Source organism: Xenopus laevis, chromosome 5L, assembly GCF_017654675.1.
Source record: "Xenopus laevis strain J_2021 chromosome 5L, Xenopus_laevis_v10.1, whole genome shotgun sequence".
NCBI classification, from domain to species: Eukaryota; Metazoa; Chordata; class Amphibia; order Anura; family Pipidae; genus Xenopus; species Xenopus laevis.
Genome location: NC_054379.1, coordinates 41,045,904 through 41,165,320, shown reverse-complemented (window position 1 = coordinate 41,165,320; position 119,417 = coordinate 41,045,904). Strand labels below are relative to the sequence as shown.

Here is a 119,417-nt window from a genome sequence, read left to right as displayed (position 1 = left end):
CTAAGACTTGTAGCCCATCTGCTTTTCAGTGGGTGGTACATGGACTCTCTGGAAAGTAAAGGGACTTCAAGTCCCTGATTCCACCAATCACAATGGAACACAGTGGGAGGGAAGCATTACACTTTTAATACAACCCTGCAAACAGAGATATACCTTTCAATCTGTGCAGTCAGGTAAGTCTGTGTAAAATAAAATACATTTAGATTTATTAGTTCAGACAGTGTTTATGCATAAGTGCTACATTAGCCACCTGGAATCAGCTCATGCTAAAATGTGGATATATTTTCCTTTTACAGGCAATGTAAAAAAGTAGGGATGCACCGAATACATTCATTTGGATTCGGCCGAACCATCAAATCCTTTGCGAAAGATTTGGCCGAATACTGGACTGAACACTAATTTGCATATGCAAATTAGGGGTGGAAATGGGAAAACATTTTTACTTCTTATGACAAAAATCACGCGATTTCCCTCCCTGCCCTTAATTTGCATATGCAAATTAGGATTCAATTCAGCCGAATCCCGAACCGAATCCTGGATTCGGTGCATCCCTATAAAAGAGTGAACCATGAGTACATATAAACGCTTCGCAAGTAAAAGATAGACTGCTGTTAGCAAATAAACTGTGTATCAGCACTTAACCGAGCCACAAATAATGACCTCTTGCGTATGATTCAAATTAAAAAAAAAAAAGGTATACAAATGTAGATGCTCCACGTACATATGTAACCCCCTCGTATGATACCTGGGTAACTGTGGGATGGCCAGAGCTTTGATGGTGCTGGTAATCTCAGCAATGCCCAACAGCAATACAAATTTCAGCAGCACTCCGGTATTGATAAAGGGCTGGTTATGCCCGAAACGTTGCTTCACTTGCACAAATAAATAATTTTTCACTATACCGGAGTGCTGCTGAAATTTGTATTAGAATTGGAACTGGACCTAGGCAGACAGAGTCACAGCTGGCACCCGACGCTACAAAAAGCGGTGAGATTGATTGATTGTGTAGCACTACTCTCTATGTTAGCAATGCCCAACAGAGCACTGCCCAGAAAGTTCTTTTCTTCTGGCTCATCTGCAGAAACGAGATCAACGGCAGCATTTAGAACAGGCACAAACACTTGCTGTCTCTTGTGGTCAACACATTTGCAGAGACACTTCAAGCTGTACAGGGCAGTCTGTCTGTTAATTGCCTGCTCTTCCTCCTCTGCATTTGCTTTGCGATGTACAAATGAAAGCAGATCCGCAATGAGGCCCAACTCAATCTAAAAAGTAAGACCAATATAAATGATACATTTTAAACACACTGAGGCTGAAGTGTAAAACAGATAATATACTTTTTTAATGTATTTTATGCTAATGGATTTTTATATCAGGCAGCAGTGAGGACAATTTGAGGAAAAATCTTTTACTTCATGTAAAGTTGCCCTCGGCTTTTTTCCTTACAGATTTGTCTAATGAGGTATTGGTTTCCTCAAGCTTATGCAACAGCAGGCATGTCCAAAGTCCGGGCCGTGGGACAATTATGGCCCTTTTTCAAATTTACACCGGCCGACAGCCTGCGTCATGAAATTAATAATAATGCGGCCCACCAGCACAGTGCGATCAGGATCATTCACTCCCGGAGATGGAATTGCGTAACAATAGACATGTACTGACACGTAGTGACCTGCCGCTTACGTGTACGTCTTTAGTTTACAGTACTGGCACGTCAGTACGTCTGTTGACATCTTCAGCCCTAAAGAAGTATGAGAGTGGCGCGTCACTACGTGGCAGTAACACCTTCAGTGGTGCGTCACTACGTCCCAGTACGTGTCTATTGCTAGCACCTACAGCACACAGAAGCAGTATAGACCAAGTAAAATTACTGCTACAGTATGTGATTCCTTGTTTAAATGATAAACGGAGAATAAGTCCAAACAGACTCCACTAAACGCCGTGTACGCGTCCATCTCCAGGTGTGAATGATCCTGGAATGATCCTGATCGCAAGCTAGCTACCTCGGAAGGGATACCAAATCTGGACCTTGTTGCAAAAAGTTTGGACACCCCTGTGCAACAGCATCACTGTCTCAACTTTCAGATATAGCCTTGCCTAAGCAGCCATTGCCTCACTAGCTGGGATGCCACAACTTTTTTTTGTCAACTCTATTTCTATATGGGTAAAGACAGGTCTTTAAAATGAATGGCGCGGTGATCAGCCAAACACAAACACATCCGGGACCAACACTTACCCCTGCCCCTGGATATCATCCTCCAGCCCCCACATCACAGAACCCAACCTTGCCTGGTCTTTCTGGCTGCAGAAGGTAGCAACTCTAGTTTCTATTAGTTTCTCCAAATAGAATCCTAGTTTATCTGTTTAAATCTGGTTCCATGATCTTTGTCCCGGCAGCTGGAGTTGGAAACAGTAAAGGGGATGTAAATACAAAAACAAAATCCACTACAAATCTCTCACAGTCGCCGACTGCTATACAGTGAAACAAACAAAGCTGCTTGAGTTCTGCATGGCTGGGAAGTTAGGGACCGTCTGACAATTCCTATCCACAGCAGTAAATGAAGGGAGAATTTAACTGCATACAATCAAGTTTCTTATAAAAACCGTACACCTTTTTTTTAATTAAAGTATTTTGGATATAGGTTTCTTTTTCATTAAAGGAGAAGGAAAGGTTAAAACTAAGTAAGCCTTATCAGAAAGGTCCATCGAAATATACCAGTAAACCCCCAAAGTGGTGCTGCTCTGAGTCCCCTGTCAAAATAAATACAGCATTTCTTTCCTTCTATTGTGTACTCATGGGCTTCTGTATCAGACTTCCTGCCTTCAGCTTAAACCTCATTGCCCTGGGCAAGAGCATGCTCAGTTTGCTCCTCTTCCCCCTCCCCCTCCCTTCTCTACTGTAATCTGAGCCCAGAGCAGGGAGAGACTCAGGCAGGAAGTGATGTCACCCCACATTAATACTGCAGCTCCTATTCTAAACAAACAGAGAGTTCCTAGAGCTTTTTACTCAGGTATGGTAAAACATTCTACAGAATAAATATAGCATTCTAGCTTGCACTATTGCAGCTAATCTATTGGCAATAAAATGACTCCGCAGCTTTCCTTCTCCTTTAAAGAAAGTAAAAATGGGATTTTATTTTTTTGCCTTTACACGCCCTTTAAATGCACTGCTGCTAACAGCCAGTTTGTTAGAAAATATACCAGACCGTTGCACTGGTTAGAGGGCAGAAATTAAATGCATTTTTTTCAGGCCTACTCTTCAGTCATTGCTTAATAATGATAGATATTAAGGACAAATTATATTAAATTGATGATACAGTATTGTAAAAATGTACAGCACTTTGTATACCAGTCATCATCATCAAAGTGCAACAACTGTGGTTCTAACTTAGCTTATCCAGTAGTTTCCCACCTAAAGTCTTCCTGCAGGGCTACAGATCTCAATATACAAAAAGGGGGATTGTGGGAGCACTCAAAAGGCTAAGTTAAAATATACAGTACAATGGAAGTGCTACTGATTTTGCCAATTAATCAATGCACATACCCTGGTCCCCTGTCTCACAAGTAATTCAGTATATATGCAAGTGCATGTGTTCACAAAAACAGGGGTTTTTTTTTTAGTTACAAAGTTATGATCATAAAGTTGATAAGCCGCCATACCACGTCAAGGTAAACCCCATACGGTGGTCTCTAACTCCGGTCATAGTATAAAAAGGTTTGTACCTCTGCATAGTAGCATTACTTGTAATTGTCACGGTCGGCACCCAACACCAGAACAAATGCCAAGCACCCTGGTCTCGGCTCGTGCTTCACCTGTAGTGTGACCGCCGTTGGCCTCGGGAGAAGCCCTCAGCTACTTGGATGCCACCAGGACTTAAACGAGAGGTGCAAGGCTAGAGGTTCTGGATAAGCAGAGGGGCACGACTGTTAGCAAAGTCTTTGGGCAGAAGGTCGTGGTACAAGGTGTTAAATAGAATCGTAGTCGGAACTGGCCGGGTCAAGGCAGGCAGAAAGTGAGCAGGCAGCGTTCAAAGCGAGGTCAGGCAGGCAAGGGTCAAAACCGGGAGATCAATCAGAGGGATAAGGCAGAAGAGGTAGTCGAAATTCAGGCAATGGATCAGGATACAGAGGTCAGAATTGTCAGGAACAGGCAGGGGTCACAACAGGTAGTCAGAATCAAGCTCAGAATAGCAAAAAGCTAAAGGCACCAGGAACAAACCTATAACGGGCAATGAGAATCTGTATAATGGCCCTTTAAATTTTCAAATTTCTCCCCCGTGTGGTGTCCAAGAGCTTGGATAGAACCAACCGGGACAGCTCCACCTCTATTCTATATTTCCTTTTCCAATTATAAAATGACTTTTTAATGGTATTTAGATGGTTATATTCCTTGCATAATGAGTGGTTTTAAATTCTCTATAAAAATGCTCTGTAAGGCTGCAAATGTATTGTTATTGTTACTTTTTATTACTCATCATTCTATTCAAGCCCTCTCCAATTCATATTTCAGTCTCTTATTCAAATCAACACATGGTTGCTATGGTAATTAGGACCCTAGCATTCAGATTGCTGAAATTGCAAACTGGGGAGCTGTTACATAAAAAGCTAAATAACAAACAGTGATGCCATCAGATTTCATGTCGGCACATATTGTAGGTGCATAAGATTTATAGTAAATCTAAGTACACTGCACATCCGAAAGATAATATGTAGAGAGGAGACTGCCACCTTAGGATATCTGTATCAACTTGTATTTAATTATAGGTAACAGGTGGTGCCATCTAACTACTCTTTTTAACAGGAGCAGCCTTTGACAGCTTTGGGGCCCTGGACAAGTGTGTGGTCCTTACACACAGTATCTTTTTATTCTCTGGATATTACTCCAGTCCAAGGCATGGTCGCTTTGTGCTCTTACAGGAAATATATTTTCTTACCAAGAGTTAGGGAAGGTAAAAATAGTGGCCACAGTCCTCTGTGTACTGCCTTCTCCCTCGTGTGGTGTCCAAGAGCTTGGATAGAACCAACCGGGACAGCTCCACCTCTATTCTATATTTCCTTTTCCAATTATAAAATGACTTTTTAATGGTATTTAGATGGTTATATTCCTTGCATAATGAGTGGTTTTAAATTCTCTATAATTAATTATTGCTGTAATGATTCACTGGTTTTCTCATGAATTGATATACTGTAATTTGGTTGATTGAGTTTAATTTATTGGCACCGAGCACTTTAAGAGTTGGTCATTAACGGAACAGATTCAGGATGATTCAAGAAGCATTGGGTAATGGTCATCTGAATATTTAATGTAAAAGGTGCTTGCAGATTTATATGAATCTCACATAGACCGTTGTTAATGTATTGTGCTTTTACAAATCTCTTATTTTTTCTGTCAATATTATTGAAAAACAATAAATAAATAAATAAAAAAGTGGGTCATATTCAAATCAATTTGTGAACTCTCATATCAAGTTAAATTATTGGCACAGAGCACTTTGAGTGATTTGCACATAAAGTTAATCCCACAAATCATGATTTATTTAAGGGATTATCTAATATTTATTATTAATTGAGCCAACATGTGGTATTACATTTAATTTATTCGAACAATTATGTTTTTTTAAACTACGAAATTACCACTGAGGCAGTGAAGGGTTATTTTACTTCTATCTACTCATTTACAACTGATGGGACCCTCACAGCACTAAAGACATTTCACTTCAAGCCCGAAGTTGCCCTCAAACTTTCTCCCTCGAAGTTGCCCTCAAACTTTCTCCCTTTTTCCCTCTTTCTTCCCTGGTGGAGCAGAGACTCTAGCTGCAGCTAACGGTATATTACGTGGACCTTACAAAGAAAAACACCTCAAGTTGCAAGATTTCTAGAGTAAAGCGATAATCAGTAAAATGGCCGCTGAAGCCCTAGGGGTCCTTGTAAGCGAACGGCCGCAGCTTGCAGTATACGTCAGTCAGACCACCACAATATACTAACAGCTAATCTTTTTATCACAGGGACATTCCCATATTAGCCGCCATATGCCCCATATTCGCCACCCCATGCTTCGTTCCGCACTCCCCGCTCAAATGAAATGGCGTTATGCGCGCCCTCCATCGTCTTTATAGCCATGTAATGTGACGTCATAGTCCCGCGACGGGAGACTTGTGACGCGTCGCGTGGACTAGATGCCCTGCGCGCATCAAAAAGCTACAAGTTATTTGCGGGGAGGGGCTTTTAATCCAGGGTTTAGAGCAGTGATACGGAAATCAGGATGGTCCTGCGTGTATCAGGACTGTTGGGCGGTATGTTATTATATGTTTATATCATACCTTGCAACATGTTGGAAGTAAAAAGAGTGACAACTTTTTTTTTAGCACCTAAAACAGCGAAATATGTTGACCACGCCCTTTGTGTGGCCACACCCCTGATTACCATGTTCATTTTACAAAATTTGGCCGGTTAGGAAAGCCTGAAAATATTTCTCCTTATCTAAACAGTTTTTTTGTGTGTTTTTGTTACAAAGTATCTTATTTGCATCTGTTCTGTGCTCTCTGCTAAAAGCCAATTAAGTGAGAAATATGGGCGACATTCCCATATTCGCCGCCATATGCCCCATATTCGCTACCCCATATTCGCCACCCCATGCTTCGTTCCGCACTCCCCGCTCAAATGAAATGGCGTTATGCGCGCCCTCCATCGTTTTTATAGCCATGTAATGTGATGTCACAGTCCCGCGACGGGAGACTTGTGACGCGTCGCGTCGACTAGGTGCCCTTCGCGCATTAAAAAGCTACAAGTTATTTGCGGGGCGGGACTTTTAATCCAGGATTTAGAGCAGTGACAACTTTTTTTTTCGCACCTAAAACATCGAAATATGTTGACCATGCCCTTTGTGTGGCCACACCCCTGATTACCATGTTCATTTTACAAAATTTGGCCGGTTAGGAAAGCCTGAAAATATTTCTCCTTATCTAAATAGTTTTTTTCGTGTTTTTGTTACAAAGTATCTTATTTGCATCTGTTCTGTGCTCTCTGCTAAAAGCCAATTAAGTGAGTAACTCTTTTTCTGGCTGTTCAGTGCAGAGAAAATAGGGACTTTCCAGTACAAATGAGGGACTGTCCCTCTGAAAAAGGGACAGTTGGGAGGTATGTTATATTGAGTAGATAACGAGGGGCTGCACAGAATCTCGGCTTGTGTGAAGTCTGCACCACTGGTGCTAAACCAATGGTTCTTGTTGCTACTGGAGCAGGCTTCTAGGGGATGCTGGGAGTTGTAGAAAACTACATGGCTGTACCCTAAACTAGTTACATCCTCTGCTTTTTATTCTTGTTTTAAAGGAAACTGTTGTTCATTATATATTCCACCTTTTACTCAGGGGCAGTAATTGTGAGAAATTGTTGTTCTGATCATGTCAGATCATGTTTCAATTTGAATTGGCAAAAGTTGTCATAACTGGACAGAAATTATTTTCACAGTTGCTTGTACACAATTTTTTAAAACTGCAGGATGGCTTGAAGCTTCAGCTGAAGGGATTCCCCAGTTTGCCACTAAAGCTGGCCATTGATGTTAAGATTTATAAAAGATCCAATCGTTATCGTGAGACCACAATTATCTCGAAATGATCGTTTAAATGTACGATGTGTCCATCAACTAAAAAGACCATTTCAGGCGATATTGCCAGCAAAACTGAAGAGTAGCTCCCTGCTTGGCCCTGCAGATTGGTCGGACTGCACTGAAATTGGTCGTTCACCAAAGAAGAATCGTCACGTCTATGGGGACCTTTTAGAGCTGCTTAATAATGTGAGCTTTGGACAATTCCTGTTAAAGATTGTATGATCTCACTTGTAAAACCTTTTGAATGACAGCTTTAATGTTTGTTTCTGATGACAGTGTAAACAGTGTTTGTTTTCCATTTCCAGCCATAGAAGACCCGGCGCAACAGTTGAAACAGCTGGCACTGCCGCAGACTGACCCAAGTTTGTACAATCGGAAAGAGGCTACAAGGAACCCAAGGAAGCTACAGAAATTGACCAAGACCCATTCTTTGCTATTGGTGAGTGACTTTAATAAGAAGCACTACATCATTGCTTTGTTTCCAACTGAGCCGATTGGAATTGTCTGCCTAAGAAAAGCTAATCATTTAAAAGGTGGCTAAAGATTTAATATTCTGCCTCTTTTTGGCTTTCTTGCTCAGTTTTAAGTTGTTATTATTTCAATGTATTTTGTTGGTAGTAGTTACTGGTGACAGCATTGTTGTTTTTCGAGAGCACAAGACTGTTCAATGGGGAACCCCTTAAAGTTTAATTCCAGGTTCACCCAATAGCAGAAGGATTCAAGGCAATTTTGATATATTTTGCCATTTTTAGTTGTTTGTTCCCAGACTACTTTAGTCATTATTTAAAGCAATACCGATACATTCCTAGAAAAATCATAGGAATGTGTCAGTATCAAGTAGTTGCTGCACGCTGATACGTCCCTAGGATTGTTATAGGAGCGTCAGTATCGATTTAAGTTTTGAAATTAATATTTTCAAAATCATCATCTATTTTATTTTTAAATATCCCATATAGTTACAAGTTAGACACACAGGTTGAAAATGTAAGAGCTTTTTTGTTTAAGGGTCATCTTGCATGTGCCCAGTCCTGGCAATACTCAATACACACCTGTCATTTGACAGAATGGGAGTTTGTGGGAGATTCCAATTCATGTATAATAGCGGACAACTTTAAGTGTCCCCCCCATACCACAGTGCAACAAAATGCTTGAAAATGCACTGTCTGCTATTATCCTTGTAAGCTGCATGAAAAGGGACATCATGATATGGTTCACTTTTTATGTGTTATAGAATGGCCAATTCTAAGTGACTTTTCAATTGGCCTTCTTTAATTCATTTTATTAATTTTAATTATTTGCCTTTTTCTTCTATTTCAACAGTTTTCAAATGGGGATCTCTGACCCCATCTAAAAAAACAAATGCTCTGTTATTAATTTTAATTACTAATTTTTCTATTCAGGCCCTCGTTTATTTATATTACCAATTCCTGAAAAATGCATACTGGAGAGCTGCCTAATAAAAAGCTAAATAACCCAAAAACAAATAATAAAATATCAAGATGAATAGCAAATTGTTTGACTATTACTCTACATCATACTAAAAGTTAATTTAAAGGTGAACAACCCCTTTAAAGGAGAATTCAACCCCCCAACTAATAAAAACTCTTACCCCCCATAGTCCCCCCTCCCTGCTCCTATCATTACCCCTAGGGTGAGAAATTGAAAGAAAAAGTATAGTAAGTGGTAATGGCTTACCCAAATGATGGCAGCATAACAACAGTGGGTAATGGAATTATATTATGGATACCTTATTACTGGCAATTCTATTGCAAAATTAATTAAAATAAATAGTGAGCTAATCATTGTCACCAGTCATGCCCCTTTAGGGTATGATATGTACTGTTTTTTTTGTTGAGACAACACAATTCTGTTTGTTTGAGAGAAACATGTAATAACATGTTATAGCAATGAATAGGCAGGTAGCATACAGGCTTCAGATAGGTTGTTGTGGGTTAATAGACAAAATGTGTAAGTTATTATAATGGCTCGCTTCTTTTTATGTCAGCTGTTGGATGCTATAACATATGCACAGCACATATTACACTGTGTGTGTGTGTAAATATGTTGCTTATGTGTTGGCTCTTGTTTTGATTGGTTAATGCATGTTCTTGATACATACACTCAGCAAAGGAGTATTGCTCATTCTATTTGTATTGCTCTCCTTACCCATTGCCCTCTGTTGTATTTAGCACCCTTGTTTATGCCTTTGCAAATTAACTTACTGGTTTCAGGTACTTGATGTGTCCTGACTTCCTACACCTTGGGGCCGTACTTGTGTTTCTCCCTGGGTGAAGATAAGGAAGTTGGCTGTACCAGAACCCTGATGTTTAAAGTTAAAATATCAGCCTAGTCAATGCTTAAAGGGATAATGTCGTGGGGAATTTTTTTTTCCAAAATGAATCAGTTAATAGTGCTGCTCCAGCAGAATTCTGCACTGAAATCCATTTCTCAAAAGAGCAAACAGTTTTTTTTTATATTCAATTTTGAAATCTGACATGGGGCTAGACCAGTGATCCCCAACCAGTAGCTCGTGAGCAACATGTTGCTCTCCAACCCCTTGGATGTTGCTCTCAGGGTCCTCAAAGTACGTGATTATTTTTGAATTCCAAGCTTGAAAGCAAGTTTTAATTGCATAAAAACTAAGTATAGTGTCAAGTAGAGCTTCTTGTAGGCTGCCACTCCACATAGGGGCTACAAAATAGCCCATCACATCCATTATTTGGCACCCCAAGGGACTTTTTCATGCTTGTGTTGCTCCCCAACTCTTTTTATATTTGAATGTGGCTCACGGTTTAAAAAGGTTGGGGACCCCTGGGCTAGACATATTGTCAATTTCCCAGCTGCCCCAAGTCATGTGACTTGTGCTCTGATAAACTTCAATCACTCTTTACTGCTGTGCTGCAAGTTGGTAGATCTGAGAACAACACGCAATAGTAAAAACCCATGTCCTACTGAGACACATTCAGTTACATTGAGAAGGAAAAACAGCAGCCTGCCAGAAAGCATTTCTCTCCTAAAGTGCAGGCACAAGTCACATGACCAGGGCAGCTGGGAAATTGACAAAATGTCTAGCCCCATGTCAGATTTCAAAATTGAATATAAAAAAATCTGTTTGATCTTTTGAGAAATGGATTTCAGTGCAGAAGTCTGCTGGAGTAGCACTATTAACTGATATGTTTTCTGATGACAGGATCCCTTTAAGTACTCTCATAATAACCAGAACATGCTTTTATCACAAAATCTACCTGTTGTAAATATATTCTGCACTGAAATTTTTTATATTTAATTTTGAAATCTGACACGAGGCTAGACATATTGTTAGTTTCCTAGCTGCCCCCAGTCATGTGACTTGTGCTCTGATAAACTTCAGTCACTCTTTACTACTGTGAAAGTTGGAGTGATTTTGCCCTCCTCCTTTCCCCCCCCCCAGCAGCCTAACAACAGAATAATGGGAAGGTAACAGTAGCGTCACTAGGGGGGGCGGGCCCTTGTGCGTGACGCGCAGCCTGGCCCCGCCTCCCTCTGTACGGCCGCATTTGGCCGCATTTGTCAGTGGCACGCGGGCTGCCGGGGGGCCCTGAGGGAGTATATCACCCCCTGCTTCCCCGGTAGTTCCGCCACTAAAGCCAGGTCCCACTGCGACACATTCAGTTACATTGAGTAGGAGAAACAACGGCCTGCCAGAAAGCAGTTCCATCTTAAAGTGCTGGCTCTTTCTGAAAGCACATGACCAGGCAAAATGACCCAAAGATTACTGAAGCCCCGGAAGATGGCGTCTGTGAGCTCCACTGCACTGACTTTGCAACGAGGGGTAATTACTGGCTTAGGGACATTTACTTGTGTTAACACCTGTGGGGGGCAGCATGGAGGGAACACTATGGAGGTAGGGGTATGGGTTTTTATAAGCAAGAGGGTTTAGTTCTCCTTTAAAGGATAAAATATTACTACATTTGGCGTGAGCTCATTCCAGCTGGCTAATGTAGGACTTAAGCATAAACACAGTATGACCTGAGAAAAAAAAAATATATATATATATGCCTCTTATAACAGTTACTTATTCTCCTACATGTTACAGATTAATGCCAGCATAAGAAGGAATTGCTGGTTTTCCTGAAACCAATTATCCAGAAAGCTCAGAATTATGGAAAGGCCATCTCTAATTGACTCCATTTTATCTAAATGTTTTAAACATTATTTCCTTTTTCTCTGTAATAATAAAATGGTACATTGTACTTTATCCAAACTAAAATATAAATAATCCTTAACAGCCAAAATCCAAACCAGCCTGTTTATTTAATGTTTTCATGATTTTCTAGTATTTTTAAGGTACAAACATCCATTATCTGGAAAACCCCAGGTCCTGAGCATTCTGGAAAACAGGTCCCATACCTATAATTATCTGTTTTATTTAGTGACTTATACTGGCATGCCTTGGATTAATATGTTCATTATCCATTATATACAGTGATTATACAGGCATAACTGAAGTTAATATGCTTGTTATCTACTTTTTAGATAACTCTTCGCAATTTAAAACACCTGGAAAGACACTGGATATAATTTTTTTAGAGCCTTATGTCACTACTTTTTTTTACAGAGCTCATTTGCACTTGATCATTAGAGAGAAGTGTGTCTGTGCAGGTAGAATATGCATTAGAGTATATAGTAGTGATGGGCGGGTCAAGTTTTCCTCGACCTGCACCCTCCCAACCTGGCCCGGCCCGCCCTGTCTCCTCTATTTATAGACCTGCGCCTGCTCAGCAGTGATGTCATTGGGGGTGAGGCAATCGCAAGTCTATAAACTGACGGCCAGAGGTTGGCAATGTGAGGTCGTGAGCGGGGAGAGTGGAAGGGACTGCACGACCTGAAGATTATTTGCGGTAGCTAGCCCAAACCTGCCTGACCTACGAGTTTGAGGCGGCCCGCACGTCCCTAGTATGTAGTACTTACTACTGGATATCAATCATGTACTGTGCAATTTCATTACATCTTATGGAGCTTTTCACTATCCAGCACATTCATTGTAAAGGCCCAAGATTGCACTTAAAGTTTGTCCAACATTTCAGCTGTCTGCAAGAGTGACGGTATTAAAAAACCACATTAGCAACAAAACTGGCCACCAGGGTTCTCCTACCAGCCATCACTGAGGGGCAGATGCATCAAGGGTCGAATATCGAGGGTTAATTGACCGACTGGGGAATGAAAATCCTTCGACTTCGAATATCGAAGTCAAAGGATTTTGCACGATCGAAGGAATAATCGTTTGATCGAACGATTAAATCTTTCGACCAAAAAAAGTTAGGCAAGCCTATGAGGACCTTCCCCATAGGCTAACATTGGGTTCGGTAGCTTTTAGGTGGCGAACTAGGGGGTCGAAGTTTTTTCTTAAAGAGACAGTACTTCGACTATCGAATAGTCGAACGATTTTTAGTTCGAATCCTTCGATTCGAAGTCGTAGTCGCAGGTCGAAGTAGCCCATTCGATGGTCGAAGTAGCCAAAAAAGCACTTCGAAATTCGAAGTTTTTTTTCTTCTATTCCTTCACTCGAATTTAATGAATTGGCCCCTAAGTGTTATTCTCAAGTGGTGGAATCCCAGCTGTCGGGAGTTACAGATTTTTGTATGCCATAGTGAATTAGTGCTAAGGGGATCATTTGTTCCTGTTCTTAAAGGAATTGTTCAGTGTAAAAATAAAAACTGGGTAAATAGGCTGTGCAAAATAAAAAAAGTTTCTAATATAGTTAGTTAGGCACAAATGTAATGTATAAAGGCTGGAGTGATTTGATGTATAACAAGTCAGTCAGAGCACTACTTCCTGCTTTTCAGCTCTCTTGGTTTACACTGACTGGTTACCCTGGCTACCAGGCAGTAACCAATCAGAGACTTGAGGGGGGGGGCACATGGGTGATATCTGTTGCTTTTGAATCTGAGCTGAATACTGAGGATCAATTGCAAACTCACTGAACAGAAATGTACCATGTGCCCCCCCTTCAAGTCGCTGACTAACTCAGAGTTATAGAGCTGAAAAGCAGAAAGTTGGATTCTGGCTGTTTTATTAGACATCTGTTCACTCCAGCCTTTATATATTCCATTTTTGGCTAACTAACTATATTAGAAACATTTTTTATTTTGTACAGCCTATCCATTTACCCAGTTTTTATTTTCACACTGAACTATTCCTTTAAAGAGAGAACTTTCAAAGTTGTTTTCATTTATACTAAAAAGCTATGTATACAACAGCTTGTGTTTCAGTTTGACACAGGCTTTAAATGTGTAATAAAACAAACTGATTTTGCTTTTAACGTGTCATTTTCCGCAATGTTAAAAGCAAGGTAGCTTTAAACCGTTTATATATGAAACTCCTGGCTCCCAAGTGTTTCAGATAACAGGTCTAATCTAATACATGCTTATATGCAGTGTAAATGTACCCAGCCATTGGACAATGAAGTCTATTTATGTATGTTTATTTGAGGGTATCCAATTTTTCTGGCTGACCCACTTCGCTGAAAGTGAATCTGGAGCAAGTGGATACCAATGAGGGCCATATCATTAACTGTCTACTCATTATGGTGATGAAGCTTTCAGAGGTCACATTCAGACCGCTCTTCTTCAAGGTAAGGCAAAATCACTGCTTCACTAGATTCTGGCATATGCATCTTATTCATTGCAGCTTTTTGATTGGGCAAAAACCGATGATGCAGTCTGGCAGACTGTATCGCTGGTAATCTGAAAGGGCTCTTCACTCTGTTTGCTGGCCATTTAGTAAAGCCCTTCGCTGAAATCCTGATTCAAACAAATACCATAAAAACCGTTATGTTTTATTTCAAAAGTAATTTGAATGGTGGAATTGACGAATGTAGTGAAGGGAATAAATGCAAGATAAGAGCTGCACCCTTTTGTACCCTAACATGACTCCCCAAAGTATAATTTTCTTCAAATAACAGAAGATGGACTTTTCTTTTTTCAGCATAAGTCCACCCTGTATGTAAAAGTGACACAAATAACCTCCTAGCTTAGTTTTGAATTGTATTCTGAAAATGTCATTTTTGCTGATATCATAGTGTAAGAAACTGACTTTGAGGAACTTTATCCAATCTCCTAACTGTTTTCTCTCATCAGATAAACCATTTTTGACTCAAAAAACAACACTGAGAAGAGCTGCCCGTTACTGGACTCATCCTCTGTCTGCACAAAATCTTTCTGTATGATAACCAGCATTTACTGAGCAAGGAGAGAACAGAAGCATTAATGATGCCATTGGTAGATCAGGTAACTCTTGTTTAGTCTGTTTTATTATTGCAATTTGCTCATTGACCTTATCCGGAAATATAAATGAATTCAGGTATAATGTAGTGTAAAATGTGGAAAAAGCTTTTTAATCGGCACATTGCGCGAGTCCACTGTCCACTGGCAAACAGGCGGAAGATTTGTCACCCGCGATTATTTATACACGACTGTGAGCAACAAATCTCCCAAAACTGTGTCTCCATTGGAAACTTCGGGCAACTTTGCAATATGTTGGTTTTACCACCAGCAATTTCCGATATTTCCAATGGAGACGGGCTTTTGTGAGATTTGTCACCCGCAGTTGTGCATTTTTGTCGCAGGCGACAAAATCTCCCCATGGGCCACTGCCCTAAATAATTGCAGGCGAAATCTCAGTTGGCCACTGTCTTAAGTTAGATGCTTTTGGTTAAAGGTGAAGACACACAGAGATACTAGTAGCAGCTACTTGATGTGGCTACAAAATGCCTAAAAAATACCCTGCCATAGACCATACCAAAAAGTGTCTCTGCTAAAAATACACGTATCATAGCAAAGCCAATTATAACTATTGCCTATTTTGTAGCCGTGACAAGTAGCTGCAAATAGTAGCTCTGTGTGTCTCCACCTTTAAATCCATTCTCTTTTAATCCATTCCTGTTATTCAGCCAAAGATCTCCCTAATATAATCTTTACAATCAGCTAAATATGAAGAAAGACCGTGTGGAATTTATAAGGTTATTCTCTATTTACAATTTATGTTTGTTTTGTTGTTTTTTTTACCTTCCCATTAGCTTGAAAATTTACTTGGAAGAGATAAGAAATTTCATTCAAGAGTAAGCGAGAGCTTGATACCATGCATAGCCCAATTCTCAGTCGCGATGGCAGATGACTACCTGTGGAAGCCTCTCAACTCTCAGATACTCTTGAAAATGCGACATTCTTCTCCCAAGGTTAGAAAGGCCTACAAGATACTCTGGGCCAAAAAGTTTACCCTTGTGTAAAACTCAGATTTTTGTATTCCTTGTAACCTGCAATCAAAGAGTCTTTAAGAGAACTTTAATTTTTGAGGGTTTTAATAGCAGAAGATCCACTTAGCAAAAATATCTCATACTTGTAGTCTGAATTCTGTATGTTTTCATTTGCCTACAGTTTTGGTTCAGATTTGCATTTTTCTCGTTTTCTGTCCTATAGAAGCTGCAGTGATAAACCTACAATATTCCTTCCCCTGGTATCTTTCCACATTCTCACTTTCCAGTTTCCTTCATTTTATTTGCTCCTTAAACTGTTACCTAACTGTTGCCATTATTGCCAGCACAGTCTTAAACTTGTGTAATGCAATCGGGGTTTGTAAACTGTTAATCTTAATCATGACCCTTCAGCCTGTTAAAAAGAAAACCACCCTAGAGTTTTTTTTTCTTCCTTGAACAATTTCCCATTCTTTCTCTGTGGCAGGTTCGGTTTGCAGCATTGCTGGCTCTGATCGATTTAGTTTAAAAGCTCAAAGAGCTTACATGATACTGCTGCCTGAATCCAACCCTTTCCTTGCAGAACTCAAGGAAGGTAAACCTAGATATGCATATTCTCAGGGCCGGATTTACATAGCGGGCACCCCTAGGCCCGCTGACGTTCATCATCCCCTCCCTTTTATTCTGGAAAATGGGGATTGGCGCACTGGAAATTTAAAAATCTATGGTATCCCCTGCGCATCCCCAGTGTTTCTGAACCAATGTGAGTGTGGTCACACAGCATACAACCCCCTAAAATCCTGCCACCCTAGGCCTGGGTGGCCTTTCCACCAATCTGGGCCTGCATATTCTTCATCATGTTCTCTACCTGTAGTGCTGAAATTACATTTTGAACTGGTCAGGGATGGCTTCACTGTAATTTTGCTGTTGATACTCCAATGAATGGGGTAGTACTGTGTAGGAACAAACCTAAAACAAGGAATGTGGGCTTCATCCATCCCACTCTCCCTGTTACTTATAGTAATAGTAATAGCTAGAATTAAGTTTATCCCTCTCCAAAATCTAAATGATTCCCCTTTTTGCTTATTAGCGGATAGGAAATATCAGGAGATTCACACTTCCATTGCAATCAGGGTGACGTTTTCATCCTCACAGCCAAATAGTGCAGTTTGCGGTCATGACTTGTGGGATAAACAGTCAGATTTAAAATGGTATCAGCCCTTGTGCAACCAATTTAAGAAGAGTAATTGTGAATAAAAACATGTTCCCAAACCTTGGGATGAGATGTAATAATTATACAGTGTTGTGTATGTTGCATATTTCTTTAGCAGCCCTGGAAGACAAATTGTTAAATTATTTGACTTAGTAAATCCTCCTGCATTACTTACAAACCATACCATTTTGATAAGGAGCTGGTCTAGAGGGGATAAAATAACTTCCCTGGGTGTAACCCTTCCACGCATCAGAAACCCACCTCCACTTTAACTCTCAGAAAATTCATTACAATAAATAACTCAATTATAAATTCATTTTCTTTTTTTTCTTTTTTTGTAATTTAATGTTTTATTGACCTTCATTTCCAAAAAAAAAGATAACAGGTACAATAATGATGCAAGAAAGTATTCAAGTGACTGTATCAGATGTTACACAACAGAATATAACACTTCAATTAGCTTAGTCAACCCTTATGCACCACATCCTGAAAACGGATATCATAATAACGAAACAATGAATCCTCATGGAAATGAAAGAAGTTTTAGTAGAAATGTATATAAATTCATTTTCAATAATATCATTACAATAAATATGCCGGCAGTATTACTTTATATAACTGCCAATCCAGCTCCTGAAACAGCAAAACCTTCCACAGACAGACTATCTCGAGTTTAAAAAGCAATTAAAGTAGCACTGTTCCTTCAGTCCTTTTGGCACTAAAGTATCTAATCGTTTTATCCAATATGTCTCGCGTTGTAGCAACATTTGGGACCTATCCCCCCCTCTTCTGGGTTCAGGTACATGATTGATACCAGTGTATTTAAAAGTAGGTGATCTATGGCCCATTTCAAGATAGTGCTTCGCCACAGGCTTCCCATCCCTGAGTGCTGTGCTAATGGCAAATCTATGTCTATCCATGCAAATTCTTAGGGTTAAGTCCGTTTTGCCTCTATATGCTAAGCCACAAGGGCAGGTAACCATATATACAACATGTGTGGTGGTGAATACAATTAGGACATCTGAAACCCCCGGTTTACCAAACTTGAGCCAGGATGACTGTTGTCATTGGTAACATTTCACCGGGTCAGTGAAGATCAACAACTCACGTAAATGTTGTCCCCTTGTGTATGCTATCACCGGGGGATCCTTGTCAGCCCTGATGATGGGCCAATTGTCCCTTACCATGCAACTTACTCAGTCCAAGCCGTGTTGTACCTGATGACAAAAGTCATTCGACTGCTATTAAACTTCTCACGTGGGGTTCTTATCCTTTCACGGGCCGAATCTAAAGCTTTTTTAAATCTCTCTCACGTTTCACTGATCTGGGTTTCACACCATTCTTTGTTCGAGTTATATCGTAGGACCCGACAAAATTGTGTGACAGGAAGGGATTTTTTTAAGTGTAATAGGGTGACAACTAGATCTATGTAGCAGAGTATTCCTGTCTGTGCTCTTCCGGTACAGGGAATAGTGTAACCTATCCTTTTCACACTACACTTCCACATCCAAAAGCTGCACAGTATGTTCATCACGAGGAGCACTTTTATCCTTTATAATAACCTTTCCTTCAAAATTTACATGGTCCTACCAAACCCAGTTTTTTTTTCTATTGCCATATTAATAATGAAGCTTCACACAAGAGTAGTTTTATGGATTTTTATTGTATGACAAATTTACATGCACCTGCATATATTTTTATGTTGCTTATATTTATTGCTCTATAGCAGGGATCCCCAACCTTTTGAACCCGTGAGCAACATTCAGAAGTAAAAGGAGTTAGGGAGCAACATTAGCATGAAAAATGTTCTTGGGGTACCAAATAAGTGCTGTGATTGGCTATTTAGTAGCCCCTATGTGGATTGTCACCCTACATTGAGGTTCTGTTTGGCAGTACACCTGGTTTTTATACAACCAAAACTTGCCTCCAAGCTAGGAACTCAAAAATTAGTACCTGCTTTGAGGCCACTTGGAGCAACATCCAAGGGGCTGGAGAGCAACATGTTGCTCACGAGCTACTGGTTGGGGACCACTGCTCTATAGCTTGTGTGTTTCTAAATATGCCTTGGAAGATTTGTCTTGAAGATATCAGGCAGCTCCATTCCTTGAAATAACTCTCTCCTGATCTGTATTCTAGATTCACCGAAGTAGGACCAGTTGAACTTATGAAGTGCCTTGCTCCATTTGGCTTACTTTATCCTTTTCACTGTATCACAAAATTAGGAAAATAAAGTTACTTTTCTGGACAGAAGTTAACAATAAAAAGAAATGTATTGAAATAACACCTACGTTCTTCGGTGACAAGTTCTGTATACAGCAACACACACGAGAATTCCAACACAAATCAGGCTAAGTACGCAAATGATTGTTGTGATTATTTTTCTTAGTTTTTCCAGATTTTCAAATGCTTCTTTCAGCATATCTGTAAAAGATAATTATGTAATAAGCAGCTTGATCTACCAGTAGGAACGCTAATATATATGCTTTAATGGGTATATTTTCTGTCTATGGGGTCATATACATATAAATAGTTTTTCTATAATGAGACATACGATCATATCTTTGCCAGGAAAAAATAAAATATAAACACTTCTTGTAAAGTCATTATCCAGTAGCAGCTTAATGGTAAAATTATAGACTTTAGTTCGGTTTTGGACCAGGCATTAGTGAGGAGTTTTTAAAGTTCATCTTTAATAAACATAGTAAAGGGACATGATACAAAAACTTTCTTACCTTCTACTGGTTGGTCTGTATTCAGTTGAAAACTTCCTATAAAAACAAACAAATAATGGTTGTTAGGAGCTCATTTACTCAAAGAATGGTAAAGATTGGGCTTATTTGGTTTATGTTTTACTGAGACAGAATGAAATTGGAGCAGTTCAAGAATTCATATTTGACAAAAAAATGTGTAAAGAGCAGCATACTTTTAATTATAAAAATATTCTACAAATATGAAATGAACTGTATACACAGCAGAATATCCATATAGAATGATATACAATAATATAGAATATGCAGATTTAAATAGTTTATTAAATCTACTGAAGAATTTACCTTTCCTGTATTTCTCTTTCATGGCATCAAGCAACTCCTCCATCGTATCTTTTATTTCCTGGACCTTGGAATCTGTAATAAAATGGAACAAATATTACTGAGCGTAAAACTCAAGAGCCCAAATAACTGCAGCTACAGTAAAAGTAGTTCAGTGTTTTTAATATGTTTATTTGCATCAATAATGCAATTGTGTCACAAACATATTGGTGTTTACTAATAAAAAGTTAAAGCGTTTTACCCTTGCTGTTCTTGAGATCACTCAGAATATCTGTTAATTTCTTCTTTGCAGAATCTACAAAAGCAAACAGTAATGTAATTATTAATGCTGACTCTAAAAATATTGTAATTTAATATTCAATGTGGTTTTTGCTTATGAAATTAAACATTAATGATGGACCAAATCTGGAATTTTTGGGTTTGGCCGAATACAGAGTCATTTCCAAAAATGCATATATAGGGGCAGATCTATCAAGGGTCGAAGTGAATTTGAGGGAATTTTCGAAGTAAAAAAATTCGAAATTCAAAGTAATTTTTTGGATACTTCGACGATCGAATAGGATACTACGACATAGTTTGAATATTTGATAATTGAAGTACTGTCTCTTTAAAAAAACTTCGACTTCAATAGTTCGTCAAATTAAACCTGCCGAAGTGCTATGTTAGCCTATGGGGACCTTCTAGACCATTTTTACACATCAAAGTAAAATCGTTCGATCGAACGATTTTACTTAGATCATTCGATGGCCAAATTCGGTAAAAAAGTATTTTGATTCGAGGGTCGAATTCCGAAGTATTTATCACTTCGAAATTTGACCCTTGATAAATTTGCCCCTAAATGTGAGTAAAATAAAAATATTCCATTAATGTTGAAAAAAAACAAATTACACAGCGGTTCTCTAGAGTGTTATTCTACATAATTATAAGGAATCTGATTCAGTTAAGACAAATAAGAACCCTGCAAAAATGATTAGTCTATAAACAAATAATGACCCATATTTTAGAGAGTTTTACCTTTGGTGTTCTTGAGATCATCTATCATATCTGATACTTTCTTCTTCGCAGCATCTCCTAACAAAAGCACACAGTAATGTAATTATTAATGCTGAATCTAAAAGAGCCTTGGCAACAAATGTAATTAAATGATCTATCTACTGAATAACGTACTGGATCTGAACCCTTTGCATATTAAATTAAATAGTAAAATTCAATCAATATTGAACATAAAAAAATGTAACTTTGTGGTTGTCTAGAGCGTATCTTGGGCGATAAATTATCATATTTTGGATATGATCCTTAGGTGGAAGTGACATGATTTAATAAGTGACTGGATATGAGGAGTGAATGACAGGGTCTAGAGTTATTACTTTTATTTTTAACTAAAAATTCACAGGGCACTACTGTGTATAAGAATTTATTAAGATATTACCTTTCTCAGCAATTTGTCGCAAACGGTCTTTGCCCTCTAAAATAAAAATAAAATGTTATTAGTACTACTAAAAAAATTGACATCTATAAGAATTATATGCAAATGTTCATTTCTAAATATCTGCAACTTTTCTGTAGTCTGTGCACACCCATGATTTTATCTGACTAAACAGTTATAATACATCTTGAACATTTGCTGCAATCAACAAGTTCACCAATATCAGGGAGGTTATCCCTAGGCGCCCAATCAGCTTGACTACATACACCTTTGAAACACATTTAGGGGGTTATTTATCAAAGGTCGAGTTTGTGAGGTTTTTTCTACCTTGAAAAAACTCACAACCCAAATGTAAAAAATTTGATTAAAAGCAATCAGGTGAAAAAACACGACTATCTCAAATTATAGGCTGAAAAGCCTTGAATTTATTGAGTTTTCGAGCACAAACCACAGAAAAAAACCTGAAAATCATGATGGCAAAAAACATTTTCAAATGGTTAAATGGACCTCTGCCTTTGACTTCTACATAACCTCGACAGGTTTTAGCTGTAGTGTTTTCAGATTCAGAATATTAGCAACTTTATGGCATAATAAATCTTTTAAAATTTATAACGAAAAAAAGTTTTTTTAGTGATTACCATTGAAAAACTAGAATTTTTTGCGGAAAACACAACTCGACCTTTAATAAATACCCCCTTTAATGTGGGTTTCATATGAATAGGCATAATGTAAAGATGCATAGCTTTCAACACGCAGTACAAGCATTATACAATTTCATAAAGCAAATGTACTTACTTTGTAGTAATCCAGGTGACTCTGTTACAGGTGTAGCTGAGGCATCCCTGGTGTCCGGTACTGGTATTTCTATGGAAAGGAAGACAACACAATAGTAGAAATGTAACAAACATGTCATCGACAGGTAATGTTTAATAATAATATAACTCAGTATAGATTATTATGTACCAAAATATTCCATGTCAGCATATTCCCTTTATATTTATGGCTGGCAGTCGTTTACACTATAAAGCCACACATTATAGCTATTTAACATAGTCCGCATTTATTTTAGGCCATATAAGATACAATGCAAGCAAGGACTATGGATTTTAATTTAATGAGTGTGCCAGCTCTAATTATTTTTGCGTGTAGTAAACCACATTTTGAACATAATAAGCTGCCTGTGTATTAGGGTTTACAGTTAAAATTAAGAAACGTGAGAACTAAATCTTAGAGAATATGATGTAAATTAATTTTACTTTATTGAAACTAGGGATGCACCGAATTCAAGATTCAGTTCTGGATTTGGTCAGGATTCAGCGTTTTTCAGCAGGATTCGGCCGAATCCGAATTTCCATATGCAAATTAGAGGTAGGGAGGGAAATCAGGTAACTTTTTGTCACAAAACAAGGAAGTAAATAATTTTTCCCTTCCAATCCATAATTTGAATATGCAAATTAGGATTCGGTTCAGTATTCGGTCTAATCTTTCCCAAAGGATTCGGTGCATCCATAATTGTAACTGCTAAAGGATTTACCTTTCCTGTGTTTGCCCTTTACTGTATGAATCAGCTTTTTCATCTTTTCTTGTATTTCCTGGACCTTGGAAGCTGTAATAAAATGGAACAAATATTACAGAAGCTAAAGGACATACGAGAACAAATAGTTGCAAATATAGTAAAACACCCTCATTGAATATGGTTATTTGCATTATACTGTTACAGTGTTAACTCAACATGCTGTTTTAAATTTAACTGCATAAAGGGGTGTTGATTTAGTCAAAATCTGATCTGGCTATAAAGTATATTAGTGCTACTATTATCCACTATATTTAGGGGCATGAAAACAATATGATTCTATATAGGACATCAACCATGCCCTTAATAAAACCCTTAAATATTCTGTTTGTGTGCCTTTAGTTGCATAGTTTTTGAATAAATGGAGAATTCAATAATTAGCTGTTGATGTAGATGATTTCTGTGATTTACGGTTGATAATTAATGATGGGCGAATTTATTCGCCAGGCGCGAATTTGCGCGATTCGCCACCAGCGAATAAATTAGCGAAACGGGCGCGAAAATTCGCCGGCGTGAAAAAGATTTTTTCAGCGGCGTCGAAAAAAACGGACGCCGGCGTCAAAAACGGACGCTGGTGTCAAAAACGAGATGCGGAGATTTCGCTGGAAATAAGCCAATTTTACGGCGAAGCGAAACGACGCAAATTCGCCCATCACTATTGATAATATAAAGCAAATTTAAACGTGTTTCAATCACATTAGAATATTACGGAATGCGTGCAATTAACCAGTGTCGGACTGGGCCGGCGGGAAACCGGGAAAAAACCCGGTGGGCCCCGGCCTTCATGGGCCCCCGCCGGCCCAGCCCCCCTCCCCCAATGTTCTGGCCCCCCTCCGCCGATGTCTGGGCCCCCAAATAAAAATTAATCTGTTTGCCGGTATCGCATGCGCGTCGGTGTTTGCGCATGCGCACCGGCGTTTGCGCGCACACCAGCGTGCGCCGAGACATTCGCGCATGCGCGATGGCGAGCGGCCAGACGCTTGCGCATGCGCGCGGGGGGCCGGAGTATAGTTACCCGGTGGGCCCCCCCATGTCCAGTCCGACCCTGCAATTAACTACCGGTAAAGGATAATTGAGTAATATAAAATGTCACTGGGTCTCTTAACTAGAACATTTTATTCTGTGTTTACTTAGTTCTGGGCAAGCAAATACCTATGGCCTTATGATTTACAGTAGTACTATTAAAGGGTAAAAGATGAACCTATGTTATGTATCTTTTCTTAGAGCAGTATGGACAATGTTACAGGTTAGCTGATCAAAATAATAAATCTTACCTTTCTCTTGTGCTTCAGGGGGCAAATCATTTTCTTTACTTTTAAAATTTGTGGGTCTGCCATCTGTAAAAACCACAAAAACATCTCATTAGTTCTACTGAACTAAAAGGACAGACAAGCCTGCACCAAAAACACATAGGGGCAGATTTATCAAGGGTCGAATTGGAATACTTCGATTTTGAATATTGAAGTCATAGTTTTTTTACATAGTATCTGGCCATTTGCGGTCGAAGTAAAATCATTCGAACAAACGTTTCGAAGGATTTCATCCATCGATCAAACAATTTTTCTTCGACTTCAAAAAACTTAGAAAAATGCTCTAGAAGGTCCATATAGGCTAACATAGCACTTCGGCAGGTTTAATTTGGCGAGGTATTGAAATCAAAGTTTTTTTATAGAGACAGTACTTTGATTATCGAATATTCTAACTATTTTACTTCCAATCAAAGTCGAAGTCGTATCCTATTCGATGGTCAAAGTATCCAAAAATGACTTCGAATTTTTTTTACTTCGAAAATTCCCTCGAATTCACTTCGACCCTTGATAAATCTGACCCATAAAGTAAACATGTATATTTTGGCTTGGGAACCCTTAAGGTGGCCATACTCGTAACAATTACGATCAATTTCATTAAAAAAGTTAAGAGCTGAATCCTCAGATAAACAGGTAGAAACAATAGAATTCTACCTCTATCGGACAATTAAGCATTATCCCCTGCCCGATATTTGGGTGCCTTCAAAGGCGCGATATCCAAGTCTTGCAGATATCAGTTTGGCTTGTTTCCCACCATACATGCACCGAATATTGTAGAAAACGAAGTTTCTATCTGTGCATATATTGTCACCTTTGATACTGGTGTTTCCCCAAATATTTTTATTACAGTACTAAGAAAAGTTCACAAAATGTTTAATAAAATATTGTGTATCTTACTAAAGGTAAGTTTCAATTCCTCAATATTTTGACTTAGCAAATCCTTCTTCTGTTGTAATTCTTTCCGCTGTAGATCATTAGGTTCTGTAATAAAAAAAACATGATTTGTAAAATGTCTTTTATGAGAAAAATACATCGTCATACTAATATCCAGTGTTTGCCTAGTCTATGGACTTGTTACCAAAAATTATTCCTTTGACTTATATTTTTAATTAAAAAAAAATGGTTAAATGATGTGGGGTGCAGTGAAGGTAATAGCGTTAAATTCAATTATATAAGTTTTTATTTTATTTACAAATTTAAAGGAAAGGAGCAATCTTGTTAATAATTCCCTATTGTCAAATTCAATGTGAATGACCCGTAAGTAGGGATGGGCGAATTTGACCCGTTTTGTTCCGCCAAAAATTTGCCGCCATCGAAATGTCAAAAAAAAATTGTCGCGCGGCTAAATTGTTTTGGCGTGCGTCTTTTTTTAGGTTTTTTTTTTTACGCACAACGCCATACAAGTCTATGGGCGTCATTTTTGAGGCAAAACAAGTCGAAAAAATTCGCCCATCCCTACCCGTAAGTACAGCAGTCAAGATATCACCTTGAAAAACTTATCTTCTATTTATTATAGTAGCACAGAAATTTTGGCAATAGGTTCTATATTCTGTATTAATAAGTAAATATTAAATAAATACCTGTTGTTCCATTAATAGATGTTGTTAAAAATAAGATTGTAAGAAAAAAAAGACAGATCGAATTCATTCTCTCTGTCTCCGTTGAAAGTCAAGTGTAAAATGACTACAATATCCTGCTGAACCTTAAGCTTTACTGTGATCATTATGATGTCATAATGGTCAAAAGATCATTATGATGTCATAATGGTCAAAAGATCATTATGATGTCATTATGATGTCATAATGGTCAAAAAATCATAATGATGTCATAATGGTCAAAGGATCACTATGATGTCATAATGGTCAAAGAAATAAAGGCATGAACAGTTAATATTGATGAAAGTTTTTATCCATTAAATCATTGTTGATCAAACTCTGTAGTAATGAATGGGAAAGATGCCTAATTATAGCCCTCAAGATGCATCAAGACTTGTAATATATGTCCTACTGTAGTTGAAAAGTCTTGACAATCAGTTTTATTTCTACCAGTGTACAATAACATGCAGTTGTTACCTATTATTCCATATGTAGTTGTTGCTAAAATGGAAATTGTCGGCCAAACAAAAAAAAGATCTTTTTTGCTAACTTGCACAAGGGCCTTTGACAACATTCAGGGGCTTATTTACTAATATAGACTCTGATTTACACAAGTGCAGTTGGCATTAGATTTGATGAGGTCTATGTTTTAATTTTACAATTTACAATACACTGTTTAAATTTAATTGCTGATTGGTTGCTATTGGCAACTGCGCTTGTGAACCGCTTGAGTCCTGAGCTTTATTATCACCTTAAAAACTCTTGTCCTGTTGTAGCTGCAAGCACATTTCGACTTTTTCGTCCCTCCCCTCCCCTTTATTCGGGCAAATTTTGGTCATTGGGACCAAAGCAATGGGTATTGGCGCACGGGAAATTTAAAACTATCATATCTCCTGTGCATCTCCAGTGTTTCTGAAAAAATGTGGGTGTGGTTGAACATCATTCCGCCCCCCTAAAATCCTTGGTCCTGGCCTTGGTGGCCTTTGCACAAATCCGGGCCTGCAGATAATGTGATTATACCCTTATAGGAGAAGGAAACTTAAAAAAAACAACCTAGCTCTATCTTTTAGCCATTACATCCCCTCCTGAAACGCTGCATTGAAAAGTTCAATATTATTACCATCTACATGCACAAGTATTCTGAAATTTGGACATAGGTGAAACTTTGACGCCACCATTTTAAAATTGCAGTGTCACTTCCGCCCCAGGGTTCATCGCTAGTGTGTGAAAAAAATAAAATAAATCAATGTTATAGAATTGTGCTTTTAAAAAAATTAGTAATGTATTACTACAGACCTCAGTCAGACAGACCCGAACGCTGGTTATAATTGCTTGCCCTCTTGTTATCCGCTCCCTGTTAAGCTGTAAAAAAAAAAAACGAGCGCAGGAGCTTTGGGGGCAGAGAGGTCAGGGATGACGTACGGTTAGACCACGTGACCCGAACATTCTCTCTTTGCAGGGAAGCCAGAAGATCGTTGTGGGCTTGAGCAGGGCACTGCTCAGATTAATTGCACATGCGTGTGCCCTGAATAGAAGGATTTCTAGACTGCAGCAGGGATATCCTTTTCAGTGCAGCTTGCCACTTATTTTAAAAAGGATTAAAGCTCCAGAATTAATGAAAAACTGAATGTAGAAATGCCTGCTGTAAGAATATATACATTCAATGGGCAATGTATACAGCTTTGAGGATGATTCATAAGTGTTGCGAGCACTATTGCCCTCTCTAAATTAAAAAGCCAAAGAACTGGAGATTCATAAGTGAGGACTTTTTAACACCCCTGTCATATGAAATGCAGCTGGGACACTGTAGCATCTATTTGTAACTTGTTTTGGGTTAACAGAGGTTGCTGATTTTTTTTTTGCATGGGGGACTAGTGCACACTAGTTACTGTAGATCAGGGGTGTCCAAACTTTTTTACAACGAGGGCCAGATTTGGTGAAGTGAAAATGTGTGGGGGCCGACCATTCTAATTGTTCCATTATCTGGGAGCACAAAAGAAAGGGAGGCCCCAAAATGGACAGGGCAACTCTAATGTACAATAGTTTGTTTCAGCTTATACTTGAGGGGATAATAAATAATTATTTACCACACAAATCAGCCCTGACAAGCTTCCTGCATCTGCACCAGAACGATTACATAACACTGTGCCTAACCATAATGCTCATACAGGCCTGGACTGGCAATCTGTGTACAGGCTACTTGCCTGGGACTGGCAAACTTCCCCCCTTTCTCCTCCACCCCTCTGTAGCTCACTCTGACAGCCAGAGAGAGAAGTTGTGGAGGAGTGTGCTGTGTGAGTGCAGAAGAACAGAAGTCTCCTGCACAGACTGACTCTGACTGAGTTTTACCTCGTAGTCATGGTGAATGGCAGCACACTGCAGCAGGCAGCCTCTCTCAGTCTCCTGAGACGTCCACACGCTGTCTCCCCAGTCCCCACCCACTTTCCAGAGGGCAGGCTTACAGTCTGACTCCAGCCAGCCAGAGTGAAGCCGTGGGGAGGGGGGCGTGCCTGGGCAGCACAGCTCTAGTGACGTCCACACTCTCACACACCCAGTCTCCTCACAGGCCAGCCAGCGAAGTGGGGGGCGGGGCATGCCGGCACAGCAGCAGCAGCAGTCTCTCTCCTCTCCAGGGACTGTAATCAGAGGGAATGAGGTGCCTGCCGTGCTGGACGTGGTGACGTTTACAGCGCTGCGCCGCCTCCCAGTTAGTTAGTTGGTCTGCGGTCGCTGGGAGATTAGGTCTTGGCTTGCTCCCTGTATCTTTTAGGAATTTGATGCGGGCCAATTTAAAATGGATCGCGGGCCGCAGTTGGCCCGCGGGCCGTAGTTTGGACACCCCTGCTGTAGATATTGCAAACCCCAACCACACATGACTTTTCACTGTCTGTCTCCTGCTTCAGAGAAGCAAAACTCAAATATAAGATAAACGTGTGGAAGAGCTATTGAAAAAAGCTGCTGCACTTTTCCTCATTGAGGACAGATTTTATCAAGGGTCGAATTTCGAATTTGAAAAACTTCAAAAAGACCAACCAAAATTAAATCAAAGTTTTTTTTTTTGGTTGAATAGGTTTGTTTTCGAACGAATAGGTCCATTTTCGATCAAATTCGAATTATATAAATCGAAGTAATAACGTACAATTCAAAGTTTTTCCCCAAAAAACCGTAGATTTTTCAAAGTTCACCAATTGACGCCATATAGGTTCTAGGAGGTCCCCAATAGGCTAAAACTGCAAGGTTTTAGATAGCGAATGGGAGAAGTCGAATTTGACTATTCCCTAGTCGAAGTACACAAAAATTAGCTTGAAATTTGATTTTTTTTTAATTAGAGTTTTCACTTCGACCTTTTATAAATCTGCCCCTAAATGTACCAATTCTATAGCTAATGAATTAGTCTTCCAGGGTTTCACTATGGTTTGCTTCGCTGCAGAAAATATATAGGTAACTAGTCTCAAGTATTTTTTTGCCTCCCAACAAGCTTTTATTTAAAAGGGCTTCCACAGGGTTCTTCTGAAGAGAAAGCTCTGTAACATTTGTCTGGAGGAAATAGACCCGTACCCAGAACCATGCTAATAGGGGGCATTCCCACCAGACTCTTCTTGACCACATGCTCTGAAACATAAGGGGAACACTGAGGGGTACCAGTTAGTTTTTCAGGAACTGAATACCATTTATGAAATATCTTTTGAGAAGTTTCATGGATATGTTAATAGAACATTTTTAGAATATTTAAAATACCCTACTGTAATCATCAAAACACAGCCTTAGATCACTTTCCCAATATTTTACAAAATTTAAATCTGATGTCAAGTGGTCATATATTTTAGACAATGCTCCATTTTGAGAGAGAATTTAAAAACACAGCCCACAAAGCAGAGACAATATAGTGGCAAATTTACTAAAGGGCGAAGTGACTAACGCAGGTGTGACGTCATTTCGGAAATTCACAGATTTTTCGGTCTCTGGCGTAACTTCACTAGCGAAGGAGATAGACTCTAGCGGTACTTCGCTCCCTAATGCCTGGCGAATTTGCGCTATGGTGAATGGACGTAACTACGCAAATTCAAGATGCAGATTTTACTAAAGGTTACCTCTTGCGCCAGACTTGCCTGCGCCACCCCAGACCAGGCGAAGTGCAATAGAGTAGAAAATCGCTAGCATTTTTTCCTTTTTAAGGGTGATAGGCTGAAAAATAGCGTACATTTTTTTGTGGTAACCAGCTTCCCCCCTACATTTCCTAACATATGGCACATAAACTATACACTGGGATCATGTGTAGGACAATATAACAACTCTATTTTCTTTTATTAAGGTTTCCCGGGCTTGTGTAGTGTAATGTATTTGCTGCAACATATACGTCCATTCTACTTTAACTTCCCGCCGTATGCTAATTAGCCAACGCTACCGCAACTTCGATTCGCTTGGCGCAGTAACGCTAGTGCAACTTCGCTAGTGTTTGGCTCCCTGGTTGCTAAGGCATTTTAAACCCTAGCAACCACATAACTACTGAAATTCCAAACTAGAGAGTTGCTGAACAAAAAGTGAAGTGATTGCAAATTATCTTATAAAAATCACTCTTTGCATCATACTAAAAGTTAACTCAAAGGTGAACACCCGCTTTATTTCTACAGGTAACTTGACTGACCTCCAGATTGGGCTATGTCTAACCGCAGACATCTGTACTTTGACAAGGCTATGTTATGTAAAAAAAATGTATAACCCCATGCCCCCCATGGGGCTACGATATATAAAACTCCCATAATGGTAATATACTACACAGTTAGGTAGTGATAAATTGTATAGATTTAATTGGAGGGCTTGTTGGTCTGGGCTTTGATGTTAGAAGTGTTCCATGGCCTTCCTGTATTTATACCATGCAGTGTGTACATGGGACCCTCGGATACCAAAGCTGCCCCTGCACCCCTCGTAATATACCCTCCTGCTTCTGCATTTCCCTCAATTATTAAACAACACATTCCTTCTGCCTCCTCATTATTTTCAGTTTTTCTTCCCCAATTTTACTAAATAGTCCTACATCTAATTCATTAAATAATACTGTTCTTCCCCAATTTTACGAAATAGTTCTACATCTAATTCATTAAATAATACTGTTCTTCCCCAATTTTACTAAATAGTTCTATATCTAATTCATTAAATAATACTGTTAACCATAAGAGGGCAGTGTTGCCATGCAAAGTGGACATAACAGCATTTTATGAAAACTGTTAAAATAAAAGCAACTTTATAAGAAAGGCTTTCCTTCTTTTACTTGGGTTTTAGAACATGTTTTTTTTATTTAACTTAGGGAACATGCTACATGTAATTTAACATCAATTCTTCCATTACATAACAGTAACAGCTGAAACGCTTCACACTTTAGATCCCATCAACCCTAATTATCCTGCAAATTTTATTTGATCTTTCTAAACTGGTTCAGGTGCTCGTCAAGTCAGCGCTATCCCCACTTTAACCTCTGCAAAAACGAATCATAGTCCAAGTCCTTGAAATTTGGTTTTAGCTGATCAAAAGCTGTGCTGTGCCCTTAGAACTCATTCCCTTTTTTTTCTGCATAGGAATTTTGGCCTTGCATCATTGCTATACTAATGTCATGTTATTGCTATTTGCAAAGAAAAAATAAACACTTTCAGGAAATGATTTTGTAGAGGGAATAAAATGAAAATGGAAAATTTGAGGGAAAAAAAGGAAGAGCTCTGTTTAGTCTCTTACATGGTATTTGTTCCATGATAGATGAAGGAAGCGAGGGGACTAATGGCTGCATTATCCTAAATCCATTGGTTTAGCAAACATACATTCTCACTAAAGGTTAGGTAGCCCTTCTTTTTCTAAAGTGTTATTTTAGAAGATGGAAAGTGTTCATCAATATAGGCTGGGATATAGGATACACTTAGGGAATGGAGAGTAGGATGTTTACTTACTCCATGGGGGTAAAAGAGGAAGGAGTTAAAATACGAAGAAAAAAGTGGTGGAAAAATATACAGTATATGGGATTAGAGTTTAAAATCTATAACAGACTAAGCAAAGGCACTACTAGGACAGGAACTGAGGATCATATTGATATTATAAAGGGGTTTCTGTCTTGCTTATATTCCTCTCTCTATAGCATTCAGCAGAGCATTTTGCTAATCAGACTCTTATAAATCAACCCTGTGCAGACAGAGTTGCTACAGGGCATGTCCCTTATGTTTACTAAAATCATTTTTAGAGAGATATCAATTTTTCCTTGTTCTAAACAAAATTTAGAAGGAAAATCCCATATCCCACCCACCACTAAACTTGCCCATCTTGTGTGTAAGTTGGTGAGTATCAGGAGGTGCATGTTGCAGCAGAGTCCTAAACCATAGGTGTTAAATACATTGCTGCACCCTGCCCCGGAGTTTTAATCATGACTGAGGTGTAATTCCCTGGACACATACTGTATAAATAAGCACTGCCTCCAGAACATTGGTAAATTACCCCTTTGGCATATACTTTATTTGTTATTCATTACATGGAATTATCATTCTTTTCTTAATTGTCATTTATATGCTCATTACAATCTGTCACTTTATATAAGGTATTAGATACATGAACTGTGCATTGCATATTAAGAGCTGAGAACTGATTCATGGAGCACAGAGAACATGCAGAGTTGTCCCACAATGCCCTGGATATTTAATTAAGCAGAGTGCTTTTAACCTTCATTTGTTACCTTCATAATATTTCATCAGCAAATCAGATGCCACTCCTCATTCCTGGTCTTAACAAGGCAAATACATTGTCTGTCCTTTGGTATTACTTGCTTCATACGGTTTAAGAATAGATGTTGCATAGAAAATATGGATTATATCCTTAAAATGTTTAGACTTTTAGGGCTCTTACACACGGCCTTTTTTGCCTGCGCTCCCCTGCGTTGCTCTTTCTTCCGTTCAGCCACAGGGGAGCGCAGGAGTAGACACACTGAATTATTGTCAATGGGGCTGTACTCACAGACGCATGTAAACGGCAAATACAGGTGGGACGCAACCTGCGTTCGGCGCTTACATGCGTCTGTGTGAGTACAGCCCCCTTCACAATAATTGAGTGCATCTACTCCTGCGCTCCCCTGCGGCTGAACGGAAGAAAGAGCAACGCAGGGGAGCGCAGGTAATTCCGCCCGTGTGTAAGGGCCCTTACAAATTACACAAAATTCCCGGGGGTTGTTGATTGTGGGCAGATTGTAGCAAGTGCATCTGCACTAAAACAGATTAATAATTAGTGGCGAATTTTAAATACTGATTTTGGATTGCTGTGCTGTCAGCTATTTTATAATGCACTGAACAGTACTGAAACTGTGCCATAGTGCCATGTTAGTAACAAAAGGTTCCTGGCTTGCAGATGAAAGGGGTACTTCTATTAAGTCCATGGGCCTATTTACTGAAGAAATGCAAAGCACAAAACAATCAGCACTGCATGCCACCCTGCAAAATCTTTTCACAGAACTTCTGTATAATTTTGCCCACCACAACCAAGGGTAAGGATTTGCTTTGTGGCCCTTTTTCATTATTACCTTTAAAATGTTCTAGTTGAGCTCATCATACCCCCGTAACACCACCACCCACCAACTTTATCATGTATAATTAGGCCACCCAAAAAAGATTATTTTAAGGATAGATAAGTGCATCACCCCGCTCTTGCTATGTGTTTCACCTCTTAATTGGCTTTGCCAAAGGCAAATATCCAATATTTAAACAGGCTGTGTCCCTCCTATATCATGATGTTATTGTTGATGTTGATGTAAATCAAGTTGCTGCATCACCAACACCAACTCCCACCAATGCATTACCACTGGCTCCAATGCTGTCGCTTTTGCCCTTATCAAAAATGGAGCATGATCATATTCTCCAATCTGAAAAGTAGGCTCCAATTCTCTATGTTGCCTTAATTAGGAGAAGGAATAGATCATATTAATCAATTTCCCATGCTCATAGAAATTAGGCAATAAAAACCTGCAATGATGCAAACTCTCATTGAGACCTTGTTGTGTCCTGCCTTCTGTTGGTAACAGCTACACCCCACTGTTCTGTGTTCCAAGCAGACCATGGAGAAATTAGGGAATGAAGACCTGCAATGATAAACTCTCATTGAGACCATTTAGGTAAAATTATGCAGATTATAATATTCATTTATCTGCACCAGGAATATCATCAATCACCCCATTTTACCCTTTGTAACACTTTGGTACCCTTAGGATCACCACTGTGATATTTTAAATAGTGTTTACTAATAGGGGGTTAGCTTGCCCTCCTGATTTAATCTCCTCTTCATATGAGTTGTGATATTCCTGTTTCAGAGATGAGTGTCGTCAGACTTCTTTTGGTCTTACCCACATATCTTTGCTGGCATGGGCATACTATTAGATAGATGACCCCTGTTATGTTACCCTTCCAAATGATAACAGGGCAGGGGGCGGGTTATTGATTCTGGCAATTTTTTTTCTGCCGTGGAACCGAAAATTCCAGCATGAAAGGAGACTGATACATCTGAAAACTATTGTTACTGCATGGAACACATGACCAGTACAGGTATTGGACCCTACTATCCAGAATACTTGGAACCTGGGGTTTTCCATATAACTGATCTTTCCATAATTTGGATTTTCATACTTTAAGTCTACTAGGAAATCATGTGAACATTAAATAAACCCAATAGGCTGGTTTTGCTTCCAATAAGGATTAATTATATCAGTTGGGATCAAGTACACGGTACTGTTATTATTACAGAGAAAAAATAAATCATTTTTAAAAAAATGGATTATTTGGATAAAATGGCATCTATGGGAGACGGAGCTTTCTGGATAACATGTTTTCGGATAACGGATCCAATACCTGTACTTAGTAAATCAGACCCACCTGCAGTTAAACTTCTCTCTTTCAGTTCTTTTGTTTGGTTTTAGGGAAGATAATAAGACTTTCTTCTTTATGTTTTGCCTCCTATTTGGTGTGGTTCTCCTTTGTTCATTTTTGTCATCCCTTCTTCCTGTAGGAAAAAATAAAGCAATACAATTTCAGATTATAATTCAAATATTTTTTTCCAGGCAGCTATTATTTTACTGGATACATCTGTGCAATTTTAAACCATAATATTTTTTCATAAATCATCGCTCTTAATTTAGAAAGGAACGCCGCCATTTATGTGGATTCCTGTATCCGTTACAATAATAATATATTTCAACAAACTATATATATGTCAACTGAAATGTAGAGTCCGAACTTTTCTTTTAGATTTTGGTCCAAAAAACCAGTAGACTTTTATTTAAGTTTCATGCATTCTACATGACCTACTTGAACAATTCAAATGTTTTATAGTCTCTTAGAGATCACAGTATGCCAAATAAGAATGGAAAAATGGCATAATTCACTTCTACAATGCAATGCCAAGTTGGCTTCCGAATAAACCTGCATTAATCAAGTTTTCCCTAAAACTGGAAATGTTATTACATTTGACACATACTTCAGAGTGCTCTTGAGGTGCATTTTTTATATTACTTGGCCAGTTTTGGATTTTATAAAGTATAGTAACAAAACAGTTTAATATATCCCTGACCAACCAAGACTATCCAGTGTAACCACATATCTGACAAGCTATTTTAAAATTCATACTGGGGATTAGTGGTTGGCGAAATAGCAAGCTAATCCTATATTTTGTATGATTCTATGGGGAGAGTGTTAGCATTTTCCACATATATGTCATATATTATAATCTATTTTCTTTTTTAACTAGTGTTATAAAAATGTCTTTTCAAACATATTTTTCATTTGTCTACATATGAATAGTCTTGTGGAAGAGAATTAGAAACAGTAGGGTTTTTGGATGTTACTAATATGTTTGGGAATCAAAATTGCACAGGCCCAGATTTATTATGTGCTTGAATGTATAGTAAGGATTTTCACTTGGATTATTATCTGTTTAACAGAAAACATACTATACAGTGTGTGTATATATATATATATATATATATATATACACATATATACACACACATATATATATATATATATATACACACACACACACACACACATATATATATATATATATATATATACACACTAAACACTTTAAACCTGATATTTTAAAGTTGTATTAAAACACTTTGTTCTGTCCCAGAGGTTTCTGGGACATCTGGCTGTGTAGAATACCCAGTGAAAAATTTTGAATATCTAATTACAGAACAAATTATCTTCTGTGAGGCCTGGGGCACAGGGTAGTGCCTAAAAAAACTGCTTATGCGGCCCAGGAAATTCTAGATACTTTACTTCCATTTCAATGCAGGCATTTATATACTGTAGTTGTATAGTAGTGTAGTACAGGTAAGGGACCCTTATCCAGAAACCTGTTATCCAGAAGCCGTCTCCCGAAGACTCCATTTTATCCAAATAATCCACATTTTTAAAATGTATTTCCTTTTTCTCTGTAATAATAAAACAGTACCTTGTACTTGATCCCAACTAAGATATAAATAATCCTTATTGGAGGCAAAACCAGCCTATTGGGTTTATTTAATGTTTACATGATTTTCTAGTAGACCAAAGGTCTAAAGATCCATTTTGCGGAAAGCACTCCCGAGCATTCTGGAAAACAGTGCCATACCTGTAGTATGTAGTTTTCATGCAATTGCATATTTTACATTGTTTTATATTTTAAGTACTTTTATGTGCCCTTCTTCAAGAGAACACTTCTGTCTTGGGTTTGGCTGCACTCTTCACCTTGCATCCGCTCCGGGAAACTGCACTGCTAAATGTAGAGAGACCTGTGGCGCTTCTTCTTCCTGTAAAACACAATTTTGTATAATTTACATCTCATGGAAATGACTCTTTCACAATCTGTCTCTCTTATTGCAGGAATAGGAGTTAGATTGTAATGGGCGATGTGTAGTTATGGACAATAGTCTGCTGCTAAGTGCAGTACAGCTGACCATACCCTGAAAGATCTGTGCACTATTTGGTCACCCACATGCTGGGCAAAATCAGGTTGACCCAGTCACTGACCCATTGCTGTTGCAATCCTTGTTCTCTGGCAAATAAATCTTGTCTGATAGATATCGGCAGCTTTTATCAGCCGTGTTTAGCCACCTTAAAAGTTCATGCCACGTGGGACAGATCAAATGCTACACTCTCAATGAAACCCAGTATTCCTTTGTTAACTGCGGAGGATTGTTTAAATAGACCAGAAAATTCAACAAAGATAAACCTGTTTTCCATACTCTAAGGGGCAGATTCACTAAGGGTCGAATTTCGAAGTAAAAAATACTTCGAAATTCGACCCTCGAATTGAAATCGCTAAACGTTCGTTCGATCGATCGAAGGATTTTTCGTTCGATCGAAAAAAGTTTAGCAAGCCTATGGGGACCTTCCCCATAGGCTAACATTGACTTCGGTAGGTTTTATCTGCCGAAGTAGGGGGTCGAAGTTTTTTTTAAAGGGAAAGTACTTCGACTATCGAATGGTCGAATAGTCGAACGATTTTTCGTTTGAATCGTTCGAATCGAAGTCGAAGGTCGTAGTCGAAGGTCGAAGTAGCCCATTCGATGGTCGAAGTACCCAAAAAATACTTCGAAATTCGAAGTATTTTTCATTCAAATCCTTCACTCGAGCTTAGTGAATCGGCCCCTAAGTATATTTCTCCCTATAGAAGGTATAGGTAAATATTACATCTTGCAACCTTTTACAGTTGTATTCAGTGAAAAGCTTGTGTCTTTGTCAGGTCTAACCACCAGGCCATTGATAGCCGGTAACTTATTTTGTTAGCCATCACTGCTTTCTTTCCTAACCCATGTTGGCCTGTAAGAATCCAATGCAACTTTTGGAATGGTAAAAAATTCCATGACACTTCTTCAGGAAGAAGGTGTCACGGTCGGCACCCTAAATCCCGAACCAATGCTAAGCACCCTGTTCTCAGCTCTTGCTTCCGACTTTAACAGCCGCCTTTCACCTCAGGAGGAGCCCTCGGCTAATCGGACAAAAGGCGTAGTCAATCAGGGTAGGTCGAGGCAGGCAGAGTCCAAGCGGAGTCAGACAGGCAAAGGTCAAACCAGAGGGGGATACGGATACAGAAGAGTCGGTTACCAGGCAGGGTCAGGATTCCAGAAGTCAGGATAGTCTTAGAACAGGCAGGAGTCACAACAGGAAATCAGATATCAGGAAACAGAAGCTAAATAGCACAGAAGCACCAGGAACTCAATAGGAGAAAACCTATAACGGGCAAAGAATTACACACTGGAATTCCCTTTTATAGTGTTTGAATTTCGCACCAATGCGTGCTGGCGTCATCACACCAGCGCGACTGCGCCTTTAAATCTAGCAGAGCGCGCACTAGGGAACCGGCACTTGAGAAGAGGAAGACCGGCGTGGTGGACGTCCCCGCCGAGAGAGCGGCGAGCGTCCCTGCCGGCCCACTAGACCAGGGTTAGTAGCCCTCACAGAAGATTTGGGATAATCATGCTGCAGGGTGATAGACTAGGGTTGCTCTGGTTAACACCACTTATTACGTTACTTTTCAAAATACAATTCTTCTCTTTGGCGTTCTAAATTAAATGCAAAATACTTTAGTGCTGAATCTAGTAAAATTGTATACATTTTGCAATTCCTGGGAGTAGTGATGTGCGGGCCGACCCAGTTGGGCGGGTTCGGGCCAACCTTGCACGCTTCTTCACGGGTTCCATATAGAGGTACATCATAACTGACATACAGGCAAACCAAAGCAGTTGGGAATGAGGGCCTTGCCCACAAAGGCTCATAATATGAAGTATGAAAATTGAAACAAATGTATTCTCCTCTTTCAATAAAGTTCTTTACATTGTTTTCAGGTATCAGTAGAATTGTATACACTATTACAGATATTAGTGATGAGAGAATCTGTCCCGTTTCGCAGAAAAATTCACGAAACTGCAACAATTTACATGCAACAATTTTTTACACGCACAACAATTTTTCTCACCCCAAATGCATTACAGTCGATGGGAATTTTTTCTTGTGGCAACTTTTTTTTGTCTCTGCGACATTTTTGTCCAAATGCATTAAAGTCAATTGGTGTTTTTTCTTATGGCGACTTTTTTGTCCAAATGCATTAAAGACTTTTTTGTTACGGTAAATTTTTCCATGGCAGATCTTTGTCGCATTTTCGCAAAAAAACTTTGATGGTGAAATGCGGCATATATATATATATATATATATATATATATATATATATATATATATATATATATATAGTAGCTCAAAAAATGAAACTAGGGCAGGCAAAGCAGCAGATACAACACTGGGCTGTGTTCAGGTCCCATGGTCTTGATGCCCTTGGGGGTTCCTTGACAATAGCACATGTAACTTTATATCCTATAGCTGTTAAGTATCAGATTATAAACTCTGCGGGGCTCATTTATCAACAGATTTGTACTAGTGCAGTGACCAATTGCAACCCATTTTCTTCCTTCACTTGCAGTAGACTAATCATCAAAGCTAATTGCTGGTTTCTATGAATTGTTGCACTGGTTCAAATTTTCCCAGGATTAATTAATAAGCCCCTGTGTGGCATGGATTTACTGCAAAAAAAATACTAGGTATATATATATATATATATATATATATATATATATATATATATATATATATATATATAGTACAATTATGATTTAATCTTTCCATTTTAGTGTTTTATTGTTATGGTACAGGTATGGGATCTGTTATCCAGAAACCGGTTATCCAAAAAGTTCCAAATTACAGAATGAACATCTTCCATAGATTCCATTGTAATGGAGTAATCCAAATTTTTTAAAAGGATTTCCTATTTCTCTGTAATAATAAAACAGTATCGTGTACTTGAGTCTAAAATATAATTCATCCATATTTGATGCAAAACAATCCTATTGGGTTTGTTTAATATTTACATGATTTTCTAGTAGACTTAAGGTATAAAGATCCAAATGACGGAAAGATCCATTATCCAGAAAACCCCAGGTCCCGAGCATTCTGTATAACAGGTCCCATACCTGTTTTCTATAAACCTATATAGGCTATTGAATTTTAAATAATATGTGAAATTAGAAGCATTCCTGACTTTATTTAGCACAATCATTGCCAAAGGCTCGCTGTGTGATTTCCACCTACTGCTTATTCATTTCATTTAGCATGCATGCAAAATTATATGAATCTATTGTGTCCAGGGGGTAATCATTCAAATTATAATGTGTTTCATTTATTTTTATTTTGATATTGCTAAGAAAACAGTTTCATTTATTTTCAAGAGAATTCGACGCAGTTCTAAAAGATGTAGAATGCTATTTCTCATTTCAGCAAGTTGTATAATTATTTATGTCTGATTAATAGATAAGGCAATAATAAGTGTAAATTGTCTTTTAAAACAGAACGCATTGAAAGTTTGCTGCTTGATGTTGGAGAACTAGAAGTGGTACAATTAGACTTATAGCTCACTGTTTACAGTACAGGTATTGGAGATACTATCCAGAATATTTATGGGAGACGGAGTTTCTGTAATTTAGAGCTTTCTGGATAATGGGTTTACGCATAACGTATCACATACTTGTACCATATTTGACTAAGACTATGCACTATAAAAAAACTATGCACTGAATTTGAAGAGATAGTTCACCTTTAAGTTAACTTTTACTGTAGTATGTTAGAATGTCCTATTCGTAGCAACTTTGCAATTGATTTTCATTATTTTATTTTTTTTTTTAAATCATTTTTAAATAATATGCCTTCCTCTTCTGCCTCTTTCAAGCCTTCCAATGAGGGTCACCGAACCCAGCAGTTAAAAATCATTAATTTATTAAATACAAAATTAAAAAAAGTAGGCATACAGACCCATTGATGTTCCGCCTTACGCATTTCATACCAACTGGTACTTTTTTAAATTTTGTATTCAATAAAAATATTGATTTTTAACTCTGAATAGAACTCTTTGGAGTATAATTTTTGAAACGTGATATTTAGGCCCTTGTGGACTGGGGGCTATATTCCAAGAGACTTTGGCCCTTGAGACTGGCTCTATAGATTGCAGCTTTTGAGCGCTATTACCACTGAACCCGGCAGCCTAAAACTATTGCTCCAGGAGGCTGCAATTTTATTATTATTGTTACATTTTAATCCTTATATTTTAATCAGTTCCTCTTCTATTCATATTCCAGTCTCTTGCTCAAACCACTGACTGGTTACTAGGTTACATAAAACCTTAGCAAACAAACAACTGCTGAAAAAGCAAAGTGGGGAGTTAAACAACTGAAAAAAAAAAAAAAAATGAAGACTAATTGCAAAGTTGCTAGGAATAGGGCATCCTATAAGATACTAAGGGGCCAATTCACAAAGGGTCGAATATCGAGGGTTAATTAACCCTCGATATTCGACTGGGAATTAAAATCCTTCGACTTCGAATATCTAAGTCGAAGGATTTTAGCGCAAATAGTTTCGATTCGAAGGATTTAAATCCAACGATCAAAGGAATATCCTTCGATCAAAAAACTTAGGAAAGCCTATGGGGACCTTCCCCATAGGCTAACATTGAGTTCGGTAGCTTTTAGATGGCGAACTAGGGGGTCGAAGTTTTTTCTTAAAGAGACAGTACTTCGACTATCGAATGATCGATTAGTAGAACGATTTTTAGTTCGAATCCTTCGATTCGAAGTCGAAGGTCGTAGAAGCCCATTCGATGGTCGAAGTAGCCCAAAAAACACTTCGAAATTCAACGTTTTTTTTACTTCGAATCCTTCACTCGAAGTTAGTGAATCGGCCCTCAAAAGTTAATTTAAAGGTGAACTGCCCCTTTAACCATTACCTAAAACGCCATATTTTTATATATTTTTTCTAGGTATGCCCTTTTCCTTTGGTCATTGCACTTGCTTAGAAGCTCTGCTTTTTTCACAAGTTATGGTAATGGCATACAAGGGGGTGTTTGAGTGGCTTTGTTTTATTTTAGTAGTGAGCATTTATTTATTAGTACCGATTTCTTATCCACAGGCTGCACTTGTTTTGCCTGCAGCCACGCTGTAATGTAATAGACCTGCAGTTTGGGTTGTCACATTTTTAACTAAAAATTTTTGTAGGTTCCTCATTGTGGAGGATGTCTGTGGGCTATGGGTTGGATGAAGGGTGTAATTGAAGGTGTAACTGGGTGGCCCAGGGATATAAGAGCAAAGTTATTTCCAACTAGTATGTTGGCTGGATGGTAACCCTGAGCCCATGACTAAGTGCCCTAAGTGGGTGCGAAACGCGTAGGGCAGATGGAGATGCAGATATATATACCTTTTAACTTTGTATAAATAAAAATATTTTTTTAACTTATTTTCCTTTTAACTTATTTTCTCTGGTCCTTTGGATTCGTTTAAGTGCCGGTCGGCCCTGCTTTTTCTTTATTTTCCTAACCCTACCTGCAGCACATAGATAATAGTGTTGTTTGGTTTTAAAGGGAAAACATTATCAGACCATGCATTTAAATCTTGACAATTATAATTACAAATGTTGAATGGTAATTATTTGAGTTGCATTATGACCAATGCATTGCATAGCTTGAATCTTTAATAAGAATTATCTTTGTGCATAGATGCTATTTGCCTTATTTTATTTGGCTTATGAAACACAGGACTAGGGATGCACCAAATCCAGGATTCGGTTCGGGATTCGGCCATTTTCAGCAGAATTTGGATTTTTGGAATTTGGCATATGCAAATTAGGGACAGGGAGGGAAATCGCATGACTATTTGTCACAAAACAAGGAAGTAAAAAATGTATGCAAATTAGGATTACGATTCGGTTCGGTATTCAGCTGAATCTTTCACGAAGGATTCGGGGGTTCTGCCGAATCCAAAATAGTGGATTCGGTGCATCTCTATACAGGACACTTTCAGCCTGCTTAAAATTCTCCCAAATCACCGTTCCAATAGTGGTGCCAGAAATGTAAGCAAAATTTTGCAGGCTGAACAGTCGTGTCAGATGTTTCCCATTCAAGTCAAAGGAGGGAGGCAGGAGGTAATTATGGTTGCTTAAAAAAAAAAAAAATACTCCATATGCCATAAACCTTAGGTAGTAAAAAATAGCCCTAGTTTGTAGTTGCATGTATTTTGGCTTATAAACTGACAGTTTTGATAAGAGTATGTCATCTCATAAGTCTGAACAAAGTGATGTTCATACATGTGTTCAAAGTACAGTGTGTTTCCTTCATGCAGCAAATAAATCCCCACCTTTTGACTGACTGTTGCAAGCATTATTAGGGATTATTTTGAAAATGACATGTAACACAAACACACACATACACAAATCAATGGATCTTTGTTCTCTGGGCTGCTGAGCCTGCAGAAGAGCTAGCACCAGGAAGGTCAGAAGTGGACTCTTGGGAAAAAGTAAGGAGGCTTGAACTGTGTTCTTGGCATAAAAATTTAGATGAGCAAAGGGGAGTGTTGCACAGAAAAATAAACAAAACAAGAAAAGGGCAAGACTGCCAGTAAAAAAAGTGCATGATAGCAAACAGGAGAGCAATAAAGGGTAAAAAAAAAAACCCAGGAACACGAGGGGAGGAAAGTTTAAGTGTTGGATTCTGAGCACTGAGAATATGTTAGAGAGATTGTGAAATTCAGACTAAGTACTGAAAAATTCATTGATGTGTTTTTGAGTTCTAGTCATAACTAGTATATAAAAGGGATGATTGCTCTGCATTGAGTTCATTCATTTTGCTCAGTCTCACCAGTGACATTGTAAAAAAAAGTCCTGGGCCCCAAAACAACATATTTTTAACACAAACACTTCTATTATACTTTTGTGGCCCACGCAGACACTGGGCCTGCTATCTGCATTTTTTTCATCACACCATTTCCTTTTCTGTCCCTTAGGGAAGGACTCCACGGGCGATTCGGCCGCGATCCAACGAGCTGCGAAAAAACGCCGGCGTCGCATGCGACGGAAATAAGGTAACTAATGCTACTGTCGGATCGTGTCGCAGCGTTGATCAAAACTAAGATATAATTAATTCTTATTGGAAGCAAAGCCTATTGGATTTATTTAATGTTTAAATAGGAGACATAAGGTATGAAGACCCAAATTACGGAGAGATTTGTCATCCGGAAAACCCCAAGTCCCTAGGATAACAGGTGCTATATCTGTAGTATATATCAGTACAAGTTGATTCCAGCTTATTGTGTATGGCTTTTGAGGGTTGTGACACATGGGTAGATTCGGGGAGACTTAATCGCCTGGCGACAATCTCCCCAAATTGTCTTCCCGTCCGCTATAATGAAAAGTCGCCTGCACTAAAGCACATGCAGCGCTTTGTTTTCCGAAGTTGCCTCACGAGGAAACTTCTGGCGACTTTGGAGAACCAAGCTCCATGTGTGCTTTAGCGGAGGCGACTTTTCATTATAGCGGACGGGAAGACACACTAAGGCAGTTCGGGGAGATTGTCGCCCAGACGAAGAGGCGATTAGTCGCCACGCGACTAAATCTCCCCGAATCTGCCTGTGTGTCACAAGCCTTAAAGTGACATTATTTAATGTATTGCTTACAGCTTTGAATACCAGGGGCAGCCAAAGCCATGGCTGTGGATGAAAGGCAGACACTTTGATTAGTGCTGCAGGGCTAGGCCAAGTCTCTTGACACCCAAGGAAAGTGCTTCTATCAGCGCCCCCCACGTGGTCCCAGCTACACCCGACAACCCCCCACAAACAGTTACTAGTGAAGGGTGAATAAATTTGCCTGGCACATATTCAAGCGAATTTCCTCGTTTCGCGACTGGCGAATAAATTCGCGAATCTCCCACGAAAATTCACCAGTGATGATTCGCCACTGTCAATTTCCGATTTTCACGATTTTTTCATGAAAATGTCAGATTTTCAAGATTTTTTAGTGAAAACCTTCACATTTCACGATTTTTGAGTGAAAACATCCAAATATCACGGTTTTTTCATGAACTTTCTGATTTCACAATTTTTCGGAGAAATTCGTCCATCACTAACAGTTACAGTATAGCAGCTACCCCCCAAATGGTCACATCACACACACAGCATCCCCGCCCAACAGGTCTGGACTGGGCATTAAAATAGGCCCTGGCATTTCAGGTACACAGAGGCCCAATCAGCCCACACAGAGGCCCAAGCAGCCCCCACCAGCCCACTAAATACTGACTTTTTATTGCACCTTATAGCAGCCCCTCTGGCATTTGCCAGGACCCACCCAACCCCCCCCCCAAGATGTCACAGCATGTCACACACTGCCCCAGGCCAGAAAGTGTTGTGCATTATTGTTATCAAGTGCCAGTGAAATAGACAGAAATGAGGACAGGACACCCCCCCCTTCCCAATTGCCCCTTTCACTGATCCTCAGCCCATTTTTACCTACATAGGAAGCAGATCCTGAGGCTGCAGGAGGGCCCACGTCTGCTTCATCTGCAGGGGAGCAGACAAAATACACTGAAAGCAATACAGTCTAACCAATCATCTCGCCAGGGGCAGATGGCTCTTCTTTAAAATATGCAAACTTTTTTTTCATATTAAAGGCCATGCCAAGTGACATACTAAATACAAAAAAAACTAATTTTCCAGGGAAGTACACCCTTCAATGATTGCGTCCTAGGCACATGCCTACTTTGCCTACCCCTAGATCCGGCCTTGCAGAGCAGTTTTCTGCAGCAGTGAAGAACACCCCGTATACAGTAGGCTTTATGGTCAATAAAGAGTGTTCTTTACAAGCTGATTAATTGCATATAGAATATTTTCCATTTTTCGCTGAGAATGCAAGAAATGGAAGTTTCTGTTTATTTTAGATGTCAAAGGGGAAAAATATATGTCAACATCAAATTCTATGAAAACAAAACAAATGGAAATTTAATTTACTTTTTTTATATATATTTATTTTTCTTCAGGGGAAAGTAGTATGCATTATGGAGATTTTATTTTCAGTTAGTACAGAAACTAAAACTAAGACACGTGTAAAGTAAGAAAGTGTCTACAGACTGAGGGCTAAAAGGACAGATCTTTGCACCTTGTGTGACACAGTGTGAGGACTGGTAGCAGCCAAAAGAACAAAAAAGCTATGAAATAGAGCTACCCGGTCTCCCCCTTACAGCCAGCTCTGCTGCTAGATTTAGATAGCAAGGGCATATTTATCAGTTTATCAGTTTATATTTATCAAGTTTTTATATTACATCGAATGAACTCAAATGACCTCAAAACTCGAATGGTATCTTATTTAAGAAAAAAACTACTAAAATGAATGTAATCGACCCGAAAACTCAAATCTAATTCGAACGGACCTCAAATCGAGTTTCTCCTCTGAAAAAAACTCTGTCAGGAAGGCTTTTAACATCTTCAAATGATCAGCAGATCTCTGCCATTGACTTCCCAGGGGCAAGGTATAATAAATCTCCAATTCGAATTCAAGTTTGGATTTACTCAAATTATGACCAATAATCCAACATGAAAATTCTAATTCAAATTTACCATTCAAACCATAATAAAGTAAGTAAGCTAAGTATTTAGCAAAAAAAAATACTTACCATATAAGCACCCAAGGGCTGCTCCCCTTAAAGGAGAAGTAAACTCTAAAAATGAATGTGGCTAAATATGCCATATTTTATATACTGAATTTATTGCACCAGTCTAAAGTTTCAGCTTCTCAATAGCAGCAATGATCCAGGACTTAAAATGTATCACAGGGGGTCACCATCTTGGAAAGTGTCTGTGACACTCACATGCTCAGTGGGCTCTGAGCAGCTGTTGAGAAGCTAAGCTTAGGGGTTGTCATAAATTATCAGGCAGAAATTGAGGTTGGCCTGTAATATAAGCTGATGCTACAGGGCTGATTTTTAAATTCTAATGCTAATTGCTCTGGTTTCTGTGCTGTCATGTAGTAATTATCTGTATTAATTACTAATCAGTCTTATATTGTGACATTTCTATTCTATATGTACTGTATATTGTGAGTCGGTCCCTAAGCTCATTAACTGACAGCAGCACAGAGCGTGTGCAGTGAATCAGCAGAAAAGAAGATGGGGAGCTACTGGGGCATCTTTGGAGACACAGATCTTCTCTGCTAAAGGCCTGTGGTTGCCTTGGGCTGTGAGAGAAGCCCAAAACACAATTTACAACATTACTAGCCAACTTCTTTAGTTAGGCTTTAGTTATCCTATAATGATGCTGCCATAGGCACAGACCTTAATCATTCTCAATACTAAAATCATTCAAAATACATTTTAAAAACATTTGGCACACAATTGAGCATTCCGTGCAATGCCTTTCACTCCACAGACCATTTAGGGCTGCCACCTAGCTGTCATTTCACTGATTAAAAGGATGCTCGATTTCAGTGTTAATGATGGAAACAAAGACAGTATTTTTTTTCCAAAAAAAAAAAAGGGTTAGTGATACACTCCCACACCTATATTGACTATAACTATCCCACTCTGGCTTTGTACTAGCCTAGATGGAATAAGCAGTTGGGCAGCAGAGAGTTATAGGAGACACTGGCAAGCCTTTTCCAGAGAGTATCAGTGACCCTAGTTAACAACTGTCTGCCGAGGGTCTCTGATTCTGAGTTGCTGAGCTGGAAGCCTGGTATAAGCAGTCTAAAAGTGTAAATATCTCTGAAACCACTAAAAATAAAAATATTGATTACAATAAAATGAATGTAAACTGCAAGTGCTCAGAGAAAAATAAATACAATTTTTTAAATTTTGGTGCTGCTTTAATTTATTTTGTAGGAAAAATTGGCCAGGACCTGGGGTTTACTATATAAGGGGTCATTCAGCAGCTTTCCAGTTTGTACTGTCATCAATCTGGTTGCTAGGGGCCAAATTACCCTAGTAACCAGGCACTGATTTGAATAAGAGACTGGAATATGAATAGATGAGGCCTGAATTGAAAGTGAGTAATAAAAAAGTAGCAATAACAATTAATTTGAAGCCTTACAGAGCATTTGTTTTTCGATGGAGTCAGTGACCCCCATTTGAAAGCAGGAAAGAGCAAGAAGAAGAAGGGAATTAATTCAAAAACTATAAAAAAAATTGACCAATTGAAAAGCTGCTTAGAATCAGCCATTCGATAACATACTAATTATTAGTTGGGGTTTTTGAATTTAGCTTTTTATTCAGCAGCTCTCCAGTTTCAGCAATCTGGTTGCTAGGGTCCAAATTACCCTAGCAACCATGCACTGATTTCAATAAGAGACTGGAATATGAATAGGAGAGGTCTGAATAGAAATATGAGTAATAACAATATATTTGTAGCTTTACAAATGTTTGTTTTTTGGATGGGGTCAGCGACCACCATTTGCAAGCTGGAAAGAATCAGAAGAATAAGGCAAATAGGGGGAAATGTAATAAAATTCACAAAGAGCAAAACTTTGCGAATAAAACTTTGCCTGTTGCAATGTAATATTCTTCGTTAGGCTTGTATGGCATTGTGAATCTTAATTGCGCATTGGGTACCTTTAACACCTGCTCTACAGTTTCGTAAAATATTTAGTCGCAAAAAACGGTTTGCGATTGCAAAATTTTATTACATACGCTGCAAATGTTTGCAAAAGCAGTTTGGTTGCCAACTTTGTGAGGAAGTCATTGAGGTCTTAATCAGTTAAAAATATGCAAACGTTTTTGCGATAACGAAGCATATTACATTCCTCTCATTATTCAAAAACTATAAGAAAGAAAAAATCAAGGCAAATTGAAACGTTGCTTAGAATAAGCCATTGTATAACATACTAAGGGGCAGATTTATCAAAGGTCGAAGTGAATTTTCGAAGTAAAAAACTTCAAATTGCGAAGTAATTTTTGGGTACTTTGACTAGGGAATGGTCCAACTTTGATTCGAATTTGAAAACACTTCGAAATTCGAAGATCTAATTTTTTTAAGTACTGTCTCTTCAAAAACTTCGACTATTTGCCAACTTAAAGCTGCCGAAGTGCTGTTTTTGGGGGACTTCCTAGAACCGGTATGGAGGCAATCGGGGGAGTTTGTGAGATTGAAGGTCGAAGTTAAAAAAACTTAGATTGAAGTACGATCGTACGATTCGAAGTACGATCGTACGATTCGAAGTACGATCGTACGATTCGAAGTAGGCCGAATTCGGCCCACTTTGAACCCATAAAACTTCGACCTCCATTCGGTTGGTCTTTTTGAATTCGAAGTTCGAAGTTTTTTTAACTTCGAACTTCAAACTTTGATAAATATGCCCCTAAAAGTTAGCTTAAAGGGGAACTATCACAAAAATTAAAATGTATTATAAGCTTCATCTCACTGAAATGAGACACTTTCTAAATACAATTAATTACAAATTCTGTAGTGTTTAAGAAATAATCAAGTTCCGCTTCAGGATCTCACTCTCCGCAACCTGTCACTCTTCATGCTGAGGTCTGGGTCAGATTTTGATTGACAGGTAGGTCTAATATGTCTTTATGGGGGCTCCCTTTCTTAGCAGAATAACTCAAATAACCAGCACAAACAATAGGTAACAAAACACCCTGCACACAGAGAAACAGAATTTCCATCAGAGACGGATATTTTTAAAGAGTGAGCACTTGGGTTAAGGGTGCAACCCACCCAATGGATGTATTAGACCTAACTGTCAATTAAAAACTGACTCCACCTACTGTATAAAGACTGAATGAAGAGAGACAGGTTGCTCAGAGGAGATGAGTGAAGATTAATTTGATTATTCTATAAATGGTACTTATTTTTAATTGATTATATTTAGAAAGTTTCTTATTTCAGCAAGATGACCCATATATTAAAATTTTCATTTTCGCGATAGATCCCCTTTAAAGGTGAACCACCACTTTAAGGGTAATTGGCCATAGGAGGCCCACCAATGAGATCTTTATCCTGGGCCCATTGGCATCTTAAATCATCCCTACCTGCTGCGACCTTCACCTTCCCAGGGTTCTCAAGCATCAGTAGTTGCAACAGGGGATGTACCACTGGTGCCAAGTGAACAGATGTTCCAAGGATTGGCTTTGGATGCAAATACCTGTAATGAATGGTGTCAATGTTAAAGGAATTGTTCATTGTAAAAATAAAAACTGGATAAATAGATAGGATATGCAAAATAAAAAATGTTTCTAATATAGTTAGTTAGCCAAAAATGTAATGTATAAAGGCTGGAGTGACTGGATGTGTAACATAATAGCCAGAACACAAGTTCTCTTGGTTTCCACTGATTGGTTAGCAGGCAGCAACCAATCAGTGATTTGAGGGGGGGCCACAACTGTTGCTTTTGAATCTGAGCTGAATACTGAGGATCAATTGCAAACTCACTGAACAGTTATGTCCCATGTGACCCCCCTTAAAGTCACTGACTAACTCAGAGTTATAGAGCTGAAAAGCAGGAAGTTGGGCTTTGTTCTGTTATGGTAGACATCCAGTCACTCCAGCCTTTATACATTACATTTCTGGCTAACTAACTATATTAGAAACATTTTTTATTTTGCATATCCTATCTATTTACCCAGTTTTTATTTTTACACTGAACTGTTCGTTTAAGAAGTTAAGATTTCCCCACGTCTGTTTCATACAATTGCCCCATTGCCTTCCTCATGACTCCTATTGTAAATCCAATAGTCACTTTGCAGATTCTGCATTCTGTGTCATAAAAAATTACAGCTGCCAGACAGCTGCCACAATTGGCTCCGACTTCTATCGCAGTGTGAGCATCAGTTTGTTACTATTGGGGGGAAAATCCTGCATTGTGGGCAAAAAACATGGCAAATGCATCCTAAAGTCCTTTGCATACTGTGTCTGCAGTTAGTGAATGAGCCATGGGGGCAAATTCACTAAGCTGCGAAAATTCGCCAGCGATGGGTTTTCAGGCAGCGCCAGGCAAAAATTCGCTCAGACAACGCTAATTCACTAACATGCAGGGCGCCGAACGCTGGCGAAGTTGCGCTAGCGTTAATTCGGCAAGCAGATCGAAGTTGCGCTAGTGTTGGCTAATTTGCATACGGCAGGAAGTTAAAGTTGAATGGACGTATCTGTTGCAGCAAATACATTACACTACACAAGCCCAGGGAAGCTTAATAAAAGAAAATAGAGTTGTTATATTGCCCTACACATGAGCCCAGTGTATAGTTTATGTGCCATATGTTAGGAAATCTATGGGGGATGCGGGTTACCCCAAAAAATTTGTACGCTCTTTAGCAGCCTATCACCCTGAAAAAGGAAAAGATGCCAGCGTTTTTTGGGACTTAGAAAAATTTTCAACTAAAGTTTGAGGAACTCCTATCTACTCTATTGCACTCTATAGCAAGTCTGGCGCAAGAGGAATATGTAATTCCCTACAATTTCCCACTAAATCAGGGGTTTATTATATTGAGGCACCATAAACCCAATTGGTTATAGAGAATTTTCATATAGATTATAATTCATGATTTGGCACAAACAAGTAAATTGCAAGAAGCTTAATAAAACCTTTTACTGAATAAAGAAAAAAAGTATGGCGCTGGATATATAAACTGTCATGTGAAATTATACAGATGGAAGAGGGTAACATTAAAGAAAGTCAGTGCATATTAAATATTTGTGCTCAGCAAACAATCTTTTAGCCTTTCATTGACAGGAATGAAATAGACTATTAGCTATCTGGAGATCTAAAGCAGGTGGCTTAAAACAATGACATGTAATTTGTGTGCTGTCAGACTAATGGATTGTATAGGAAATAATGTACAACGTAGATCAAAGCTGTCTTTTAGTAGAGGCCAAGGGAGTATATATGGGTGAGGAATACGGAAATCGGTTTTGATGGCAGTGGAAGAGATACAATAAAGCTATTGTGTTTGGAATAAAGAACATCTTTTAGCTTGCTGGCCAAACAGACCAACGCTTTTACCCAATTTATGACTTATGACATAATTTCCAAGCACTTCAATCTAGTGCATGTCCTGAAAGTACTTCAACAATGTCAAAAACTACCATGCTTTACATAACATTTTTTTTTTGACATAAGTAAGACTTAGGGTTAGTCCACACGAGGAGATTCGGGCCTCTTCTTCTGGGCGACTATCTCCCCGAACTGCCTTTGTGTGTCTTCCCATCCGCTATAATGAAAAGTCGCACACGCAACGATTCGTTTTCCAAAGTCGTCTGAAGTTTCCTAGTGAGGCAACTTCGGAAAACGAAGCGCGGCGTGCATTTAGAGGCCCCAAAATGTAGTAAGTGCATACAAATAGTCCTGTGGGTCACTTCAGCTAATGAAAAATCAACACACTGACTGCATTTTTTGTGGGGTAAAAACACAGAAATATATGTTTACCCCCAAAACCATATGTTTTTGGAAAGTACACATTCTATCTAAAATGGGTACCCATGCCTTTCTGCTCCAAACTACTGAGTTGCAAGGCTTTCCCAAAATTGATGGTTTGATGAAATACTTGAAAATTGCCTCAAAGCTTCAACTTGCAGCATCATAAATATGCACCCTAAATATGATTGCCAGCGGTCCTCCAAACAGTTTGATGCCCATTGTGCATAGGTTTACCAAAGTATCTGGCATTTAGAGGCCCCAAAATGAAGTTATCGCATATAAATATTCCTGTGGGTCACTTCAGCTAATAAAAAAATCAAAGCATTGACTGCATTTTTTGCAGGGGAAAAACACAGAATTTTTTGTTTACCCCAAAAACCATATATTCTTGGAAAGTACACATTCTGCTGAATCTTAAGTGGGTACCTATGCCTTTCTGCTCCAAACTAATGAGTCACAAGGCTTTCCGAAAATTAGTGGCTTTGATGAAATTGAAAATTGCCACAAAGCTTCAACTTTCCAACATCATATCGCCCATGTATCATTACGTACCAAGTAAAAGCATCCTAAATGAGGGTGGCATAAGGAAATGCGATAAGAACAAAAAAAAGCTGTATGTGTGTATAATTCGCAAAATTGCATGTTATGTGTGGGTGGGTGTGACCCCTGATCCCCAAAAATGTTTGTGTGTGTGAGCAGGGTCAGACTGTGGGGCCCACCGGGAATCCTTTCCAGGGCTGCTGTCCTCCGAACCCCCTAGTGCAAACAGCGCTGTTCGTCGCCGCAATTTTTATTAGGGTCAGGAGATTGGGAGAAGGGGTCTGGCCCGGTGGGGGCCCATGAGGGCCGGGCCCCACCGGGTTTTTTCACAGTGTCCCGCCTGGCCAGTCCGACCCTGTGTGTAAGTGTGAATGTAAGTGTGTATCAGTGGAATAAGTGTGTGTTTCTGTGTGTAAGTGTAACACTAACCACTCCTGTAAGTGCAGCAGAATGTAGAATCTACATTTTGTAGCACTTGGGTACTTTTATCCACAGAACGTAGATTCTACGTTCGGTGGCACTTAAAGGTTTAAATTAACTTTTGTATGTTATAGAATTGCTAATTCAGAGCAACTTTTCAATTGCCCTTCATTTTTTTTGTTTATAATTTTTGACTTATATGCAGCCCTCTGACTCGTCACTAGTGATGGGCGAATTTGCGCCGTTTCGCTTCGCCGAAAAATTCACGAATTTTGCGAAACAGCGAAAAAATCGCGAAATCGCCGGCCCGTGTTTGACGCGGCGTCCGTTTTTTCGGAAATTTTTTTTTTGACGCCGGCGAATTTTTGCCGCGAATTTTCCCTGGCTTTTCGCGAATTTATTCGCTGGCGGCGAATCGCGCAAATTCGCCGCAAATTCGCGTCTGGCGAATAAATTCGCCCATCACTACTCGTCACTGACCCCATCTAAAAAAAATGCTATGTAAGACTAGAAATGTAAAGTTTTTGCTACTTTTTATTACTCATCTTTCTGTTCAGATCCTCTCCTATTCATATTTCAGTCTCTAATTCAAATCAGTGTATGGTTGCTATGGTAATTTGGACCCTAGCAACCAGAATGCAAACTGCAGAGCTGAATATATGCTTGTCTTTGCAAACTTATGAATATATACATATTAATGAATATAAAGTGGATATATACAAATAAAACATTTTACAGTAGTAGCAAGAAAATGGATAGAAACTGTTCAGCAAACATTTCCTTGTATATTGATCAGTACCAACTGCTATTAGTCTAATTAATAGCAGTTGGGACATCATCAAAAATGACATTTAATGAAAGCTGGTGTAACCCCATCTAGGCTAAGCTAGACCGTGGGCAAATTTACTAAAGGGCGAATTTTCACCTATGAAGGTTCTGCCATAATTTGTGCAACTTCATCAGACATTAATTCGTAGCGTATTCACTTATTTATCACAATGCGAAGTTACGTCTCGGTAGAAGAATGATGACAAACTTTCGCTAGCGTTTCTTTCTTCCTAGTGAAACTTTAACACCCTATGCTTAGGGCAATTTAAATAGTGCACATTTATTAAAAAAATGTCCAAGGAAGCAAAATAAAGACAAAAGTGATCCTCTAATGTCCTAAACATGGACCCACCCTAATGTGGCATCTTATCAGTTCGCCAGCTATAACCTGGCAAAGCAGAACCTGGTGAAAAGGGTAACGTAATGGAAACTTTGCACTTTGATGAATTTGCTGAGTAACAATAGTTCATCTGAAAAATTGCCTGGTGGAAGGGCTCAAAACTTCGTTAGCACTGAGCTCTTTCGCTAGCGAATTGTCCTCTAGCCTTTTAGTAAATTGATGAATTTTCAACGGCCACTTCACCCTTTAGTAAATTTGTTCCCTTGTCCGGCTAAGAAACAGGCAGAGCACTTGTTACATTTGACCCTCTCTCCACAGGATGGGCCTTTGCTTTATGAAAGCAACAGGCTTTTATTCTCTTAAAGCACAAATCAGGGTTTTGATACTCACAAATCTCCGAGGTATCCATATCACATGTCAGGTAACATCACAGCATTTCAGAGCCAGCACCTTGTGGAGATAGCATATTACATGGATTACATGGATACATGGATGCACCCTCATGATCTCTGTACCGTGACCTGGATCCCCAAACGGTGGATCAGGAAATCACTGAACCTAATCCCCTATCAGGCTGTGATCCCTACACTACAGGCCAGTCTTGCCTGAGGGGAGAGTTACCCCCCCCCCCCCCTTACTATCCCTCCTATTTGGAGCCAGGCTGCTCTTGCTAAACTACTTCTATCTGCCTCACTTTCCTAGAAAGTGCTGTTACAGAGAACTACCCGGTCCTGACTACCCCTCATTCACAGGGTCCCTGTATCCCTGCTTTCACCAAGAGCCTCCCCTCCCATGGGCCTTTCCTTTACAGAGGCCTAAGCTCCAGGCTCCCAGCACATCCACATTCACTCCCTCCTGAATGGCAGGGAAAGAGAAAGCTCCACCCTCTGCCCAACACTATACTGTAGTGTGGCAGGAACTTATCATCAGTCTCTGGGCCCATGATACACTGTACACATTATGCTAATAAGCTAAAGTAGATACATGGGCTTTTGCCCAGCAACTAGAGAACAAGTAAGTGTAGGCATTTAAAGACATAGAAAAGCATTAACCCTATGGGTCCCTACACTGGATACTGGAAGGGGCATTAATTTACCAGGCCCAAAGTGCAATCAGAAGTGGCAGAATGCATATAATGGCAAGAAGCATGTTTGGATGCAAGTAACCTTAATAAATGGTGTCAATAGGCTCAACATTTCTGTCCATTTAGGTGCGACTGCACTTGTGACCTGTGCATATAGTGAACTGCAGGGACAAAGTAAGGCACGGATAATGCCCCTTACCCATCAAATATAGTTATTCAGTTGAAATATGTGTTTATTTGTGGATTTGATCCATCTCTCCTACAGCAGGCTACAAGTGGGAACAAATTATCCAAAGTAAGCCAACAAACAACAAGTTTTTACAAAAACACATTTTGTAAAATGCTCTTAATGTGTAAATGCTAGCTGAACATCGTTTTTAACCAGATCTCCTGCACTGCAGTATTCTGAGCTGTAGTAAGCTGAATGAAAATTGCATAGAGACCTTGAGCTGGATTGTGTCTGAGCCCCTTGCGAGACACCAGGTTAAAATAATCATTAGCCTGGGGGCCCATCAAATGAAGACATCATTGTCCATTTCATCAGAATATATGTAATATCACACATTTTAATGCCCTTTTAATTGAATTTCTTCTCTCTACATTTTCTTTATCTTCCTAACATAATTGAAGGAGGTCTGTAGATTCTGTGTTTTTTGTCTCCCTGGTGCAGGGGCTACAAAATGAGGTGGTCATTTAGGTCTGTTGCAGACTTCTCCCCCAACAATACATTAACATTATTAATTAATGAAAGTGGCATAAACATTAAACAAGGAGCCATTAAAGGAGAACTAAATATAAAGATGTAGGATAGAATGCTGTACATTATGTTTTGAATATCTACACCAGCCCTTTAGCTGTGAATATTTGTGCCTTAGATAATGCCCCCTGTAGCTCTCCATCTTTTTTTTGCATTTGTTCTGGGCCCGAGCTTAGTGACAAACTCACAATATACTTTATATATAGAATAAGAAAGGCTGATTAGTAATTAATTCAGATTCTCATTTCATGGCAGCTCAGAGATCGGTATAGTTTGCTTCAAAATGTAATAATCAGCCCGGGCACCATAAGTATATATGAAGGCAAACCTTAGCTTCCCAACAGCTGCCCAGAACACACTTAACATGTGCAGTGTCACGGACACCCCTAACACAATCCAAGATGGTGAGCACATGTGCACAAATTTGAAAGCCTGCCTCATTATTGGGATAGAGATTCTGAACCTTGAGGCTGATAAAGTAACTTGGGCAAATTTCTAGCCATATTCCTATTAAGGTTTAGTTTTCCTTTAAATACATAGCATCTGCAAGACAAGTGTAGTATATACTGGTAGACAAAATTAAATGTTTTCATTTAACATCTCTTGGCCACCAGCATGGGAAGGGGATCTGGGAAGGATATAAAGCAATCAATAATGAGAAAGAAAGAAATATGGTACTATATACTACAAGGAAACTTGTATAATTTTTAAAAAGATTTTTATTTTGATTGTATATAACATTTAAAAAAAACAAAACAAATACAAACATTGGTTCTGTCTGCATCATTATTCTGAGACACACTGTTAAAGCAAGTACCTTTAGTACCAGATAAGTGGCCTACTCCATGATAGTGTCCAACTGGGTCTGTCTAGCTGTCTAGGTAGTAGCCCAAATCCAAATGCTCCACACCTTATCATATTTTTGAGGGTGGGCCTTGCAGTGGAGAGAGTATAAAGTTTATTATGTTTACCCAGTCAGCAAGCGTTGGGGGGAATTGTGCTATCCAATGTGAAAGAATACATTTCATGGCATAGAACAAAAGATTGTGAAAGAGTATTCTCATTGAGGATTTAGGGGTCAAACAGATACACCTTGGGTGTAGGTATGTTAGAGGTATGTTAGGTAGGAATGGATTTTCCTGAATATAGTTTAGGACCTGCTCCCAGAAAGTTATAATTTTTGGGCATAGCCATGTTAGGTGGAGGTAATTCGCCTTTCATTTGGGGCAATGGGATTAGTCTTGACTGCCCATACTCTATAACTGAAGAGGATTTAGGTGAAGCCTATGCAAAATTTTTAACTGTATAAGGGTAAGACTAAAAGGGAGATTTTTATTAGATTTTCTGGGACAGATTTTGCCATGCAACACCATGCAACTGCATGAGATTCAATGGGGAAAAAAAGTCGGCAGGACACCATCAGATTTTATCTTGTTAGATGAAGACGCAGTGTTCGCTTCCAACAAGAGTGTTGTGCAAGATGGAAAATTTTCCATGTAGTTACATCAGATTTTTATATCAGTCCCATTATATTTTGACATCCAATTTGTAGGATGCTATCCGTCGATCCTACACCATCTGACCAAATCTTCAGTGGAGTTTAGTCTGGTTGGTGGTGTGTGTTGGAAACAGCAGGTCTACATTTATTCTCATTTTTTTCCCGCTATTTTTTAATTTAGTCCTATGTCTTTCTGGTGGATAGGCCCTTTTTGTTGCTTCATCCCAGTCATAATCATCATCATTCTCAGGTAAGTCCTTTTCCCAGGCTGCATAGGCTGCAGTATAGGGGGATTTTATAGTTGAGAGGAGATGGGTTGGGGTTTTTCCCTAATCATACCTGAATGTTCTATCAGATACCACTAATATACACAAATATGTGATTAAGAAGTGCAAGGATCCTACTTCAGTGGGCCACGGTAATGATATTAGTGCCTTAAAAGGCATCTGCTCCCCAAGGATCCCCAACAAATGGTCCATGTGCAACCACACAAACAATACAAATGGCATGTATGCTTCTGTATGATAATCAGGGTCAGACTGGAGCATTGGTGGCCCACAGGGTTCCAAACTTCCAGGGTCCCCATGTGCATGCCGTCGTGTGCTGCACATTGTTTTCTTTTGGGGGCCAGCAGATATGGGGAGCAGGTCTGGATGGCAGGGGCTCACGAGGGCCGGGGCCCACCGGGTTTCTTCCCAGTGTCCCTCCGGCCCAGTCCGACCCTGATGATAATCCTGTGCATGCAAACTGTTTTGATTTGGTTAGATCTCTCCAGCAGGTGATACGGAATAAATAGATGATAGATAGATAGATAGATAGATAGATACCTGCAGTATAACAATGAAGAAAAAGCTTTGAATACTTCTATCTACCATTTATTGAACAGGAGGCCATACAGACTCTAGTGATTGTAACTAATATAGAACAAATGATCAGCATTCTAAATTTAATAATCATGACAGTGCTACTGTACATTTAAAGGAATATGATCAGACAGAAATACTTCAATATAAAGCTGTGATAACAAACCTTCCAGCTGGGTATTTCATTTGTCATTAGTAGGAGGGCAGGGGTCCTGCCATATTATTTATATAATCTGCACTCCTCAGCCTTCATAGCTAAATTCCAGTGGCAGCATCTCTGGCATGCATGCTAACAAGGTCACAGAATAAAATGTTTCAAGTACTGCAGTAGTTGAGAGGGTAACACGTGCACTAACACCTTCGCAGCTTGTGGTAATTGATGATTTTCAGCTTTTTATTATTCACTTGACAGCTGTGTCAGATAAGCAAAAACAGAAAATGTTCTTTATTATTTAACCCTTTATCTAAATAAACATCAAATCTGCAAACAAAGAACTTAAAAATAATGTTGTGGGCACTGCATTTAAAAAAATATATAGTGCCTTGTCCAATTATACTCTGTATTAATATTCTAGGCCAGAGGAGGACAAGGTTTATACAGTATATTATGCCTACGTAATCAATAATAAAACTGTAACACAGACGTTAACCATTTGTCACCAAGCGTTGAAACATATCAATGTTAGACTTTTAGCTACTGTTAATTGTGCTGTGACCTGTTTCAGTCCATCGTGAAGACACCATCACAAATGCAGTATTATGTAGTAGTTAGATATTTATTAATGCAGCCACAGTAGACCATAAGCTGCTAAGCCATAAGCACTGGCTCAGATATACAAATGGCCAGATTCCATATTATATAACACATGAAAATCTGGCATGTCATCCTGTATATACTCATGCCAGGACTTCGTTCTTTTGCCCCAATGACTCCACAATTGCAAACCACATATGAGGTCACATTTATTAAGTGGAGGGCAGAGTACAAAGTGTGCAATCCAACATTTTTTTTTTGTTGCTCCCTAAAAAGTTGATGCATGGCTCTGCAGAGGCCTTCATCCCCCTCATGAATACAGTACTGCCTACATTTAGCAGGAGGGGCAGGGGGTAGGCTTCCCTCTGCAGCGGAGCCCTATAATTATTGCTTACTCTATTTCCAATATGGTGTTAGGTTTGCGAGAGCAGCCAGGCCCCAGATTTGAGTTTTTTAGAATGACCACTGAAGGGCATACTTTTGAACCCCTTTTGTGATCTGGTGCTTGCATCTAGGCTCTCTGTAAATTACCCTAATAATCTCTGTAGTCTCTATGTAAATGACCCTAAAAATCTCTCTAGTTTTCCTAGTGTTCAAAACTTATGTAAGGCACATACTTTACCTGACTCATCTCTTCACCACATTTTGCCATAACCAGGCTCCTCCGGTCTATCCCGGCCCGACCAGCTAAAATTTGTAGCTTTAGTCCTACCCACTAAGGTCAAACATTTTTCTATTAGCCCAAGCCTCTGTCTTGCAAGTTAAAGGAGAAGGAAAGGCTAAAACTAAGTAAGCTTTAACAGAAAGGTCCACCTAAATATACCAGTAAACCTTCAACATAATGCTCCTCTGTCAAAAGAAACACAGCATTTCTTTCCTTATATTGTGTACACATGGGCTTCTGTATCAGACTTCCTGCTTTAAGCTTAAACCTCCAGGGCTCGGCATGAGCATGCTCAGTTTGCTCCTCCCTGCTGCTCTGAGCCCAGAGCTATGAGTGAGCAGGGAGAAGTAATGTCACACCAAGCTAATATGGCAGCTGCTATCCTAAACAAACAGAGAGCTTCTAGACCGTTTTAACTGGTATGGTAAAGAATTCTACAGAATAGATATAGCATTCTAGCTTGCATTATTGTGGCTAATATATTGGCAATCAACTGCCTCAGTAGATTTCCTTCTTCTTTAAGACCATAACCGGACAGTGTCCTACCCTTTTGCTAGTTTACTGAAGCCATGTAGGCGAATGACATGCTGGGTCAAAATAATGATGCTCCTTAACTATGGGTTTATAGATTATATATTTATATAAAAATGCTTGATAAAGGTCCCAAAGTGGACCTAAAGTTTGGACACAAGTGCTATGTAAAATAAAGACATTTTGTTGTTTTAAATCTAATGCAAGAGAGTGCTGGTCCCTACGAAACATATAGATGAATACATAACAATATTATTATTTCACCCACTGCTTTTGGGAATCAATATATATATATATATATATATATATATATATATATATATATATATATATATATATATATTTGCATGTCGCAATGTAGTATTCTTCATTAGTCTTTTATTGCATTGTGAATCTTAATTGCGCATTGCAAACTTTTAAGAAGTGCTGATTGTTAGGGTCCAAATTACCCTAGCAACCATGCACTGATTTGAATAACATGAATAGGAGAGGCCTGAATCGAAAGATGAGTTATAAAAAGTAGCAATAACAATACATTTGTAGCCGTATAGACCATTTGTTTTTGGATGGGGTCAGTGATCACCATTTGGCAAATAATTCAAAAACTATAAAAAAAGAAAAAATGAAGTTAACTAAAAGGTGAACCATTCCCTTTAACCATAACAGTTAGATTAACACTGGGGGCCCATTTACTAAGGGTCGAAGTGAATTCGAAGTGAATTTTCGAATTCAAAAACTTTGAAGTAATTTTTGGGTACTTCGACCATTGAATAGGCCAAAAATCACCTTCAACCTGCCGAATTGCTATGTTAGCCTATGGGGACCTCCTAGAACCTATAGGCAGTATTTGGCTTAGTTTTTAGAAATCAAAGTTTTTTTTTTTGAAAATCGTTCCATCGATCGATTAAATTGTTCGAATCAAACAATTTCTACGTTTGATTAAACGATTCGAATTCGATCTAAAACGGCTAAATTTAATTAAAAAAAACTTTGACTATCGAATTTTCGATGGTCGAATTTCGAAGTTTTACCACTTTGAAATTTGACCCTTAGTAAATGTGCCCCTAGTTGAAGTCTACCATGTCAGTTCCGCCTCTTACTCCGTTAGTGTGCCTATTGATGCAGGGGGACCCAGTAGTCTGCACTTGCATTCGGAAATGATCCCTATTTATATAGGTGCTGTTGATAGTTTGAAGGTGTTTGTGCAGAACAAAGTGAAAATGGCAGGACAAGAATATTTTACTACCTTCCAACCACTGCTGTAACTTTAACACAACTCCCCCCCCCACACACACATGCAATTTCCACCACCACAGCGTCTGATGAATACGTGTGCAGTAAGCAGCATTAGAAACTGCCATGCTCTCTTAGAAATCACATCTGTTCAGATAAGCCTAAACCGCCAATAAATGCCGTCATTACAATACAGAGATAAAGAAGAGAATCCTTGGATGGCACAGAAATGATACAATTTAATAGGACACAATTCTAGGGTGACAGATCTCAATAGGGTGACTGATCTCCTTAAATAAAAGCTCAGATAGAGGCCCGCACAAAGCAGCTACTGTGATATATGATTGATTAAAGTTTAAAGCCATGCTAAGCATATGAGATAAACAACATCCCACAAATGTGCCAGACTTCTCTGTTTCTTTGTCAAAAGCTATTGCACCACTGTAGACTCCTTGCAGACAATAAAAACCTTCCTAATGGGATGTAATATATATTGTATTTGGCCTTGCCTAAACTCCCACTTGACACCCAAGGACCCTTGTATGTAGTTAAAGAGATGTAGGAGTTTGCGCTGTACCCAAGGTCGTACCAATGCCCAGGGCCTTCTAATATTGCCCCTGCCAGCTCCCATGACTTAAACTCTGATATGCAAAATGAAACACTTTCTAAAGAAGGAACTTATGGAATAGTTCAACTCAAATAATTTGATGGCAGATTTATTACGGTTCGTGCTGTGTTTTCCACAAACATTCAAGTTTTTGAGGTTATTTTTGAGTCAACAATTGATTTTTCAGATTAAAACTTGAATTTTTTTTTTATTTTTTAAAAAACTTGAATTTTTCAAGATTTATTATCCCCCGGCCCTGCAAATAGGTTGATACACCATCTAAAACCTGTCGACGTCAGGTAGAAGTCTATGGCAGAGGTCCCTTAAACCATTTGAAAATGTTAATAGCCTTTATGATGTTTGAGTTTTTTTCGGTGGCTTTTGCTCAAAAACTCGATCATTTAGAGTGTTTTAAGTTTTTTTTTTGCCGAAATATCGATCAATTACAGTTTTCAGGTTGTTAACCCCGAACTCACTGGTTTGAGTTTTGTCCATTCAAGTTTTTTCTCAAACAAGAAACCATTTGAGTTTTGAGTTCATTTGAGGTTTAAAAAAGCTCACATAACTCTAAAATTCGACCTATGATAAATACAGTAACCCCCTTAATGTACACTTACCCATAGTGAATCTCTGAGTACTATTGCAATTAACATTGATTTTCTATTTTTAGCTTTTTAAAAGGCACTAACAGGGGAATGTAATAAAAGTCGCAAAGAACAAAACAATTCGCACCAATAAGACTAAAAATCCACATCTCGCAATGTAATATTGTTCCTTAAACTGTTATTGCATTGCGAATTTTAATTGCGCATTGCGAATTTTAATTGCGCACTCATAAGAAGTGCTTGAAGGTGTCGTAATCTTTTGGAGCAAGCAAACGACTTTTTCAGTAAGAAGTTTTATTACATTGACTGCGCATTGGCGCAAACTTTAAAATTCGCAAACGGTCTTTCACTGTCGGAAGTGGTCGCTAAACAGTTTCCGGGCTCGCAAAAGCTATATTAAATTCGCACAAAGCAAAATTTGTTCGCGCAAAGGCATAACTTTTCGCAGTGCGAATAGTTTTTCCGTTAGCGATTTTTATTACATTCCCCCGTTTGTTTGCCCAGGAGCAGTAACACAGAGCAACCAATAAGTTATTTGCTTTCCAACAGGTGACCAGTAAATGCTTCCTGCTGATTGGTTGCCATGGGTTACTGCTCCTGGGCAAACTTAGGGCCTTTTATTACATAACCTCCTTACGGGGGAATGTAAAAAAAATCGCTAACGGAAAAACTATTCGCAATGCGAAAAGTTATGCCTTTGCGCGAACAAATTTTGCTTTGTGCGAATTTAATATAGCTTTTGCGAGCCCGGAAACTGTTTAGCAACCACTTCCGACAGTGAAAGACCGTTTGCGTATTTTATAGTTTGCGCCAATGCACAGTCAATGTAATAAAACTTCTTACTGAAAAAGTAGTTATGTTTGCTCCAAAAGATTACGACACCTTCAAGCACTTCTTATGAGTGCGCAATTAAAATTCGCAATGCGCAATTAAAATTCGCAATGCAATAACAGTTTAAGGAACAATATTACATTGTGAGATGTGGATTTTTAGTCTTATTGGTGCGAATTGTTTTGCTTTTTGTGACTTTTATTACATTCCCCTGTTAGACTTTTAATACTAGAGTAGATACTAACACTAGTTAGAGTCTGCAACCCTTGGAAAGGGTAAATTCACAGGGCCTGCTCAACTCCCCCCCCCCAAGCACCCTCTCTCACCCACCTGCTGCTCGCAGTTTCCCCTCTTCTTCTACTCTGGCACAATTTCTTCCACTGATAACTAGGTGGGTGGAAAATTCAAGCAGCTTTCAAAATATCCCATTCAAACCAAGTGGACATTGGGTGACACTCTGTCACACCTCCCCACATATCCAGACCTTACCTTAGGGTAAGCTGACTATACAGGAAGGGCATACAGTAGTTAAAGGAGAAGGAAAGGCTAAAATTAACGGGATACTGTCATGGGAAAAAAATTTTTTCAAAATGAATCAGTTAATAGTGCTGCTCCAGCAGAATTCTGCACTGAAATCCATTTCTCAAAAGAGCAAACAGATTTTTTTATATTCAATTTTGTCAACATTGTCAATTTTCCAGCTGCCTCAAGTCATGTGACTTGTGCTCTGATAAACTTCAATCACTCTTTACTGCTATACTGCAAGTTGGAGTAATATCAGCCCCCTCCCCCCCCCCCCAGCAGCCAAACAAAAGAACAATGGGAAGGTAACCAGATAACAGCTCCCTAACACAAGATAACAGCTGCCTGGTAGATCTAAGAACAACACTCAATAGTAAAAACCCATGTCTCCCTGAGACACATTCAGTTACATTGAGAAGGAAAAACAGCAGCCTGCCAGAAAGCATTTCTCTCCTAAAGTGCAGGCACAAGTCACATGACCAGGGGCAGCTGGGAAATTGACAAAATGTCTAGCCCCATGTCAGATTTCAAAATTGAATATAAAAAAAATCTGTTTGCTCTTTTGAGAAATGGATTTCAGTGCAGAATTCTGCTGGAGTAGCACTATTAACTGTTGCGTTTTGAAAAAAACATGTTTTCCGATGACCGGATCCCTTTAAGTAAGCTTTATCAGAAAGGTCTATATAAATACACCAGTAAACCTTCAACGTAATGCTCCTGTGTCTATAGAAACACAGCATTTCTTTCCTTCTATTGTGTATACATGGGCTTCTGTATCAGACTTCCTGTTTTCAGCATAAACCTCCAGTGCTAGTGCTTGAGCATGCTCAGTTTGCTCCTCTCTCCCTCTCCCCCTCCCCACCCTGCTGTAATCTGAGCCCAGAGCTATGAGTGAGCAAGGAGAGACTCAGGCAGGAAGTGATGTCACACCAAGCTAATATGGCAGCTGCTATCCTAAACAAACAGAAAGAGCTGCTATAGCTGTTTACTCAGGTAAACAATCTATATCTGTTTAACTGTTTAGCCAACTTAACTCTCTGCCCAGCTCCACAGAAGCCCCAAGACTTTCAGAGCCCATCAGTTTTGTCATCATTTATAAAGCCCTACCAAGACCCTACTAACACATTGGACTAATATGACTTTGTTTCTTAATAACGCAACTTGCCTACAAGGTACAACAGCTTTGGCTGTTGATTTATGAGCATGCTCAGTTCTTCTCAGCTGAGATTACTAAACACACCCTCCAGTCTAACAGCCAATGAGGAGATAGCATAACTGGTTTCCATAGAAACTCTAGCTGTCTGATCCTATTTTTTCTCGTAACCACCTCATTCGAGTTATGGCGGTGACAATTCAATAAAATCGAGTTTTCAGAGAGGCAATCATACGATTCGAATTGAGGATACGTTTTTTTTTAGCTCTGACTTTTTTGAGAAGTATTATTGATAAATGAGTTAAATTCATGGATGGGAGTTAGGCTGACTTTATTTAAATAAAAAATGAAATAAACTCGAGTTTTAGTAAATAACCCCAAAGCCGTTGCCTTTTCTTTTTTTTAAAGGTAAGATGTATTTCTTTTTTTAAACACACAGCAATCAGACATACAACAAATAAGTACACTCGCAGACTAAACTGTACAAGTTTGGCAGGATGAAAACATGGCACAGGCTATCACCAAGCATAACACAATACAGAGATCGAGCAGTTGAGATGGACACTATCAAATTCAGGTGAACTTTACATCTGAAGGCTAGGTTGGGACCTTCGAGGATATGTAGGATAGCTAACCATGAAGGATTTCATAATAGGAGATGGACTTGGTTAAGACATGCTACAGAGGGGTCGGGTCAATGTCATTCCACAATCCCCAAATTTTATCAAATTTTGTTGGTGTTCCCCTAACTTCGTAGGTGAGCTTATATAGGGGTACTGCTTTGTTAACCAGTTGTATCCAAGCATTAAGAGAGGGTGAGAGGTGACCCATCCAGTGAAGGGCTACAGTTTTTTTCGCATAAAAGAGTAGGATACGAAAAGAGATTCGAGTATACTTAGCTGGGATTATCTCTTCTAGGACCCCCAAAAGGCAAACTGTAGGCGAAATTATTCTCGGAAAGTCAAGATTGTCCGCTAGATAGTTCACGACTTGTGTCCAAAAGCCCAATATGTAGTGGCATTCCCAGATTAAATGGAAGAAATCCGCAGCTTGTTGTTGACACCTGGGACAGGAGTCGCAGGGGATCCGGCCCATCAGTTTGAGTCGTGTGGGAGTAATGTAAATATGATGCATAATTTTATATTGTATTAGTTTGTCTTTCAACGATATCAGGCCAGTGTATATGTGATCTGTTGCTTCGAGCCGTTGCCTTTTCAACACAATTTTGATCCTACTCCACGGGTCACTGAGGCAAGGGGGGAAGAGCAATGTGCAAACTTTTAAGTAAAGCACCATCTGCTCTATGTTTATTCAACCAAAAGACCAAGGTGGACACTCACAATAAGAACCACCTGCTAACAAACAAATCATCAATGTGTTCATCGGTGTATAGTTATTGTAGGCTCTCAATCCAGATGCTAACAGTCCTCATGGTTTATAATGTATACCTGACTTACTGATGTAATGAGAGGATATATCTCTTACACTGGATCTATGCCCCCTTCTTTTCTTTTCTCTCCTCTGTCTGTTTTTCTCTTTTTCCCAACTACTTCTTTTTTTTCTCATTCTTTCTTGTTGCTCAGGTTGCACAGACAAGTTAATATAGGTATGGTTATCGTGGATTATTAATCCGAATACTAACAGTCCCCATATTGTATAATGTGTACCTGACTTACTGATGTACTGATAGCCCTTTCACTGGATGTATGCCCCCCTTTCTCTCCTCTTCCCTGTCTGCTTTTATCTTTTTCTCCACTACTTTATTATTTTCTCTTTCTTTCTTGTTTTTAAATTGAACAGTCACTACACCCACTCTAGAGGAATTGAAAGAATCTATTAATAAGGCCTAGTCATACTACCACCTATGTCTCCAGAGGTTGCACAGACAAATTAATAAATGTGTGGTTACCATGGATTCTCAGTCCTGATACTAACACTCCTCATGTTTTATAATGTGTACCTAACTTACCAATGTAGTGATAGAGGGTATAAAGCCGTTACACTAGATTGTCTGCTTTTCTCTTTTTCCCTACTTCTTCTTTCTTTCTTGTTTTGTTTTATTTCTGTTATGTTAATCTTGAAAAATCAGTAAATAAACAGTTAAAAAAAAAACCTGCACCTGACTTAAGATGGACAATTGTTAAGGAGGGCAATGCATCAAGAGGAGTGAGGAGGCCTGCTACAAATCTTCCGTTTGCAAGTCATTCCAGAGTAACATACTGCCATAACAATAAAAATTAAATAAATAGTGTTGCTACGGGACATAGTAGACAACATCCTTTCTGGGCCCCCATGCAGTCGTGTTTCCTCGGTAGTTAAGTAACTGACTAGGCACAAGTTTTATGTACATGGGGGACACAACTAGTGCTTCTGCATTTCCCCAACACTTGATAAATTAGCCAATATATGACAGTGTTCTAAATGTTCTGTGCTGGTTGGATATTACTTTGCAGCTCATTCTTCTATATTTTTATAACATGATTTCTTAAATTCAGAATTTGCTTTGTCCAAACCCAGTCATAAACCTATGCTAATGAAAGCTAACTTCAGCAATCTTTATATCATATCAATAGATCACCACAGGAAAAGTTGTCTGTGTTCCTCTTTTTGATTTCATTTAATTAAGTTAAATTAATTTCTTTAAAATATCAACATTTTTTGTTCAATCCAACCAGAAAAACAGCAGGAAAAAAAAGAAACACATAGATGAAAGCCCACGTATTTCTTTTTAATTACGCAGCAAATAATCTAGGCGGCCAAGTGTTATCCTACATCATTACTTGGAGAACATTTTCTTTGAACAGCAGGTTTGCTGTCGTATCTGTGTCTTTCATTCATACAGGGCTAGATTTCGTGGGTGCAGTACTTTAAGCAGAACAATCTTCTAGAAAAGATGGAGAATTATTGACCTGTTGCAATCTGTCTTCCGATACTATGACAGCAGTTCAAGGAACCAAAATTACTGCTCAAAAGAATGATCGATACTGAATGTGATCAAAAGCATGTCATTTCAAGGTTCCCAAATACCACGTACTGTATATTAGAGGAAGGAAATAATGCATTTTTTATTTTATATACTTTTATATGCTATAGAACCCAAGAATGCAATAGTTTACCTGTCAAATATATTGGAGACATTTTTATGAAAGAAAATAAATACTGAATTTTGTTAATACAAAGACTTTTTTTTTTTACAGCAAAAGGAGGTTGAAAGGGAGAAAAAGATAAAAGAGCTTCATTACCCGATATCAAAACCTATGAAATTTTTGCACTAGCTTGGTGTTCCGGTCATTGTCCCTGCCCCATGTAAGTTACTGTTTATGCTTTTCACTAAATGATTACACAAACATAATGCTGTGATGCATCAAGGTTTTATTCAAATCTAATACTATCATAGAGAGTTAAAGTGTTAACAATTGCATATTCAAGACTAGTGATGGGCGAATTTATTCGCCAGGCGCGAATTCGCGGCGAATTTGCGCGATTCGCCGCCAGCGAATAAATTCGCGAAACTCCCGCGAAAAGTCGCGGAAAAAATTCGCCGCCGTCAAATTTTTTTTTCGAAAAACGGACGCCGGCGTCAAAAACGGGCGCCGGCGTCGGAAAAACGGGCATCGGCGTCAAAAACGGGCGCCGGCGTCAGAAACGAGACGCCGGCACCGTTTCGCGAATTTTTCGCCGTTTCGCGAATTTCGCGCGAAATTCGCAAATTCGCCCATCACTATTCAAGACCAAATATTTTCCTATGTTGAGTTTTGAACGTTCTATGTTGTATAGAAGAGAATTTGCATAGTTTGTGTATTTTTGTAGGGCATTAGTAAACCCAAGCCATTTTTGACAGAAAAATGTAACAAGGAATTAGCATCTTACTAAAGCATTACCACTATATTATACATCATAGTCTCCTGTGTAATCAAAGGAAAGACTTATTAACCAAGGGTTGACCCTTCTCTTTAAAGGCATACTATCATAGGAAAACTGTTTCTTCAAAATGCATCAGTTACTATTGCTGCTCCATCAGACTTCTGCACTGAAATCCATTTTTCAAAAGAGAAAACTGATTTTTTTTATATTTAGTTTTGAAATCTGACATGGGGCTAGAGATATTGTCAATTTCCCAGGTGCCCCAAGTCATGTGACTTGTGCTCTGATAAATTTCAGTCACTCTTTACTGCTGTACTGCAAGTTGGAGAGATATCACCCCTCCCCCCCAGCAGCCTAACAACAGAACAATGGGAAGGTAACCAAAGCTCCCTAACACAAGATAACAGCTCCCTGATAGATATATGAACAGCACTCAATAGTAAAATTCTAGGTCCCACTGCAACACCTTCAGTTACATTGAGTATGAGAAACAATAGCCTGTTCAACTGTACAGCACTGGCTCTTTCTGAAAGCACATGACCAGGAAAAATGACCTGATATGGCGGCCTACACACCAATATAACAACAAAAAAATACACTACTTGGTTCAGGAATGACATTTTATATGCTAGAGTTAATTATTTGCAGTGTAAAATTTCTAATTTGGAAATACAAACTACACCATAAAAATCCCTTTATATAAAAGCTAGTACTGTTGATTCAGAGAAAGGCCCCTGCAGCTCCCACAAAATATTTCCCAAGTTGGCACCCTGTGATTCATCAATGCAATCAGCTGTTTTTTCAGGATCAACTGATTTCTTATTATTTATACCACACATTATTTCAGCCATGGAATATGCATCTCTTGAACTCATTAATCATAAACATTCCAGGAGGATAATGTAATAAAAGCTGCTCCTGATTTAGTAACTGAGCAAAAAATGATTGCTGCCTGACTCTGGTGGATGCAACGTGCCCCACCATATAAGGGATGGCGCATAGGAGTGATATGGATATCTCCTTGGATACGTCTTACCTGTTTACAAGGTACTCCTAAAGCAACCATTAAAGGAGAAGGAAACCTAGTCGGCGCAAACCCCCCCCCCCCCCCCCCGTGTGTTGACCACCCTCCCTCCTCCCCCCTGGCCTACCCGTCCCGCTGGGCAAATGCCCCTAACTTGTTACTTACCCTTCTGCGCAGGTCCAGTCCAGGGAGTTCATAGACAACATCTTCTTCCTGCTTTGAACGGCGTTTTGGCACATGCGCAGTAGGAGCATTTCGCCGGCCTGCTGAAATCTTCATTGGTATAGCTGCCTATTGTAATATTATAAGGTTAATAAGGTTAAAAAAGGCTAGCATTGAAATTGTTAAGAAAAAGACTTGCTTTTAAGGCATTCAAATTAGTTGCTTCAGCTGAAACTATTTTAAAAGAAGGCCAACCGAGGATATTAAAAAAAAAAACAGAAAAACCAAAATGTAAAAAAGAGCATTGCTGTGAACGGTTTAAAATGCCTAATTATTTTATAATACAGGTATATGATGTCATAAAAATCATAGACCAAAATTACAAAAAAAACAAGTGTTTTTCTTTGTTCTTGCTTATGCTGTAAAGGCTAAAAACATAGGCTTTTCAGACTGTAAATGGTTTGTTTATTGTTTAAAATCAGCAGGCTGACATTAACAGGACTAGCAAAGGAAGACTGTCAAAACTGTTGACTATTTGTGTTTATGATGGGACAGTTAAAAATGTCACCTAAAAAGAAGTTTATTATAAATTTAAGGCAACGTGTTAAAAGTATTTTCAAACTCTGTGGATAATTACAACTTTTTCATCTAGTTAGTCTAACCCAAATTATTTCTATGTGTTTCCTATCATATTCTCCCTTTATTTATATTATTTATGACTCTTCGGTATTTCTGTGCAATCGCCTGTGGTTACAACTGTGGCAACTGTCTTCTTTTTAAAGTTTTAATGCTTAAAATAAAATTAGAGACAGTAATTTGTCTCTCGCTTGCTAATGATGATAAATGTTTATTAAGAGAAAACAGCCTTCAAATTCCAAAGTACTTGAATTATTCATGATGTACTCAAAAAGGAATGCACATCTGAAAGCGACAAAGATGGCCAGTTATACTAAGAATTTCCATGAAAATGATTGCAAAACATTCTTTAAAAATAATTTTCATGGTGGAGAAGGAGTAATGGACATGGGCTCTTTTCTCGTGGTTAGGCCACTTAGTTGCATTGAAAGCAAGCCTTACAATGACATTCTTGACAATAATCTGCTTTCTGCCAACAGTTCGCAGGAGGTTTTTATCTGTTTCAGCAAAACAATAACCCACGCATAAAGTAAGGTCTGTACAGAACGTGTTTGCTGATATGGAGGTACAAGAAGTAGACTGGCCTGCATAAAGCCCTGACCTCAGTCCGACTGGGATGCATTGGAGTGCCTACTGTGATCCAGGCCTGATCCTCAACATTAATGCCAATATCACTTGTAGTTGAATGGAAGAAAATCCATCCAACAGTTTTATATATATAGTAGAAAAATCTCCCAGTAAAAGAAAGCCTATTTCATATCAATACCCTTGTTTTGGAAATCAGATGCTGGAAGGGCAGTTGTCCAGATAATAATTATTAATATATTTCTCTGCAACTCATCTCCCAGTCAAGATATGAGTGCACTAGTTTGGGAGTATAGCTTCACCCAAAATTCAGTGCAGCATTTTTTGGAGATGCCTCAATGGTGTCATGTGTCAAGGTTTGGGTTGTGCATGTGCATGACATGCTGATCCCAACGTATGGAGATATGTATTTCCAGCCACCACTGGGCTGTTGCAGTCTAGTGTGGGGAAGGCTTGTACACTTGTGAATTACAGTTGTATACAACTATTTATGAAAACATGATTATGTGCATTGGTATACATTCCACTGAGCACAACAAAAGCCAATGACTGAACCTCTTAAAACATAAACAACTATGCCTACCAATGTTGTGCATAATCTTTTGACCTTTTGGATTTAAAAAGAGACACTTTCAATGTGACAGTATAGATGTAGAATTATAAAGACATGAGGTACAGCTTATCCTACACCGTCAACTAGAGGAACAGTAACAGAACTGGGATCAGTGGAGAAGTGGTAGGCATGTGTATAGCAGAACACTTCTCCCATGCACACAATTTCTGATTTGAATCAGAACGAAATCAGGAGACAGGCAGCAGAGATCAGAAGTCAGTGGTAAGGCCAAGGATCAAGAACCAGGGTAATTTAAAAATCACAGTCAAAGTCAGCAATAAAAGCTTTCATCTGAACTATCAGGCTCAGAGTCTTTACCAAGTTGGCACAGAACACGTATGTTTCAGAACATAAAAGGGGTGCCAGCATTGTCTCTGCTTGGAACAGTAGCTGCAGCATGCAAAAGAGCATTACCTAGCAATGGAAACTGATCTACGACATAGGAAGACCACCACTACACTGCCCATTAGGTCAATGCCCACAAATTGCTACCCCAGAAGTCTGGAGCAAGATACTTGTACAGTATAAAATATTTCAATGGCGTTTGGCTTGACACATCTTTAAATCTCCCTCTCTGTTCTAGCTCTCCCTTCTGCATTCCAACTTTTTTTTAAATCATTTTCTTCTTCCTTCAACTCCCACCACTTGCACAAGCCCTACTCGCTATGTAAAATACTGTTTAAACTATACATTATTGCCTAGTTAAGACTCATTTTGTTTACTCAGTGGCTGCCTAACAACAATTGTGGTGCCAGTGTACAGCAGGGGCTATAAATATGTTAGGCATGATGGGTTGCCTGTACACTCCTGGCTATGGTCCGTGTGGGGAACAAAACTTTGAGCTAATAAACAAGATGTTTTTTATTAATCTGCAAATTCTGTGGGTTCCATTACTTTTCTTCCTTATTACCCATTAATAGCACCCTGGTTATGATTGAGTTAACAATGTGCACCTTTGGATACCTGATACATATATTTAATTTTAGACTTATTTGTCAAATGCCACAATTTTCTTACTGCTCAGTTACTGGCAGACTGCCTGACTTGAGTGGATATTGTGATAGCGGCTTTCAGCATTTTAATTTGTCGGGTCATATTAAATCCTGCAGCTTTTGAAATGCGATTGTTAAATGTTCTTTAACCACTTTTACAAAAAGATATTAGTAATCAGCGAACTAGTCAGGTTTAACTTGTGAAAACATTTGGTTGCTTTTGTCTATTACACCTGATGATTGCCGGATAATTATAGAGATTCGACCGGTGAAAAAAAGATTTTTTCAATAAAGCAAACATAAAATACCGTTCAAAGTCATTTGCCAATGAGTTCCTAAGGCTTGATTATTTTTATACTGTTAGGAATGAAACCCACCAAACATCAACGTTTCGGGGGGGAACACCCACCCTTCATCATCCATCCTGATGAAGGATGGGTGTTCCCCCCCAAAACGTTGATGTTTGGTGGCTGAATAAAAGGGGATAATCCCCGACTGCACTAATCGGTGTGTGTGCGGATCCGTTTCTTTTACACATTGTTTGCTAAGGGACCCGGCCGGGTCAACGGAAGGAACGCACCACCAGCTTACAGGATTGGTGAACTACAGGTGTGCGGTAGGAGAATTACATTGTTATGTGTGTATGTGGCAGCCAGTGCATTCTCTAGAACTAGGCACCTATATAATTTGATTTCCGGAAATGAAACCATTCCTGCACTGGCAATCTGTAGTAATGAGTGTATTTTTTTGCCAGACATTGATTTGCGCTAAATTCCTCATTTCTCCATCTGCTAATTTTTTCACAAAACCTGCAGCAAAAGTTTTCATAAGAAAAAAACTCCCATTGATTTTTATTGCATTCAGAGTGAGGAAAATTGACGCACGGGTAAAAATTGTTGCAAGTAAAAAACATTTTGATGCCCTTTGACTTTAATGCGTTTCAAAAAAATTTCACGGATTCGCAAAATTTTTCTCAGATTCGCTCAACACTAGATCTGATCTGGACTCTGCATACCTGCTCAATCTTGGTGAGTATGTGTCTTTCATTCTTAGAAATAGAAATATGTATTTGGCAAACTTAGAGAAACAAATGTTTAAATCTATAGAAAATATCTTATATATAATATATTATGAATAGTGATAGGCGAATTTGCACCGCTTCACTTCACCTTCAGCGAATAAGCGCCTGGCAAATAAATTCGCCCATCACTAATTATGAAATTAGGGAAATGAGTAGGGAAATCATTTTGTGTAATTTTTCCTTTTAGAGAGGTATTTGTTCATTCTGTTTTTACTGTGTACAATCTTCCACGTATCACCATTTGGTTACTATGTGCCCTGCTAGAAGCAAGCTTAATGCAAGTTCCAAGGATGATCCATGGAAGCAATATCTACAAATGCTATAGACTTTCATATGCTTTATTATACGGACATGATAGATTTTCCTAATCAGAAAGTAATTGTGGTTATTAAGGGAAAATGTGTTCATGATTTATCTGATTATGTTAAACACAAATCGTATTGTGTGTATCCGAGTTTACTAAATGCCTTGCTGCAAGTTACTTTAGTAGACAATGGAAAGGTTATTTGATTTTAGAAAAGGAGGGGGGCGGGTTTAGAAAATAAGAATTCTTGTCAAGAGTTATCTTATGCTGTCAAAATCTATCTGTTTTTATGTGCTTAATCCTTCAATCAAATTGCAGTCCCCTTGGATTATTTTATGATACAACAATTAGATGGGATTTATGTTCTGTTGTTTTTCTTTCAATGCTATCACTGCTATCAAGGATTCAACATCGATTTTCAAAGAGGCATGCAGGAAAATGTTGCTAGGCCTAAAACCTCATAAAATGGAATTTTAACCTGCCTAGAAAACATCTGACAGCAGAACTAGTACCAAAGCTGGTCTTTTTTTTAAAATTGGACAATATAAGTAGCCATGAGATAGTTTAAGAGCAAAATACCAAGCAGAGCAAAACAGTTGGTCTAGACTTCTGGACTTGGATCTCAAGATCCTGAAATAAATCCAGGAAAACTCCCAGTGGGCCCAGGTGTCAGTGGGCCCTCATGCTGCTAAACTTTTGGCCTATTTCATGGCCATTCCTTATTTCTATGAGAACAAAGTGGCTAAATAGATGGAATAATAGATTATAGTATGTAAAGAAAAGAGACTAGTAAGTGAGGAGAGGAAGAAAAATAGTACTGAGGGTGGTCCTCTGGTCTAAAAAATTTTTGTGGAAAAACACCGGTGGAGAGACCACCGATTTGCCATCTATCACAATGTATCGCACAGTAGCTTACAAGAATGACATCTTGTCACTGAGCATACAAGGCAGATTTAGGCAATAAATTGTACATTGTGTGCAATTATCTTAAGTGCATAAAAGCAAAATATAAAAAACATCTTTTCACAAATGAACAAACAGGCATGTAAAACATAATTTCAGTTTACATAAGGGGATTGACTTCTACCATTTCTATGGCCGTGTTTCCTAATGACCATATATCAACCAAGAACAGGAAAATATTAAACCAACACACATCTAGAGAACATTGTATTGAAGGAATTTTACTGCGGCGGAGCATTAATTTCACACTTTAATCTGGAGGACAGCATCATCTGAATAAAACCGTTTTGCATTAAATGCATCCCATGAGTGTGTCCACTCTTTCATCTTAGTCACAGATAGATACAGTAGATAGCTATGCCCATGTTACCAACAGATGTATGGGATCTGTTATCCAGATACCCGTTATCCAAACAGCTCTGAATTATGGGAAGGTCATCTCCCATAGACTCCATTTTAATCACATAATTCTAATTTTTTCAATTAATTTTCTTTTTCTCTCTAATAGTGATGGGCAAATTTCTCCTGTTTCACTTTGGTGAAAAGTTTGCGGATTTCCCAAGTAATTGGCAAAACGGTGGAAAATGTGCGAAACGTGAATCTTGACGCCGGTATCAATTCGTGAGCGTCAAAATTAATGCCGGCGACAATCCCAAAGCCGTCAACAAGTTTACACGCATTAAAGTCAATGGGCGTGTTTAATTGTTGCCGGCGTCGGAATTGTCACCGGCGTCTGAATTGTTGCCACTGTCATAATTTTCTCCAGCGTCGGAATTGTAGCCAGCGTCAAAAAAAAATTGCACGGTAATTTTTCGAATTTATCTGCCGGTGGCGAAACGAGAACATTTTCCACAAATTCACGCCTGACGAATAAATTCACCCATCGCTACTCTCTAATAATAAAACAGTACCTTGCACTGAAATCCTGACTAAGATATAATAAATCCTTATTGGAGACAAACAATCCTATTGGGTTTAATTATTGTTTAAATCATTTTTTAGTAAACTTAAAGGGATTCTGTCAAATTTTCCCATGACAGTATCCCTTTAAGGAATGAAGATCCAAATTACAGAAAGATCCCTTATCCAGAAAACCCCCAGGTCCCAAGCATTCTGTATAACAGGTCCCATACTTGTACTCCATCTATCTGGCAAAGCACCAATCATTTTTCAACCTGTTGGTGTCTTCGCTTTTCTGAAAGAATAATCATTCAGACGCTTAAACTAACATTCTCTCTGGCACTTTGCTGGAGGCTCAGATGAATCACCCACAGAGGATTGTCTGTTTTCTCATCAGAAAGCAGAAGGAGCAGAAGGCAAAAAATACTTTTTTGATTTCAGGTTTTCAACACATCATAGCTCCTATATATAATGAGGAGGGTAGCAGCTGTTATACTGTTAGAAACCAGAGCTTAAATACACTGATGTGCATACTCTCAGCATTTACTTTACATTCACTGTTCTGCAGAAAACATTCATAATGCTATTTTGGACAGTGGCATAACTAAGGGGCCCTGTAAATTTTTTTCCTTGGCGAAATCATGGACGACCCACAACACGGAAACAATCTTAAATCCGACCCACTATTTCATGTGCATCAGGGGTCACCCACAGACCCCCCTACAGAGCAATCACCTGTGGCCATGGAATCTCCTTCCTCTGTAGTTACACCATTGATTTTTACAAAGTATATGGTATGTACGGACTCCAAATGAAAATAGTGCTTATGAATTTTTTCTCCTGCCAACCCAGCTTCTGCAAATAACGCTCCCTCCTATGTATTATGTGTCATAAGAACCCCTAACCATATAAAGGCCACCAGAAAAGCATATATTTGTGACGAGTACACATTCTGATGAATCCAAAATGGACAAAGACGTCTTTCTACACCAAATTACAAAACGTTGCTAAAAAACGTGTAATGAACAATGTTCAGGGATTGGAAGACCATCTGAAAAGAACAGAGGGCCCACAAACATAACGGTTCTATATAAACTCTCCGGGGCAAATTCACTAAGGCGCGAAGCGCGGAACGCTAGCGTTCGGCATTTTCGCTACTGCGCAAATTCACTAATGAACGCTGGCGTAGTTTCGCTAGTGTTTCTTCGCAACCTTACGCCAGGCGAATTTTCGCTAGCGACGAAACTACGCAAATTCACTAACTTGCGCAGTGTAGCGAACGCTACCTTTTACGCTAGACTTCCTTCGCCACCTCAGACCTGGCGATAGGGATTGATAGGGATTGTTTCAAAAAAAGTCAAAATTTTTTCTAAGTCCCAAAAAACGCTGGCGTGTTTTCTACATGATGGCTGATAGGCTGAAAAAAATCGAAATTTTTTTGGGGCTCCCCTTTCTCCCCCCTACTTTTCCTGACTCATGGCAACTTACCTAGACAGTGGGCACATGTGTAGGGCAAAATAAAATTTTTATTTGCAGATTTGAAGGTTTTCTAGGCATTTGTAGTGCAGATACGTGTTCCTCCATTGAAATTTGAATTTCGCGCCGTATGCAAATTAGCCTTCGATAGCGCAACTTCGCTTTATATAGCGAATCAACGCTAGCGCAACTTCGCAAACTTACGCTACCCCTGTGCGCAACTTCGCATTTTAGTGAATTTGCGGAGCGCTGGCGAAAATTCGCCTGGCGAAGTGCGGCGAAGTGAATTTGCCCCAGAGTCTGTGTTTTACTTTTCTTAAGCCATACCATTTTCATATTTGAGTATTTTTTAAATGGGCTGTATATCCTTTTCATGATGAAAGCAATGCTGGGTGTAAAGTTCTTCTATTATTTTAACTGCAAAAGCAATCCAAAATTTGCTGACCCCTTGTTTTAAACAGTCAAGGTTCTATACATCTATAGAAAAATTATAATTTAATAAAAGGAAAGACGACCCTTTTATTATCATATATTTGAATTCTGATGTTTCTAAGCTGGTTTCTTTGGTTTCTATGTTCACTTACCTGTTTCCATTTTACACATACTGATTTACTCTTTGTTTGCTTTTTGTGCTTTCTATGTGTTCTGTTTTCATCCCCAGTGATTTCTATATTATATGGTATATAAATACTGTATCAACAGGAGTCTGTCCCTATCATTTCCCTATAATGGGGAGAAAGGTCCCAGAAAAATATGTCCTAAGAGAAAGATGTGAAGCATGGGGATTTAGTTCCTTATAAATACATTATATCTTCTTTTCCTTAGGAAGTGTCCCTTTATAACTGACTTAGTAGAAACTGTAGTGTCCTGTCCACATGTTATAGTGGATATGTACCCTTAGTTTATTCTAATTCTGGAGTTAGTGAAGTAGATTTAATGGAGACAGGAAAAAGATAAAGAGTTCATTGTTTTATTATAATAGTCTATAACAAACTACAGTCATCACTTCTAATCCAGTTGCTTTGGGATTGTACAGTATGGTAGAGTTAGTTACCAGATAACTTGAAAATACACTAATAAATACATGTTGCATGTAAATTGCAATTAGTTCAAGGTGTATTTTCTGCACTTGACCCTGAATTTTCAAGTGATCTAGGGACCCTACCATTTGGGAAAGAGAAAAATTGCACTATATAGATGCAGTGGAATCCTCAAAGTTTTATTTACAACCTCACTATATTGTGTATATTATGTGGCAGGGTCAGACATATTAAGGTAGAGTCCTGCGCGGAACTAATTTGTTAAACCCAAACCCGACCCGCGTCCTGCAATCCGGACCCGCAACCCGCATACTTACCCACTTGGACCCGCTACCTGACCCACAAGTACCAGTGGCGTAACTACCGGGGGAGCAGGGGGGGCAACTGGGCCAGGGCTCACACCCCCGCAGGGCCCCCCACGGCAGATTGCGTGCGATGCAAAGAAAATGAGCACAGACGAGGGTGGGGGGGGCCCGGAGGGTGGGGGGGCCCGGCTGCACGGCCCCCGGGTCCCGCCCCCACCTAGTTCCGTTACTGGCAAGTACCGTATCCGCAACCCGCTTACCATCAAGTAACAGTAAGTGCTGTCATTGTAAACCAAAAGTGACGTCATTGGAATTTGGCGTGATAAGAAAAACAGGAGTAAAACAGGAAGCGTTTTCATTGTAAACCAGAAGTGACATCAATGGAAGTAGGCGTGATTAGAAAAAAAGGAGTAAAACTCGCTATGGAGAAGACCCGAGACCAAACCGCGACCCGCAAACCCAGAGAACCGTCAGCCGCGTCTATACCCACTCCTGAAAACTCTACTGGCAACCCGCAGGGTACCGCATGTTTTTGCCGGTAACCCGCAGGTACCCAACCCGCTGCAGGACTCTATATACTCTGGGTCCTTTTACAATGCTACATATGCTCCTTTTTGGAATGCAAAGGCTTGTGGCATGTCCCTTAAAGCTCTCATTCGAAGAGGGGCAGGTGCACATTAGATTTCCATCTATAGCTTCCCTCTCTCTTTTATATTTATTATAAAAACATAAGGCTCATTTATGAACGCAGCGAGTGTGGTTATATGGGGAGGCACATTTATCAAGGGTCAAATTTAGAATTCATGTGTTTTTTAAAACTACCATAAGCTTGAAATTCGATAAATTCAAAATTTATATTAAAAATCTAATTTATTAAACTCGGGTGAATAGGATCGACCCAAAAACTCTATTCGAATTCAAATGTCAGGAAGGCTGCAAAACAGCCCCAAATTGATCCCTGGACATCTCTCGTTGACTTAAACGGCAATTCGGCAGGTTTTAGGTGGCAAATAGTCGAATTTGAGTTCTTAAAGGGTATGTATGATAAATCTCGAAAATCGAATTTGAATATTTTTGAAAAACTTGAATCGAATTTGAATAACTCCCTATTCGAATTTGAGTTTTGACCAGATTTTTTTGATTCAGATTTTTAATTCGACCTTTGATAAATCTGCCCCTTATTGACAACAAATACCAAGGTACAAATATGCTCCCATATAGATGCACTAAGCATCATTGTGTCCATCCTGCCACTTCTTTTGAACATGGTAGTAATTTCAGGGTTGTCACAGTGGGTTGCGTCAACAGGTTTTGTTAAATGTTACACATTTGTAACAACAGAATAAAAGGCAAATGTCATTTTTATGCTGAGCTCTGGGAATGATGTAATCCTATTAATCCAGTTTACTACTATGCACATGGGGGGGCTGGAGTTAAAGGAGAACTAAATCTTAACTAAAAAAGTAGCTAGAAATGTTGTACATTATGTTTTGAGCTTCTGTACCAGCCCAAGGCAACCTCAGCCCTTTAGCAGTAAAGATCTGTGTCTCCAAAGATGCCCCAGTAGCTCCCCATTTTCTTTTCTGCTGATTCAATGAACATGATCTGTGCTGCTGTCACTTACTGGGCTTAGGGACCCACTCACAATAAACAGTACATATAGAATATAAATGTCACAATATAAGGCTTCTTAGAATTAATACAGATAATTACTATATGGCAGCACAGAAACCAGTGCAATTAGCATCAGAATTTAATAATCAGCCCTGTAGCATCAGATTATATCACAGGCCAACCTAATTTTCTGCTTGATAATTAGCGACGACCCCTAAGCTCAGTTTCTCAACAGCTGCTCAGAGCCCACTGACATGTGAGTGTCACAGACACTTTCCAAGATGGTGACCCCCTGTGACAAGTTTGAAGTCCTGGATCATTGCTGCTATTGAGAAACTGAAACTTTAGGCTGTTGCAATAAGTTCAGTATATAAAATATGGAATTGTTAATGAAATTAATTGTTAGGGTTTATTTCTCCTTTAAGTAGAAAAGCTCCAGTATAGGTAAAAAAAACATTAGATTGCATCCAAAATTGTACTTGCAGTTTTTAATGAGACCTTGTGACTTTTTTCTAAAAGCATTTTGCAAAGTAGTCATATTGTAGCATGCATGTATTTCTTTTAATACTTATATAAAAATATGTAGAGAAAATGTTGTGTACATGATAACATTTAAGATGCATGATTTTCTTATGGCCAATAACACCAAAAAATGGGATGGCTTTTACATAGCTTTACAGACTATTTATTTCTATCCATTATCTGCAACCAAAATAGAGGCTTTTATTATATATATATTTATTTGTGCAGAGAGCATTGAACTGCATTTGACCCCTTATAAGAACATAAGTACTAAGCTTCTTAGGAATTTTACATGTAAAAGGTAAAAGCTATATAGTATCTGTGTACATTAGGGGGTCGATTTATTAAAATTCGGATTTATATTTTTTTTTTCACAAATCAAATTTTTTCTCTAAAAATTAGTTTTTTAAACAAAAAATTCTCTAAAACGCTTAAATTTCAAAATTTATTTAAGGGGTTGTTCATCTTTGAATTAACTTTTAGGGGGTTATTTATCAAAGTCTGAATTTATCTCAATTTTCAAACGTGAAAAGTACGAATCGTACGTATTTTTCGTATTTTCTAACCGAAAACCCTGAAATCTTTGGGTTATTGCACGAAACCCTGCACAGATCAAAAAATATTTGGGACTTCTCCCATTGACTTATATGAAACCTCGGCAGGTCTGATATGCCCGATTTTCGGATTCAGACTTTTTCCATCCTCAGGGTTTAATAAATGCGTCAAAATAAGTTGTTTTTTTTCAACTAAAAATTCGGATTTCATACTAAAAAAACAGGAATTTTTCGGGTTTTTGGCATTCTGAGTTTAGTAAATAACTAAAAGTTAAAACTTAAAGGTGCACCACCCCTTTAAATGTAAAACCCACAAAAAACTCAATACAAAACTTCGACAAGTAAAAGTAGTCAAGGTCCTGTAGAAGTCAATGGGAGCTGCACTGATCCTATTGGACCTTTTTTAAACCATTCAGAACTTTAGAGATTTTTGGATTCTTTTATAGTAATTGTCCAAAAAATTTTTTAGACGTTTTAGAGATTGTTGTATTCTTTAGCAAATCATTTAGCGTTTTCTTACGTTTGTACTTTATATAATTGGATCTTTTAATAACTTTCATGGTGTTCGTTGTTTTAGAGATATGGGGCATATTTACTTACGTGCAAATCTTCAGTTCGAAACGCTCCGGCATATTTTGCGTTCCAAACGTTATTTTGTAGTGAATATGCGTAGTTATCAAAATGTGATAACACACTTTCGCAAGTGAAAATTCGTCAGTGCAAAAGCTTCTTAGTGATTATTTTCTAGCGTTACTTTCTTCCTAGTGAAACTTTAACATATATACGCTTATGCCCAGTGTCGGACTGGCCCGGCGGGATACCGGGAAAAAACCCGTTGGGCCCCGACCCCCTCTCCCAAAATTAAATTTTTTTTTTAAAAAAAAAAAGTTTTCGGCGCTTCGCCGCTCAAGCATGCGCACAAAGTAACACCGCTTAAGCATGCGCACAAAGGAACACCACTCGCGCATGCGCACAAAGAAACACCACTCGCGCATGCGCACAGAGAAACGCCGCTCGCGTTCTTGCGTGCACACAGAGCGGTACACCGAGCGGCACACAGAGCGGCGGGGGGCCCTGGACCAGCTGTCCCGGTGGGCCCCGGGCCCCCCAGTCCGACCCTGCTTATGCCATTTTAAATATGGCGGGTAAATACAGGTCATAAATATATATATATATATATATATATATATATGGCTTTATTAGTGATGTTGGTGAAATTGCTGGAAGTGGTCACTTATTATTACAAATGTCCAAGGAAGCAAAGGAAAGACAAAAGAGATCCTCTATTTTCCTAGTCATGAGTCCACCCTAAAACAAATGTGGCATGAGTTTAAAATGGTTAAAATAGGGTAACTAAGATATATTCAATAGTTGCAACTTGTAAACATAATCCCACATTAAAATATGAAGAAACACCAACGTTTTGGATATGATGTCACTGACAAAATAATGTTGAAGATGTAGCTTCATCTTATCAATTCGCCAGGTAGAACCTAGTGAAATAGACTTTGGCGAAAAGGGTAACGGATTTGATAAATTTGCGGATTAAGAATTGTTGGCCTGGCAAAATGGGGCAAAACATCTCTAGCGCTGAACTTTTTTGCTAGCGAATTGTCTTCTTCGCCTATTAGTAATTTTCAGATGTCCCCACAAATTTTCAATTAACAACGTTATTCGCCCCTTTAGTAAACTTGCCCCATAGAGTTTAATTGTGGTTTCAAAAAGCTCTGAAACCACTTAAATTCAAACTTTTATAAATATGCTTACAAACATACAGTAGGGGGGTTATTTATCAAAGTCCGAATATATCTCAATATTTTCTCAGACCAAATCCGCATGGGTTTTTTGGCCTTATTTATTAATACACTTTCCCGAAAATCCAATTTTATAATTTTTTCTGGATTTCTCATCCAATTTTTTTAACTTTTTCACCCGAAAACTCAGAATTTTGCCCAAAACTCAGCACACATCAAAAAATCATTGGGACTTCTCCCATTGACTTATATGCAACCTCGACAGATCTGAGATGCCGGATTTTCAGATTCAGTCTTTTCTGTCTTCGGGGGCTTAATAAATTCCGAAAAATTTTGATTTTTTTTTTTTAAAAATCCGATTTTATTTAAAAAATCACTAATTTTTCATGATTTTTACATTCGAGGGTTTAGTAAATAACCCCTAGGGGTATGATATTTAAATGTAGCCTTTCATTTATTTATGTAAAAAATAGGTAACCACACCTTCATGCTGTTCCCTGTTTGCAGAGTATTCCAACACAATTGCTAAAGCTTGTCTCTTTAAAAATTGAGTCTATCGATAATTTCCCACTTCAGATTTAAGCATGCTTGTGCTTGTTCAGAACCCTAAGCTCATCAATACCAGTAATTGTGTTTATGTGGCTCAGCCAGCTTAAAGTAGTCTTATGTTCTTAGCACTTGCGGAGGAATCAATATCATTTTCAGTCTCAGCCTGGGAAAGCAGCGGTTTCAGAATCTCTTGTAGCAGTTGCAAACATTTAAACAAATGCGGCAAGGTAGAAAACAGAAATGCTTCACAACAGTCTAGTAATTAATTCTTATAAGAGCCAGAACCAAATATCCACTAGGAGAGTTCATTTAACCATCGGCAGGAGCCTCATCTCAGCAGTAACATCTCACAGGGCCCTCTGTTTGTATTCTGAAGACAATTGCAGCACAGTTTATTGCAGGCCTTCAGTGCAAGACAAAAGAAAATAGCTCTCGTATAGATTGTATGGATATTACTCAAAAGACATTGCATTCTCATAGCTGAGAACATTTTGAGGAGCTTTTCAAGGACACACTGCCAATGAAAAATGACACAACAACTTGCCAATGGGACTTCAACATTCCTCACAGAATGAAGCCATAAATAGGCCTCACAAATAATTTAGAGCTGGTTTTATACAGCGCAAATACATTACTGCAAAAAGTAATCATATAAGACTATGATGTAAGCGTGTTTAATTCATTTTTGCGGAAGCCGGCGGCATCAAGCAAACACTGCATTATGCACATAATTCACATCATTTAAGTGGATCTTGTTTATTTCGCTGTACGTAGCTCAGAGTGATAAGTAAATGTCATGCAGTTCGCTGCACACTGGAGTAATAAGTAGAAGGAAATATATATCAGTTGCCACCCATAGGGTTCACGGAGTGTTACAAAATGTGTTAGCAATATCCAGCCAGCAGCAAACTGCTGTCTCTATGACTGATTTTGGAGAGGTAAATTTAGTTAGTGGAATGGGAAGGAGATGGCACCTGCTGGGAGAAAAGAGAGCAGGTAAAATTGTTATAATTGGACAGCCGTGTCCCTTTCTGTTGGCTGTGATAAATATTGATGCTTTGTTGAGGTTTGTATTTTATCGGATTACCACTATTTTAATTCTGTAAAATATATATAGAGAAATACCATTAGTTGGACAAACAAGGCAATGAAAATGAAATTCAGAAATGCAAATGCATAAACAAAAACTTACTTTAAATCTTCATGTATATCCAGGACCGCCATCAGAAATCACAGGGCCCCATACGACAACATTTCCTGGGCCCCCTGGGCTGCGCCCACCTCAAGCCCCACCTATAGGTCCGCCCTCCCCACCCCACAGGTCCGCCCCCCACCACACAGTAAAAAAACAAAAAAAAATATTGGTGGCTAGGGTTCCCACATGTTAATAAAAAATAAAAAGATATTGGTGGTCAGGGCCCCCCATTAAAAAATATTGGTGGCTAGGACCCCACATGAGAAAAAAAATTGGTGGCCAGCCCCCCCCCCCACATTATAAGAAAATTGGTGACCAGGGCCCCTTGAACGTCCATGCCTTCCCGAAGTCAGCAGCTCTCAGAAAGATGGGGGGCCTGGCTTATCAAGTAAGTGTGGCGTGGCCGGGGCCCCCTTACCGTCGGGGCCCCCTACAACTCTCCCCCCTGTCCCCCCCTGATGGCTGCCCTGTGTATATCGATAAAATCACTCCAGTATTCATGCAACTTTTTTTCTGTTTATCAATCCCTGCTGAGATTGGATCTTACATTTGTTCAGATGACCATACATAACAAGACCCACTTATTTGGTGAGGTTGCCAAAGAAGCGGATCTCTGCACAGAAAGTTGGAGTGATCCGATCATTAGAACCAGGAGCTGATGATGGGATCATACAGTCTGTTTATGGGACTGGTTGGAAGTAGTCCTCGTCAAGTGGGATTTTGTTTTCTGATAGATATCTGGCTAATTTTCAAGTAGATCTTTATACAAAAATATTTAGGAGATAAAGTGTTAAGCCTCATGTCCAGTATGTTTCCGTTTGGAGGAGTTTTTCTATTCTATGTTACCTGATGGAATTTCTTGTCTATAATACCTGATTTAGTATTCTCTTCCTTCAATACTATCCATCTAAATTGTGAAATGGAATGATTACACTCGGCCCAGTGGTGACTTATGGATGTTGGTTTGGTTTTGACATTTAGGGGCCGATTCACTAACTTCGAGTGAAGGATTTGAAGTAAAAAAACTTCGAATTTTTGTGCTCCTCGACTATCGAATTGGCGTAAATTCGCCTGAGTAGAATGATTCGAATAGATCAAGCGCAAAAATGCTGCGACTATTCGCCATTCGATAGTCAAAGTACTGTCTCTTTTAAAAATACTTCGACTGCCTACTTCGCCACCTAAAACCTACTGAATTGCTTTAAAAGCCTATGGGAAAGTCCCATAGGCTTGTTTTCCAAGTTTTTGATAGAATAAAAAGGCATTAGATCGAATGAAAATCCTTAGAGCGAATATTCGATCAAGCGCCTAGTCGCCAATTCGACTATTCGCCAGCGCGTAAATTCGCCCGAATTGCCTATTCCATTCTATTCGATTCTATTCCCCAGTCGAATTTCGAGGGATTTAACCCCTCAAAATTCGACCCTTGATGAATTTGCCCCTGCGTATGGCATTTCTATGTTCAAGTCTCAATAACCATCCTATTGGTTTTTCCTACGTGCGTCCTTTGCCCAGTTTAACAACCCACATTCTGGGACAATGTTCAAATCATCAGGTGGCCTAGAAAGTCCTATCAGGAGTGAACAATATCATTGTACCAATGTGGTCCTTCCCCATTGGGATTTTCTAACCTGCCTACTGGGGTAAACCTGAGGTTGGAAGACATACATGGGTATGGCAAGCTCTACTGCAGAATTTACAATTGGTGTAACTTTCTTTAGCTTTTTAGCTTACACAATAATCAGATTGCATAGAGCAGGATTTAATGAGGCTGCTCTACTGGTTTGTCTGGTGGTCCAACTACACAGTTTCTGTTCTATAGAACCATGTGGCAGGTCAGTAAGTTAACACTACATGGCTTTTAAATGACCCTGACTGACCATGGCACACAATCACAATACAATAGTTGGTACATGGGACAAAAAACATACTATAAAGGATTATCTGTTTTTAGCACCAGTTTTGTAACCCACCTTCAAGTTTAGAGGTAATCACATGGAAGATTTGTGAATGTATCCTGAAAATGATTGTTTAAGGCACAGTAGAATTTTTTAAAATTAATAATTTCAAAGGTTGGACCATCGCAATGACATCACTCAAGCTCAATGCTTCTGTATAACCATCTCTTGACTTTTGCTTCTAAGTGATATTTTGGAGAAAAGCTGACCTTTAAGGCCAAGTATAAATATGTCCAGTGTTTCTTATTCTGTAAAGATGTAACAAATACAAAATTATTATTACAGTAGAACCCCATTTTACTTTTTTTCAGGGGACCAGGAAAAATAATGTAAAATCAGGTGTTAAAGCAACTTATTCTTCAAGTACTCAAAGGATATACGGGCAGGTCCATTTTACATAGAAATACAATATTTACTGTGATAATGACAAGGGTTAAGCATTGCAGCATTATTGTTCCACTGTAGGGGGCATGTGACAGTCACATGGGCAAACTTAAGTAATACGTGATTGGTGCATGGCTGTATTAGGGGCAGACTATTTGGAAGTTACTATTCACAGAAAGACCATAGCAAAATGTACACCTGGTTAGTATTTTAAAAACTCTTAATTTTACTAATACAGGTACAGGTACGAGTCCTGCAGGAGGTCAGGTACCCGCGGATTACTCGTAAAAAAAACAGGTAACAGGTAGAATTTTTCAGTGAGGGCCAGCCAATTGAGTTTATTTCATGTTTAAATTATTTTTTAGTAGACTTAAGTTATGGCGATCCAAATTACAGAAACATCTGGTATCTGGAAAACCCCAAGTCCTGAGCATTCTGGCCACATAGCTGTAATAACATTGACAGAGCCATTTTTGGGAATATCGGGACAACATTTTGGTGTAAAATCAGGGAAACATTATGTCACCAGTTGAAATGCATTATAAATTGGCACGACCACAATGTAAAATGTGGAAACACCTAAAAGGGGTGTAAAAATGTGGTTCACTGTATTTGCTCTTCAACATGTCTATAGCTACTCTTGTTGGTGTGGGCATACCAAATGAGACAGTAAAATATGCTGTATGCTGTAAACCAGTTAAAGAAATAGCCTGTAGGTTTTGATATAACCTTGTTGTTGCGGAAGAATTATTAAGCCTGTTAAAAGCTTCCACTAATTATAATCAACATGCCTTTCTCAGGGACCACTACAATAATCGATATATGTTACTATTCATCTTGCTGTTACATTTGCCATAAAGCCAAGGCACTTCTCAGCAGAACTTATGGTGGGATATTATGTGAACCACTTTGCTAGTGCCTGTAATTAACCGCTGTCCTGTTCCCTTGGCTTTTGATATTATAAATAGGCACCCATTCATCACACTGAATTATATTCCTGCATTGATGAGGATTCAGTACTGTGATTAAAACTTGAGTGCAAAGGCAAAGCTGATAGAAAAGGAAACATGCAGCAATTAATAGATTAGTTCAGAATCTTTTGTGTTGTCTTTTCCCAATACTGTAATCAGCTTTTAACACTGGCCCAGTAGTCATAAATGTTCTGAATGTTGTGATCTCTCTCCTTATGATTGTTCTCAAAGTCATTCATATTTGTTTTCAGGTCTTTGATTATTTAATATTTTTTCTTTGATGATTGTATTCTGGCTTTTCTAATGGGTTATTGTTATTTCAGGATTCTGTTGAGTTACTTATGAAGCTTTAGCTTATTATTCTTCCTCGCAGCTTGTAAATATATTGTCACGATCGGTACCCAAAATCCAGAACCAATGCTAGGCTCCCTGGTCCCGGCTCTTGCTTCCACCTTTAACAGCCGCCTTTCACCTCGGGAGGAGCCCTCGGTCCTGGATGCCGCCAGGTCTTATTAAGAGAAGAGCCAAGCTAAGGGTTCTGGAAGAGCAGAGGGACACGATCGTTGGCAAAGTCTTTTTGGGCAGAAGGTCACAGTTCAAGGAACAGACGAAAGCCTAGTCAAATCAGGCCGGGTCGGTGCGGGCAGAATACAAGCGAAGTCGTACAGACAAGTGTCAAAACCAGAAGATCAATCAGAAGAGTCAAACAAGCACGGATTGGATTACGGATTTCAGAATAGTCGGGTAACAGGCCATGGTCAGGATCACAGAATTCAGATTAGTCAGGCATGCAGGGGTCAAAACAGGAATCAGATAACAGGAGCAGACAAAATAGCTTTACGTGGTATGGCGGCTTACCAATTTTATGATCATAACTTTGTAACAAAAAACCCTGTTTTTCTTTTTTTTAGACAGGGAATTATTGTATTTAAATATTTTCTTATATGGCCTTAGGAGTGCACCCACAACCCTCCTCTTGTAGCAGACAAAATAGCACCCAGGAACTCTAAGAGATGAACCTAACAACGGGCAATGATTACAGGACCAAAGTCCCTTTAAATACTATTCAAACTTTGTGCCATTGCGCACTGACGTAAACATGCCAGCGTCAATGCGCACATAAGTCCGGCGGGCGTCCCCATTGCCCCACTGGACCACAGGGTGAGTTTTCGTCAAATATATTTCCCTTTCATAGATGCATAACTTTGTCTTTCATCTCTTTTTTTATTATATTTTTATACGTGTAATATTGTGTATATATTAGTTTTTGTCTGAGATAAGCTATATCATGTTCTTTAATTATCCTAATTTTCCTAAGACAGTCTAAAGATATTTCTGAGTTGAATTTTTTTCAGTTTATTTATATCCTCCCATATAATCATATTTCTGATGCAAGCCTGTACACAAATTTGAAACGCCTCTGTAGTGAGTGATATATTTTCTCCATAGATCATACCTTGCTGCTTCCTATTGCTGATAATTTTAAGGGAATTTACAGGTAAAGATGTATTATCCAGGATGCTAGGGAGGGTTTTTTTCAGATAAGAGATCTTTCCATAATTTGGATCATTATCAATTAAAGATCAAATAAACACAAGATTGTTTTGCCACCAATATGGATTTATGCATCTTAGGTCATGTAGAAGTCAATGGCAGATGTCCCTTATACAATTTGAAGATGCAATGATCTACCCTGGGTTTTGTATGATAATCCGAAAAAATTTGGGGGTTTTGGGGACAACTCGAATTTTGCTCGATTTTGTCGAGACTTTTGCTACACAGCCTTTTTCGAGCTGATTATTTGATAAATGATTTAAATTTGTGGATGGGAATTAGGTTGACTTGTTTTAATAAAAAATAAGATAAATTAGAGTTTTACTAAATAACCCCCTAAATGAAAGGTTTCCTTGTAAGATGGAACAAGAGTTTTTACAGTGAGAGCAGTTGTTTTGGAAGATACAGTACATTAGATATTCCAATAAAGGGGTGGACAAAATACAAGCAAATTAAAATAAACTCTTAGTACAAAGTTGATCCAGGGACTGGCCCAACTGCCCTTTTGGAGGCTCATTTTTCTTGTTTTTGCCTTTGTCTAAATCTACAAGCAGTTTCCTTTGGACAAAAGGTTGTCATAAGAACTTTATGAAATTGTACTTTTTCAGCCTAAGATACTTTGTTAGCATATTTATGGAATAATGTCTGTGCTTTACAAAATTTTTCTTGTATTGAAGTATAATGGTGCCTAAGCATAGTAGTCTTATTGATCATGTTCACTAGAATATTTTGGGTTTATAGTAAGTTGATGGCAGGTCTTTCACTTTAATTACATGTTTATTACATCTATGCATGGATTGTCATCAGGATGTCAAAGAGAAGCATTCATGTTTTAAAAAGACATTTTACTCTCATTGAAAATATAGTACAATAGTGTTTGAGAAATGTGATAAAACCCCATGTGTTAAATAAATTTATATAAACTCATGCAAAATAGAAAACAATGGGAAATTCCTCCACCATTCAGGCAGAATCAACGCTCATCAAATGCTTCCCAAATAGAGAGGGATACAATATTCAATTTGCATCTCATGCAGGCCATATAGAAGATAGAAACCAACAAAGTGCTATAAATGTATTAAAAGGACTTTAGTTTAGGAGAACTAAAGCCTACATAAAGAAAAACAAATCATGCAAACATTAAATAAACCCAATAAGATGGTTTTGCTTCTAATAAGGATTAATTATATCTTAGTTGGGATCAAGTACAGGTATAGGATCCCTTATCCGGAAACCCGATATCCAGAAAGCTCCCATGGACTCCATTTTATCCAAATGATCCAAATTTTTTAAAATTATTTCCTTTTTCTCTGTAATAATAAAACAGTAGCTTGTACTTGATCCCAACTAGGATTAATTAATCCTTATTGTAAGCAAAACCAGCCTATTGGGTTTATTTAATGCTTAAATGAATTTCTAGTAGACTTAAGGCATGAAGATCCAAATTACGGAAAGATCCATTATCCGGAAAACCCCAGGTCCCAAGCATTCTGGATAACAGGTCTCATACCTGTACAAGGTATTGTTTTATTATTACAGAGAAAAAGGAAATCATTTAAAAAAAATTGGATTATTTGGATAAAATGCAGTCTATGGGAGACGCTTTTCCATAATTCTGAGCTTTCTGGATAATGGGTTTCTGGATAATGAATCCCATACCTGCACTGTTTTATTATTAAAGGAAATCATTTTTTAAAAACTGAAATTATTTGATTAAAATGGAGTCTATGGCTTTCCTGTAATTCAGGGCTTTCTGAATCTCATATCTGTATACATTCACGTATGGAGAAATGGCCTCACACTTACTTTTTCATTTATGTATAGGGTATGTTTTCACTAAGCTGCTTGGCATCATTTCTCCCTGCCCCTGTAAAATATTCTTTACAGTTAAATTTCTCTGCAGAGAAAAAATCAATTCCCACTGAGTCTAATGATGGCATTTTTTTTAATTCTACTGTGATGTGTTGTGCGGCAGCGATCAGGGAGATGTTCTATTAGCTAGTGGTTAATCATGCATTATTTTGCAGATGGTTTAGCAAAATAAGTGGAGATTAATATATATTTTCTGTTAGTAATCAAAAATTCAAGAAAGGCAGTGAAATTTCATCTTTCCTGGACATGTGCTGGTATATAAATGTCCCCAAGAAACATGGAGCGCTGTTTTAGTAATTATTACTATGTAGAAATCCATTTAGTTCTTGGAACCTGAATGTGTTCTCTGTTGCCAAGAAATAGTGTCAAAGTGAAAAATTGCCAAAAGCATCTTGGATCAGTCTCATTAAAAGCGATCGCACGTTCAGATTGCTTTTCAAGAGAGCGCACCTCAGTTATAAAACAGAGCTCGGTGGAAATGCAGATACAAATTACATGAGTAGCTTTTCTCTTGTTCTATGAGATACTGATTTATTAGACCAGAAATAGCTTGTTCATTTGTAGCTTCCATCCCCTCATAGTGTGTTTGTCTAAGAGAATTGACAATTATCTGTGCTGCTCCTGTGTATACTGGTATGATCAGTTCAGGGTGAGGGTAATGAAGGGGGACCACATCCTATTGGTTCAACAAGCTCATTTATAATCATTGCCATCCATCACTTTACTGAAGGGTTTGTCTGAATTCTTTAGGGAAACTTTTGGGAAATGACTCAATATTTGTCACAGAGGAACGTCTGTGTCTGACCATGGGGAAGATGGGAGTGACTGGTGTCTTCACCAGAAAATTCTTGAAAAAAGTACAATGGCTGACACCAAACTGGCAAAAAGTAATATGATAATAACTGTCAAATGTTTTAAAGGTAATGTAAATACAAGTACAGGGCCTGTTATACTAAATCCTTGGGGCCTGGGGTTTTCCAGATAGCAGATCTTGCCATTTTTTGAATTTTCATACATTAAGATTTATCAAGGGTCCAATTTCGAAGTGAAAAAACGGCGAAATTCGCCCATTGAATAGGTGTAGTACGATAGTCGAAGTCAAAGGTTTTTTCCTTAAAATGAAAATCGTTCAAACGCACGATGAAATCCTTCGAATCGTTTGATTCAAACGATTTAATCGTACGATCGTACAATTTTACAAAAAAACTTTCAACTTCTCAAAACTTAGCCAACAGCTCATATAGGTTATAGGAGGATCCCCCATAGGCTAAACAGCAATTCTGCAGGTTTAAGATGGCAAAGTGTCTAGTGGAAGTACTTTGATTATCAAATGGTCGAATGTTCAAAGTTTTTTCTATTCAAAACTAATTTTGGCCTATTCGATGGTCGAAGTACCCAAAAATTACTTCGAAATTCAACATTTTTTAATTAGAAAATTAATTTCGACCTTTAGTAAATGTGCCCCCTAAGTGTACTAAAAAATCATGTAAACATTAAATGGACCCAATAAGCTGGTTTTGCTTCCAATGAGGATTAATTACATCTTAGTTTGGATCAAGTACAATGTATTGTTTTATTATTACAGAGAAAAAGGAAATCATTTAAAAAACAAAATTGGATTATTTAAATAAAATGGAGTCTATGGGAGATGGCCTTCCCGTATTATGGCACTTTCTGGATAATGTGTTTCCGGATAACGTATCCCATACCTGTAAATGGCATTGTTAAGATGGCCATAGATGTTGAGATTTTTAAAAGATCAGATCCTGATCATGAGACCAATATCTTCTCAGAACGATCGTACGATCGTACGAATTGACCATCAACTAAAAAGACCAATTTGGCAGGAAAACAAAGGGGAGCTGCCTGCTTGGCCCTGCAAACATAGAGAGATTGAACTGGGGCCGACAAAGATTTTTTGACCTGGCCGATCAATTTCCCGACAGATGTCGGCCGAAAAATCGTAAGATGTACGATCGTTTGAATACCACTAACCGCACGATAATTTCGAAGGATTGGTCGGACTTCCCTAAAATCGGTCGTTCGGCAAGAAGAATCGTCGCGTCTATGGGGACCTTAAGTCTAACACAAAAACAAGTGACATGTTTACATTGAAACAATTGCTACCTGCTGATTGGTAGTTATGGGTTACTGGACCTGGTGCTAATTTTATTACATTACCCCCTCACTTGTTGAACTAAAGCTCTTACCCCTACTCAGGAGTTGTTGCTTATCAACAGGATTAGGACTTGCAGACTGGAAATGGCAAATTCATGTTGTTTTCGTTCAAGTTTAGGTCCCAGGCTTCCTGCTCAAGGTACCCCACTTTTTACTAATCTGACCATGGACGTGCTGGAACAATTATGTATATTTATGCTTTTGCCTGCATTTCTGTCCATTGCTTTAAAGGTAATGCAAAGACTGGCTTAATTAATAGTTCCTCATTATACTGGCTCTGGCTTAACTAATGGACCCCTTCTACCTGAAACTGACGTATTTAAAAGGCTTTTTTCCCTGACAAAGCTTTTTATTATACAGTGTCCTGCAATGGAAAATCAATGGTTGTGTCCATAAATTCCCTTAGCCTATTTCCCCCCACACGTTTCTATAATGATGGTAAAGTGAAGCAGTGATTACAAATGAGGGAGTGTTGTGTGAATTTTTGAACTGTGATCATTTGGCTTGTATTATATATCACAATGTCAAATAAGCCCACATCTACAGCAGTTGCATCTTTCACACTACGACACCAGTGTCTCCAGCTTTCTTTCATAGATTTGCTACAGTTTGGTGCCATAATGCTCAATAATAATCACACTATAGTCAGCTGTGTATTAAATGGCAAAATATTTTAATTGTGAATAAAGAGGTGGAATATTTTTCTATTTTACTTTAAATTCATTCTGCCAGCCTAATGTGACTGTGTATCCTTATTTCTAATTGTTTCTTCTGTTTGCCTTTATCCTGTTGTTTACATTGGATCTTGTTCTTTTCCCTTTGCCCTCAGCTGGTCCATTCTCTTCTCCTTTTACCTAATATGCTTGTCATTTTTTTTTACAACGTGTATTGGCCGTTTTGTCATTTCTCCATTATATTGTCACATTTTATCCCTCACCTCTATATGATTTATTCTCTTGTGCATTCATATTCTCTCACTTCTCTCTGCTTTTTTTCTTTCCTGCTTTTGTTTGGGGGGAATTTTCTTTTTTCTCCCCTCCCCCTGAATTTTACAAGATGCATGCAATAACACCAGGCTAAGGGAACCCCATAGTTACAAGAATTTAAGTTTATGTTACATGAATCATTTGGGATCTATGGTTGAATTCACAATTCAAAGTGAAGAATCTAATAGATGGCTAATTTCTGCTGATAATTAAGAATGTATTTTAGTTAATGCTAGTGATGGGCGAATAAATTTGCCTGGCACAAATCCGTGGCAAATTTCTGCGTTTCGCCGCCGGTGAATAAATTCGCCAATCTCCCATGAAAATTCGCCGGCGTCAATTGCTGATTTTCACGATTTTTCGTGAAAATGTCAGATTTTCACAAATTTTTAGTGAAAACCTTCAAATGTCACAATTTTTTTGTGAAACCGTTCAAATTTCACGATTTTTTTGAATTACACTATTTTTTTTGTAAAAAACGTTCAAATTTCACAATTTTATCGTGGAAAACTTTCCGATTTCACGATTTTTCGGGAGAAATTCGCCCATCATTAGTCAATGCATGTATGCAGCCATAGGCTAAACTGAGAATCCCACCCAACCTTCTCCAGCAGCAGTTGAATAACTTCTGAAATTGCATTTGACTCTGCATTAGCCACCATGTGTGTAACGTAACTGGACTCAGGCCTGGCTGTTTGGACTTTCATATCTGTGTACAATGGGATTTCTAAAAAAAATAATAATTTAGAGGGTAATTTATCTCATATTGTTTTAATAAACGCTAATTATAAATAAATTAACGCTGATGTATCTCATATTTTTATTAAACCAAGCTTAACCAAATTCCCATCCACGATTTTATCAATAAATGAACTCACAAAAGTCGGGTCAGGATAAGATCGAGCTAAAACCCAAGTCATGCGAATTATTTGGATTTCACGACTGAATCACACGATTTTTTTCAGGTTATCACTTGAAACAAACCCAATTTTTACAATTATTGAACAAAACGCAGATCACAATATTCTTCCTTAGGAACAATAGAGACAGGTTCAGAGACCTCCCTTGGACTGGAGACAAAACTTCTGGCACAGCATCTGCTTTGGCATTCTTTCCCCTCGGACTATAGGTAATGATGAAGTTAAAGTGAGTGAAAAATAAAGCCTTAGAAGATTTCAGTGATTGGCAGATTCAATATATAACAGATTCTTATGATTTGTGTATACAGAGAACACACGTTTATCACCTTGCAAAAAATGTCTCCACTCTTCGAAAGCCCATTTAATGGCTAGCAACTCCCTGTTACCAATATCATAATTAACCTCTGCAGAGGAATACCTTTTAGAGAAGAAAGCACAAGGATTGATTTTACCAGTAACAGGGTGTCGCTGTGATAAAACTGCTCTGGCTCCAGTCGCTCCAGTTCACTTCTACCAGGAAGGGAAGAGAGGAATCAGGATGCTGGAGTACTGGAGCTGAAATAAAAGACCTTTTTAACAGATCAAAGGCCTCTACAGCCACAGCAGACCACATACTGGGATCTGCACCTTTCTTTGTCAGGGCAGTAATTGGGGCAACCAGAGTGGAGAAATCATTTATAAATTGCCTATAATAATTGGCAAATCCCAAAAATCTTCGGATTGCCTGTAACGAAAGTGGTTGTGCCCAGTTAAGAATGGCCTGAACCTTGGTTGGTTCCATTTCTAGGCCTTTTTGTTAAACAGGAAATGTACAGAGGGAGACTCAAAAACTCATTTCTTGAGCTTGGCATAAAGCTGGTTTTGTCTTAAACTACGTAACACCTCCTGGACATGAATGCGATGAGCAGACAAACTCGCGGAATAGATCTGAATGTCGTCTAGGTATACCACGACATAGCACCCCAAAAGAACATTGTTTACAAACTCCTGGAAGACTGCTGGGGCATTACATAGGGAATGAACACTCTATCCAAGTTCTCCCTTATATACTCCTCTATGGCTTGTTATTCAGGCATAGAAAGTGGATAAGTTCCACCCTTGGGAGGAAAGGAACCGGGTATTAAATCGATGACACAATCATAGGGCCTGTGTGATGGAAGAGTACATACATATATATATATATATATATATATATATATATATATATATATATATATATATATATATATATATATATAGGTTTTCATATTTTTCAGGCATATACACCTCTAGGGGCCATCCAGTCTTGATTCTTGATTCCAAGATAATAGTTTAATGTACAGATACGGGACCTGTTATCCAGAATGCTCGGGACCTGGGGTTTGCCGGTAACAGATCTTTGCATAAGTTGGAGCTTCATACCTGTAGGGGCACATTTACTTAGCTCGAGTGAAGGATTAGAATGAAAAATACTTTGAATTTCGAAGTATTTTTATGGCTACTTCGACCATTAAATTGGCTACTTCGACTACAACTTCGTCTTCGAATCAAACGATTCGAACTATTCGATAGTCAAAGTACTGTCTCTTTAAAAAAAACTTTGACTACCTACTTCGCCACCTAAAACCTACCGAGCACCAATGTTAGCCTATGGGGACCTTCCCCATTAATTAATTAATTAACCCTCGATATTCGACCCATAGTACATGTGCCCCTAAGTCTACTAGAAAATGATGTAAACATGAAATAAACCCATTAGGCTGATTTTCGCCGGAGTTTTGCTAATTTTATTTCGTTGGTGGCGAAACACAGAGATTCGCAGCAAATCCACCTGGCGCATTTATTCGCCAGCCACTAATTATCGTTCACTGGGATAAACTACACTGGCTCAGAGAGTGATCATGCTGTTCAATATAAAAAATGGCAGCTGAATCACCAAAAGGAAATAATTCTCAATTTTAATTCAACCAATTCATTAACTACAATTTTTTATCACCTTATATTAAGTATTCCAAAATGTACACCTTTTTTGTGGTCCTGCCAATATATAATGCATTTCCCTGATTTTACAGTCCCGCGGATTTTACACCATTCTTTTCTGGTTCTAATGTATTGTTAATTCTTCCTGGGAAGTAAAATTAATATTTCTCGTTATAGAAGTAACAATAGCTTAAAATGTATCAATTTCTATTCTGCGTTTGTTTCAGCAAGTGAAATATGTGTCCAAATCATCCCCCTACGCGATATGCACTGGAGATTCAGAATTTGGATAGGAAATAAGTGCACTTCATCCAAACAGCACTTGAACACAATCTGCTGAATTGATCGAAATGCATCAATTTGTTAACATTTTCCTGACCGCCAGAAAAATTTTGAATAAATGAAAAAACAGGCCGACCTGCTGGGAATCCATCAGAATTACCCAAGTTTGATCTTTGATAGATCAGTCCCAAAGATAGGCCTTGTTTTTAAACTACAGATCAATCATAACACGCCAACGATAGATTATTTTAATGGAGATATCAATGTTCTCATTAAGCACTTCAAGTAAATGGTCCATTAATTGTTCCTTAATCCTGCTATAAGGCTGTGGAAATGTTATGCAGCAGTGCTTATCAATTTCAATGCAAGAAAAAGACTGTAAATTTGCTAATCCTGCTCACAGCATTATAAAATAAGGCAGGGAATACGGCAGCCGTAGTACCCAAAAAATATTGGAAAAATAATTTAAAGTCTGAGAGGGCTTTTTATTAAAACTCAATATTTTGCAAAATTCTAGAAATTCACGATGGGAAAACTGGATCTTGAATTTGAATTTATATGAACTTATATATAAAAGGTGTATTATATATTATATATCAAAGGTGTATTTGTAACATTCAATTTATTTTATAATTTGAGTTTTCAGCAGATGCTGAACTACATGTTTTGGCTGGATTGCAGATGAAATTGTGATGTTATAAATACTGGTGCTGTCTGGGTGAAATTCTTTTTAGTTCTACCGTGTACTTACATAAATGTATAAAATATACCTTTATATATATATATATATATATATATAAATAAATCTATTTTTAAAAAAAGAATTGCATAATGGGATTTTATTTTATTTAAGAATTTGCAAGTTTTTCCAATTCTGTTTTTTTTCATAAAAAGTGGTTGAGAAAGAAAAAAAACATGGCCGTGAAAAAAAAAGATCATGGTTTTTCATTCATCATTTTTTTCAGAAAAAAAAATCACAATTTGAAAATCTGTAAATTAAAGGGGTAGTTCACCCTTAACTTAACTTTTAGTATTGTCCATTCTAAGCAACTTTTAAATTGGTCTTCGTTTTCTACTTTGTATAGCTTTTAAACAATTTCTTCTGACCCTTTCCAGTTGAAAGTGTTTCACATGGATTTAAACAAGGGACTTTCAAGATGAAATCTGGTTTTAGAGAGATATATCACAGCACTAACATCTAACCAAACTGCCAACTCACCCCCTCTCCTCTATATGTAGCATATGGGTGTTGATTGGACCCTCCCATCTATAAAAGCTATACAGTAATCTGTACATGCTACATTTAAAAAACCAATATCAGGCCTGAAATTCGCTTCCAGCTTTCCTATATTTATACAGATTATTTAATTTGTATGCTATCATTTATTAATCCTTTATATTACATAAGAACAGAATCTAAAATGCTTGGGGTCCATCAGTTATTATGAAACTCATGAATTTATAATCCTGAACACCTCCCTCTTATATGCAGCCTTTAATATTTGATTGCTCCGAGACTGATGCCGTGTGTGAATACAGTATGTGGGACTCAATGTTGTCAGGATTATTGTAAGTATGCCTTTATATCCCCAATAATCTGCCTGTGACAAGTAAACAATGTACAGATCATAAAGTCTGATATTTTATTAATTGACTGTGGGTAATATTCCAAATTACTTTTCTTTTTCCTAAGGTTTTCTCCTTGAGTCCTTAGGTTTTTTAATTTAAGTATATAGGAGTAAATTCACTAACCTCCGAAAATTCGCCAGCGACGGCTTCGCTCACAAATACTTCATTAGGCGTAGATGTTAAGTGCTGGCTAGTTAGGTACTTACTAAATGGTATAATATCGATCTTTTGAGATTTAAATTTGGTAACTTAAAGGAATAGATGTTGTAGTACCTAATAAGTGCATATGAAACAATACATGATATATTGATATTTGTATCTGTATTTGAATTGGCTTTGTCTACACTACTGTAGATTATCTTAAACTTGGATATTAGTGGAGTAACTGATATACCAGGTGCAACTAATATAGTTATACAACGTTACTCCTTTCCCCATCCCCTAATCAGTGCTGTCCAACTTCTGTGGTACAGAGGGCTGGAATTTTTCTGGCCTACATGGTGGAGGGCCAATAATAGAAGCCAGTGTTTACCACTTCCTGTTGTTAAAACACACCCATGTTACCACAAGAACTTTAAGGACCATATCAACATTAATAGTGGTAACACACCAAAAAATACAAATGTTTGGTGCTCACTGTAAGGATATAGCTCATCCCTCATATGTGAATAATTTGTCATATTAAAACATACCCATAAATCCATATGCCTCCTTCTCCCCTGTGGATAACACAGCACCTCCCAGCACATGATTAAACATCTTAGGGGCCCCTAACAAAAAATTTCCAAACATACCCCTAGGACAAATCCTATCAGGCTCCTGTCCCACAGGGAGCATAGGGCAGGCAGAGTATGGAACACACAGGAGCATAGGGCAAGCAGAGTATGGCACACACACAGGGAGCATAGGGCAGTCAGAGTATGGCACACACACAGGGAGCATAGGGCAGTCAGAGTATGGCACACACACAGGGAGCATAGGGCAGGCAGAGTATGGCACACACACAGGGAGCATAGGGCAGGCAGAGTATGACACACACAGGAAGCATTGGGAAGGCAGAGTATGACACACACAGGGAGCATAGGGCAGGTAGAGTATGTCACAAACAGGAGCAAAGGACAGCTATGGTATGGGATCCATTATCCAGAAAGCTGAAATTACAGAAAGGCCATTTCCCATAGACTCCATTGTATCCAAATAATCCAAATTTTTAAACATGTTTTACTTTTTTTCTGTAGTAATAAAACAGTACCTTGTAATTGATCCCAACTAAGATATCATTCATCCTTATTGGAAGCAAAACCAGCCTATTCCGGAAAACCCCAGGTCCCGAGCATTCTGGATAACAGGTCCCATACCTGTATATGTAAAGTGGACCCGCACTCAAGCTCTTCTGCAGAATTATCTTTTATTTGAATGCATCACAGTATATCCAATGTTTCGGACCCATTGGAGCCTTTATGAAGGAAAAATTACTAGTGACAATGTTACACATTTTATACCACTCCCCCTCCAAAAGGCGCCAAATGACATCATAACAGCCATATTTGCATAATTATATATATATATATATATATATATATATATATATATATATATATATATATATATGTAACCCCATCTAGGTTAGACTAGACCTTGTTGGGCTGAGAAACAGCCAGAGCACTGGTTACATTTGACCCTCTCTACAGGATGGGCCTTTGCTACATGAAAGGGTGAAGGAATATTGTTGTGCAACTACAACTCACTTGTAATGTTTGACTAAATAAAAAGAGCAAAGTAGGGTTTTATACTCACAATTCATAGGAATTCATATCACGTCAGGTAACATCACAGCATTTCAGAGCCAGCACCTTGACACGCCTGTGGAGATAGCGTATTACATGGATAGATGCACCCTCATGATCTCTGTACCGTGACCTGGATCCCCAAATGGTGGATCAGGGAAATCACTAAACCTAATCCCCTATTAAGATGTGATCCCTATACTACAGGCCAGTTTTGTCTGAGGTGAGAGTTACCCCCCTTACTATCTGACTACTCCTCATTCACGGGGTCCCTGTATTCCTGGCTTCTCCAAGAGCCTCCCCTCCCATGGGCCTTTCCTTTACAGAGGCCTAAGCTCCAGGCTCCCAGCACATCCACATTCACTCCCTCCTGAATGGCAGGGGAAAGAGAAAGCTCCACCCTCTGCCCAACACTATACTATGGCATGGCAGGAACTTATCATCAGTCTCTGGTCCCATGAGACACTGTACACATTATGCTAATAAGCTAAAGTAGATACATGGGCTTTTGCCCAGCAACTACAGAACAAGAAAGTGTAGGCATTTAAAGCCAGAGGGGAGCATTAACCCTATGGGTCCCTACAGATATAGATACCGGTATATATAGTTTCCTGAGTGCCATCCTCTGGAGTTTTTATACAACATAGAGCCCAGTATAAAGGACTAGTTTAATAGTCTAAGTGCCAGGTTCTCTGTGACTAGCCACCCTTGATACCCCATTAAATTAAACTGTAAACGGGGAGCATAGAACCTGTGTTGCTGGAATTCTGGTAAGAGCCAGTTAGTGATGGGCGAATTTATTCGTCAGGAGCGAATTCGTGGCAAATTTGCGTGATTTGCCGCCAGCGAATACATTTTCGCCAGAGCCGGAAAAAAAGGCCGCCAGCGTCAAAAAACGGGCGCCGGTGTCAAAAACTAGACGCCAGCGCCATTTTCCGGCGAAGCAAAACGGCACAAATTCGCCCATCACTAGAGCCAGTGCCATAGAGTCTACAATCTGAGAGCAGCTGTTAAGGATGAAAAAAACCATATCTGTTCTTTCATTTCTATTACTTTAAGGGGGTGGTTTACTTTTAAGTTAACTTTTAGTATGTTATAGAATGATTAAGCAACTTTTCAGTTGGTCTTCGTTATCTAATTTTTCATTTTTTTCCCACTATTTGCCTTTTTCTTCTGACTCCTTCCAGCTTTCAAATGGAGGTCACTTTCCCCATCTAAAAACAAATGCTCTTTAAGGCTACAAATGTATTGTTATTGCAACTTTTTATTACTCATCTTTCTATGCAGACCCTCTCCTAATAATATTCCAATTTTTTATTCAAATCAATGCATGGTTGATGGGGTAATTTGGAGCCTAGCAATCAGACTGCTGAAATTGCAAACTGGAGAACTGCTGAATAAAATGCAAAACAACTCAAAAAATTATAAACCTTGTTTATGAAAATGATTTGTGGCAGTTGTAGGAATGAAACAACTATCTTTAAATGACTTTGTCCTTTGTGACGACCTATCTTTTAAATAAAGTGATTGTGTAACTGTAAACCATAGGCTTCTTTTCAGCAATATGCTTGTGTTTTAATTGAAATGCCTTGTTCATTTACACACTAAAAACTATCCTAAAAAAGAGGTTTGGTCATATGGCGCTGAAACAATAGCTGTATTTAGGGGTTGCCACATTTTACAAATACAATTACCAGCAGGACTGGAACTAGGGGTAGGCAGAGTAGGCACGTGCCTAGTGTACAAAGCTGGGGGGGCACCAGAAACAGGTCTGGACTGAGAATTAAAATAGGTCCTGGCATTTCAGGTACACAGAGGCCCAATCAGCCCACATAGAGGCCCAAACAGCCCCCCACCAGCCCACTAAATACAGACTTTCTATGGGACCTTAAAGCAGCCCCGCTGCCATTTGCCAGAACCCACAGATTGCCAGTCCAGGCCTGACCAGACACATCCCTTCTCTGGCTCCTACCCCTGGTCCAATCCCCTCTGTCCTCTCTGGACTGTTGGCTCTGTCGCTTGTGCTTGCGCTTCCGCGTCCATTTGCGCATGTGTGCCAGCATCGGTTCGCACATGCGAGTGGGCCATGATCTTTGAGGGCAGGAAAATTGTACCGGGCAGGCAATTGACTCAAAGGGACAGGGGCTTACAGTGGACTTTGGATGATCTCAGTGGAAAAGAGGATTTAAACTGGCCATACACGGGCAGATAAAAGATGCCAACAGACCGAGTTGGCAGCTTATCGGCCCGTGTGTGCTGCCCTCCAGCGAGCTTCTCTGATTGATATCTACCTGAAAGTCACAGGGCAGTGTTAAAAATCATATCGGATCGGGGCCTGACCTGTTCGTAGATGCAGTCCCATGATCCGCTCGCTTGTATTGCATTATGATCTGATCGTTGAGCCCTAAGGCCCCTGATCCGATGTGATTTTTAACACTGCCCTGTTACTTTCAGGCAGATATCAATCAGAGAAGCTCGCAGGAGGGCCGCACGCATGGACAGATAAGCTGCCGGCATCTTTTATCGGCCCGTGTATGGCCTCTTTTCCACTGAGATCATCCAGGGCTCAGAACGGATCACTATGTGTATGGCAACCTTTAGCCAACCTTGGGACAGATCAGAGCTTTAGTAGGCAGGCTGGGGGTGGAACAAGAGCGTGTTCAAATTTACTGGCAAGTAGCGGGTGACAACCCTAGATGTATTCTAGTAGTCCAGTCATTATGGCTACATATTAAACTAAATTTACATACAGTGCAAGGATTAATTTGCACAATTAAATCCCATACTGCCTACAAACATATCCCTGATGAATGTCACAGTAATGTAACTGAAACACGGGACTTTTAGACAGATGTCCATTAAATTTCCATGCTTAAAAGAAAGAGCTGGTCAGTTCAACGCATAAGTCTTTATATTGCCTTTATTTTCAATGGCACCCAGGCATTTTTCTGCATATACTGTACATGTGAAGTGCACCTCCTTAGACTTTATAAGGGGAAATTTAATTAAAAATCGCAAACGATGGTTAACATGTTTTTGCGAATGTTTAGCTCTACTCACAATGTAAAATCATTTGCTGCAGAATATTACATTGTTAAGCAAAGGTGAGAGATAACATCAGCACTGGAGTTTTGTAAAATACTTTGTCGAAAAATTCGCTTTGTGATTGCGAAATTTTATAACATACACTGAGAAGGTTTGCAAAAGCCATTTGGTCGCCAAGTAGTTGAAGTCTGTAATTGGTCAAAAAGGAATTGAAATCAATTAGGTCGCACTCACTGGTCTGCAACTTTGTTCACGGGTGCACTTTTCCCACGTGTCCTTCCACACGAATACGATATTTGTTAGGAATTCAAACGGGCAGCACTCCATAAGATAAAAGCCTTTATTATTCACATGCAGGGCAACAGCAGGGCAACGTTTCGAGCCGCCTGACTCTTTATCAAGCTGGTCAATTGGTCAAAAAGGACCCAAACACAGTTTCTAACATTCACAGTGGTCTATGCAAAAAAAAAATCCTGTAATGATTCCACTTTTTGGCACTACAGGAGTCTCCGTATATGGGAGAACAGAGACACTATAAACTGGCGTACCTCCATCCAGAGTCAGGACAGACTGGGATGTAATACTCACAATAGATAGGGTTGGTTGGTTAATTTGCAGGACACTATAGCTTAAATAACTTCCATACATACACTGTGCCAGCCATGAGCAACTTCACATATTATTGAAGATTGTTTGGTCGCTGGCCTCATAAGGATCCCCACATATGTGGCAGTTTCTTCACAGTGCTGAAAAGCACTCCCTTTGACTTTCTGTGCCGTGAACAGAGCACACTTTGTCCCTCAGAGCCCTGACAAGGACCCCCTTTCCTTCTATACCTTAAATAGAGTGCACTTTTCTGCCACTGGGGGTTCCCTACTGACTTTACACACACACAAATATCTGGGACTTTACAGCAGTACCTTTCTTTCACTCTTCCTGCTTCCCTGATTGTGTTCCCTTCCACTCAGTTAAACTAAATTAGCCATCTGTGACAAAGTTAAATGTATAATTACTAAACAATGTGGGGGTCATAACCGTCCGGGCCAAGGGCACAAACATGCCCAATAGTGCTCAATTCCATAAAAACACTGTAGCTGTGGATAAGAACTCAGTGCCGAATTTAGTGGGCGGGTACCCCGAAGACGCACGGTCCTAGCGCCCACCCGCATAACCCCTCAAGAGCGCTCCCCAGTGCTCCCTGAGAAGCGGTTGGGTGGCATGCACCCGTAATATTCTTGGTCAAAGTTGTGCTTTTATTGATCCACTACATGTTTCTACCAAGAAGCTCTTTTTCAAGTGTCAAGAGTATAGCTCGAAACATGTAGTGAATCAATAAAAGAACAGCTTTTGCAGCAATGTTCTGCGTTTCATCAAGTTCTTATCCACAGCTATTTTTATGGAATTAAGGCTTTATTGGATGGAAGCGGTGGAGACTGGACTTAAGTCATTGAATCCTATTCCAGTGCTCAATGTGGGAGCCGATGTCTGAATGACATGCAAGGTACAGGGTAGGATTGGGGCCCCTAATCGACTCAAAGGTCTCTGCACTCCAAAATGGAACACAGAGGCTGGGACTATATTCACAATGCCCCACACAATGGGCAAACTGCAAAGAAAGGCCAATTGGAGCCACTGCATAGAGCATTGTTCATGAGGCCTCGCATATCATAACCTGGAGGAGTGAAAAACCTTTATAGACATTTGTGAATTTCATCCATTGCTATATTGGCAATATCATTCACTTTAGAAAGGGCATGGGGGTTTAGAATCTTTTTTCTGAAACTTCTTTAGGAATTAATAGTTTCGATGCAGTTCAAAAATGTGGCTCAAGTGGCTACGAAGGGGAGATGCAGGGTCCAGAGTAATATCTCCAAGCAAAAAACTTGAAATTAGTCAGAGGGGTTATTCTCTCCCAGTGCTGCAGAGCAAAGCTCTAGAACCTTATACCAAAACAGCTTAATCTGTTGACAGTTTCAGAGTTTTTAGAATGTACTGTATATACTGGATGGACTTAGTCAGCACTCATACCTCCTAATTGCTTTAGTCTGGTGCAAGTCCCACAGTTTCCACCTCCAACTAATTTCAAGAATTTCAGAACACAGACAGCACCATTCGCAGATGTCTTTCCTTAAAACGCCTTTATTAAGACATGGGCTATGACCCAGATAATCAACAAGGTTTCAGACCTGCATTGGTTTTTTATCAAGCCACTCAAATACACTATAATATACTCAAATTCCCTACCCCAATTAAAAAGCGGAGCAAGCTGGGAATATTGAAGCTGCTGCTAGTATATCCCTGTTGTCTGCACTGAATGTAAGCAGGATGCTGTATGTTGTGTCCCGCCTGTGTTTGGCACTTCAGCATGCAGAGGCGGGCCAGGCCGGTTGGGCGCCCTAGGCAACCCATCTGGCAAGCTCGCCCCTTCCTTCACCTGTAGCTTGTGCGCACATGTGTGGTGATGCTGGCGCGCATGTGGGACGACGCTGGTGCGCGCCTGCACAGCAACGCTAGTGCGTGCATGCATAGCGACGCTGGCGCGCATAAGTGCTATTAGAGGAGCGCAGCCCGTTCTAGGGGTAGGCAGAAGAGGTAGCTGCCCAGCACCCCCCAATCATTGCGCCCTAGGCAGCTGCCTCTTCTGCCTACCCCTAGTTCTGGCCCTGTCAGCATGGTACCCTGGGTACAGAATATGTTAATTCATATGATCTTGTGCAGTAGAAACCTTAAAAGAGCCACCGCATATTAATGTAAGAATAAATGCATGTGAATGGTCTCTTAGAGCCAGTGGCTGAGATGGGTATTTTAAGAATGCTTTGTTCCCCCTATGTGCTATGCCAGACTTGCATTTTATATTTACTTTTTAACTTTTTCTTAGTGTAACCTTTTTTTTTTTTTTTGTGTTCAGTCTTTTCTTAACATTTGTCTCTGTACACAAAAGCTCTGCCTTCCACAAAACACATATCGGTTTGCTTCATGGAATAAATGACACTTTCACTATGTCCAGCTGATATACCTTTGTTTTACATCCTGTGCATTTGGTGTTTGTTGTCCATATTTCCCACTCCCGCAGTCACTCTAGGTCCTACACTATTTATTTGCATTTGTAGGGACACATTTTAATTTTCCCTTTAAAGTGAATACAGAGTTTTCCTTTAACTGGTCAATAATGAAATAGTATGGAAGTTCGTGTGGTTGCTCTGCCCTTTGTCCTTGGATTGATGGAGAGTCAGACACAGATAGAACTTAAGGGAGTAACAGCAGGCGGGTTGTTGTCTGGGACACTGGGCCCTCCGAGACCAAAGTCCTAAAATGGGACATGTCCCCAGGAGACAGGGACAAATGTGAATTTTATGTCAGGAGTCATCTACAAAAGCCATTTTTTTCAGTTTTAATTTCTCAGAATCCATTTAGAAAAACTTTTTGTAAGCAGCATAATTGTTTGTGTAAACTAATTAGACACAGAGCCAGAGAGAGTTCAGGGGAAACTGGCCGAGCTGTCTGTCTTGCTCAGATCTGATGTGCTTCGTGGAAAGTCTCAAAAGTACACACTGCGTTTAAAAATGGATCGTCTGAATATAAACACACACATAAACAGTAACAAAATACAAAGCAAGCAATTATTGACATCTGAGAAAAATGGAATGGAAAGAACGGATGTGTAAACCAGACCCAGGGCCAATTTATTCACAGTCGGCTTGCAGCCAAAATTTGGGGGAAAAGACTGAAAATGGTTCATGCTTAAAAAAAAAGTATAACCTAATGACAGAGTTTATGTATGCAATAATTTGTTTTATGTACAGGTATGGGATCCATTATCCGGAAACCCATTACCCAGAAAGCTCCAAATTACGGAAAAGCCATGTCCCACGGACTCCATTTCATCCAAATAATCCAATTTTTTAAAGATTATTTCCCTTTTCTCTGTAATAATAAAACAGTAGCTTGTTCTTGATCCTAACTAAGATATAATTAATCTTTATTGGAAGCAAAACCAGCCTGTTGGGTTTATTTAACGTTTTTCTAGTAGACTTAAGATATGAAGATCCAAATTACGGAAAAGATCCATTATCCAGAAAACCCCAGGTCCCAAGAATTCTAGATAACAGGTCCCCTACCTACATTGTCTTCAAAAACAAAATTGTTCAAGTGTTTTTTTTTTGTTAAACTTATCTAAGAGACATACAGACAGACAAAATGAAGAAGGAATTTACAAACATTTATATTTGAGTGTTAGCAATGCTGTCAAGGTAAGGATATGGGCAATGTATATTCCACAATGGGCTGTTCCAGGCAAGGAAGAGACACAGAGAACAGGGGTACAGGATAGAAGGAATAAGCACAATATACACAATGACAGAAGGCTGTTCCAAAACCGACATACAACAGTGCCTTTATATACACATACAATATGATGAAACACCTCCGTGTGAGTTTGTCACATACAAAGTTGGTGCAGATGGATTTTTTTAATTTATTATTATAGATTGTTTAATCCACAAATCACAATGTTCTGTATCTCAAGCCACATGCAGAGGAGAAAAATGGAATTCACTTTATTTTTGCATCCACGGTACAATAGATTTGCAGGTTTTGGTCAATGACGGGTTTAGTCCAGAAAGAACATAATAAATGGCAGCACAGTTTATTAAAGGATCCGCTTCTAATAGGAATTAAGTAGTAAAATGCACAGTGGTTCATTTTTAAGATCCCTCAAAAGCACAAACACAGCTTCATGTCACTGTCATCGTATTCACAAATAACTGTGTTTTTTGAGGCTCCAGAGTACTGATTGTGTCCCGTGCCACTCGTTCATAGTAGTTTGAGGTTCTTAGAACAAATAGTAGAAACATTTCCACGCGGGAGCAACCATTGTGTTTTGATCAATAAAGTAGACAACACTTTTGTTCCTTAAAAACATTTTTTAAGAGCAAAATACGTATTCATCGCCAGTTGCTGGTTTCTAAATGGACATAAATAGCAGGAGCTTCAGCACTAGTAACGCATAAAAACCCATAGAAAGTTGGTAAATGCTGATTGGCTTTCTATGGCGAAATTTGCTCCTGTTATTACATTACCCTTTCCCAATATATACCATGTAGGTGCCCACTAGTGCTGGAACAGTTCGCCAACACCAAAGAGAACTGAACTTCACTTTGTGGCAATAAAATCAAACGCAATACTTTAAGCAGAATATATTGGCAATACAGAATGAATACAGAATAGCTGAATAAAGCTATATTTAGATATATTTCAAATTACACATACATTGCAACAAGCATAATATATTTCTTTTTTTTTCTTTATTAATGACTGTTTTGTGTACAATAGCAAACAGTGCATTGTTTGTAGATTAAAAAATTGGCAGATAAGGTCTAAAACGGTGGTGGCCAACCAACTACCTACCTGGCAGCCTTAGGCTGGGATTCTGGTAATTGTTGTAGTTAGACCATCGGCCATGACGGTTTTAAAGGAAATGTACATAAATATTGCTTTGGAAAAGCCCTATGGTTTATAATGTAATGTCTTAGAAAGGAATGTAATCAAAGTATCAAAGATGCACCAGGTGTAGTATCGCTTAACAGCCAATAACAGTGATCCCCAACCAGTGACTCATGGGCAACATGTTGCATACCGACCCCTTGGTTGTTGCTCTCAGTGGCCCAAAAGTGGTGCTTATTTTTAAATTTGTGGAGGCTTGCATAAAAACTATGCATACTGTTAAATAGAGCCTCCTGTAGGCTGCCAGTCCACATAGGGGCTATCAAATAGCCAACCACAGCCCTAATTTGGCATTCCCAGAAAGTTTTTATGGTTGTGTTGCTCCTCAACTTTTTACATTTACATCTGGCCAATAAGATGTTTACATTTTCAAACAGGAGTATGGTATGGATTTGCTGGTTGGTTGCTATGAATTACTAGACCTGGGGCAAACAACAGTAAACAGCAGAACAGTGATCTATAACCTATGGCTGTCACAAGGGGAACTGAACCACAACCCAGTATTTCCATATGGCTAACTGCTGATGCAGAAATGTTGTAACTGGCAGTGGCTGGAGATATGGGTTCCGCATCCCTAAACGGCGTGCCCATTGAATATCATATCACACTGCAGTGGAAATACCTCTTATAAATTTATCTGCCCTCATTTGCTAGATTCCCTAAATAAGTCGCGGAATAAAATGGCTTTACACAGAGTTCTCTGCAGAATAGTTATGGCATGAGATGATTGCTGGCATTAGAAAAGATTCCACAGAATGTATTTTTCCCTTCTGTGATACCAGTGCCAATGCTCTGGGGCCCTCGTTGCACATTAAAAAAAAGCTCTATTTCCTTTCACTTTTATTTTATTTGGAAACCTTATCTGCATTACCAAACCCCTGCTTTGTGTGATGAAGGAGAAGCAGTATTTAAAGTTCTTACAGGGGATTTAGTGCATGGAACTAAGAGGGCCCAAAGGATTTTGTTTATGGTACTAAGAGGGCTCAGAGGCTTGTGTCTATGTTCGTAAGATTATGGTGTGCCTTAACAGAGAAGCTCCATTTCTGAGCACAGAAAGTTCCTACAGGTCAAGCTGTACAGCAATCTGATTACTGACTTTCTGGATAATGGTGTTTAATGCTCTGAGAGGCATTCCACAATTTAATCATTTCTATCCTCAATCTTCATTAGTCCCACATGGCTCTGACTGTTCTCACTCTCTAACAAAGTACCAGGAAGAATTAAGTGATTAGTTAGAAGAAAAATGACTCTGCATCTATTGATCTGTAGAGGTTGTGAGATGCAACGTCAGACCTTCCTCATAAACCCTGATTAGGACAAAATCTAAGGACTGGGCACTGGGGGTATTATTAGGGTGGTGTTACATGCTAAGATTCAGGGAGATTTAGTTGCCCAGTGTCAAATCGCCTCTTCTTCGGGTGACTAATCTTTCCGAAAAGCCTTCCCGCCGGCTAGAATCCAAATCGCCGGGGGGATGGCACTCAGAGCACTTTGTTTTCCGAATTTGCCTGACGTTTCCTCCTGAGCTAACTTCGGAAAACGAAGCGTTCCGACTGCCATCCTGTTGACGATTTCGATTCGAGGAGATTAGTCGCCCGAAGAAGGGGCGATTTGTCGCTGGGTGACTAAATTTCCCCATATCTTAGCGTGTCACCACCCTTAACTATAGCATGCAAACAACTCCGAGTAATTTTGCGACTCTACATTAAGGGCCAGCAAAGGGGTACATACGTGATCTACTGTACATTTGGATCGTATTATGATCTCTTCAAACCATTAACAATTTGTAATCAATGTCTATCATTATGCAAAATGTTATATTTTTTGTTTTTCAGCCCCGTAATGGTTGGAGTCTTTCAGGCAGCTCGGCACTTGTTCATTTTGCTTTTTTTTTAATGAGATATACTATTGCATTTTCTTTCTTTCAATTCCATTGTTTATTTTAACAAATGACAATATCAATTGTTTGATTTCAATACAATTCTTAATTAAGCATTTACCTGTGATTAAGAACATCATTTCCTGAAAGACAAATCCACAGATGATAGAAATTCTGGGGAAAACAGCCCCCATGTCGAAAATGACAGTGAGGCTCAAGCTGTTCCCCACACACATCTGAAATGATAAGAATTATTGACATTGTCAAACACTGTAGATATCTTCTCCAAATGTGTCCAAATTGCCATTCTGACACATTGTAAGTCTTGATAAAACTCAACGGTGTGAAGATCACTGTTTTACCCGTCTGTAGTACCCGCTTCACTCATTATTGTATGATTCACAAACAAGTCACAGGCTCCAATCAGTTGGTTGCTCCAACGGTGAATCAGTCTAATGAATACAAGGGCTGCCATGATATTCATTTTTGCAAAAGTTTTCCTATATTCATATATCTGTCTTTTATAAACAAAGTGAGATTATGGCTTATTCATATTGTACTGATACTGCAACATAAAACCCGGACTGGAGGGAGACTGATATAGGTTGAAAAGTCTCCTTAATATTTTTAAACAAGTCAAATAACAAACGTTAAATATTCTAAGAGCAGTTTATATACAGGTTTGAACACCCAAATATGATGCCTTTAGCCTCTTCTATAGGGCACAGGCCTAGCCCACAAACATATAGTTCTCCAGTGGTCCCTGAAAAAGATATATACAGTTTAAGCTCTAGTACATGCTGTACATATTAGTTACAAGATGTCCTACACATCATGACTTCGTGTCCACCTAGAGAAACAAAAAATAGACCTAGAAAATCCAAAAGTGCAAGAGAACCTAGAAGCAATATTTATAGCTCTGGCTTAAAGGGTGATTATGACATATTAGCATGTATGAATATGTAAATGAATAAGCACAGTTTAGCAACACAGAATGTTTGATGGTGCCCAAAAGGCAATAAAAGCCTTAGATCAATCCATCCATTGGAATAAGCAGCTACCTATATTGCCATGCTATAGTGGCCCAAAAGTTGTCACCTGTCTGGTTTTCACTTGGACAACCTGCCCCACCCTCAACTGTCCTGCCCCATGCCCAGACTCCCCAGCCACAAAAGATGACAACCCTAAGTAGCCCCCATACTTGGGACTTCGTAACTATTGCTGACGCTTCTACAAGATGAAAACCATTGAGATTCAAGATGCAACAAATATCTTAGCCTGAATTACTTGAATTTGGCTGCTACTACGTTCCTCAACTCCTATAGACTTTTCTTTTGCAGGAAGTTTGCTAAACCAGAGTACTTGGATTTTGTCATGGAAATTTCAAGGATTATTATTTATTTTTTTTAATTCCCTTGGAATCTGTGAAAGTATCAGTAAGGTTGCAGCACTTCCATTCTTCCAGACTGTCCGTGGTTCATGCCCACTCTTCTGGCCAGCATTTGACCGGGACCACCCCTTAGCTCATAACACTTTGGCAAACATATGAAAACATTGCTGGATTAGTCATTCATCCATAGATCAAAGAATATCTATCAAAAATAAATATTTGCCCACAGTCTTGTTCTAATTGACCTCCAATATGGGCCTCCAGGAGTGCCTAAGAGAGCATATAGTGATTTTCTCCAAATCTGTCCCTAACTAGACTTGCATTTGCCTCCACTATTTTCTGGGCCCCTTATGGGTCCAGCTCCACTAACTGGGAACTGTTTGCTTAGAAGAAAGAACCCTGTATGGGTGTATGGGGTGTGGTCTAGAACTCTATAGACATGGATTAATGGATTTGAGTGTATAGCCTGGTAGGAGCATGACTTGCAGCCTTGTATGCTCTTTGCTTCAAGACAGAGAAACCATAAAGCCTGTGTTCCCCTTTACTAGCTTAAATTATTAAGGATATTTTTTTGATATGGTCTCCTCCTCCTTTAAAACCTTTACTTATGCCCCAAGCTACATATTTATTTAGTGGTCTGTAAAATGTATATTCAAGTCTATTTCCGGCTGTGAAGATTCTCTCTTTTAATACTGAATGAGGAAGTCTATTTCCTTTTTTATTTCACTGCACATTCTCTGATATTGATATAAATAATGCATGCCCAAGAACAGTGATCTCTTCATCTGCTTACATTTTTTTTTTTTGGAAGCTTTGGTGTTCAGTGCACCATGTCAATGAAACAGTTTGCTTCTAACAGATGGAAGTAGCACTAATGCCTCTATTCATTCTAATCTCATCCAAAAGGGATTTTCTAAAAACCCTTATTACGAAACATTTAATTACATTTCAGCACATCACTTTGATAACTGAACATGGGTTCCTCAAGTTTTCGGAGAGTCAGGAAACCACGACAAGCCAAGAAAAGCAAGTAGCAGGAAATCTATGTATAATAATATATATATATACACAGTGTCGTATGTATGTTTTAAAAATACTGTGAACATTACATTGTCACGGCTGTTATTTATTGTACATTTCATAGAAAGAAAAACGTTATATAGTGAATAATGTGCCGCAGACAGGTCGCACTGTATGCGCATTGCGAGGGACGATCGTGATGTCAATATTAGGTACCAAGCGATAAAAAAGGGAGTGCAAAAAGATAGATAAATAGAAACGTAGCTGATGACGAGCTATGGGGTCAACTGGACATTTTTTGCTAATGCACATTTTAAGCTAAGGAAGTGTACTGTAAGTGAAATGCAGGAAGCCGGATTACAAGCACGATTTACTGCTTTTTATAATGTTTACAGAGCAAAATGGAGCTAGCGATTCAAGACACTATACTGAGGTCTTCGATATAAGCAACGAGTGTGCGGTAAGGTATTGTTGTCCTTTAAGTGCACCATTTGTTTAATGGTAAATGTAGATATGTGCTTCTATGCATTTTTGCTGATGATGTCATTAAGAACTGCGTACTGCAAGTGTTTTACTATGTGTATTTTATACATTCTTGTGGTTTCAAAGTGTTTTTTCTTAAGTATCCATTATTTCTATGACGGTTTTCGGCTGTTTTTTAATTTAGCATTAATGGCCCAGATTTTTTTTTTATTTTGCAATATACGTCAAATTTGTGTACTGAGATTAATATTATTATATTTTTATAGCAGCACTTTACAGACATTGTTTATCATTAAGCTCAGTCCGTGACCCAGTGGATTTTACAGTCTTAGATCCCTGTAACATCCCGATTACATATCAATTACCTGGAAGACACTCACTAACATTCCCAACATTCAGCTTCCTAGCTCTGGGGGATACGATAGCCACTGAGCCACCGGGTTAGTCAATTGATTTCCTTTATATGGCAGAAATTAAAAAGCAGTAAATGTAGATTACTCATATACCCTTCTATGCACCCTGCATGGCAGCGTTCAATTGACTTGAATGGGTCCAGAACCACTTTTTTAAGGCTCACTTGCTGTAAATCCATTATTATATAAAGGTCACCAGTGTTCTCGACAGGGCAGTTTTGCCACTTTTTTTTGCATCTGACTCCTCTTCCGCCCACGCCTCACTTTCATCCAATTAATAAAATACTGAAAAGAAGCCGCTAGGACCATGTGGTGTGTGTTGCCGAAGCACAAAGTCCTACCAGCTTCTATAAAACCAGATCCTCCTTGCATGCTAAGGAGGAAAACAAATAGGTGAACTGTTTTGGGTTGACATTTTGTTTCTTGGGAGAACACTGAGACACAATTATGGGTCACAATATATAAAAACCCAATAAATACAAATGAAGCATTTGAAAGAAAAAAACCCCACAAACTTCCCTAAACCTAAAAGTGTAACCTTGGAGGTAAAGTTATGTTAAGAATTAGGACTAGGAGGGATGATGCATACGTGCTGATGGAAGAAGCATGAAACTGGAATAGGTGTCTCGTTCTTACAGATAAGGAGGTTTGTCAGAGAATTTTTAATTTGGATAAACTGCCTTCTCCTCCTCCCACAGGAGGAATCAGGAACTTGTGAATTCCAAGCACTTTCAAGGTCACCGGTTGCCCTGTTTAGTGCAAACCATATTCATTGAACGTATGTCTTTTCCTCTTTCAATGTGATTATAATAAGGAATCTTTAGTGTCTGTGTCCTAGAAATGTAGTTTGACTGGGCAGACACTAATGTAAATAATATTGATGTATAATTTCCATAAAGTGCTGAAGAATATGTTGGCACTATATTTAAAAAAAAAAATCTTAATTTTGGTGAAATTATGTTCTTTTCGCTGTGTTGTTACTGGCTCAGCTTGCAGCTCTAACTATGTGTAAGGGGGTTATTTACTGAACTCCGAATGGCAAAATCAGAAAAATTCGTGATTTTTTTTAAATACATTTTTTTTTGAATTTATTAAACCCAGAGGAAAGAAAAGTCTGAATTAGAAAATCCGGCATCTGAGACCTGTCGAGGTTGCATATAAGTCAATGGGAGAAGTCCCAATGAATTTTTCATGTGCACTGGGTTTCGTGCAATACTTTTTTGAGTGAAAACGCATAAGAAAAATCCAAAAAAAAAGTGAAATTCTGATTTTTTCCGCAAACGTTTGGGAAAATATAACCCAAGCGGATTTGATCGGAGTTTGTAATAGAAAATGTTGAGATTTGACTTTGATAAATAACCTCATTAGTGTCCATTCTCTAGTGGCTCTTCAGCCAGAACTTTCCTTATGGCCGTCTGTATTTAATGGTACAGGTATAGGATCGCTTATCTGGAAACCCGATATCCAGAAAGCTCCGAATTACGGAATGGCTGTCTCCCTTAGACTCCATTTTATCCAAATAATCCAAATTTTTAAAAATTATTTCCTTTTTCTCTGTAATAATAAAACAGTACCTTCTACTTGATCCAAACTAAGATATAATTAATCCTTATTGGAAGCAAAACCAGCCTATTGGGTTTATTTAATGTTTAAATTAATTTCTAGTAGACTTAAGGCATGAAGACCCAAATTACGGAAAGATCCGTTATCCGGAAAACCCCAGGTCCCGAGCATTCTGGATAACAGGTCCCATACCTGTATCATAATCCCCTTGCCTTGTCTTGTTTTAATGGGAGGGGAGGTTGGCAGCAGTTGCCGGCCAGAATAGGGTTGTTATAGACATTTTTATTCATGCCACTCATTCAGATAGTATAGATAATAATATATGAATTGAAGTGGCCTCTAGTACTGACAAAAAGCAGACGATCTGTTTCATATTATACATTTTCTTGAAATGAAGGCTAAATTAAAATGATTATTACTACAGCATGTGCAGGATGGAAACTTTCAGATCCACAAAATTGATCTCAAATTTTCCTCGCCTGACAAACAAATTCACACTTGCGCTTGACTCCCGGTGCCCCATTTTGCTGGGGGAAGCGAGAGGCTTAGTTGGCAATATGCTGACACATCCAGTAAAGTCTGGTGCAACATCGTGTGTGTGTGATGTGAAACTATTCATGTTATTTCCCAGCCACGAACAAATCAAAAGCAGCTCTGGGAGCTCCGTGCCACAATTCTCTGCACAATGCGTGAGCACAAGAACAGAACCCTACATAGGCAGCATTTTTAACTAGTACAACTTGGATTCAGCTGTCAGTTTGTGTATATATACAGTCACACAAGGATAATATATAAGCGGGAAAGCACAAGCAGCTGCACTTGCAAATATTATGCTCAAGGGGCTTTGAATTATCCCAGGTTATGAGGAACGGACACATTAGTCAACAAAGGAATTAAAGCCAGAACTCCATGCAGCAGGCCTTTAACCCCAAAACCACTTTCCATAACATATGGGCAGCAACAAGGTTAGAGTGGGAGTAAGTATTTCAAAACCCAGCAGTGACACAGCACCTGTAACATATAAATTACAGGCTGATACAGTTTGAGCTGTATGTGAAAATACTTCTCTTCTAGCATTTAATATTTTAGTCCTCCATTGCTGAATATTATTATTATTATATAGTATACATATGATTATTATAGATATGATAGATGTGATTTTATATGATATATATTATTATGATAATAATGGGGGGCTCAGGTCATCTCACTCGCACTGCTATTTGGTGCTTCCCCCACATTATGCTTGATTGCTTATAAGACAGACTTCAATCCCTTCCTTTAAGTCAAATAAAATGTGCCCTTTCTCCTGCCACCCTAAATATATAAGTGGAGAAATACTGCTGGCCAGGGCCACCATCAGGGGGGCACAGGGGGTACTACTGGACCGGGCCCGGCTGTGCTGCACTTTTTGAAATACCCGGGTACCCTTGACAGCGCCGAAGCCGTGCTGCATCAACTACGTCTCTCCTGAAGAGCCGAACAGCCCAAATCGACGGAAAGACCCAAAGTCAAGAAAACAACCGAAATTGAAGTCCTGAAGCGGCGAAAAGACCCAAAGTCATGAAAGGAGGTGAAGTTGAAGTCCTGAAGCCCCAAGTTCAATTCTACTGTAGGGATGGGCGAATTTGACCCGTTATGCCAAAAATTTGCCGCCAGCGAAGTGTCGCCGATGCACATTAAAGTCTATAGGTGTCCAAAAAGTGTTGACATGCAGCGAAATTTGTTTTTTTTTTGTCGCACGATGCCATACAAGTCTATGGGCGTCATTTCTGCGGCAAAACAAAATTCGCCCATCTTTAATACACCAATGTATGTTTTTTTATTTTTTTTAATCCCCTGGCCACCAATGTATTATTTTAATACTCTATAGGCCCCTGCCACCAATGTTTTTTTTTTTTTTAAAAAAAGGGGGCCCTGGCGCCGATGTTTTTTTTATACTTATAGGGGGACCCTGGTCACCAATTATTATTTTTTCAATTTGTAGGGGGGGCCTGACCACCAATTTTTTAAAAAGAAAA

At 38.8% G+C, this 119,417-nt stretch overlaps 1 protein-coding gene and 1 long non-coding RNA gene across 4 annotated transcripts; one reads left to right on the top strand and one right to left on the bottom strand.

Moving 5' to 3' along the window:
• Positions 1-5,806: 5,806 nt before the first annotated feature.
• On the top strand, positions 5,807-68,815 carry LOC108716642. 3 transcript variants are annotated; one of them, XR_001935720.2, is made up of 9 exons: positions 5,807-6,290; positions 7,909-8,042; positions 14,075-14,216; positions 14,722-14,871; positions 15,660-15,818; positions 19,183-19,398; positions 22,348-22,441; positions 43,867-43,944; positions 68,686-68,815. It is a non-coding gene; the product is annotated as an uncharacterized LOC108716642 (long non-coding RNA). The 3 variants fall into 3 exon arrangements; XR_005961218.1 differs by lacking the exons at positions 22,348-22,441; positions 43,867-43,944; positions 68,686-68,815 and adding an exon at positions 20,131-20,627 and having other exon boundaries at positions 6,143-6,290; XR_001935721.2 differs by lacking the exons at positions 5,807-6,290; positions 22,348-22,441; positions 43,867-43,944; positions 68,686-68,815 and adding an exon at positions 7,736-7,789 and having other exon boundaries at positions 19,183-19,341.
• Positions 19,032-25,930, bottom strand: irx5al.1.L (iroquois homeobox 5 like gene 1 L homeolog). The gene is made up of 11 exons (XM_018262924.2): positions 25,300-25,930; positions 24,370-24,432; positions 23,057-23,128; positions 22,318-22,386; positions 21,526-21,561; positions 21,111-21,167; positions 20,338-20,391; positions 20,100-20,171; positions 19,779-19,814; positions 19,335-19,467; positions 19,032-19,251 (listed from the first exon to the last, which is right to left on the bottom strand). The coding sequence occupies exons 1-11, from the start codon at positions 25,439-25,441 to the stop codon at positions 19,209-19,211; spliced, it is 777 nt and encodes a 258-aa protein (XP_018118413.1). The 5' UTR covers positions 25,442-25,930; the 3' UTR covers positions 19,032-19,208.
• Positions 68,816-119,417: the final 50,602 nt, after the last annotated feature.

Excerpts from the sequence above, each read along its gene's own strand:
- irx5al.1.L (XM_018262924.2), bottom strand. The coding sequence starts at position 25,441 with ATGACGATGTATTTTTCTCATAAAAGACATTTTACAAATCATGTTTTT. Across the intron at positions 24,433-25,299 it reads GGAATTGAAACTTACCTTTA|ATGGCAGACCCACAAATTTT; the intron begins GTAAGATACACA and ends TGGTTTTTACAG. Across the intron at positions 19,252-19,334 it reads AGAACTTGTCACCGAAGAAC|TGAAAAGGATAAAGTAAGCC; the intron begins GTAGGTGTTATT and ends TTTGTGATACAG.